This window comes from Arctopsyche grandis, chromosome 13, assembly GCF_051622035.1.
Source record: "Arctopsyche grandis isolate Sample6627 chromosome 13, ASM5162203v2, whole genome shotgun sequence".
Classification (NCBI taxonomy): domain Eukaryota; kingdom Metazoa; phylum Arthropoda; class Insecta; order Trichoptera; family Hydropsychidae; genus Arctopsyche; species Arctopsyche grandis.
The window spans coordinates 4,946,736-5,090,914 of NC_135367.1; the positions used below are offsets into that span (position 1 = coordinate 4,946,736).

General features: G+C 34.1%; 9 protein-coding genes across 11 annotated transcripts; 5 read left to right on the forward strand and 4 right to left on the reverse strand.

Annotated features, from left to right (window-relative positions):
* Positions 1-31,934: 31,934 nt before the first annotated feature.
* On the reverse strand, positions 31,935-33,255 carry LOC143921330 (uncharacterized). Its single transcript, XM_077444577.1, has 2 exons — positions 33,198-33,255; positions 31,935-32,996 (listed from the first exon to the last, which is right to left on the reverse strand). The coding sequence occupies exon 2, from the start codon at positions 32,984-32,986 to the stop codon at positions 32,240-32,242; it is 747 nt and encodes a 248-aa protein (XP_077300703.1). The 5' UTR covers positions 32,987-32,996; positions 33,198-33,255; the 3' UTR covers positions 31,935-32,239.
* Positions 33,256-40,282: 7,027 nt separating this feature from the next.
* Positions 40,283-41,084, forward strand: LOC143921261 (protein G12). The gene is made up of 2 exons (XM_077444474.1): positions 40,283-40,595; positions 40,670-41,084. Exons 1-2 carry the CDS (start codon positions 40,347-40,349, stop codon positions 41,039-41,041), a joined length of 621 nt encoding a protein of 206 aa, XP_077300600.1. The 5' UTR covers positions 40,283-40,346; the 3' UTR covers positions 41,042-41,084.
* Positions 41,085-42,384: 1,300 nt separating this feature from the next.
* Positions 42,385-44,377, forward strand: LOC143920770 (uncharacterized). Its single transcript, XM_077443720.1, has 2 exons — positions 42,385-42,655; positions 42,738-44,377. The coding sequence occupies exons 1-2, from the start codon at positions 42,422-42,424 to the stop codon at positions 43,170-43,172; spliced, it is 669 nt and encodes a 222-aa protein (XP_077299846.1). The 5' UTR covers positions 42,385-42,421; the 3' UTR covers positions 43,173-44,377.
* Positions 44,378-46,784: 2,407 nt separating this feature from the next.
* LOC143920771 (uncharacterized) lies at positions 46,785-50,838 on the forward strand. Its single transcript, XM_077443721.1, has 3 exons — positions 46,785-47,043; positions 49,798-50,367; positions 50,440-50,838. Exons 1-3 carry the CDS (start codon positions 46,804-46,806, stop codon positions 50,755-50,757), a joined length of 1,128 nt encoding a protein of 375 aa, XP_077299847.1. The 5' UTR covers positions 46,785-46,803; the 3' UTR covers positions 50,758-50,838.
* A 1,950-nt stretch (positions 50,839-52,788) lies between these two features.
* LOC143920772 (general odorant-binding protein 83a-like) lies at positions 52,789-53,563 on the forward strand. The gene is made up of 5 exons (XM_077443722.1): positions 52,789-52,858; positions 52,933-52,985; positions 53,051-53,086; positions 53,163-53,333; positions 53,413-53,563. Exons 1-5 carry the CDS (start codon positions 52,801-52,803, stop codon positions 53,431-53,433), a joined length of 339 nt encoding a protein of 112 aa, XP_077299848.1. The 5' UTR covers positions 52,789-52,800; the 3' UTR covers positions 53,434-53,563.
* A 259-nt stretch (positions 53,564-53,822) lies between these two features.
* On the reverse strand, positions 53,823-74,964 carry LOC143920773 (proteasome activator complex subunit 4-like). Of its 2 annotated transcripts, none has more exons than XM_077443724.1 (23): positions 74,645-74,964; positions 70,244-70,384; positions 70,054-70,170; positions 69,541-69,585; positions 69,240-69,453; positions 68,997-69,150; positions 67,227-67,404; positions 65,729-67,153; positions 65,490-65,661; positions 65,154-65,408; positions 64,827-65,083; positions 63,184-63,429; positions 62,856-63,109; positions 62,651-62,781; positions 60,874-61,059; positions 60,549-60,783; positions 60,220-60,469; positions 57,462-57,611; positions 57,147-57,384; positions 56,495-56,711; positions 55,985-56,421; positions 55,711-55,905; positions 53,823-54,574 (listed from the first exon to the last, which is right to left on the reverse strand). In XM_077443724.1, the coding sequence occupies exons 1-23, from the start codon at positions 74,950-74,952 to the stop codon at positions 54,440-54,442; spliced, it is 5,940 nt and encodes a 1,979-aa protein (XP_077299850.1). In that variant the 5' UTR covers positions 74,953-74,964; the 3' UTR covers positions 53,823-54,439. The 2 variants fall into 2 exon arrangements, with proteins under 2 accessions (XP_077299850.1, XP_077299849.1); XM_077443723.1 differs by having other exon boundaries at positions 54,100-54,574; positions 62,636-62,781.
* Positions 70,461-94,652, forward strand: LOC143921571 (general odorant-binding protein 83a-like). The gene is made up of 8 exons (XM_077444923.1): positions 70,461-70,494; positions 72,370-72,480; positions 74,642-74,766; positions 93,839-93,914; positions 93,987-94,039; positions 94,120-94,155; positions 94,224-94,403; positions 94,479-94,652. Exons 1-8 carry the CDS (start codon positions 70,461-70,463, stop codon positions 94,494-94,496), a joined length of 633 nt encoding a protein of 210 aa, XP_077301049.1. The 3' UTR covers positions 94,497-94,652.
* Positions 94,653-94,732: 80 nt separating this feature from the next.
* TfIIA-S (general transcription factor IIA subunit 2) lies at positions 94,733-100,439 on the reverse strand. 2 transcript variants are annotated; one of them, XM_077443871.1, is made up of 4 exons: positions 100,163-100,439; positions 99,035-99,162; positions 98,853-98,959; positions 94,733-94,975 (listed from the first exon to the last, which is right to left on the reverse strand). In XM_077443871.1, the coding sequence occupies exons 1-4, from the start codon at positions 100,232-100,234 to the stop codon at positions 94,950-94,952; spliced, it is 333 nt and encodes a 110-aa protein (XP_077299997.1). In that variant the 5' UTR covers positions 100,235-100,439; the 3' UTR covers positions 94,733-94,949. The 2 variants fall into 2 exon arrangements, with proteins under 2 accessions (XP_077299997.1, XP_077299998.1); XM_077443872.1 differs by having other exon boundaries at positions 94,734-94,975; positions 98,840-98,959; positions 100,163-100,400.
* A 5,312-nt stretch (positions 100,440-105,751) lies between these two features.
* On the reverse strand, positions 105,752-107,741 carry Oli (basic helix-loop-helix family member olig). The gene is made up of 4 exons (XM_077444924.1): positions 107,528-107,741; positions 107,301-107,407; positions 107,069-107,208; positions 105,752-105,917 (listed from the first exon to the last, which is right to left on the reverse strand). The coding sequence occupies exons 1-4, from the start codon at positions 107,739-107,741 to the stop codon at positions 105,752-105,754; spliced, it is 627 nt and encodes a 208-aa protein (XP_077301050.1).
* Positions 107,742-144,179: the final 36,438 nt, after the last annotated feature.

A 144,179-nucleotide genomic window follows, 5' to 3' on the forward strand; every position in this document is an offset into this window, starting at 1 on the left:
ATTTAATTTTGTTGGTAATCATAATATTATATTATTCTAATTTTAATGTACACCATAATAGGAAAAAGATCTCTAAAACCTATTTACAATTCTTATAAATGCTCACAATACATCTAATACATAATATTAATTAAAGACTCTCTAAAGTCGACGATATAAAGCAGATTGTGTTTATGTAATCTGTGTTTATACCTGAAGGGTATAGACATTTTGTTGTAATCACCGAGACTCTTCACAAGTTTGTTAGTATAGTTATTGGTGATTCTGTCATAGAATCTACTGGTTAGTTTGTTATGTACAATGTTTATGTACATATTGTAAGATCAGACGTTTACAAAGACTTTAGATTTTATTGTAATCAACACTGAATGCAATAGAATTTTAAATCATTCATTTGAATATGAAATAAGTTTTATCATTTTTAGTTATTATATGAGCCGTTATATTTGTAAGTATTGTAAATAAGTTTTTGAGCTCTTTTTCTTATTATCCTGTACTATAAGATATTAATATTTTTTTATATATTTAAGTAATGTTCATATTTTATGCAACATTTTAATAATTAATAATGATATCTTTATTAAGTATTAATATGTTACGTTTATTTATATGATTAAATAAAAAAAATATTATTATTTTAATTTATAAAATATAATTTTTTTTAATATTTATATAAATTATATTGTATTTGTATATTTTTAAATTATTTATATATTTACATATATATAAAATATTAATATTTATATATTATTAAATTATTTATAAATTGATAAATAGAAAATAATCAGTAGATCAGTAGTTATTAAAATAGATAAGATGCATTGTGAACATAATTTAGTAATAACAAAAAAACATTTAAAAATCCGAAAATATTTGAAAGTGGCGGAAGTCCAATTTTCAATTCCAAAAACACTCTTTGAAGAAAAGTTTCAAATATTACGGCTCATATAAATTTATAGATTATAAATTTTAAATCATATTTAAAAAGTGCATAGGTAGGACGGTTTTGTAAATTATACAACAATGTTTTAATAAAGAAATGACATAAATTGGAAAATTCTGATAGGAAACACAAATATCCAAGTCTGACCAGCAACACTGCAGAAATATTCGGAATAAGTTTTTTCAATTGAAGTCAACCCATGTCTCGAACCCGGGGCCTTCTTGGTGGTTACTTCTGATGGACCACTGCATTTAATTATTAATAGCTTATTTCATTTAAAAACTTTTTTCAAAGATTATATATTTTTTATATATTACATATTTATTTTGAATTAGAATTGATAATTTTATATATTTTGAATGATTTTCTCAATTCATCCACAGCATTATTTCAAATAAATAGATAAAACAAACATTACATGAAAAGCATTTCTGAAACGTACGGTTATTGCGCCAGTGACTGTATGAACAAGTAGCTGAAACGTTTTCTACCTGATTTTTACAGTTTAGCGATCTTCGTCTTATTTTAAGAACGAACCGAATAAAATTGGCGTTGTCAAGTGCATTCCAATATATTGATTTTTGAATTTGAACTACATTTCCTTCAAACGTATCTGTCTACCTATAAAATAACATTACATGAAACTCGCACGACGAAATTTGATAGATATACATATGTACATATGAACAAAATCCGAGCTGCATTTTTAAATCACTGCACTGCACTGTATTTTGGTACTTCGAGGCAAATTTAAAAATCTGAAAGAATTGCGCGTGAATTTCAAGTCCGAAATCGACAAAAACTTTTAACGTCCTATCCCGCATGCCACCATACAAAGGTATGCTAATGTATGTTGGGTTAGGTACTTTATAACCGTACCGATTAATTTTATTCAAACAAATTCATTTTACACAAACATCTAACTTAGACATAATAACGATATTTAGCCAAAAAAAATATTATAATGTATACATATATTTAAATTACGCTACCTTAAAATTTGAGGCTATTATGAATGGAAACGTGAATTTACATATTTGTTATATGAAATGAGCTTCTTCATATTATCAGAGGTTTAAAAAATATGCTCATTGATTCAAAACAATCTATAAATATTTTAATATAAATTAAAAATACATATGTATACATAATTTTGAATAATAAATCAAGCAAAGAGCCTTAAACAATATTTTAGCTTTATGAAATACATAACTCTACACATTCTAGTGCTCCTCAAGGTTCCAATTTAGGTCACCTGCTCTTCATCATATTTATGAATGATTTATTTAGGATCATTAAGCACTCCGAATTTCTATTGTTTGCTGCCGATCTCGAATTTTTCAAATCTATTGATGCCCTTTGCGATTCGGTTGACCTTCAATCTGATTTGGATGCTATTTTCAATTGGTCAGCTGAAAAAATGTTACCGTTTAACATTGAGAAGTGCTGCGTTTCACCAGATCGCGAAACCAACTTCATAGCTTTTAGTATTTAAATGGCATTAAGCTAAATTCGATCTGGGAATCTTATTATTTGCTTAGCACATTGATAATACTTGCTCAAGAGCTATAAAAATGTTGGGTTTCATAATGCGTGCAAGTATACATTTTCAGAGTGCATTAGTAGTCCGTATCCTATATGATTATCTAATATGAAGCATTCTTGAGTTCTCATGTATTATATTGAGACCTAGTGATAGGTTCCATTGTTTGAGAATAATACTGAGGAAGTTTCTCATGATGATATACGATCGCTATCCTTGGTTCTATTCTAGTGCGTACATACTGGGAGCACTAGATAATTCCCTCGAGTCACGATGTACATAGAGTATATGTATTTGGGGAAACATATTTAAAAATTACTGGTTCATTTGGTGAGCAATCCTCAAATTATTAAAGAATTGAGCTTCTATATTCCCAGCCACCTCGGTTACTTTAGATGCCGCAATTTGTTATCTTCTCCTGGGGCACGTACCAATTTGATAGTTTCTTCGCCTGTTGCTCGGGGCATCAAACTATGCTGCTCTGGTGGAGGGATTGTTCAGTTTGAGATCGTAAGTGTGTTCTTACATTTAATTGTTCATATTTCATCTTATAATTTCAATTATTTTGTTCTTTAATTTACATTATTTTCATGCTTTATTTTTGTTTACATTTTGATATTTTATTTTTATTTTTCCATCTTTTAATTGTCTTTCATCTATATATCCTAGCTATTGTGATGTCTGGAGTATACATATCTGTAATGTCACTATAGTTTAACTGTAGTAAATAAATAAATAAAATCTATCAGTGAAGCTTGAAAGCTTATAATATAATGTGAAAAAAGTAACTATATGTATTATAACTGTTCAACTGTGTAATCAGTGAAGTTAAGTAAGAACGGCGAGCAATCGCAAGCTGTCATCGTGTCGATCTGACAGTAGATTCGGTTCGGTGACTATTCCGCACAAAGCGATCTCGCATATGTCACTAAAATTTCGATCATGGAACATCTGGAATCCAAAAATTCTATCCATTGAGAGCTACATACGTGAACTACCATACCAACGAGAACTCAAGTGCCAGATATTTCATATTCGCGGCATTAAAATAATTAGTTTTCAAACCTGTGAAGCTACGTAGGGATGGCAGGCAGGTGCATAGCCAGATGTCATCGCGTCGATCTGACAGTCAATTCTGATCTAATTTCGATGATGTCGCTAATGATTTAATTCCTCAAACATTGTACTGGAAACGTTGTCTTTTATAATTATCAAGAAATATAAAGTATAAAGGAATTATCAAGAAAGTCGCTGACGATTCCTTTCGTCGACTTGGATTTGTTTTGAGATATGCAAGATTATTCTCCAATCCTTTGTCTTCTCGCTTGCTTTTCAATTCGCTTGTGAGAAGTAAGCTAGAGTATAATGTGATTGTGTGGAATCCGCATGAAGCAAATTACTCTATGATGATTGAGAAAGTGCAAAAAGCATTTCTTCGTTTCCTATATAGGAAAGAATATGGGTATTACCCATATCTCGAAACCCACTCCTTTCCGTTGTTGCTGGAGCAGTTGGGACTTTATGTCCCTAATCACTATGTGCGTGGTAGACATCATCATTTGCTGGCTGTACCTCCTGCCCGCACAGTTCTTTTTCGAATGGCTCCTATTCCAAGAGCTATTCGACTTCTTAATGAAATCGTTGCTGCCGAGACTGAATGTGATATTTTCCACCTTAGTGAGCGTAAATTGTTGGAAATTACTCTTACCCCTTTTATCTGGTAGTCTGCGCTCATCATTGTTTTCATGATTGATTGTGATTTATGAGTGAAATTTTGATTAACTCTCTTCCATTTGGGCCTTACAGGGATGTTTTGTATTTGTAGTTGTTTCTTACATATTTGAATTTGAATCTGCCTGTAGGTGCAAGGCATTCCTTATGCTATATATTTTTTTATTTGATATTTTTACTTTATCTGTTTATGTATGGATGTATTTATGTTTATGTTCAAATGTATTTTTTTTATGTATAATTGATGGGTGTATTATTTTCGTTGTGTATTGATTTGTGTTTAATTTTTATTTTGTTTTTTTGTGTTATGTTTTTGACCATTGTGGCGCTTTAGGAATTCCTGTTATGCCACAATGGTCTGTTTAGAATAAAATAAATAAATAAAAATAAATAAATAATTCGAGCTATCGAATCCCCGTAAGTCGGTAAAATATCAAAGCGATCGAAAGATTAGAAGTGGTTCAAAATCAGCTCACAGATATTGCACCATGTCCACAGTCAGTGAAACTAATAAAAATATTGTAAAAATATACTTTATCTATTTATTCTTCATAGAATTCTTACATAGTACCAATTTTGAATTTCACTTAATTTATCATATTTATATGCATACATGATTCCCATCTACATATATGTATATGTAGTTTATCTTATTAATTTTTGGTTCATTTAATTTACTCTTCTTTATCCAGGGCCATTAATTCAAAGTATTTTGCGACTATGATTATTATTAGTAGGATATTGAAATATTAAAATATTGATATACATATAATATATGTACACGATGTTCCTTTAGTTGAAAGTTGCCATTTTAGTGTTCGTTGTATGCTGGCATGTAAGTTTTTGATTAAAGCAAACCACCCCCTTTCCCCACGTCTCACCCGGTGTGTTTTATATTAAACTTTAATCCGGCAAAAGGTAGCCAGCCAGTTCTTGAAACTTGAGATCTGATCTTTAACCAAAGTTAAACCGACGCAGACACGATACATAAGAAGTTAATTTTGAAGCGTAATCTGGCAGAAGTGAGAAGTTTAGCGCACGTGATGCCCCGGAATATTTTACACACATTTCAAAAAACTTCAAATTCAATTTTAATTCATATTCCTCGTTCTGCGCTCTGAATTTATATTCCGCGAGATCTGAAACTTGCATGCGATAAGGAAATTTACTGTAAGAATAAAATGTGTGAACGCGAATAAAGTCCGCGAGGCCCGCATCATTAGCTAACATTTTGTTCCAGAGCTTGCCAAATGGCCGTTCGATTGAGCATACTTTTTCTCTACCGCATTATGTCCTCATCAACCATTCAAATATGTGAAAGAGTTTCCTATCTAACAAATTTAAAAATATTTTCAGAATTATACAATATCATCGAAAACTGAATAAATCAGCTGATAACTAAAAATAATTGTATGTGATGTATGTATGTAAGCTTATTGTAAAAAACTAAATGTATGTAAGCTTATTGTAAATCATGTTAACAATTAGATACAACATAACTTCTTATTGAATACTTATCTCGCAGATAAAACCCAGTAAAGAGATATAATTTTAGCCGTGAAATGTCAGATCTGACGTATTTGGCCAAAAATCAATATAAGTATGTATATCGTGTATTACATTACATGAAGCTAGACGCCAAATTTCAAATTTATATATATGTATATATGAGAGTCAAAAATATAAATATTTAAATATTAGAGATAACGAGAACCTATAGAGCAAATTTTATAAAATATAGAGTGAATTATAGTCGTTTAAACAATTAAAATCTGATATGGCCATATCACGGCGAAAAGGTTGTAGGTAGATTATGGTAGCTTGCAAGACGTCACCGTAACCAAAATTGTGGATATTTGATACGCATTGTATACGATATTTTATCTCCAACGTAATGGCAGACGATACATTAACGTATATTGATGACCAAAATGAACAATATGGCAAAGTATGAAAACGATCGGATAAGAGATAAGAGATATAAAAATTACCATTAACACGAAAACCATGTGAAATGCAAAGGAGGTATGTAAAAAATGAAAACATTGCAAAAGAAATATTCATACTACAAATTTCATAGAAATAGAATATTTTTATTTATAATATTACCTATAGTAATAATGTTAGTTCAATTAATAAAAATGATAAAATAGATTATTATAAAAAAAATAGGGATTCACTGTCACCAGGGCTGACGAGAGGGGGGGGGGAAGTTGGGGTAAAGTTCCAGGGCCCGGACTAAACGAAGGACCCCGTGTCGGGACATTCGACTAGCCGATATTGATATTTTATATTATTCTACATAAAAATATATGTATTTATTTAATACTAAATGTCTATTACTTTTCGATCAGCGCATTATTTGTGTCCATATGAAATCGTACCTGTAATATCACACTTTCTTAGGTGCTACTTTAGTATGCGGTCTACCTTCACATATCTACCTCAGTATGCGATCTACCTTCACGTTTTTACTTATGCGGTCTCACTGTCTCAGTTTTCACGTGTGACACTGAGACTGAATAATACCGACCCTAACAACCTAATCTTAAATTAATAGGGCCAAACTTAACTTAACCTAACCTATCCTGAACCTTAAATAAGTAGGCGTTGTCTGCTGAGAGATATATATATTTTTAATAAGTTTTATTTCATCAATATTTTCACAAAAATCAAACATATCTTAGCAGCCAACACCTATTTATTTAAGGGTCAGGATAGACTAGGTTAAGTTTAGGTCGGCCCTATTCATTTACAATTTGGTTAAGAGATATGTACCTGCTGACGATATTTTTATAGAAATGCTACGACAACATTATGGGGCGGCAGGAAAAAACAAAAATTTTAATTAACATTTCGTTGCTACGATACAAATAAAAAAAATTAGTCGACTGCGATTCATAGCACCCTTTCTTATTCAATTATTTTAAAAAATAACAACCAACATATGTATATATTTTTTTCTAATATTTCTGATAAATTTTATGATACGTTATGTCACGCTATTATTTTATCCGTAGACATAATGTCACGTTATCATTTTGTCCTTAGTCATTATGTCACGTTATCGTTTTTTCCGAAGACATTATGTCGTGTTATCATTTTGTCGGGGACGTTGTATCGTTTGGCGTTTCGTTCGGGGACATATTGTCGTGGATTCATTAAAAACATAGTTAAAAGGTAATTACATAGATTGTGTTTTCCTATAGATTTAGCTATATAGTGCATTTAAAAAAAACGATTTGTTTCATCAAAATTTATAACGTTTAAATATTTTACTTCGACACTTAAGAGGGCTGTACATCCGAAACCTTAATTTTGTTACCGTTCCTTTCTTCGATATATATATTGAGTGAATACGACAATATATATCAATATATATATATTGAGTGAATGCGACAGTTGCGCTTCGACCAGATAAAACGTATTTGAAATTGACAAAATCGAGGTTTCGTATGCTCCTATTTTCTTCTCCAAAACTGGACCAATTTTTAAAAAAATTTCATCATCGGTATGAGAAAGATACTTTCTGTGCATCTATCGGCGTATTTTTTTAAAAATCGGCCGTTAAATAAGCACGCTGAGCTCGTTTCGTGGGTGTAAAAAAGAGGCGATTTTATAGATGTTTGGCGGCTCCTAGCTCCTATAAAAAATAATTAATAACGATAGATGCACCCCAATGGTGGATATCCATAGCATATTAAAAAATAATTTATCTAGTGCCATAATTGAGGAAGGGAGAAGTAAAGTACGTTTGTATGTTCAAGGCGCTGCTGTCCAGCCCTCTTAACGTTTAAAATTATATAAATATGAGTATCATACTAACTTACGTTCTTGCTCTATTATTTCAAAGCTCAACAGAGCTTAAATGTATCTCTACACTTAACTGAGCAGAGAACACAACAACTTAAAATATAATACAACCTCTGTTCAAAAATCCCCATCTAAAATTCTCCTTCAACCGGAAGAAAGACTATGGGGAGGGGAACAAGTGTATTTTAAAGCGCAATACCATCACTCAATTTGACTTATCAAAACAAACAAGTGGCGGCCCTCTCCTCTGAAGCCTCACTCCTCTCCCGTCGATAAGAAAAGTACGTCAGCGAAAGCCCAACGAGAAGTAGAAGATGTTAAAGTGGAACAAGAAGACAAGAGTGCTGACTGAAATAACGAGGCTGAGACGCCCAATGTAAATTAACGAAATGTGCAACCGTGCATAATTCGCGCGCGCGCACGGCCCCACCCTCCCTTTGCCCGCGTGGGGTACAAATCGACCCCCCGCCCTCCGTGCCCGCTTAGTACTTAATTTCGAAGATTTTCAAGTGAGATAACGTAGCTTTTCCCGCTGAATTGGGCAAATCGTACCCGTTTCTTGTACACCTAGGTATATATCGCATTCTAAATTAGGGGTGAGGGCGAGGAGACGGGGTTTGAGGGTCGCAAACTCGTGTTTCAAAAAGGGAGAGTAATTTGCGTTAAAGCACAGTGGAACAAATCAACTGTTTGATCGAGTCACACTCATAAAAAAGACTGACATAACGTAAACATTGATAAAAAAAAATCGAATACAAAATGTAAACGTCGAAACAGTATTTTTTTTTTAATTTCTTACACTTATTTTATATCATTCGACGTTTAATAATAATATATATAAAAACCGACTGTCGCTAAATATGTATATTTGTATGTATTTATGTTTGTATGCTTGTGACGGACGGTCAACCAGTATGGGGAACCAATCACAGCGGAGTAATCAATACGCCAAGAAGCGTGGTAGTGGGGGAGGGGGGTGCGTCGAGTGTCGTCACATTCGTCACTCGACGCACCCGGCGTGGGGGGCGAAGCCCCTAGGGCACACACACACACACATTCATTCATCATTTCGAACGGGTTGATTTGCTAAGTGTATAATGTGCCACTTTTATTACGGTTAATATTACGTGCGTGTGCACCTATAAATTACCTTACATTATACAATATACTACAAATAACTTTATTTTTATTCGTATTTCAATTCCTTTTCGAAACCACCCGTTGAAATCTACGGGCACAACACTAGTACATGATAAAATGATTTTTATAGCTGGTTCTTGTTCCCGTTCTCGTTTCAAGTGATGGTTGGAGCTCAACTAACGTCTTTTCAAAGCCGTGTCGTCATAAACCAACTGGTAACGTGGTTACTAACGAACACATTTCCTGGACTACACAATGGCGCTTCAAACGTTCGCGTCGGTAAAATTACGAATATTATTATTAAGAGGTTTTTTCTCGTTTTTTTTTCAGATTAAGCTTCCCAGACATGCATACAACAAATTCTGAAAGTTCCATCGTAATCGGTTGAGTAATTTACGAGCCTATACGAGACAGACAGACAGAAAAACAGACAAGCAGACAATTTTATATATGTATGTAGATATATACAGATTACAATAATTAAACTTACAGATTGTGCATTATTTTAAATTAAGTTACACATTTATAACTTACCGCTTGGCATCCAGCACAGTGGCTATCAGACGTTTTTTAACAAATGTTTGTCTAATAGGCTGTTCAAAAACGGCGTATTAGACAAACTCTGAGGACATGTAATACTACATATGTACGTACTATTGACTTAATTTTGGCAAACCAATTTTGTTTAATATGTTCGCTGTGCTTTGTAGGCTAAGGCAGGCTCGTTCATGAGCTTGGGAAAATCTTCTGAACGTTTCAAATAAATAATATTATTCGCCTGGGGCACGCGACACAACTTTCCAGTGTTTTCGACAACTCTTTAAGTATGAGATAACTTTGAGCTTCACAGCGTAAACACTTCTTATGCATATCTTAATTAAATTATCTTTTTAATTGATTACATTGCTAATTTGACCTGCTTTCTTACATACTCCATACATATATGTTATCATGAAAGCTTTTAACCATCACCTACATATTTCATGTTTTTGTAGATGTATAATGTATTATACATCTACAAAAACAAGATGTATTATTATTATTATTATTTATTATTATTAGACTTATTTATTATTATTTATTTATTATAATTATTATTATTATTATTTATTATTATTATTATTTATTATCAGTAATATTTATATATTTACTTATGTATTTATTTATTTATTTTTTGTTTACTATTTTTCAATACTTTTTTTTTTTATTATCTATATATTATTTATATGGGCGTTGGGGATTGCACTATTCTCCTCATCGTCTGGAATAAAAGCTATTATTATTATTATTATTATTATTATAACGATATTTATTGTACATTTATAACGATGTAGATTTTGTAAATAGATTCAGAATACAGCATATTTGCAAAGTGATTTTAATATTTAACTGAACTCAATTCAAAATCGAACCACTTTAAAAATTGTCTACGGAATCAAACTAAAAAGCAATAAAAATACATTTTAGTTTGGTAAGCTGTTTTTTAAAAAAATCAGACATATTACATATATATAGTAAACTAATGTTTTTACACAGCTTCACTCGGTATTGTCATATAAACCGCTTAAACATGGCCAATCTAATAGTAAACTTTTATTAAATTTATTTGAATAGTTTTATTTTATTTCAATTTATTTGAATATTCAATTGTTTTCCTACGAACCAACAATAGTTTCATACAAAGTCTCTTTCGAAATTATATATTAGATGAAATTTCAAAAAGATGTTTCGAAGAAAACCGAAAAAAAATTAAAGCATAAAATGGAATACGTGTGTGCGAAGTATGACAAGAGTAGTTGATATAATGGAGAAAGTAAAGATATTGGAATGGCAATAGGCTGGCCTCCTATCTAGATGAACAGATTATAGATGCACGAAAGTGCTCGAATGAAGGTCACATGATAGATAGATGGATGAAATTAGAAAATATATGTCATAAGATTGATGAGAGCTTCCCAAAAAGAAGACGAATCGTAGCGTGTTAGAAAGGCCTTCATCCAACAGGTAATGGCGAATGGCTATAGATGATGATGATATGCCAATATAATTCTTTGAATAATATAATTGAATTTACGAGCTAAAGCCATTTCTTTTATGTTATATCGGTAACGAAAACTATTTTTTTTAAATACGTAATACCGAAGCAACTACGAAGAATAAGTGCATATCGATAGCTTGATACCCAGATATTGTATGTCCATTTTTGAATTTGTATCGAATTTTAAGTTTGAAGATGCTGCAATTATTCAGGATTTTCTTTTCAAGGTTATTTATTTGGTATATATACATTACAATATCCGTGCACCAAGCCATTGATATCCACATTTTATTTTTATTTTATTTTTACATAATATTCCTCCTCCCTAGCCAATTAAAAAAAATTGCAGCATTAATTAACAATAAATAAATGAATTAATCCATAGAGAAATCTACGAATTTAGACTTGTACATCATTTTTTATATATTGTACATACATCAAATCAAATTCAGATATTTGTGGCAAAGCGGGTAGAATGGTTTTTGCCAATTTGATGGAGGATTTCAACAATTAAATCAGATAAATTGGCAAACTCTGATAAGAAACGATCGACTTGGAGTCACAAATAACCAAGTTTGACCAGCAGTATTAAATATTAGAACGAGATCAAACCCAGTAGCCTCTCGGTGCTAAACATAAACGCAACCACCGAACCATACTGTGTTAAAAAAAAAGGTAAACTAGGTTTTTTTATTTGTAGAAATTATATTTTTACCATGGTACCATTACAGATTACTCCAGTGATGTTTATAAACTTGTATATACATATATAAAATTTAAAGATTATAAATTTGAAATTTTATTCGAATCGTGGTGAAAAATGGTAGGTAGGTTGGTAGGCAATTGTGTGAGGAACCATTTCTACAATGAAATCAGACAAATTAGCAAACTCTGATAGGATCTGATGATTGACTTCACAACCATACAAGTTTGACCAGCACTGCAGAAATACTGGGAATAAACTATTTTCAATGAAGTTCAAATCAAAAGTTGAACGCGGAACCTTCAATAACGAAATCACCCAGCTAAATTATAGTGCTGGGTAAATGAACGAAGTTTAACTACATTCACAGACTTGGACTTTTCAAGACAAGAAAATGTAGTTATTATTACTTAAAATCACAATACTCTTCAAACAGTCGAATAAACAAGTAAAAACCGTATTTTTATTATTCCTTGCGATAGTTAAGAACTCGTTTTCCACTAAAAACATTAAAGAAATAACTTTTCTCTGATGGCATTTTTGGACTTTTACCTTTTGTCGCAGCCGTTCGAGACTGTAGTAATATACCATTTTCCACTTTTTCCTATTTTATTTCCATCCCCCGTTTTTGCCGAGCTTCCGTTTCGCGGCCGACCGGGAAACAGTCATTTGGCAGCAGGAAGACTCGCCCCGTTCCGTCATTACAAACGCAGCCTCCTCATTGTTTTTCCTTTATTTCCGCTTAATTTTATTTCGCAAATCTCCTCCTCCGTCTCTCGGCAATAATTACTATTGTCTCGGCCCTAATTCCACGAGCACAGTTAAAAGCGAAACATTTTACATTGTAAATCACTCGCCAGTGTCCGACGACACATACAAGCGGCCAAAACGAAAACGTTCTCGAACCTCAACAATACTACAAGTCCATAAAACTTAAAGACATCCGACCGAGGCTCTCTGTACTTAACCGAAGGCGTAACAACCGGAAGCTGGGGGTTGGGGGGGGGCAGGGGGTTGAAAACGAAGGGGACGAGGGTTGTTCCGGGCCGCAAATAAACCAGGCAGATTCAAGTGAGCCGGAAAACTGAGATAAAGTCTCGGGTAATGGGCGCGCTTGCAGATCAGTGCTACGTAATTGATCGATCAGTCGTGGATGAACCCGATTTGCTTAATTTAACACACACACACACACATACGCACTGATACTAAACAGACTTGCTGAGAAATATGTATGCATCAGGATTATAATAAAAATAAAATAAAATAAAAATAGCAGACGGATTTTAAACCTTCAATTTATTCCGTCTGCTATTTTTATTTTATTTTATTTTATTCAATCAATCATGCACACTCGTCCTACAGATCGCTTCAATGCGACGATTGTAATACGCAGATCAAGATATATCAATAATATATGTATGTATATATAAAAACAGGTGCGATGTGTGTATGCAGATATTATTTATTTATTTATTTATTTTAAACGGACCATTGTGGCATAACAGGAATTCCTAAAGCGCCACAATGGTCAAAAAATATAACACAAAAAAGAAAAAAACAAAATAACAATTAAACATAACATAAATACATCCATACATAAACATAAAAAATAGCATTTAATAATAACAGATAAAGTAAAAATATCAAATAAAATATAGCATAAGGAATGCCTTGCACGTACAGCCAGTTTCAATAAATATGTAAGAAACAACTACAAATACAAAACATCCCTGTAAGGCCCAAATGGAAGAGAGTTAATCAAAATTTCACTCATAAATCACAATCAATCATGAAAACAATGATGAGCGCAGACTACCAGATAAATGGGTTAGAGTAATTTCCGACAATTTACGCTCACTAAGGTGGAAAATATCACATTCAGTCTCGGCAGCAACGATTTCATTAAGAAGTCGGATAGCTCTTGGAATAGGAGCCATTCGAAAAAGGACTGTGCGGGCAGGAGGTACAGCCAGCAAATGATGATGTCTACCACGCACATAGTGATTAGGGACATAAAGTCCCAACTGCTCCAGCAACAACGGACATGACGTATTACCACGTAAGAGCAGGAGAACGAAACGAATTAATGAGAAGTTTCTCCGAAGTTCAAGGGAATTATACCCAAGCATGCCCAAAAGGAAAGGAGTGGGGTAGAGATATGGGTAATACCCATATTCTTTCCTATATAGGAAACGAAGAAATGCTTTTTGCACTTTCTCAATCATCAGAGAGTAATTTGCTTCATGCGGATTCCACACAATCGCATTATACTCTAGCTTACTTCTCACAAGCGAATTGAAAAGCAAGCGAGAAGACAAAGGATTGGAGAATAATCTTGCATATCTCAAAACAAATCCAAGTCGGCGAAAGGAAACGTCAGCGACTTTCTTGATATGGTTGTGAAAGGTGAGCTGAGGATCAAAAGTGATACCCAAATCGACAATAGATTCCACACGCTTCAACAAGACGGATCTAATGGAATATCCGTGACAATAGAGCGAATGTGCACGTCCATAGCTCATAATTGCACATTTGTTTAAATTAAGTTCAAGGCCTAAACTAGAACTGAACTCCAAGACAGCGTTAATATCAGCTTGAAGGAGAGAGGCTTGCCTCTCATCCTTGACAGCAAAAAATAATATAACGTCGTCAGCAAACAAGAGACATGATGCATTACATAAAACTCTAGGGAGGTTATTAATAAGAATTATGTATGTATGTGACGGACGCATGGAGACACAGCCAATCAGTCACAGAGGCGCACAGCCAATCAGAGTCGAGTGGTCCACGTGGTCAATTAGTCGAGAAGACGCGTGGAAGCGGGGTAGCGGGGAAGTGGAAGTGTGAAGCGTCTGACATGTGCGACGTCAGGCCGAGCGATGGGAGCGTAGACACAAGCACACATTAACGAAAACACACACACATCCATTCATCATTTCGAATGTGGGAATGGGTTGGATCATTATATGCTAAAGACTAATCCATGCTGATATAGTAAGTATTATATACATATGTTAAGGCTTTCAGGATAAATACAGACTTTACGGCAAGCATACATATTGTACGTGAATCACTGTATTGCTTAAAAAAACACTCATATGTACTTAGTCTACCCACGTACATATGATCAGGGTATAAAAGTATAAATTTATAACCACATATGATTTTAGCCAGCAGTATGGCTTAATGGTAGCGTATATGTTTAGCACCAAGTTATCAGTGGGTTCAATCCGCCATACTTCTGGTTAGATTTGGGGGTATTTGTGACTCCAAATCGATCGTTTCTTATCAGAGTTTGCCGATTTTATCTCATCATTGTTGAAACGGTTCCTCAAAATTGGAAAAAAATCATCTTTCCTGCTGTCACAAATCTTCTGTATTTATTTTGTGTATAATTTGTAAAAGTTATGTACAAAATCTAAATCCATAGATGTCTCAAAGGTTTAATTCTGTAATTAATTAATTAATTGTTATTTTGTGTTCTTCAGCTTCTGGAAATACAGTGATTTATGTAATAATAGGCGCATTGGGGTATTCCTGTCGAGCTTTCCAGGTATATACATGTCTATGTTATTATAATGATCAGGGTACGTTATTATATAAACATGTTTACTAAAATTTAATATACAAATCGAGTAAAATACTGGTGTTGTGTTTTTGAAAGGTCTCATTTTTTCCAAATAAATTGCGTATTATGTGCGTAATTACATATTTACGCACATGGTATGTGCCGAAATATTAATTTACTGTGGAGTGTCTTTGAATGAAATCACTTTCGCAGTCTTTCCCAGTGCGAGGGAAGCAAAGCGAAATTTCCTGATAATTGAATAACAAAGGCGAGACACTTTCAAGGAAATCATTTTCGGTGAAGAGAAAAGAAGGCAAAAAGAAAAAAAAACCCCGACAATCCACCACTGAAACGAGGGGGAGGCAAAGATCTCGTCTCGTTCTTTTATCTGCGCCACCGATTTTTCTCCCCCACCTGTCAACACTGAGTCATTCATACTATTTACTTTGACCTATTTATACAGGATTATATTGTTTTTGACTGGATATTTTCATCGCGGGATTAAATCAAAAGAATGTCGGTGAATTTGTTTGAAGGAGGAAGGAAAATGAGTGAACGATCGTAAATCATTGCTGGGAAATATTGACTAACTTTTCAAGATGTGATTTTTTACTGTATTCTTTTGATACAAAGAGTACATAACATACATACTTAATTTAAACAAATATTGGATCAATAATTTAATATATTTATGAACCTACATATGTTTGTACTTGAAGGTTGATATGTACATATCAGCAGTAGCTATAACAAGAAAATTAGTCCACTTTAAATCCAAGACTATCAATAAGTTTCATATTAATATGCATGACTTACCGTAAAATTAAACGAAAAAGATCTATTCAATTTAGACCTTGGATATTTATTTAGTTAAATTGGCAGACATACAGAATAATATATAAACAAGAAAGTATAGTGAGACAAAATACAATACAAATACAAATAAAAATATAATATTCCATGTACAGTGAGCACCACATGGTAATATGTATAAGAAAACAAATAAGAAAAAATACAAAAATATATCAAAATTAAAATTAAGCAATGAATGACAATGAAGGTGAAGAAGCAAATCAACCACAGATTAGCTTCTTCACCTTAGCCCTAAAAATCAGCTGATAACTAAAAATAAGTGTATGTGATGTGTGTATTTAAGCTTATTGTAAAAAACGAAATGTTTGTAAGCTTATTGTAAATCATATTAACAATTAGATACAACATAACTTCTCATTGAAAACTTATCTCGCAGATAAAACCGACTGAGGAGATATACAGTAAAATGTCAGATTTGACATATTTGGCCAAAAATCAATATATATCGTGTATTACATTACATGAAGCTAGACGCCAAATTTGAAATTTATATATACATATGAGAGTTAAAACTATAAATATTTAAATATTAGAGATAACGAGAACGTATACAGCAAATTTTATAAAATATAGAGTGAATAATAGGCGTTTAAACAATTAAAATCTTATATGGCCATATCAAGGCGAACAGGTTGGAAGACACGAGACGAACGCTTATTAAACGTCAGGAAGGTTTACGGGCCCCGTTTTTAAAACGCGTTGTATACGATATTTTATCTCCAACGTAATGGCAGACGATACATTAACGTGTATTGATGACCAAAATGAGCAATATGGCAAAGTATGAAAACGATCGGATTAGAGATAAAAATGACCACTAACACGAAAGCCATGTGAAACACAAAGGAGGTATGTAAAAATACTGAAAGTGTCAGCAAAAAGATCGGGACAATATGTTAATCCAGGTCGATTGTTTCCTTATCAAAGTTGGCCAATTTATCTGACTTTATTGAAAAGGTTCCAGCAAGTTGGCAACCTTTCCTATGTGTCAAAAAAATAGCATTCTCGAAATTTCTTGATATATAAATTATAAAAATACAAAATTGTTTGTTAAATTTATCCATAGATGTCTCTATGATATAATTGTTATCGATACTTTTAATTGGCTAGGAAGGCGCATTTGGGTTAACCATCACTTAGGCCTTCCTAGTATGTATTAAAATAAAATATAAATTCTATAATTGACAGCAATCAACGAAACCAGTGTCATTCCAATGATGCTCATACAACAAATGTTCTACAATGAAATTAAAGAATCTTACGCTAACATAGAACGAATTCACATACATAGAATCAACTTCACCTTACTTACATATAGTTACAAATAGTATACATTATTAAATAAAAGCATTTTTTCAATTTAAATTAAGTCAAAATTTAAAAATATCATCAAATGTTCCACTTTCCTTTTTTGACTTCATTTTTTCGCATTAAATAAAACAACACTGTCTTTATTCTTCTGCGGATGAAATTGTTGGAATTTGTTCCATAATTAGACCGGACAACTTACACAGTCATCTCGCCGAGGACTGGGCGGGGGTAGGGGGGTTGGAAGGGGAGGAATCCAGAGATTAATCTCCGTCGAATACTTTCACCAGAGTTTCGGGCTGATTGAAATAGTTATTCGAGGATCGTTTCACGCGTTGCTTCTTCTTCCACCGTCACAGTGTTACACGACTCGACTCCGAAAGTAGCAGAGCACTCGAGGGCTTGAGATGACTCAATTATCACACGAGGCAAATTAAAAGAGACGAAAGGGTTAAACCCCCTGTAGAGTTTCGAGCGTCATCGAAGGAACTCACCGGCACAATCGCCCGGTCGTTACTCTCGGGATTTATCGACGGCTAAGTAACAATGGAGTGTTTTCCAACCCCCTCCCCCCCCCTGGACTCCTATGGGGTAGGTATGCTAAGTGGATTTCGAATTACGGGGGTCGGATCGGATAATTGTATTGTAGCGTCGTGCCACATCTAATTACGTGAGGAGCAAAAAGCCAGGCGATACACACACTTACATTTGCGTTTAGACTTTGCGTCCTTTTCACGGTTATTAACGGGTGAAAAGTTGTCGGTGCCGGTGCTGGATAAACCCCTAGGAGGGATTCTGGGTTGGTCGCAAGGGGGATGAAAGAAAACGAGAGGGTAGGGTGGAGCAAAACGACGACGGAGCAAAGTTTGTAAAGTTACAATCGTAGTGGGGTGGGTGAGAGCTCTCTAGGTGATTTTTTTTATGCTTTACTTTACTTTGACAGCTTGGTTGTTTTACAAAATTTTGCATTTATATAAATATGTTTCAGGCATTCGATAAATACGATGTTGTGTTGAATTACACCAGGTTAAGCAATCGGTATTACAAAAGAACATACTCGAGATTTATACATGTAATTATAGTATTATTGATATGTTCAGGGGTGTGGACAAAATCGTGGTCACAACATTTTTGACATTTCTAAGAGGACAAAATCCCACTTCCGGTTTATAAAATTTAGCGATTTTTTTCTATTTTCATCACATTGATACAAGAATTATACTTGAATTTTTTCGTGAAGAGCACACATGTTAAAGGGGTCGAAAAAAATTAGGGAAGAATAATCGAACAAGAGTAAACTGCCACTTTTGCTTGGCGGATGCTTACTAAATTTTATACTTACTGGATATTAAGCTTAAACTTCTAGATATGAAATTTGAGTTCAATAAACCAAAAGAAAGACATAAAAAAAACCTCGATTTTCTAGAGTAAAAGTACTACTTCCGGTTTGGTTAGCGGTTTGGGAGATGATTAAATTCAAAACCTTAAAAAAAAGAGGACACCTACATACATATGTATAGGTATAAAGGGAGGTACCATTTCTGGTCAACTAAAAGATTTGAAAAAAATGAACGTCAAGGATTAGAATTTCAGTAATCGATACTAAGTTTCAGTTCGATAGGACAGTGTTCAAAAAATTCACAGACACACACATATTTTTTCATGATCATGAAAGCGTGGTCAGTGATCGATTCTAAGTGTGAATCAGTCAAAATCTCGAGTTCGAATTTTTGCATGATCACAAAACTATTATTACTACGTACATACACACATAAAGTAAAAATATATGAATAAATATACCATAAAATTGTCAAAATTCTCAATGTTGCTTTCTTCCTCAAACACATCGAATCGATATCCATTATTTCAATAATTAATAGAGTCAATTTTGCTCAATATAATGTTGGTAAAATTTTTTGTTCCACTTTTATACCTAAATATGGTAGACGTTTAAACATTTTAATTCTGCAAAAATACGTACATTCGTATTTTATAAATACATAAATTGCTCTGAACAAGTCTACAATATGTACGATTGTTCATATGTACATGTTTGTATGTTTACCACAACGCTATTAAATTAATTATTTCGACCATTGTGGCATTACACAATGGTCGAAAATATAGCAGAGAAGAAACAAAAAATATATTAAATATAATACAGAAATACATATTTATACACACAATACATCGATAAACAATAGCAGCAAAAGTTCCAAATAATAATAGAAGTACATATAAATTTGTCGCATAATATATAATAATAGTTAATTATAAGGAGAAAAATTGTGATTACAATCTTTGATACTTGAATTAGTCGAATTGATTACATAAGACAGTTCCCGTTTCCCGTTTTCTCCCGTTTCCGTTCCCGTTTTTTTTCACAGTAATCTTCCCGGACATGCATACAACAAAGCCTGAAAGTTCCATCGTAATCGGTTCAGTGGTTTAGGAGCCTATTCGAGACACACACACAGACATTCATTTTTACATACCTCCTTTGCATTTCACATGGTTTTCGTGTTAGTGGTCATTTTTATATCTCTTATCTCTTATCCGATCGTTTACATACTTTGCCATTTTGCTCATTTTGGTCATCAATATACGTTAATGTATCGTCTGCCATTACGTTGGAGATAAAATATCGTATACAATGCGTATCAAATATCCAGAATCTTGGGTACGGTGACGGCAAGCTACCATAATCTATCTTCAACCTTTTCGCCATGATATGGCCATATCAGATTTTAATTGTTTAAGCGCCTATAATTCACTCTATATTTTATAAAATTTGCTCTATAGGTTCTCGTTATCTCTAATATTTAAATATTTATAGTTTTAACACTCATATGTATATATAAATTTCAAATTTGGCGTTTAGCTTCATGTAATGTAATACACGATATATATTGATTTTTGGCCAAATATGTCATTATATATATTGATACAAGTTTATAGCCATAGATGTCACTGAAGTAATCTGTAATGGTACCATGGTAAAAATATAATTTCGTTAAATAATACAACCTAGTTTATCTTTTCTTTAACACATCAGTATGGCTGGGTGGTTGCGTTTATATTTAACACCGAAAGGTTACCGGTTACCGTTCAATCCCGTGCTAATCTTTAATGCAGCTAGTCAGACTTGGATATTTGTGACTCCAAGTCGATCGTTTATTATCAGATATTTCATTGTTGAAACGGTTCCTCCATCAAATTGGCAAATAACAATCCTAACCGCTATGTCACAAATATCTGAATTTGATATATTTACAATGTGTAAAAAATGATGTACTAGTCTAAATCCATAGATGTCTCTATGGATTAATTAATTGTTTATTTCGTGATCGGCTGCCTCTCGAAATAAAGCGATTTATGTCATAAAAAATGATGCAATGTTTATTATTAATTGTCTAGGAAGGCGCATTGGGTTTTCCTATAAGATAACTTTTTTAAAAATAAAATTGCGCAATTTTTAAAAGTTATTTCGTAAGGACAAAATACTGTTTGTCGATTCTGAAAGAGTAGTCTGTTTAGATAGTATCTGGATAATACGGCAAAATGTGGAGAGTTGAAAAGTGCGACGTTCGTAAATTACGCACTCGCGTATAAAATGAGTAGCTTTACCGAGAGAGAGGGGCCAAAGCAAACTTGTCAAGCGACGACTTTGAATTTTCCAACATTTTCCTCCATTTCCCCCCCCCCCCCCCCTCACCCTCGGGCCGTGATTTACACACTTCGTGATTGATGAACTTGTCAATATTTGAATAAAATCCGTCGTCCTCTTCATGAAAATTGAGAAAACTCGCCGCCGCCGCCGACGAAGATGCTCCGATAAAGCTGTCTTTGCATTAAGAATGAAAGCAAAAAAAAAAGTAATTCAATAAAATGGAGAAGAGAGTGTCGCTCTTCTGCTTGTCCAATTCGATACTATTTCCAGCGATATCGAGCAATTTGCCACGTGCAAAAATATTGACAATCTTTTCGCTGATTTCGTTGATTTATTTAACATGAACGTACATATCTTCAATAATCGCTCCAATAGAGGCGTGTATTGACAATTGATTAAATATTTTTTTTATATACACAATTCTCTTGGTGATTACAACAAAATATCTATACCCTTCATTTGTAATGTATACCGCTAAAACATGGCCAATCTAATAGTAAACATTTTAGTAAATTTATTTCAATAGTTTTATTTTATATAAATTCATTTGAATATTCATTTGTTTTTTTATTAAATTAAACGTCGCGGAATTTCTTTCCAAATTATATATTTGATTATGTTATTATTAGCATTTATAATAATTGTAAATCAGTTTTTGAGCTATTTTTCCTATTATGCTGTACATTAACATTAAAATAGAATAATAATAATTTAAAGAAAATGTTAAAATAAATATGCTAAATGTCTTGTGAACATAATTTAGTAATAATAAAAAGTGAAAAAGAAAGTATATGCACATTTATTTATTTTACATACATATATACAAATATACCAGGAAGGCTTAACAGGTAAACCCCAAATGCGCCTTCCTGGTCCACATAATTATTACAAAGATACATGTAAATCTAAACAATATCTGACATCTATCGTCAGATATTACAAATATCGTAGTAATACGATAAATAACGATGAATAACTTTCATGTAACAATACGAATTTTATATTCGATAAACAACCACAGAGACATCTATGGTGAGCAATATGGCGAAACCTAAGATATAACAATAACTAAAGGTTTGCAACAGAAAATTGGGAAGGAAACGCCAATTTTACAGGAATCGTTTCAATGAAAATCAGAAAAATTTGCAAATTCTGATAAAAAACGATCGACCTTGACAAATCAAGGTCTGGCCAATAGCGAGACTTGGCGGGAATCGAACTCGTAACATCAAGTACGAGATAATTCAACATTCACCACTAGACCACTCTACTGGTGGTCTAGTGGTGAATGTTGGATATGTAGTTATGTAGCTTAAATGAACAAAATAAATTACACTCGATTTCAAATGTTTTCCTTTTAAATTCCACATTCAAATATTACATATTTATCACATTTGATTCCATAATAATACAAAATTAATCTGAACAAACCTTTGGAATAGATTTAAATGATTTATGATATTGATAACACTGTACAAACAAAAAATCATATTTTTGATTTACCGGGGTTGATACTATATTTTTACAAGGTTGTTATTACTATATTTTTACAAGGCTATTTAGGGGCGTCATTTGGAGGGAGGTTGGGGTGGGCAGCAGATACTTTCCTATTGAATGTTATTTTTAATTGCTTTTAAATACTTAATTAATTATCTATCGAATTTTTTTTCCCAAGTATGCATTGCTTGGGACAGTTTTATATTCCTCGACGTTTACAAGGATCGGTATTTTTTTTATCTCATTTCTTTTTAATCCAAACGTACTAATTCAAGCGGTAAATATTTTCAAAGTAAATCACAATCAATAGAAAAACATGTGACTATTGTTCAATTCCTCATTTTGAGCACAACAATACTATATTTTAATGACCGTTCAAGCCAAAATAATGTAAAAATTGTGTGTATTTTAAAACGTTCATCACTTCAACAAAAGCAAACCATCAAAAACCATTATCAAATTTGAATTTAGTAGGTCAAACTGAATAAAAGTTTATTGGTAATTTTCCACTCCGGTAATTTTTTTCGTTATTTATGTTACGTTATCTATGCAAGTGATAGGCTAGCTTCGCTGATAATAATCTTTCATTCATAATAAATCCAAGATTATCACTAAAAACAACAAAAACACTTGCATATATCTTTGAAAAGAACAACAATGAAGTTTTATAACACTAATAAATAATTACGTCTGTTGGCTCATAGTCAGTCCGCAGTAAAGCTGTTGCAAAAATGTATGAAATTCGGTAAATCACCTTAAATAAAATGTATCATACAAAACTACGATTAAATAAACAAATCGTTGTAAAACAGAAACTTTGATAATTCCATTCCAATAAGAATCCTAAAGATAAGACGTGTGTAATACTACGCATTAACCCTTTGGGTGCTGACGTCTTTTCTGTTGAAAGCCCACCACGCTGAAAATTTCGCCAACATTTCCAACTAGAATTATTTAGAAATCCAATAAAAAGCAGTTATAAAAATTGTAGCTAATCCAAACAAACCCTAGATAACTACCTCCGAGGATTTCAAATTTTGTAAAGGTGTGTTTAGACTCTCTAATATATCTTGCAACAATACAAAATAAACAAAAGAAGTCTATTGATGAATGTATTTTTCCAAAATTATTTCAATCTTCTTTATTGTTGTTAAAATGTAATGCTCACAATCTAAAATACGAGTCTTTATAAACGTTAACAAATGAATGACACGGATTACACGACCCATGTTCAATGCATTTGTTTTCAATGCTACCTTAAAGGCTTAGCAGGTAGTATTCTTGTTTATTTTGTTCACGCTCAGAATACAACGCCTATCGGCGTTTTTCAGGACCATGGTCTTGTTGGCAAAACGCCAATCGGCGTTGGTCAGTATTCAAAGGGTTAATTTCTTATCATGAAGTTGTGGATGGGTTCCCTTTCAGCAGAATTATGTACATCTCGATGCATTATTGGTTATAAATTCAGAAATTTTGGTGTAAACGAGACTTTATAAACGTTGACAAATGAATGACACGGATTACACGACCCATGTTCAATGCATTTGTTTTCAATGCTACCTTTAAAGGCTTAGCAGGTAGTGTTCTTGTTTATTTTGTTCACGCTCAGAATACAACGCCTATCGGCGTTTTTCAGGACCATGGACTTGTTGGCAAAACGCCGATCGGCGTTGGTCAGCATTCAAAGGGTTAATATCTTATCATGAAGTTGTGGATGGGTTCCCTTTCGGCAGAATTACATCTCGATGCATTATTGGTTGTAAATTCAGAAATTTTGGTGTAAACGAGTTTTAAAAACGTTGACAAATGAATGACACAGATTACACGACTCATGTTCAATGCATTTGGTTTCAATGCTACCTTTAAAGGCTTAGCAAGTAGTATTCTTGTTTACTCTGTACATGCTCAATATACAGTGCCTATCGGCGTTTTGCAGACCAATAAAGTGTTAATATAGCGGTCGAATTTTTCCGATATTTTTTTTCTAGGACAAAGAAATAAAATCAAACCATATGAAACTTTGATAATTTGAGAACCACTGACATTGAAGGCTGTAGCACGTCGCACGAGCGTGTCCTCACCGCCTGATGGACGTAAGTTACACCCCATTAGATGTCTGAGAGATGACCAGACCTGATACATCACGCAACGCTCGCAAGAGATGTGCCCCAACCCTACACTCTCTTTCAACCACTCGTTTTTACATTCACTTTATGCTGATGCTGGAAATAATCCCGCAGCTCTGTGGGATTCGAGGGGTGAAGAGAGCAGACCCCTAGCTTTCTACATAGGACGATTTCCCCTCACATACACAACGGCAAAGTCGTTTTCTTTGTTAAGCTTTGTCGAAGATCGAGATACGCCCTTGAAGATGGTTCAATTCGCGCAGAAGAATCATTTTAAATTAGAAAAAAAAAAGAAATATCCTTATCTAGTCTTGAAAGTCTCGCTATTACGTGCTACCCCTTTGTACTGTGATTTTAAAACATCAAAGGCTTGCGTGTTTACTTTGCGATTGCGAAGTGCACGTTTTTTCAAATGAACCGATCGATTAGATTTATTGCAAAATTAGAAATGTTCAATATTAAATTGAATGTCCCTAGATTTAAATTGAGATTTTTGATAAAATTTTGTCAAATAAAGCTCTACAATACATTTTTTTATTTTATTTATTTTTTACATACATATATACCAGGAAGGCCTTACAGGTAACCCCAAAGTACCCTCCTGGCCAATAACAAACATTGCAGCATTTTTTTTTATTATGCAAGTCGCTGAATTACGAGACATTGAAAAACTCGCAAATTAACGAGACATCTTTGAATTGTACATTAATCAATCTCAAATAGTGGTGACATAGTAGGTGGGAAGGATATTTAGTCAATTTTACCGGGAACCGTTTCAACAATGAAATCAGAGAAAATTGGCAAACTCTGTTAGGAAGCGATCGACCTGCAGTCACAAATATCCAGGTCTGACCAGCAGCACTACGGATATACTCAGAAAAAGTCTTTTCAATCGAAGTCAGCTCATGGGATCGAACCCAGCGCCTCTCGACACCAAGCAGAAGCTTAACGACCGAGCTATGCTGCTGGCTATATGTATATTACTAGTACATATATATGTATATTACTAGTACTGTGCCCGTTGATTTCAACGGGTGGTTTCGAAAAGGAATTAATACACGAATTAACATTTATATGTACATATATCTATATATGTATATAAAATTGAATTGCTGTTTGTCTGTCTGTCTGTCTATCTCGTATAGGCTACTAAACCACTCAACCGATTACGATGGAACTTTCAGGATTTGTTGTATGCATGTCCTGGTAGCTTTAAAAAAATGGAGAAAAATCTCTTAATAATAATATTCGTAATTACAATTTTACCGACGCGAAAGTTTGAAGCGCCATCGTGTAGTCAAGGAAATGTTGGTAACCACGTTACCAGTTTGTTTATCTTTTATTGTTCATTCTTTACGTTCATGTTTTACCATCCAAACGGGAACGGGAACGGGAAATGGAACGGGAACGGGAACGGGAACGGGAACGGGAACGGGAACGGGAACGGGAACGGGAACGGGAACGGGAACGGGAACGGGAACGGGAACGGGAACGGGAACGGGAACGGGAACGGGAACGGGAACGGGAACGGGAACGGGAACGGGAACGGGAACGGGAACGGGAACGGGAACGGGAACGGGAACGGGAACGGGAACGGGAACGGGAACGGGAACGGGAACGGGAACGGGAACGGGAACGGGAACGGGAACGGGAACGGGAACGGGAACGGGAACGGGAACGGGAACGGGAACGGGAACGGGAACGGGAACGGGAACGGGAACGGGAACGGGAACGGGAACGGGAACGGGAACGGGAACGGGAACGGGAACGGGAACGGGAACGGGAACGGGAACGGGAACGGGAACTGGAACGGTCTTGATGTGGTTGTGAAAGGTGTTGATGTGGTTGTCAAAGGTGAGTTGAGGATCAAAAGTATCGATCATAGATTCCACATGCTTAAACAATATGGATCCAATTTAAATGATATATGTACATATGTATGTATGTACAAATATAACTATGCCTTCTATGACTATTAATTATACTTTTAATTAGCAATTATACTTTTTATTGACATTAAGATCAAATCAATTCAACTTTTCCAATATTAGATAACATTTACATTATCGACATAATATGAATTTTCAAACAATAAACATTGAAGTTCAATATTATCGGGTTTTTCACTCTTTTATTGAATTTTCACATGCATTTTCCTAGATTTTTCCCGTTTATTGACCTGCACGAACGGTCCGGTCTATTGTTAGCGGGCGAATGCACCCCTAGTCATACATCAGGGTGAGACTTAATCGCCCGTACTGATAAACTGCAAAAAGGCACTCTTTCAATCCTTGACCAGAGCCCGGTACATTTTCACAAGCTATCGAAGTAATAGAATTTTCATTCACATCGCGTATTACCTATGCTTATGCACCCTATTGTACTTTATATCAGTACACTTGTCCACCATACGTACATATGTCAACACAAGTTGTATCATACATATATCACCCCTCAAACGTAAAACATGATTTTTAACCCCACGTCCATATTTCATTAAACAAATTGAACAACCTCTATAAATCACTACCGATGAATAAGTAATACTTATCTATGTATGTATATTATATTTTTATGTATGAAGAGCACAACAGAACCAAAGCAGATTTTGAGCTTTTGCAGATATATGTACATACATATTACCTGCTTCGTTTGCATTGAATCATTCCGAAATCCATCGAGGGTCTAATTTAGGGCATCACCAGATAGTATACCAGACTTTGCATAACGGACTAATACACACTCACAAAGTCACCTCAGTGATTTTGTATGAGAGCCTATTGATTTAGGATTCCGAGACCTTTCAAAACTAGGATCTACGTCGTCTAGTCTAGGGTCTAAGTTGAGTTGAGGTACCCTGAGATTGTACATTTATTTATGTTTATACATATGTATGTATGTATATATACAGTTACATTCCGAGTGTACATTTCGCTCGTTTATGAACATATGTACTAGTTTTTTCATACACAAACCAATCTGACCAGTTATAACAAAATTTGTCTTCAAAATAATGAGATCGTGAAAAAATATATTTTTTCTGAAAAGACCACTTCCGCCATACAAATGACCTTTGTGAGCGTAGCGCGCTTTCTAGGAGTTAAAACGAAGGAAAACGATCAATTTGAATTCTTGTTTATATAGACCCAATTTAAAAGCGTTTATTTAATTTTAATAGCGTAAATAAATCTAAAAACTATTCTAAAAAATATGAATTGATTGGTAGGTACAGAACATTGTTTAAAATCGATTTTTTTTATTTATTTATTGTTCTTATAATACGACGCAAATTTTCCACTATGTCCAACGTTGAAATTCCAACATTCTTATTTTTCGCTCCAGCCTAACATTTTGTATATTTATAAAATATTTGATTTTCGATTTTTAAATGCTTTTTATTATTACGAAATTATGTTCACAATACATCTTATATATATATTTTAATAGCTACTGATCTACTGATCATTTCCTATTTTACAATTTTAATTTGATTTTGTTAGAAAACATAGTATTCTATTATTCTAATGTTAATGTACAGCATAATAGGAAAAAATAACTCTAAAACCTATTTACAATTCTTATAAATGCTAATAATACATGTAATATTAATTAATGACTATCTAAAGTCGACGATCTAGAGCAGATTATGTTTAGGTAATCTGTTTTTATACCTAAAGGGTATACACATTTTGTTGTAATCACCCAGACTCTTCACAGGTGTGTTAGTATGGTTATTAGTGATTCTGTCATAGAATCTACTGGTTAGTTTGTTAGTAATGTCTGTTACTAACGGAATATTATGTATGGCATGCAGTTTTTTCCAGTTAGTATATATGGGTGTGTTATAAATTATTTTTAGGGATTTATTTTGTATTATTTGTAGCTTGGAAAGGTTAGTATTCGAGGCGTTATTCCATACAGGTGAAGCATAGGTTAATAATGGTAATATAAGTGTGCGATATAATTTTATTTTATTTTGAGTTGATAAAAAACTATGGCGATTATATATTGGGTATATTGAGGATATACCCCGCATCGCCTTGCATTTCGCTGCCTCAATGTGAGGTGCCCATCTATTTATACAATATCAAAAGCTCCGTATATATGTAGGTAAATAAAAAGTGTGGATTTTGTCCACTGGGTAAATTTATTCAAAGAAATTTTAGCAAATAACATTTAAGCATACAAACAAACACAACGATTAGCGATTCGGACATGTCCCCAAGTTTACACAGCAGCCCGTCGTCCGATTGCGGAAAGTCTTCCCTCTCGTTTGATTTAGAGCGGTTTGCATTCTGGCCGGTGAATGCACCCGATTCGTCGTGAAAAGCCGTTGGACTAAGTCTCGTCCAGGACGAAATACAGAATGGCAGCGGACGTTATCAATCAGGGCATCAGTTACCCGGTCGGTCGGCTCTTGTTCTTTTCATTGCGACTCTATTTAAAGAGAGAGAGAGAGTCCGAAAGGGCTTTCGGCTTTATGAGACTTCACCCCCTAGACCACAGAGCCGCAGAGCTTTTCAAATGTGCGCATTATATTGCACACACTCACTGACGGCGTCCGCTCTTTTAAATCATCAGACGGCTCGCTTTTATCCTTATTGCTGCTCCTGCGTTAACAAGCAACACGCAAACCGTGCATTCCGATATTCCCGTATTCAGCGCGCGCACATTAATATGGGAGGAAAAGCCTGTTCCTCTTGTTCCTGTTGTATCCTGCTCGCGCAAATTAAGTGAGTATGTACCGTTTACCATGCACCATTTTTTTTATCTTTCGACTTAAGATCTTTCGATTTTCGATCTTTGCCTTCCGATATTTGTGTTTTCTATAATTTAACATTCTGGCTCGTCACGGAGACCGCCCCTAGACACGTATCCCCCGGACACATACCCCCGGTCACAAACCCCCTGAACATTAGCCCCCCGTGCAATTAACCCCCCCCCCCCTTAAAATTAAGACTAAGAATATATAAAAAAAAAACCTAATTAAGAAATCACAAATTCTCTCCGTAAACTTTGATCATGCGTATTTGATTTTGATTTTTAAATGCTTTTTATTATTTCGAAATTATGATCACAATACATCTATATCTATTTTAATAGCTACTGATCTACTGATCATTTTCTATTTTACAATTTAATTTAATTTTGTTAGTAATCATAGTATTATATGATTTTAATGTTAATGTACAGCATAATAGGAAAAAGAGCTCAAAAACCTATTTACAATTCTTATAAAAATGCTCATAATACATCTAATACATAATATTAATTAAAGACTCTCTAAAGTCGATGACCTAAAGCAGATTGTGTTTAGGTAATCTGTGTGATCATGAGTGTGGCAAAGTGCTCAATCTGCCATAGCAAGAGGTGGGCGAAAAGGGAAAAAACGATCAGAACAGTGTGGACGATTGACGTCACCGTGAATGAAGATGCAGTATTTTCAAACGTGTCTATTACGATTATTTTTCACCATCGTAATGGTGGATCTGATTTCCACATATATTGATGTCCAAACCGAGCAAAATGGCAAAGTTTGAGAACGATCGGATAAGAACCCAAATTTCGTCAGACGAAATCGGAAGAAGAAATTGAAAGCGAAATAAGAAGAAGCTAGTAATAAAAATTGACAGAATTTTTAATAAAAAGTCAGTATCAATGCGAATTTATAAATCAGTAATCAATAATAATAATTTAAAATATGTATACAAAACTCCAAAATCAATTATATTTTAATCTCTTTTTTTCTCGATTTTACAAATTCAATCGTGGATTTTGTCCGGGGGTATGTGTCCAGGGGGTACATGTCCAGATCCCTATCCCAAGGTGGGGGAGCCTGTGAACTTATGGTGTCCAGTCAAAACCGCTCGGTATGCTGAACATACACTGATATTAAATTGAGATAATAAGATAATATTATCAATACTGACAAACAAAAATGTACATTTTATATGATAGAAAAAGATCACTATATCAGAAACTATTATAATAGACCTAAAATGCATTGTCAACATTATTTATAGACAATAAAAAGCATTTCAAAATCAAAATCAATATACCATACGTATGTTTGTTATCGAAGACGGAATGAAATAATTCTTGAAATTGTGTTTTCTAATTTCGCTTTTTCCTTATCTCTGTTATCTTAGGAAACAGATCTAGCGCGTCATAGGAGCGTTGGCTGTAATCGATCATTAAAACAACACCAAAATAAAATCGATTTTCGAAGCAGTAGTAGATGAATTAAAATAATTAAACTTATGTATAGCTATTTCATCTATTATCGTAGACAGAATGATTAAGTTTAAAATAAATAAAGTAAATGTAAAATTTTAAAATAAACAAATGTATAATATATAAAGCGTTTTGTAAACAATATATGTATACAAATATATATATTTTTATTATTCGTATTTTATAAACTTATGTATCATTTTGGTGATGAAAGGAGTTAAAATGGATAAAAAAAAGTGCATATTTATGGTGCATAATACAAAATTTTATGAGCCAATTTGTATATTTTTATTCAAGGTATGAGCCGTAATATTTGAAAGTGGCAAAGTCCACTTTTCTTCATTTCGAGAAATATTTCGCAAAACATTAAATATAATGTTTTGCGTTTAGCAATATTTAAAAATCCGAAATTCTGTATTAAAAGTAGTGATACCAATTTGTGAATTAAGTCAAACTTTAATGGTGTCTTTGGAACGGAATATTGACCGCTTGCAAATATAACGGCTCATATTATTATATTTCTAAATAAAATCATAATATATAAAGAGTGATAATAATTAAATATAGCATATAGTATAGCTTAATCTACATTTTATTAAAAATTATCTCATCTAATCTATTATATTTTCTTTTATCGTTTTCATTTGAAAAAAATAGCCTAAATAAAAGTGTATTTTACATACAAGAATAAATTCAATGAAAACATAAACATTTGTATCACATGTTTGACGTTGTATTTTTGATTTTAAATGCTTTTTATTATTACGAAATTATGTTCAAAATACATCTTATGTATATCTATTTTAATAGCTACTGATCTACTGATCATTTTCTATTTTACAATTTTAATTTAATTTGGTTAGTAATCATAGTAGTATATTATTCTAATCTTAATGTACAACATAATAGGAAAAATAGCTCAAAAACCTATTTACAATTCTTACTATTTACAATTATAAAAACAATAAAAAACAAGAAGTTTATTGAGATTTTTCATATTTTATAAAATATAAGTATCTACATTAATACATATGTACGTATATACCTTAAATCTAACTTTCAACGTCCCATAGTTTCAAATTCTGCTTACTAACAATATTCAAATCTGTCAATGAAGACCGCAAGCTCTTAATTTTGCGTAACATTATTAAAGATTCGGGTAAAAACAAATGTTTTAAATCTTCACAAGAGGTAGAAGCGTTCGCTTGCTCTTTCTTGATATCTTCTGTTGTTATAGCTTCTACCGAAACTCTAGAAAGTCCGAGAAGTTCTGTCATTGAAAATATATTATTTGATTGGAATTCCTTCAAATGAACCTCGACTGAAGTAGTCGGAATATTTGCTTTACCCACACGTCTCGTAGTTTTCAATATGTGAAAACCTTTCTCCTTCAATGCATTCTTCACTTGGTCAATGTTGAGGATTAGAGGCAAGCCTCTGATTATAATTTCAAGCGGATTCTTATCACTTATCGTAAAAATTTTATATTTGACATTTTTCGCTTTGAGGAAGACGGTGGTTTTTTTAAACTCACCAAAATTATCGAAATGAAATTCCGTTTCAGCTTTTCTATTCACTTGAATCCAACCAACTTGACCCAATGACAGTTGGTTCGCTTTCATCAAATTCACAATCTTCAAATATGATTCAGAAACGTCCAATATAATAAATGGTACACGACTCGTCGGATCGATGTCTTCGATTGAATAAGCGTCATGCAGAATACTCTCGTCAATTTGGCTCAAATCTCGAATCATCCATTCGTGCTCTAAATATTTTATAAGAGCTTTGTTGTCCATCTTTAAGCACCTGATTTAAACAAATAGACATGTTATTAAAATCGGAAATTGAATTTTAATTACAACTTATACGAACATTCCTACAGTGTTGATCAAAAGCGTGTTGACTACGCTTTTTTTTATCTATTTATCAATGTTTAAATTTATAATAGAAAGAGTATCAAAAAAAATACAATATATATATACATACATATGTATAATAAATACGTACTTGCTACAAAAAATATTATAAAGGCACGTTCAACGAGTCCAAAAACACAATAAGGTATGGCTCAGAAAGAAAAAATATCAACACTTTATCGCAATACCTGATAACAAAATCATAGATTATTACTAACCATTATTAGCATAGGGGAAGTACCTTTTATCGATGGTTAATCATTAAAATGAACTATTTCAAATTGCACGTAAGTAATTGTTCATACGTATGCATGTCGTGGATATAGAAAATTTTAAAAGATTTGAACGAAGCTCTACGATTGGACCAAATTCATTTTCCTGTCGAGATATTCGCTCATCTCTCTCGTGGGAAATCAAGCACGTTCCATGCTTTAATCCACCTGTCTAAGTACCACTGTTCCAATAGTTGCAATTAGAAAAAATACTAAAAATATAACGATGGTTACATTAAACATTTATATGTTTTAAACCGACCGAACTGAAGCACAAGTGTGTACAAGATTAAATAAATATATCATATTATATAGAGACATCTTAATATAATAATGAAAAGCTTCCGAATTTAAATGGTTGCGAAGCTAGATATAAATATGAACATTTTTCAAATAAAAAAAAGAATGTTTTCCTGATTAAAAAATGTTGTCATTGTAGATATATGTACATATATATATATATATATATATATATATATATATATATATATATATATATATATATATATATATATATATATATATATATATATATATATATATATATAGACATGTATTCATGATAAAGTTATTCGATATTACGTTATTGCGATAAGGCTACACTAACATCAATAGCGTGAAATACAAAACTCGATTTTCATTGTTTGCTTTAAATTTTCGTCAAATTTTTGCGTAAGATACGATCTAATTTAAATTTGTATTTTTCAAACGATGGCTTCCCTTTTGTTTACTTTGGTATAATATACACTTTGCAATCGATTTATTTCAGCTCATAAATTTATGCGAATATTTAAGTAGTATTTGCGCTCACAGCGAGAAAATCCGCACGAGATTCGGTATCTAAAATTACACGGTTTTCCAGACCTTTCCCTAGGGTTTTCCCGACGAGCTGTCCCATCGTTGTGCCGCTGATAATTATACAAGCATTCCTATGAAAAATATACATATATTTATATATGAAAAATCCTAATCTTAACATTTTTATATCCACTTTTGAATATTCATGTGACCAATTAATGGTATTACATAATATTAATAGATTTTAATAAATCAATATTTTCCCGGGAAAACCTCTTCAATGATCCGGGAAAACTTATTCGTACACTCTTTTTTTTATATTATGTACATATATGAGTATGTAATAAGAAATAAACATTCGTTCACCCGCGGAAAATTGCGAAATACCCCTCCCCCCGCTGACTTTCATTCCCCGCGCTTTTCCTTTACGTTGAATTTCAAACAATTTTATTTTTGGCGTGCGCGAAAAATAGGCTTCTTTTCATCCCATCAAAGGGATATGAAAATGCGGCAACAACATAAAGAAGTCAATAAAATGCCACCTTTGAATTTTGAATTTTCTTGCACACACATATGTACATATGTCGACGGAAAGCGTCTTTAAAAAGGAAAATCGATCGATAGAAATTTCAATTCATTTTTGATCCCACACACAGATGTCTACATAAATATATACATACGTGTACATAAGTATGACTATTTTAAAGTATTAAAATTCTTATTAAATATCAATTGTTCATTTGAAATAGTAATGAACAATGAATATTTGAAATAGTTATGAACAATGAATATTTGAAATAGTTATGAACAATGAATATTTGATAATTCTTCATTGTTCTAAAATTCATTGTTTATTAAAGTTTATTTATCCATATAAACGTAGAATATGTGATTACATCAAATTCATAATCTAGTTACAGCAAAATAATCAATTTATCATCAATACGCACAATACAAGGATTTTATTACATTAGAACTGCCCTTATTAACAATATTAATGAGTATGGATCAATTGGGGGGTGGAAACCCTACAGGAAGACCTTGAATGATATCACAAGGAACGTGACGAAAGATTATGTAAAACTCTGTAAATAAACGCAATATAATGTTTCATAAAAAAATTGAATATTTATTTCGATTATTTTCTCTTATTTCGAACTATATTTTCATTTTGAAAATAAGCTACAAAGGGACTTTTGATTTGTATATACATATTTTCATATTAAATTTTACATTTGTAAACATTATATATATGTACAGTACGATTATTCATTATATATAATATATATTAGTGATGTGCCCGTTGTAATACCTGGATTATGGCGTATTAAATAAAGAAAAGTTATTAAAAAAAAAGTTATTAAATAAAGAAAAATTAAAAGAAATGTGTCGATTCTGTGTTCGCGGTCCTATTTTTTTCAAATACCTTTAAAATATAATTATGTTTGTATCTTTATTTAATTGTATAATATGAAAAAAATGGTTCAAAACCACGCTTAATCAAATAACCTTTATGTATTTTTAATATGGCGTGACGTAAGCAATTTATAACCTGTAATAAAGTGATAGATCCGATGAAAATTTAATCGGGTGTATTATAAGGATTTATTTAAGCAATAGAAACATTTATTTATTTATTAATTTTCAATAGATGGCTCTAAATGCTCCGAGACTATTTTCTTTGAGGAAACATTGGTAGCAAACAGTATATATAGAAGTTTTTTCTAGATCTGTTATTATATTCGTATTATATTAGTATATTTTGTTGGCAGTGTTTTAGCTGTGACGTACATATTTCGAATCGGAACGACTATTATAATACGGCGAGCGTTATCGTACACAGACACACCTACAAAATAGCGCTATCGTATATAATAATTGTCTAATTCATATGTGCGTTCGTGCAAAGTATGTGTTTAGGCGTCTCTCTTTCTCCCCTTGGAATCGTATATCGTGGAAAGAGACGCGGCACAGTATGGGCTTTGCGCAAGCGCGATTCGATGCAATGTACTCATCAATGGTATATTTGTAAAAAAAAAATATAATAATAATATATTAGATGATACATAAACTTTATATATGTATGTATGTACATATTGTACAGTTCGAAAGAAATTTAGGTACACACGACTTACTGGATATATTGAACGGTCGTCCGACGCCAGACACACTCTATCCCCTTATAAATGGCACGAGGTTAATTAAAATAAAGCACATGGTTTTGCAGATTGATCTACCCACGTACCACGGTCACTGCGGTGCACTTAAAATGCAATGCAGATGCATTTTTAAACGTTGCACATTAACAGCAGACAGGGGTGTGACCTTTGTGTTATAAAATTGTAAATGTATTCCATCGACGAATTACACACATAGTAATATACATATACAACCAGGACTGTGGAGTCAGAGCGTTTCAAGCGGAGTCGGAGTCGTAAAAAATCAACCGACTCCGACTCCAACTCGATTTTTTTATCATTATAATATTATTATATGTTTATTATTTATATTAGGTTCACTTCACCAATCAGTCTGAAACTATCGTCTATAGTCTATAGATTTAACTAATAATAAAATCATATTTAAAAGTATAAACACTTAAAAGATATTGTAGAAATGCAGGATAAAAAATATTTTCGTTTCAATCTTTGTAAGTATTTTTTTTTCGAAAGGAACCAAGCGTCTATACTGGCGGAAAAAAAGTGTGCTTCTACACTCAAATGGGTTTTAAAATATTTGTATGAACAATACTGAACCAAATATTTTGTAGATAAATACAATGGGATACTAGGCATTGTTTACAAAAAAAATGAACCCAAAATGTCATTCATAAGTTCATAACGAGAGCACGTACACAAAATAGCCTCGAGTAATGCGTGTTCATACTTAGGTGAGCATGGACAGTATATATGTACCTACATATATACATAATAAAAAATAAAAAATAATATAATATATAATAAATATATATAATAAAATAATATAATATATATATATATATATATATATATATATATATATGTATATCCAAGTGTACATTTCATTCGTTCATGAACATACTAGTTGGTTTATACACGAATCAATCTGGCCAATTATGGTGTACACTAAAGAAAAAGTCAACAAACGAACTAGTTTGTTCATGCACAAACTATTAGGAATGAGTTTAAGTATTCTCAATCGTTTGTATTATTCTCTACATATGTATATACTGGGTTGCAAAATAAGTTGAAACGGGAAATATAGCAACGTTGTAATGTGATTTCCATATGACTTCTCTTTTAAATACTCAGAATTACGTACGGGTTTAATCAATCAATCAAAATTGAATTACGTACAGACTTGATTAGACATATGTATGTACAATGTAGTATTTCAATTATCACAGATAGCGAATATAATAATATTGACTATAGGTGGATACAATATTATTTTTACCATATAAATATATATTAATAATTATGAATAAAATATCCTTTTTTCTAAGCTTACATTAAATATGGATGATTTTAAAATTGAAATTTTCCTATTTTACCAAATCTTTCCATATATAGTACATACATATGTACATATCTAATATGTAAGTATAAAATAAAATAGATATTTATATTTAAGGTACTATTTCATTGACCAAAGCTCTTTACTATTCCATTTAAAATAAGGTGACCATTTTACATATGTATGTTAGGTTATACATATGACAAAACCAGAACCTTTTTTTGAAACAATGTTTCTAAATACTTGATTTATTAAAAACGTTAATGAACATTAGAAAATGATAAAAAAAATCGATTTCAATATTTATATACAGACCCAACCCAAGGATTCTGCCAAGACAGCTACCTATAAAACCAAGTACTTTACTGGTAAAACCAGTACGAATGGTCACTTAAATTTAAAGATTCGATTATACCAGTACAGATCAATCCGGCAAATGCATGTAAACAGCAGTTCGGAAAATATTCTATAGTACATTATATATTGACACATTCATATATGTTACATATATCTTAATGTGTACGTGGCGCATCCAAGACAGCGGTAACCAACACGATCTATTCATACCATACAACAGTACATGTCACCGAAACATATCAAACAGAGCCGGTTTTCTTTGGCCACTGTAAACATATTCACGCATGTCGTGACGTCATAGTGGAAAGTGCACCCGTACTAACCAAAGTGCTGCCATGCGCATATGAATATTTTCGGAAACGTCATATTGTGACAATATTGACCCGATGATGCCCGAAGCCGATTTTGCCTTGGAATCGTCCAAAATAAGGATGAACGTGCTGAAAATGGACGGTGTTATATAGTATGAATAGAAGTAGTCTTTTCCGTGTAGTGCTGTGCCAACCTGTTGAATTACAGAGCTGGATAATATAAAAGGGCTTGTATTTTACTGATTTTTGTCAGTATTTAAATATGAAAGGTATTTATAATATATTAAGTGGACAGTGTTTGTATTAAACGGCCAGTATCCATCGTTCAGTATACAAGTGGTCAGTATAAATAATAAAAGGTCAGTATTCATATCAAATGTTCAGTATTTATATCAAATTGTCAGTATTTAAACATAAATGATCACTATTAATGTTAAATGGTAAGTTTTTTTTTGACGAATAGCCAGTACTAGTTTTGATTGGTACATTAGGTTGGTACGATCTTGATAAACAATTCCATCCAATAGGCATTGCTATTTGTTTTGGCATATGCAGATTTCCAATTTATTTTTTATTTATACTGACATTAAATAATATATAGGTAATACTGACGATTTTGTTAATAAAATACTTGCCGAAAATTGATTCATATACTTACCGAAATTTATTAAAATACTGGTCATTTAATGTGTTGCCATAAAAGATAACCTTTAAATCAACCAATTATTCCCATAATGCTGTCCTACACAGATCCTGCTCTTCATTTGATTACATTTCTGACCACATTGACCCAAGGTTTTTATTGTAACGTTGAAAAACGAGAGAGAGAGAGAGAGTATCCGCTGTCTAAGTGCATATGGGGGCGAACAATGGAGACCCCCGAATTGGCCTAGCAGCACTCCATTGCCCGCTGGGATTCTCAGAACCAGACCGAGAGCATAAGACTCACTTAAAACTGTACGTGCCTAGACAATAGATACATAAATGGATCTGGGAAGCTGTGGTGAGCAACTTATGACATATGTACATATGCCATATCACTTTTATTCTGGAGCGAGCGCTGACTACGTGTGGACCTCCTGAATCATTCAATAAATGCTGTGAAGCGACTTTGACCTTTCATTTGAATCATGAACTCACCCTTACACAATATTATATATTTATTTTTTATTTTTTTTACATATATACGAGGAAGGCCTTACAGGTAGCTCCAATGCGCCAATTACAAACATTGCAGATTTTTTTTTTATACAAGTCGCTTAATTACGAGACACTGAAAAACTTGCAAATTAACGAGACATCTATGAATTGTACATAAATTTTACTGTACATAAATCAATCTCAAATAGTGGTCACATAGTAGGTAGGAAGGATATTTAGCCAATTTTACCGGGAACCGTTTCAATAATGAAATCAGAGAAAATTGGCAAACCCTGATAGGAAACGATCGACTAGGGAGACACATATATACATGTCTGACCAGCAGCACTACAGATATACTCGTCGTGATAACACCGTCTGTAAACTTGCATGTAAGTTTGTGACGAATGTAACTTCTATAGAACGTCTATCAACTTTTTAGCTGAAGTAGTGGAAAGCAAATTAGAGACGAGGGGTACATTCCAGGGTCGGGGTCACATCCGGCGGCCACCGGAAGTTCAACATTTAGATTCGGCCAATCCAGAACGAGAGACGGAAGCATACTCGATTTCCGGTAGCAGCTTTAAGCAAACCCTGAAAGGAAATTGCTGCGTGATTTGATACCTTCCGGATCTCGGCTAACACTCTCTCATTCATTCACCGAAGCGAATTTATCCATCGTGACACGTCCCAATAAAAAAATAAATAAAACACAATCATCCTATATATTTTATTTCTAATCTAGACAATGGGAAACAATAACGTCCTAAATCTTAATTTTGATTTTGATAAGATTTAGTTGTTTTCAAATCATACTTACTTGCGTACCAGTCAGTATTGATAAGTTGTAAAAAAAACTGCCTCAAGATGAAGCTGTGCTTGATTTTTCTCGGACTTTTGGGTCTCGGTTGGGGTTTTCCCAATGATAGAGTTGAAGTCAAAGATTTGAGCTCTGATTTGGACGAATTTGTTGATCTAATTCCTTCCGGCGAAATCTTCGCACTCTTATTCAAATTTTTGGACGATACTGAAGTACAACATACTATCACTTACATGTTTGGAAATGAATTCAAGGATATAATTGCCGAATTGGATACCATTAAAGAATTCACAGATGTAAGTTGGGATCTCTATATATGTTTTTAAATTATATCAGTACGTACTTATTAGCTAATGTATAACATTTTCAGGTGACTGACTTTTTGGATGAAGCTGGAATACCAGTTGGAACATTCTTTGAAAATCTCAGAGACATTTTAGGCATCACAAGAGTCATTCGGAAAACTGGGAAAGCTGATCTCGGTGGTATGAAAGGTCTTGTGCTCGCTATTAGTGAAACTATTCCTTGGGGCGAGATGAAGAATTTGTACGATGATAAAAAGGAAAATAGTGAAGACTTCCAAGGACTAATAGAGGACTTAACATCGAATGAATTTAGAGGTTTAGTAAAAACAATGATTGAAAATGAAAGATTGCGAGAAATTTCTGCTATGCTTACTGCTGGTGGGGTGGATGTGGCTGGATTGGTTCGACTGATAAGAGAACTACTTTTATCAAAATGATGTAATAAAATAATTTTTGAAAAATTTAATTAAATAAATATTCAAAAAATATTTGTCTTTTCATTTTTTTTATCATAATTTCGGTTTATTTTTTGTTGCACTCCTGTCTTAATAGAAACATTTTAACAAATTCAAATTTATTTCTAGCATACTATAGATTTGTAGAATGTCGTTTAATCTAAAAAACAAATGGTATCAAAGTGTTACAAGATAATAATGATTCAAAAATAAGTATTATGATAACTACATTTGATATAAATTATATCTTTAAACTCAGGGCCAGATCGTCGATATTTTATTTTATTTTTATTTCAATCGAGCATGTACACTCGCCTATACAAATCGCTCCAAAGCGACGAGTGTACTAATATAGATGTAATTCAATAACAAGCATTTTTATACAGTGCGAATTCATACAAACATCATCCACAGTGACATCAATGGAGACATTTTTGCAACATTTTATTATAGAAATCGGCAAAGCTAAAGACGCTGAATAACTTGCAAGAATAGCAAGAGAGATTGGTAAGGAGATGCCAATTTACAGGAACTGTTTCAGTTTATTAAAATACAGTTTTTTGCTGTCGGATGAACTTGGAAAATATTTAATTTAGCGTATAATTTTATTTTTTGCCATATTTCTTACGATTTTTTTTTTTTGTAAAAATATTTGACTAATGCTGTATCCGATGAAATATCATCGCATGGGTGTTGGCATATTAAGTTATTAAATAAAAGAAATGTGTCGGTCCTGTGAACAATCCGCACGCGGTCGAATTTTTTTCAAATACATTTCATATATATTTAATTAAATATTTATATTTAATTGTTTAATATGAAAAAAAGGTAAAAACTACCAACCTACCTACATACATATAAAAAATATAAAACAACAATAGATAAAATTTATTAATTAAATAAATTTTCAATAGATGGCGGTAAATGCTCAGCGACTTAGACAGAGTCTATTAACCTAGAGGAAACATTGGTAGCAAACAGTATCTATAGAAGTTTTTTTCCTTTGTAATTATATTCCTAGGTTGTCTTGCATTGTTTTAACTGTGACGTACATATGTGTGTCGAATCAAAACGACTAGTATAGTACGGCGAGCGTTATTATACACAGATGCATAAAATAGCGAAATTATGTATATATATGATAAGGAGTAAAAATATTTACACTTGGGCGGCTGACCCCCTTGGATCGGCCCTGCTTAAATTTAGATAAACGTATTATCGAACGCACGCCCAATGCAGATTTTAGATTGCTAATCATATATCAAATGAGTTTATTTTTTGACATATATATATATATATGTATATGACAAATCACTTTTTGAGTTCAGTGTCATTTCGACTGTAGTAAAAATATGCATCAGAATGAAGTTCACTGTCATTTTTCTATTTATTTTGTGTTTTAACTATGGCTTAACCGTGAAATATTCAAACGTAGAAGATGTAAACTCAGTTATAGAGAAAATAGTAGACCGATTACCGGAAGCATTCGCAAAATATTCAGACAAAGAAGAAATATACAATGTCTTAAATTACATGACCAGTGACGAATTTGCAGAAATCTTGAAAAAATTGCCCAACACCAAAGAGGTCTCAACTGTAAGTGAACTGTTTGTATTTTTATAAAGATAGACTTATATCATCAAATGAGTATAATTGTGATCTTGTAATTGCATTTCAGGTGATTAAACATGTGTACAAAGCATTTGACGATTATTTTGATGAAGATTCGAACTCGATTGAAATTGAATCGGATGTCGATGAAAATTTTCTACCCTCCTGGGGAATACCGGTTGAAAAAGATTTTAGATTTAGACACAGAAATTTTGATATAGATATTTTTTTGGTTGAACTCATTCCATATGATCTTTGGATTCAAATAAAAAATGTTTACAACGGTTTAAAAAAACACGACTATCAATTGGACGGGTTTGAAGAACATTTAGCTTTGGATTCGATCAAATGCTTATTGAAAACGATGCTGAATGACAAAAACGTAACAAATTTAATTACACAGCTGCAAGAAAAATTCACAGGTTTGTCAGAAATATATAAAATGTTGAAGAAATATACTAGCGAAGATGTCGAAGAACCTGACGATTACTGTTACCCATAAAAATTGTATTATTGTTTTTGTATAGGTATACTAATTGTTTTACCCGGCTTCGCTCAGTATTTGTAATATAAATAAATTCATTTTAACAATATTAACACAATTAAATTTATATTTTTCTCATTGGTAAGGAATCGACTTGAATACAATTCGCCAATATGGTCCCCTAATTCACAGGTATATAGTAATTCCATTGAGAGGATTCAGAATAGATTTATTAGATTCATTGATTATAATTTTTTTACAAAATCTGACCCTGTCACCAACAAGTATATTAAATTGAATATGATCAAACTTTGTTACAGGAGAATAATCAATGATTTATTATGTCTGTTTGATGTACTCAGCGGAGTTATGGACTGTAGTGAATTAGTGGACCTCATAAATTTTCATACATCGGGGAGATTTACCAGATGCAACTATTTATTCCACATCAAAAATTATGCCAATAGTTATAACAAAAAATCAACATTACCCCAACTTTATAAACTGGGAAACGAATTTAGCCAATTTGATTTTTTTAATATTAGTAAACATAGTTTAAAAAAATTGTTGCATCATTTTTCTGATTTATACAAATGCTTAATGCATTTTATTTTATTGTTTTAATTCATTCATTTATTTTTTCAATTGGTTTTAAAACTCATATTTTTTCTTATATTAATATTGTGTTTTTTTTTTTTTTGTTTTATGGTTCTATTTATAATAATATTGTTCAATGGTCCTTGCGGCCGTATATTTAAAGTAAATAAGTAAATAAATAAACAGCTTAAACATGGCGAATTTAATAGTAAATATTCATATGTGTTTTTTTATTAAATGTATTTGAATCGAAAAAAAATAATATTCAACCAATCGAATCGTCTAGATAGAAACTTTGACTTGTTTTTGATGTTTACAACCAAAAATACTTACAATACAAACTTACATACAAAGTCTCTTTCGAAATTGTATGTATATTAAGATTGAAAAGTATCATAATATATGCACATTAGATTATATAAAATTGATTCATTAAACAGAAACTAAATAAATATATTATACAATAGGTTTTTGAGCTATTTTTCCTATTATGCTGTACATTAACATTCGAATAATATAATACTATGATTATTAACAAAATTAGATTAAAAATTTAAAATAGAAAATGATCAGTATAAGATGTATTGTGAACATAATTTAGTAATAATAAAAAGCATTTAAAAATCAAAATCAAAACAAATATACATTCGTCAAACTAAAAACTATGTATGCAAATTAATATATTATAACAAATATATTTTATTTTATACAGCAGTGTTTCTTTTAAATAATAAAGAGACCAGCAGAATACTTAGACTAGTGGGTAGCATATAATGCTTTGAACAGAGTGGTCACGGGTTCAAATCCTACTGGTTTTCGCTGGCCAGACCTTGGATTTGTGGCTCCAGGTGGATCGTTTCCTATTAGAGTTTGCCAATTTATCTGATTTTCATTGAAACGGTTCCAACAAATTGACAACCTTACCCATTTTCTCGCAAATTCCGAGTTTTCGGCAATCTCAAATTTCGTTGAATTGAAAAAACAACGCTGCAAACATACAAATTTGACCATAAATATCTCTGTGGATGTTAATTGATATGTATTAACTGAATTGTTTAAAATGCTAAATATATACAAAATTGACTATAGATGTCTCTGTGGATATTAATTGATATGTATTTATGTACTTTGTATAATAACACTGAGCAACAAAAAATCACGTTTTTGAGTTACCAGAGCGGAGACTAGCCAATCTTTACTAAGTTTGACCCACTGAATTTGAATATGATATTGATTTTTGTTGGTGAGTGATCGTTTACGAGATATGAGCGTTTAAAAAAATCCGCGATTTTTCCAGTTTTTTTGGCTTTTGCGGTCTTTAACTCAAAATTTAGGATTATTACGCCCAAAGTGAGTATTGGAATCAATAGTCAGATATTTTTCCTATTAATTTTTATATTTCATTGCTTTAAAATACTTCTAATTAATTGTCTAGCGAATACGATACAACCATACAACCATATACACAACGAAAGCATTTAAATTGCAATTACAGCTTGAGTTAGTACGTTTAGATAAAAAAAAATATTGAGATAGAAAACCAATCCTTATAAACGTGTTAAAATAAAAAATTTGCCAAATAAATAAAAATAGGACGGGAAAAAAATCCGTAAAAAAAATATATTTTTGACTTTTAAAATTCGCTAGACAATTAATTAGAAGTATTTTAAAGCAATGAAATATAAAAATTAATAGGAAAAATATCTGACTATTGATTCCAATACTCACTTTGAGCGTAACAATCCTAAATTTTGAGTTAAAGACCGCAAAAGCCAAAAAACTGTAAAAATCGCGGATTTTTTTCACCAACAAAAATCAATATCATATTCGAATTCAGTGGGTCAAACTTAGTAAAGATTGGCTAGTCTCCGCTCTGGTATTTTTTTTTTGTTGCTCAGTGTAATTAGAGGTAGGATAGTCACAGTGCTATCCATTATTCGGCAAACCTTTAACAATACATTTACAACCTTTGAACAATACACGGCCCCCTCAAGCTCCGGTGACTAATAATAATACTAATAATACTAATAAATTTACAATGTCATGGCCAGGAAGGCGCATTGGGATTAACTGATATGCTTCCTAGTATAAGTTAAAGATAAAATAAAAATAAGAGTAATATATGTATGTACATATCTGATTCCGATTACTAATCAAAACAAACAGGGCCGATAGGAGATTCTTTCATTTATTGAAATGTCTTTTAATGTATATCTGCAGATACACGTATAAAGGTAAATAGTTGATAACTGGCTTACCTCGATAAAATAAACGAATTTTTATTATTAATCCACAAGAATAGTCGAAATATGATTTTTGTAAGTGGAATTTTATTTAATTTTCATATAAAGACAATTTAATATATTATCCTTATTAATTAAATTCAGATTCGTTTAAATACGAGTAAATACTATTACGAACTTTTAGCTCGCAATTTTACCGATTTTAAATTCGGCACACTTCCAATTAACCCTTTTAAACGAAAACAAAAAATAGTGTGACCAGAACACTATCCCAATAAACATGTTTCAATAGAAAATACTTAATATAAAATAGTATTAACAGTGGGAAAAAATCCCAAATGAAAATACGTACTTTTGACTTTTGATTTGAACTGGACGACTACTTAGAGAGATTTGAAAGTTGAAAAGTACTACAAATGAAAGATAAAATACCCGACTATAGATTTCAATATTCATTTTGAACAGGAAATTGACAGATTTTGAGACATCGACCGAACAACACGAAGATATAGAAAAATTGCGCTCGATTTAAAAAACACATATCTCCGAATCTTGAGCCAATCAACATTTTTTATTACCAGATTCATATTTACTGGGTATATGTAGATCTAGTATAAGAAAAGACATATCTCGTCTCTGAACCATTTTTCGTGTCGAACAGTGTTATTATTATGATTTTCTCCAGAATCGGTCAGTCTAGAACTTTACCCCCCTCCCCTTCCTCGTCAGGCCTGAAGATAAGACAAAAAATGGATAAGATTATTTTAATCTATTAAATATAACAATAGTCTGTAATAGAAAATCACACGATGAAGGTCTGTCTGATTTTCTTCATCGCTTTCTGTATCCACAACGGTTCATCTGCTAAAAAAGATGAAGTTGAAGATATAACTCCAATCGTACTAGACTTTTTAAGCCACGTCCCCTTTAGTAAACTATTGAGAGCCACTAAAAAATACTCACAAGATCCTGAAGTGCAGAATGCTATTTTATTCCTGAGAAGTGACGAATTCAAAGATACATGGGAAGACGTAGCAGAATCTCTAAATGTATGTAATTATATCAAACGAGAAATTTCCGTCCTTTGAACGTGCCCCAACCAACTAATTGAAGCCATTTAATAAAGACAGCTAACGATTCGATACCGAGATATTGTCATATCTCTACTTTTCTTATTCTAACCATTTTTGCTATCTCCACCAATCCCACATTATCTCTACTATCTGCAATTGACCAAATATGTATTCTGACATTTTAAACATAAAAATATATGTATTACTATGAAAATTTCATGTATCGTTATATTTATCTCATTTCGTATAATTATATATGTGGCTGTAATTCAATATCACTTCTCGAGAATTTTTACATTAAACTTGAAATTTATCGATACTATCACCGTAGATATAGTGACAGGTCTACATATATCAAATGACAATATTTCAAATAGTAGTCAAGAAATGTATAGCTTTATCCCTCTCGCCACGCGGTGAATTGATACGATTCGTAATTCAGTTCGGGGCAGTCTTTTATCTGTCGTGGTCCCGTGGTTGCCAGCTTCAGTTTGCACTTGCAGTTGGCACTTGCGAGTGATATGAACGTCTGAATGTAGACAGTTAGTTGAGGCAGAGAAAAATGATCCGTATTTTCCGTAAACAGCGGGTCACTTTTAGTTGGTCACTTTGGGGCAGAATACGTCGTCTATATTCTCTATACCAGTGGTTCCCAACCTTTTTTACATACCTCATTTACGTTTCACTTACGATTACAATTCAGGAAAAAGTTTGCCTCTTATCCGATCGTATTCATACTTTGCCATATTGCTCATTTTAGTCATCAATATAAGTAAATGGATCCTCCGCCATTACGATGGTGCAAAAATATCGTATAAGATGCGTTTGATATCTGCCCGGCGAGATAGTCGTTGACGTTTATCCATCGTTTGTTTATTAGTTTTAAACATAGATGGTGATAGTAAAATAAAATTATTGTTTTTATTCAAAATAATTATTTTATATACAAATTATGAAAGAGGTATGTTTTTAAAAAACTTTTTTTTTATAAGTCTTCGGAATCATAATTGACTCGCGTACCACTTGGTACTTGGTACCACATTACGTTAAATTGTACCAACCATATAAAATTATTATACATATTTCATGGAATTTGTTATTGCTACTGTAATTATAATATATAGTACTTGCATGGTAAGGAATGTGAAGACAGGGTAAACGCAATGGATCTATTTTGTTAAGAAATTTTGTGGAAAAATAGCTATTTGCAGAGTCACAATTATTATAATATGCTCAAAGCTTAATATATTTATATACTATTTCGTCATACTTCTATTTTTGATAAATGGTTTTAGTAAAACACAAAATTACAAAGTACATATAATATACAATATACTCTCGATTATCCGGGCTAATGCTGGGGAGGAAGGCCACGGATAATTGAAAAACACGAATCATCAAATTTTGATTTGTTTTTGAATATAATATCATATTTACAACGCAAGTTTTTAATTCATACTTTTAATACTCATTATTTATTAATAAAAACGCTCATAGTTAAGCAGATTAGTGACCGTTAGTATTTAGTACTAGTGCTGTACCGTTTTATGACTAATGTAACCACTGGTATCTTCTCCACTTGTAGTGTCACTCTCATTTTCTTCCTCTACATTTCTCTTTCTCTTCATTTCCCATGCACGTGTCCCATGAACACCACATTTTTTCTATATGTTTAAAACTATCTAAAAAAAACCACGTCCCATATTCACCGCTGTCTGATTTCGCCCTAAATCTCCTTAAAAAATAAATTTAATTTGATTTACTAATTCATCGATACGTCGACTATGATTAATTACGATAATGTTTATTAATTGATACAAAAAACATTTCTATTTATGATTGTAAATCATCATTTCTGAATGTCCGTCATTACTGATTTTTTTTCGCGTACCACCAACCGGTTCGGTGATTACTAGTCAAATGTGAACCGGTCACAGGACAACCGGTCGCTCTTGATCGGTCACACGTGATCACCCGTCACACTAAAACTGGTCACGAGAAAACTGGTTGACCGATTTTAGGGTGTGACCAGTTTTCTCGTGACCAGTTTTAGTGTGACGGATGATCACGTGTGACCGATCTAGAGCGACCGGTTGTCCTGTGACTGGTTCACATATGACTAGTAGTCTGTTTACCCCCACCAACCATCAACCGCGTACCACAGGTTGGGAACCGCTGCTCTATACAAATCAAAAAATACACGATACCGTCAACGTTTTTCGACATTTCAACTATATTTTAGAAGGTATGCTAAAATTGTCAATCACAATATGACAATTTTATTATTAAATATTTTTTATTAATTACATTTTTGCTTTTTCAGAACACATAATGAACAAAGTCGATAATTTGTTAATAAAAGTCATTTTCTTTGCATACGTCACTAAAAATATATAAATTTCATTTTTTGGAAAAAAAATAATATGTAGTAGGAGGGGGGGGGGGTTAGCCTTCTCGTGCCCCACCTATTTTTAAAGTCACAAACTGCCCCTTACTATGAATGTATATATGAATAATAGAAATGCAAGTTGTTGGCCGGTGCTTGTATATGTAGTTATTGAACATTTGAATTTTATAGTTACTAAGAATAATTATTGCTGTAAGTTGTAAAAATAATGAACTTATGTCATAAGATTCTACTTTTATTAACTTTATGTGTGGCTAAAAGCTAAAGCATGAAATAAGTTGAAACATTAAAGCTAATATAAAATATACCTTTTGCTATTTTAGATCCAAGATGATTTTGATAATTATATGAAAACATTCCAATTATATATGATGAAAAAAATGATGAACATGCAACGAAACAACCACGGAGGTGTGAAAGCTTTAATGGCTGACCTCAACAAAGCAGTGTCTTGGAATAATGTGAAAAGAAGCATAGCCATGTCGGATGCGACGATCGAAAGTTATAAGCTTCTATATACAGACTTGACCTCCGGTGAATTAAAAACCCTCTTCCAAGCAACCCTCCGAAGTGAACCGATGCAAGACATTGTGAAGATGATCAAAGAAAAATGGCAGTTCGATCTAATACATACGTTTATCGCACTTGAAGAACTTATCGATGATATATTTACAGTATGTGACGGACACTGCACGTCATCTGAAAAGCCGCATGACCACGAAGAGTTGGATAAATTGGACGATGCTGCCTTGATTGCACTTCTGAAGATCTATCTCACGTATTGTGAAGATGGCGAGGTTCAGAACCGATTGGCTGAAATAGTAGTGTTTTTAAAAGATGAAAAGTTTTTGAAGTTATTAGCGGATCTCCACGATAAGGGTGGACTACTAGATGTAAGTGAAACAAAACAACAACTTGGTTGTGTCTATCCAATTGGTAATTGATAATAAAACTTGCCATTTCAGGTGATGGAATATGTGGCGCATGCAGCAGAATTATTCCATGAACGTCAGCTGACAGAAAGAGCTGTAAGTCTTGACCTCGGAGGAGTAAAAGCAATGCTAAATGAGATCAGTGAATTAACACCGTGGGATGAAATAAAACAAATGACCAATAAGATATTAAAAATCGATTATTACAAACAGCTTGAGAAGTATTTGAGTGAATTGCAAGAATTCTTTGAAAGCGAAAAAGTGAAGATAGCCCTAGCCGAATTCCAAGAAAAATGGGAAAACTTTTCGGAAGTGGATCAAACACCAAAAGAGCAATCTCAAAATGACTGATAAAACATAATAAAAAGACTATTCCTGTATTTTCTTCAGGATACTTACAAATTTATAATAAATAGCTTCTTATGAAACATCATTTATTTTAATATGACCATCACCGCTATGTAATTTTGATAAATTCCCATCCAATCAGTGTCTATCTGACTATAAAAACACATGACATTTCAAATCTCAAAGATGACTTACAAAAAACAATCGACACAAACGTCGTATGTAATCAAATTGAAAATTAGCATGTCTCAGATCAAACCCACTGAACAATTACACTGTCTCAATTAAATATTCCAACACAACTGCCAATTTATCCTCCATTACAACCTTAACATAAATACAAGACACAATCATATCATTGGCTCACATCCGTTCCATTCTCAGAAACTCTTCAGTTAGCTGTGAAAGAATTGACATGATCGACATGAAATCTTGCATTACTTTTATCATATTAATGTACATATTCGACAACGTTATAGCCGATCAGGTAAATACGTACATATGATTTCATTGAATATTCAAGTATAAAAGTGAGCGTAGATTATTTTAACCTATCTGTCTGATAGCCTGCGCTCATCCCTATTTTTAAAATTGTATGTGATGTATGAGTGGAATTTTGATCTTCTCTCTTCAGTTTGTTTTGTATTTACAGCTTATATATTGGTGTTGGCTGTAAATGCAAGACAATCCAAACTATTCTGTTTATTTGATATTTTTATTGTATCTACTATTATTAATGCTATTGTTTTTAATGATTGCTTATTTTGTCTGTATATATTTTTTCTTCTCTATTATATTTTTGACCATTGTGGCCCATTAAGGATTCCTATAATGCCACAATGGTCCAAACTTAAATAAATCATATATATAATATCGCTATTCTGTGTGTCTGTGTGTGTATCCGTGTAAGATAACGCTCGCCGTACTATAATAGTCAATTCGATTCAACATACGGGTCTACGTGACGAGACAATGTTAAATTACAGAAAACACAAATATCGGAAGGCAAAGATCGAAAATCGAAAAATCAAAAAAAAATGGTGCATGGTAAACGGTACATACTCACTTAATTTGCGCGAGCAGGATACAACAGGAACCAGAGGAACATGCTTTTCCTCCCGTATTCTGCGCGCGCACATTAATACGGGAGGAAAAGCCTGTTCCTCTTGTTCCTGTTGTATCCTGCTCGCGCAAATTAAGTGAGTATGTACCGTTTACCATGCACCATTTTTTTTTTTTTTGATCTTTCGACTTAAGATCTTTCGATTTTCGATCTTTGCCTTCCGATATTTGCATTTTCTGTAATTTAACATTCTGTCTCGTCACGGAGACCGATATAATATCGCTATTCTGTGTGTGTATCCGTGTAAGATAACGCTCGCCATACTATAATAGTCAATTCGATTCGACATACATATGTACGTCACAGCTAAACCACTACCAACAAAATGTACGAATATAATGGTTCGGTGATTACTGGTCACAAATTACTCGTCACAAAGTCACTAAAATCTCTATAACGGAACATCTGGCAGCCGAAAAGTCCATCATACTAACGATAACTATCATAGTAACGAGAACTTGTGTGCCAAATATTGTGTATTCGCGATTTTCATGGCAAAAATTGTCTTTGTGACCACCCCAATGTGACGAATAGTCCAATTACCGAATATAATATCGAAAGAAAATAACTTCTATATATACTATTTGCTACCAATGTTTCTTCCATGTATTGAAAATTTATTTAATTAATTAATTAATTTTTCTATTGGTGTTTTATATTGTTTATACAGATGTATGTAGGTAGATAGGTAGTTTTTTACCTTTTTTTTCATATTAAATTAAATATATTCGAAGGTATTTAAAAAAAATACGACCGCATGCGGATCAAACACAGCACCGAAACATTTCCTTTATTTTTTTTTATTTAATAACTTAATATGCCATAACCCATGCGATGATATTCCATCGGGTACAACACTAGTAAATAAATAAGAACAAGAATAATACGAATTGTATGTTTATTAGTGGCCGCCCCAAAAGTGGATGAACATCATTAGTCCGGTCACAGAGAAATGCATTGGAGACGTCGGCATAGACATCAGTATGTCTCGGATGAGATATTACATATATGCTTTAAGAATGTTAATTATATTATACTTATTTTAAATATTGCAGACGTTGTTGAAAATGCCAGAAAGGGTGATCTTCCTGATGATGAAAATTTGAAGGTATTAAGATTTTATTTATGTATTAAAATGTAAATTTTGTTTAAATATGATTCATTTGTTTCTAGAAATACTTACTGTGCATTTTCAACACAATGGATTTGGTGAGTTTGAATTTTGTATATGCATATATGTATATGTCTAAATAATGATTTTAAAATGTATGTCAATATTTTGAAGATCGATAAGCAGCATCATGAGTTTGAATTTTGGAAAGTTCTCACGATGATACCTCCGGAAATGAAGCGGCCCGTTTTTGAACTAGGTAAAGGCTGTTTACACATAAGCGGAGAAGATTACGGAAAAGCGTGCTTGGAATTTATGACTTGCCTGAAGAAAGGGAATCCAGAGGTAAAAATTAAATACACAAATCGATATTTTTCTTAAATTCGATTTTAAGCTCAAAATTATTTATTCTTATTTGTTACAGAAATTTTCATTCATTTTCTAAAACATCGATAAGCACATGTATGTATGTAAATAGTAGCAAACAAATATTTCATTGATTAAAATACATATATATATAATAATGCAGTTGTACTCACTAATATTGAAAATAAAATAAAATTGTTGGTTTTAATAATAATTGTTTTTATTTTCTTGAACACTGACTTATAAAATAATTATATTTGTGCATATATGATAAAATTTCAAATTTAAAATAATAATAAAAAAAAATGTATATTTATATATATATATATATATATATATATATATATATATATATATATATATATATATATATATATATATGTGTGTGTATACATAAAATAAAAATCATAATTCCACATTTTTAAGAACTTAATAATAATTAAAAATAAAAAAATAAAACTGAAAAATATCAACTCTATCCGTATATGTAAATATATCATATAGTATGAATTTAAAAGTAAAATATATAATACATTAGGGTACATCGAAGATGGCGAATTTTGAATTTCAGAATCAAATCTTAGTTGGGAAAGACGTTCTGCATCACGAGGAGTTTGTAAATAAGTATATAAAATTCTAAAAAAAAATTTACACTGCCGCCAACTTATTTAAGTTTATGAAAATCGTAAATTTGACCAAAGTTTTTGTAAATTCAAACACGGCTGAAGTATTTTTTTTTTTTATTCACCTCATCTTTTATTCATGAATAGTTTTACATTAAAAACCCGCACTAGGGATGTTTCTTCACATTCCATTCAAAACTGTTTTCGGTGCGCCCTAATATACGTACATAATTAAATTTAAACCATTCAATCACAGACCCAATATATAAACAGTCAATTGTCTATATATCAATAACTAATGAATGATAATTTCACCCATAGAAAAACAAAAATTATTTTATAATCCTGCAATCCCTGCTATTAGTATTACATTTATAATATAGTAGACATATAAAAAGCTATAAATAAATGTAAATCGTCAATATCTACAACCTTCCCTACATCCATACAAATACTTTGTCTTCAAGCATAATACGAAGGTGGAACGGTAAGATCGCTCAACAACGCCAATTCATCTTCGGTGAACTTAAGCTTATGTGTCTGCCAATCGTCGTGATGAGTACGTTTGAAATCACCCAACGTCTTCCTAATAGTAGCCTGAAAAATTCATTAATATATTGCATATTTTATTTCTAACATATGTACATATTAGCCACAGTGACATTACAGAGAGCTCTAACGCCTCACTGTGGCCAGTCATACAATCATAACATCATAATAATAATAACCTTAATCATAATACTGACAACCTATTATATCTTGATGGAAAAATCATTAACATTTATAATTGATAAAATCAACCACTGGCGTTGCTCAATAACCACTCAACGAGTTTAGCACAGTTTACATTGAAGAGCTCAATTTCACCAGCAACCCGGTTGAGCAGATATATCGCTTTAGATATTGGAGACGTTGCCAACATATTTGTGCAAGCCACAGGAGAAAACAAATCCCGTTTCCTTAGGTCCCTGAACTTACTAGGTCCATAAAACTTAAATTCATTAAGAACTATATCCCATTTAATAGCTTAAAAAAGTGCTTTCCCAGAAACATAACACGACGAGACTCCAATGAGTTGATCCCGAATCACCAGTTCGAGACTGGTGATGTTTGACGATACTTGGAGACCAGCTCCAGTATTCGTCCGGGGTGAATTGAGGAAGCCTGGTCTGTCTTCGTCCCGAAGGCAGACAACTCAGACACGCGTGCTTGGTGCATAGCCTCAAGCCACATAACACGTGTTCTTTGTATACGAACTCCCCCCCTTCCCCCCTGCTTGCTCTCTGTACATTTAAACTTAAAATACAGTTGCTCACATACAGATTTACAACCTGTTTTCATTATATAAATCTCCCTCCATTTTACTTCTCCCAACATCACGCTCACATACGCACACTGTACGAGAGAGGGAGACAGAGAGCAGAGCCGCTATCAGCAGAGACCAGACCATAGACGACGATCAGCGGGCACCATGAGGAAAGCCACACCACGCTTTACTACGAGCTCTACAAACATCACATCCAGGTGGCTTCTCGATTGAGAACGCCTGGCGTACGTACGTTCTTGAATTCTCTCAATCTTCAATGAATGATCCATATGGGTAGGACACCATATAATGGAAGAAAATTCAAGAATGCTACGTACTAGAAGAATTTTAGGCAACACCAACGCACTCTGGAAAGAAATAAATAAATAACACGCATCTAAAGAACATGAAATATGTGTATGCTTACGGGTATAGGCAATGGATCATTTAAATGCCTTCCGAGAAGTGAAAATATTTCCGGTAAATACGCAGGAACCGTGTACGGCTGAGCAGCTACGAAAGCACACAATCCCAATACTCCACAGTGTCTGCGAGCAAGCTCTTCTGCCCTTTGAGGTCCTTTCTTCACCTTTCCTCCTTTACACAAAGACTTGAAGTGGTCCTAAAAACCATACCACAAAATTCATCAATACAAAGTAGTCACAGTCAAAAAACGTCATCGATTCATGTATAATATTTACTAATAGTTGTGGAATGTCAGTGAGAACACCGCAGTGCAATAATCCGGCAAGCATTACGGCGGCGGATTCCCGCACTTCAGGATATGGATCGTTCATGAGCTGCAGCGTCAAGCGACGTATCTCCGACAAGATAGAACCATTGTTGACCACCAGGGCCATATTGTGGAAAACGAGCGATTGCAAAAAGCTGAGACAAGAAGCTCGAGCGCCCCACGACGGAGACTGGCAAACTTTGTCCACGGAAGTGATGGCCAGATTCAAGATGTCGATATTATGCAGCGATTCGGCTAACGTCGATAAGAAAGCGGCGCAGAGACGATACAGTTCCTCGTCTCCTTCTCGAGATCCCAAAGCACATGCGACAGGAAAGAGGGCGTAAAACGAGTCCCTAATGCCGTAGGGATTGCGGGACATTGTCGTCGTGATCCATTTAGTAACTGCAGAAAAATCATAAAATATCACCACACATAACCTATAAATTGATATATTTAATTTTCAAATAATGCATACTCGTTTTAAATAGCCTGACGTTGATTTCATATTCAGTTTCTTGTTTTAAGGGCTTTTCCGGCTCTACTATTTCTTCAGGTTTAATTGGATCTTCTAATACCGTTGACAGTTTTCCTTCTAAGAATTCAGCGAGCACTGAATCCCTTTTAAGATCTTCTAAAAAGCTTGCCGCAGGTTCCATCCCGTCCATGGGCGAATTTAAACCATTATCGAGATCCTTAAATTAAATCAGAATTTTAGAATAATTTTAACAAAGCATCATTACAGACATCTATGGATAAATTATGACAAATATATAAATCGTAAGATTTCGAGATGCTTAGAAACTCGAAATTTTCGAGACATTTATGAACAAATTCGCAGCATTTTAGCGAAATTCAAGATGCTGAAACCTCGAAAATTGCGAGAAATGGGTAAAGGTTGCCAATTTGTTGGAATCATTTCAATTAAAATCAGATAAATTGGTAAAATCTGATAGGAAACGATCGACATGGAGTCACAAACCAAGGTCTGACCAGTGGGACTCGAACCCGTGACCGCTATATTCGAAACCATATATGCCAACCACTAGTCCACGCTGCTGGTTAAATTAGTTAAATCGCATATTGAAAATGATATCAATGAAAATAAACAGTAAGCAAGAATTACTAACTTTTGGTGCATCATTTTGACTCATACTTGATTTTTTATATTCTTGAACAAACTTGTGAATTGCATTCAAATTTAAGTTATTTTTCTCGATGCCACTTTTCGAGATGGAATCTTGAATTGCGAACTTCAATTTTTCCATACTCGTATTATTACTATGGTTGTTTTGGTGATCGGCCGAAGTCGTCGGTCTCGTGTCGAAATTATCTACATCAACGGGGAAACTCAATGCAGGTAAAACGCTAAAAAATATAAACAAAAGATTGAAAATTGACGGTTACAATATAATAACATAAAATGAGAAACATATTATATTTACCTATGATTCACTGAAACACCTTTCATCCCTTCAACAAGTAACATATTCAATTGTGGACTTATATCCTCAATCATAGCAGCGATGGAAGGAGCTACTTTCTGAGTTCCACCAGGAAATACCATGTCCATCTCAAAAATCACAGACATTACACTACAAAAGAAAAAACTCAGATGTGACAAACCCATGACTTTATCTATGTATTTGAGGAATATAAGGTCACAAAACAAAATTCGATAATTAAACATACGTACACGTTCACCGGTGACTAGAAAAATCGAAAATTTTAGTTTACCATGCATACATATGAAGATCAGGTAGTATATATATATATATATCAGTGGCGTGCGGTAAAACTCTCTCTCCCCCCGTCGTACAGCCTCACTTAATTTGCGCGAGCAAAGAGGAACAAGAGGAACAGGCTTTTCCTCCCGTATCTACCCGCGCACATTAAGCAAGGCTGTACGACAAAAAGAGCGAGAATTTCACCGCACGCCACTGATATATATTACTAGTGAATAGCCCGATGAAATATCATCGCATGGGTATAAAATTATTATAAACCCGTATAAAACTAAAAAAAAAATCTGGAACCGGAACCGTTATTTTCGTAGACTCTCATAGATAGTTTTCAATTCTTTATTTGTAATAATTTTCAATTCTTAAAGTTAACGTTAACAAAATGTAATATTTTCCGATTATACACAAACGGTCATTGACCTCGAAACGTTGAATATTATTATTACACATAACAAATTACGTGCATATACATATGTGTATTTACAACACGTAATCTGGGCGAGGATATGGCGTGCGGCGTGGGCTCGTGAGGACACTGCGTTTGGATCGGAGGGTCCGAGGTTCGATTCCCGGCGCCCGCGGTGAATGAAATCAATTTTTTTCTCGAATATCGTCAAAATATAAATAATTTTAATTATAATTTTAATTAAATTGAAAATAAATATTAAAAAAAATGGTTCAAAATCTCGCTAAATGAAATTATTAAAATTGCGTATTTTTATATGGCGAGAAGGAATATTTCAATTTATGTTTAAAAAAAAAAGGCGAAATGAAAAATTGGATTTGGCGTGATGTCCGTGACCATTAGCTCAATTTAGACCTATATTCAGGCTATTGGGGTGATCGGTTCGAGTCGCGACAAAGTCGTCTCGTCGAAAAATGAATTTATCGATTTTTATCGATTCATTCATTATGTTCGGCGAGAGTTAGGACACACACACACACACACAGATTACCGTCTTTATATATATGATATATACATTGTAGTACCGTTTACCATGCATACATTCTTTTCGATCTCTCGATTTTCGATATTTGCTTTTTTCGATCTTATGACTTTCGATGCTGTGAACCAGACCCAATTTTTTCGTGAAGAACACACATGTTTAAGGAGTCGAAAAAACTAGTGGAAGAAAAATCGAACAAACTGCCACTTCCGGTTGACTGGTGTTCACCAAATTTTATACATAACTGGGTATTAAGCTTAACAAGTTAACGACTGAAGACTCGCGTATGAGTCTTAGCTAAAACAAAGTCAGTGGACCGTGGACTCGCATACGAGTCTTGGCAAAATCATTTCAACGGGCCGAAGACTCGCATTTGAGTCTTCTTCCTATATGAAGTTTCCCACACAACAAAAAAACGTGTGCGTCATCTGGAGTGTTCGGTTTCGAGTTAGGGCTAACTGAAATGACTTTTCCGTGGAATGGTTCTCAATATGTTGTTAAGAATATTGAAGTACACTTAGACAAAAAAAATTCACAGTACATTTTGCTTTTTTTTTACGAATGTGTGAATAGAATGAAACAATGAATATGGTCGAAAAAGGGCTTGTGTACCACTACATACTTGAACTGTTACTAATGATCATATATGTTTAGTTTAGCGCAGATGTATAAAGAAAACTATTAGGAAGCTAATAAAAAAAACATCGTGGCTAAAGAATCACACAAAGAAACAGGCGGAAAACATTGTGGCTAAAGAATATTTGGCAGTGGTATAGCCTCAGCACCCGAGCACTATTCCGAGCAGCAATGGACAAAATAAGAATGGGACATCTAGTTGCCGACGTTCTAGGAGGACATGGCACATGAAGAAGAATAAAAAAAAAACAATAAAATATGTTCTTTGGTTTGAAAGATATTGCCATTTTACGAAGTTGCGCGTTTTTCTGCCGGCTGCAGCACAATGTTTGTTAAACTTCTAGATATGAAAATTCAGTTCAATAAACCAAAAGGTTTCTGAGAAAAACATTTAAAAACATCGATTCTTTAGAGTAAAAGTACTACTTCCGGTTTAGAAAAAAATATTCTGGTATAAAATTTATAATTTCTATTACATGTAAAAATTTTTCAATCCGATTCGATTAGCGGTTTAGGAGATAATTAAATTTAAAAACTTAAAAAAAAAGAGGACACATACTTATAAGGAGAGGTACCATTTCCGGTCAACTTAAAAATTTGAAAAAAATTAACGTCGTATCGATAAGAATTTCAGTAACCGATACTAAGTTTCAGTTCGATAGGACTTATGTAGGGTACAGATAAACACATTTTTTCTAGACCATGAAAACGTGATCAGTGATCAATTCTGAGTTGGAATCAGTCAAAATCTCTAGTTCGAATTTTCGCATGATCACAAAACTTCATCAATTGTTACTACGTACATAAACAGAGTAGAAATAAAAAAACCATGCTCCGACATTGAAGGAACATTACCGAAAGGCACGATATAAGCTTACCTAGCAATTCGATCGCGTACATTCTGATATGGATGAGAGAGCATTCCAGCATTCCGGAATTTTCTCAAAAGCGTATGCGAATACTTCGCTACCCTCCACGGATGCTGCAGGATGATCACCTGAAGCATAAACAACCGACAGCACAAGACGGCCGAACTGGTGTCTTCGCTGATGCTATCCTCGAGGATTTTCAAAATCCAGCCAGTACGCGATATATCGACATTTTCAAAAGCGGTAGCGAAACACAAACCTAATAAACATCACACATACATATTAAAAAAACAACCCATAAGATACATATTATACAAAAAAAATTCAATAATATTCACCCCAATCGGTGAATGTCTCGCTGGTCATATTTTCCAACACGACTTTTATTATCGGAGTGAGCACCTTTTTAACATTCCGCATTTTAGCAAACGACCAATGTTTAGTGCCTTTGATTAGACCAGCGATTATCTCTGCGGCACATCTCTGATACGCCTCCTGCTTGTCGGCGACGAGACGTTTAAGATGTTCAACGAATAAATCTAAAAATGCATCCCCGTAATTGATAAAGATACCCTAAAATCAAATAAAATACAATTTTGAAAACTGTCAAGGTTGTTTAGAAAAAAAAACAAACATACACACACACACACACAATACAATTACCTTAAACATCAAAAATTTGAATGTGCTGAATTTGTCTTTCCCTTTCTTTTCCTCCATCGATAAATAGTTTATCAACTTATCAACGTTAGATTTGTCAGTGAAAAAATCATAAATTTCTTTCTCACTGTCGTCCAGATCTTGCGGTAATAAATTATATTCAGGCTGCTCGGCTGGAGGTGCATACATCTAAATAAAATTTATATAATTAATAATGCATCGAGATTTAATTCTACCAAACGGGAACTCATCCACAACTTCATGCTAAGATATTAACCCTTTGAATGCCAACAAGCCCATGTTCCTGAAAAACGCCGATAGGCGTTGTATTTTGAGCATGTACAAAGTCAACAAGAATCCTACCTGTTCCGACTAATTGTCTCGTGGTCGGCTTTCGTGGCCTTAAGACCCACAAAAGTTGGCCTTTTGTTATTGTTTTTTTTCTACTAGCCGCAGTGAAGCGTCCAGCTAACTCTGTCTGTTCATTTTCGGCAGCTGAAGAGCGCACAACTGTCGCCCTCCGCTTATTCCTCACTCCCGAGGCACACCAGTTCGACCTGGTGATGGTGATGGTGATACTTGAAGACGAGCTCCAGTATTCGGTAGGGTCTGAAGTGAGGAACCCTGGTCTCTCTTCGTCGAAGTGAGACCACGTTATCAAACCACGCGGAGCTTGTTTGTTTTTACACAAACTTCCCCCTCTTTCCCCCCTTTTTGTATAATTAACGGAAATAAAATTGTATCTATATAAACAGATTTACGACCTGTTGTCATTTATATAATCTCCCGCCATTTTACTTCTCCCCACATCACACTCACACACACGCTGTACTGGAGAGAGAGGGAGACAGAGAGCCGACCATCATCAGAGACCAGACCACAGACGACGTCGAAGACACCATAGGGGACCCCAGCACCGACGCTCTACCGCCGAGCAACTACAACTAAGTCAGGCGGCATCTCGGTTGAGAAAGCCTGGCGTCGGAATCCGTGTCATTCATTTGTCAACATTTATAAAGACTCGTTTACAACAGAATTTCTGAATTTATAACCATAGCAGAATTACCCGGTGGAAACCCCTAACTTCCGAGTATTTTAGATTGTGGCTTGGCATTTAGATTGTGAGCATTACATTTTAACAACAATGAAGAGCATGGAACTAGTTTGGAAAAATACATGGTATAAAAATACAGGCATGTACAAAGTAAACAAGAATAGTAACTGCTAAGCTTTTAAAGGTAGCATTGAAAAATAATGCATTGAACAAGGGTCGTGTAATCCGTGTCATTCATTTGTCAACGTTTATAATGACTGGTTTAGACCGGAATTTCTGAATTTATAACCACAGCAGAATTTCCCGATGGAAATGCTTAACTGCTGAGTATTTTAGATTGCGACTTGGCATTTAGATTGTGAGCATTACATTTGAAAAACAATAAAGAAGATGGAAGAAATTTTGGAAGAATACAATCATTAATAGACTTCTTTTGTTTATTTTATATTGTTGCAAGATATATTAGAGAGTCTAAATACACCTTTACAAAACTCGAAATCCCCAGCGGTAGTTATATAGGGTTTGTTTGGATTAGCTACAATTTTTATAACTGCTTTCTATTGGATTTCTAAATAATTCCAGTTGGAAATGTTGGCGAAATTTTCAGCGTGGCGGTCTTTCAACAGAAAAGACGTCAGCACCCAAAGGGTTAAAAATGTGGATAAGTCCCATAAAGCAGACCAATAAACATATTAGTAAACACTAACTTACATGAATTGAACTTACTTTGATTGTTTTAGGCCAATAGAAAAAACCATAACTTTCAAGTGAATGACTATATGACTTACTATCCCATTCTTCTTTCGTGTAAACTTTATCAGTATCATATTGAAGCCACCTATTGTCACATCTAAATCCTGATATTGAAAAAATACTCATATATAATATTTATTTTGAAAATTACCAACATTTATCATGTATGTATGCATACCTGGTATACATTTTCTGTTCATCGTCTCCGATACACCCTCTATAATGGTACAAGTTTCGATGTGAACCTTCTTGTGGACCCTTTTCCTTTGCTTCAAAATGAAAACCATCAATTTCAGAGACATTTTTCGCACGAGTATAGAATCGTGTATGAGACTTTTGAGCACAAGTTTGATCGTGTTCGGTGGATATGGCACGTCTAAATGCACCATAGCTGGTACCAACGTGAGACACATCAAAGAATGTCGCCAATGTCTTAAAAAGAATAGAAAATTAAAATCTTCACATATTTAAATATATGAGATTTAAATCGCATCGCAGATACTGACAAACTCGTAGACTCGGCACCTTCGACTAGAATGTCTAACAATTCATTGTGGAGCTTGACATTTTGGTTGCCAACTTTTTCCACTTCCTCGTCGCACTTTTCTAGTTGTTCTAAAAATTTGGGATCAGACAATTCCGCCTCCGATAATAAAGCTTTTCCCTTTTCCACGCAAGCATCAGACCATTTCAAGCGTATGGTTATGGTTGGAAAGTGTAAAATTATTGAGCGAATAATAGAATCTAAAAGTCTAAAATCAAAATTCGTTATACATATTATATACTATCAGTCAAAATACATTTAAAATATTTAAAATTTTCATTTTCGGATGTGACCAACTCATGACTTTATGTATTTGAGAAATATAAGAAGGTCACAAAACAAAATTCGATAATTGAACATACATCCAAGTTCACACATATCGGCTATGAGAGCATTTTCGATACAAATTGAGCACAAATGTAGGGAAACTTACACAAGACAAAAGTTCTACTTCCGGTTGTCGGATTTTGTTCAAGATTTTTTTATTACTTAAAATCACTATAAATATTGTACACATTAAATATCAAGAAAATAAAAATAATTTAAAAGGTCAAAATAAAATAATGAAATACTGTTTTAAAAAAAATTACTACTTCCGGTTTACGAATTTTAACCAAATACTTATCAACTCTAAGTTAGGACATAAAAAATACAAATATAAATTTTCAGCTTGATACGTTCAGGGGTGTGGAAGAAATCGTGGTCACAACATTTTTTACATTTCTAAGAGAAAAAAATCCCACTTCCGGTTTATTAAATTTAATGATTTTTTTTTATTTTCATCGCATTGATACAAGAATTATATTTGAATTTTTTCGTGAAGCACACACGTGTTTAAGGGGTAGAAAAAAATATTGGAAGAAAAATCGAACAAGAGTAAACTGCCACTTCCGTTTGACGGATGCTTGCTAAATTTTATAAATAACTTGGTATTAAGCTTAAACTTCTAGATATGAAATATCAGTTCAATAAACGAAAAGGTTTCTGATAAGAATATAAAAAAGCTCGATTCTCTAGAGTAAAAGTATTACTTCCGATTGAGGTAAAAATATTCATAAAATATTGGGTATAAAATTTATAATTTCTATAACATCTTAGAATAGGCAGAAGAGCCAGAGGCAGATCCCCCGCAGCTTCCACGGTATCAAGTCTTCGCCTGGCCGAATTTAGAACTGAATGGAGGCAGCTGGTTGACCGGACATCATAGTCACGATCCTCAGTGATGAGGGGACCGACAGCAATATATAACATCTTAAAAATGTCCAATCTAATTCGGTTAGCGGTTTGGGAGATAATTGAATTAAAAAAAAAGAGGATACCTCTAAGGGGAGGTACCATTTCCAATCAACTTAAAAATTTAGCGTCGTATCGATAAGAATTTCAGTCACCGATACTAAGTTTCAGTTCGATAGAGCAAACGATGTTCAAAGAATCCCCAAAATACTAAGAGACACACACACACACAGATCTAGATCATGAAAACGTGATCAGTGATTGATTCTGAGTTGGAATCAGTCAAAATCTCGAGTTCGAATTTTCGCACGATCACAAAACTTCATCTATTGTTACTACGTACATACATAGATAAAGTAAAAATTAATTTACCTAATAACGCTAGGTTTTTCACTTGGAGTGGAATGTAAAACGGCCGGCCACAACTCTCTAATAACCTTCCAGTCGTGTTTGGCGATAATTGGTGTCTGCTTCGGTCCGAGAAGACAATAAAGAGCACCCTTCAATCGTTCATGCTCATTTTCAGGATTTACTTTTAAGCTTTCGATCAAATGTGGCAGTACAACTTTGAAAGAATAGGCAAAATTTGATATAATCCAATTCAGACGGCACTGTGATAAAGTTCTGACCTATAAATAAAATACATATTAACAAATAATAAAATTAATACAAGTGCAAACAAACAAATGGATTTCATACTTCACTATAAAGACTTGTCGCTAATGTAAACAACGAGAGCATGTTTTCGGCTTGAGCAGCCGTGAGCGGACCAGAGATGGCTTGCACCCTGAACTCGTGCTGCAGCATAGCCCGATCGGCCAACAACGATCGCAGATGACCCGGACGTCCAGCCAACCTGTCCTCTAAAGCCCTCTTCACTCCATTATACACTTTCAAGTGCGTTTCAAAATGAGACGAGGAATAATTCGTCAGCACGGTCAACATTTCCCAAATCTATCAAACGTCAAATAATAATAAAAATCTAAATCCAATATATGTTTCGTTAAACACTTTGCATTATAGATTTCATCTTACGCTGACTAATTTGCACAAACTCCTAGTATCTTCAGAGTTCAAAATTTTATTCTGCAATTTGCGCATGACGACTGTGATGACTTTACGTACGTTTCCACCATCAGGCATCGACACGGATCCGGTCACTCCAGTCGTCAGTATAAAATTATCCCAAGGGACAGCAGACTCGACCCTAAAAGTTATATATTTAAAACAGAACAAGAATTTAAATCATTCAATACAATTCGATGAATACGTACAAATTCAACGGTTCTACATCCCACGGAGGCATCAACGGATTAGCGTACATCAATGCCTTGATGATGCTTAACGATCTGTTCAGTTCTTCTTTGGTGAGGGTTACGCTTTCATCTATGTACTTATTAAGTAGTTCAAGCTCTTGTGGTAAATATCTGTGAAGTAGAGTTTGAACACCGTCGATCTCGTCTTGGTTGGGAACGTGCCATTTCAAATTACAATTCCATATATTGCCGGGCTTTCCCCATTCCCTGATGGCAAGGAAATCTTTAACATGGGCGTCATAATCTTTATCGCTGCTGCGACATTTCTCCGGATACAAATTACAAAGACACATTATCACATTCCTCAAAGTAGTGCAAGCAAACGTATACCCCTCTTTGGATATCAACTTCAACGTCTTGTCGAGTACGTCCATAATCTGGGCCAAATACGGTAACAGATCGATCCCGTTACGTTCGACGACTTGTGATAGTAACAAAAGATTGAAAAGCAATTTTTTATCTAGACTTTCCTCCTTAAAGATCTCTTGATTGTCACCTACTAAGTTATTTATCGAATCGCACAAATGCGGAATGAATAGTTTGAATGTTTCGAACGCGTTAACTCTTGAAAAAGCTCGACATAGTGTAGATGCAGTTTGTCCGGCTACATTAGTTTCTAAAATCCTCTCCGTAACGAACTCCTTGAACTTTCTCAATGCTATTTTGAATATTTTAGTAGACGTCTGTCCCAAGACTGCGATAGAAGCTGATGCTAAAGCACCTTCACTAGTCGATTCAAGCTTGCTGCGAACAGGTTCAGCCTCCTTCTGCTCCATTCTAGTGTGTTCCATACTGCTAGATTCAATCAAAATAAACACTCTTTCGAAATACTGCAATACGAAGTCTTCAAATTGAGCCGTAGCCGCGCAGACAGATTGCTCTTCCTCGGTGAGATCTGGCCAATACTCGGAAGCGCCGCTACAATCGACCAACGGTACCATATTACAAAGCACCGATATGAAATGAAACGTTACAATAGTCTTCTTGAAATCGTTTGGATCAAGTCCGGGTAAGCATGATAACAATAAAGGTATGATGTGAGTCGGACCTTCCGGATAACCATTGGTGAAACCGCTCACTAAAGGTCTGGCCACGGCTACCAGACACTGCATAGAACACGTCAACTTATGCGGCTCGGTTAAGGAATCTAAATTACACCACATCTTATCAATAATGGGAGGAATGACCATGGACGGCTTCAAGAGCGCCAACTGCTGCAAGGCAGTGCACGTATCGCTGATGCCTGTTCGGCTGAACACGGCCTGCAGAGTCACATCCAGCATGCATTCGACGAATCGCGTGATATCGTCGTCGGTTAACTTGTACGAATCAGGTGTGCTCGTCTCCCACGTTTTCTTATAATTCGTACGCTCTCTATGTACCCTACAAAAATGATTGAAAATAAACAAAATGGTACAGAAATAGATTATCTTTTAATTTTATGAGCGAAATATACCTTTGAACGAATTGGGTTGGTAGTTTCTTAAGTAGATCTCTTAATTTTGCAGACCATTTTCCGGCATTAGCGCTATGTACGTATGTCGTCACAGTTGTCATGAAGTTGTCAAGAAAAGTTTGTGCTGTACTTTGCGGTCCCAGAACGGCTACTATCCACATTGCCATACCGGATATGTCTAAAAATGATTTTAATGTATTAATAAATGTATTACAAATGAAATATTATGTCTTTGTACACCAGTGACTCATCCGTGAGACGCGCATTGACTCGCTTACACGATAAGAATCAAATATTTCGTGAGTGACACCGAACTGGAAAGAATGGACTCAATGTGCGACTATGCATAATTGAAATTTATCATCCCCACACAATCTTTCCCAAATGAAACCATGAAACAGTTCTATGAAGATAACAAAAAAAGGAAAGAGCATTCGAACGAATCCAGAAACCAACTCCAGAGCAATGATCAACGTCACAATGACAAGCAAAATTTTACTCCATTATTTATAGAATAATTTTCATTTATATGATTCTAGTGACCAAATAAATACGGGTCTATGTGACGAGCCAGAATATTAAATTACAGAAAACACAAATATCGGAAGGCAAAGATCGAAAATCGAAAGATCAAAAAAAAAAGGGTGCATGGTAAACGGTACATACTCACTTAATTTGCGCGAGCAGACTTTTCCTCCCGTATTCTGCGCGCGCACATTAATACGGGAGGAAAAGCCTGTTCCTCTTGTTCCTGTTGTACCCTGCTCGCGCAAATTAAGTGAGTATGTACCGTTTACCATGCACCCTTTTTTTTTGATTTTTCGACTTAAGATTTTCGATCTTTGCCTTCCGATATTTGTGTTTTCTGTAATTTAACATTCTGGCTCGTCACGGAGACCGAATAAATACATATCTATAATGCAAAACGTTTATTAAAACTTATATATTTACATATGCATGATGATAAACCAGCAGAAGTAGTAAATAATTATTTATATTTAGGTCAAATAATTGACATGTCTGGTAGTAAAGCTTAAGAGAGATAAAGAGACGTATAAAATTAGGATGGAGTGCATTTGGACGAATGAATATTGTTTTTAAATCAAAAATGCCACTCTGCCTGAAGAAAAAGATCTTCGATCAATACGTTTTTCCAGTGATGACGTATGGATGCGAAACTTGGATATTGAACGCCAAGGTGCTACACAAAGTCCAATGCACTCAAAGAAGTATGGAACGCTGTATGCTCGGCATAACAAGGAAAGACAGGAAGCGGAACACATAGGTGAGAAGCATGACGAGGGTAGTGGACATAGTGGATAGAGTAAAGAAATTAAAATGGCAAAGGGCGGTCCACGTGGCTAGAAGAATGGACGAAAGGTGGACAAAAGAAGTACTTGAATGGTACCCAAGAGAATGCAAAAGGGTAAAAGGAAGACCGCAAGGAAGATGAGTAGACGAAATTAGGAAAATGTGTGGGTTGAGACGACTGGAAGCGTGTTGGAGAGGCCTTCACCCAGAAGTGGATGGTGAGCGGCTGTAGATGATGATGGATACGTCATGCATGTAAGATTTGGTTTTTAACGTGCATAGTACAGCGCGTGTATGGGTGTTTTACCTAGCTTGTAACCATATATGAGACACTTACCCTGTTGCAATATAGACTGTCTGAACTGTCTAATCGACGTGCATCATATAGAACCCCTTGCATCCTGATGCTACATGTAAATATGTGTATGTATGTAAATAATAATATTAAATAAAAATTACCAATGTTTTGTTGCTTGTGGTTTTGAGTCTTTTTATAGAATACTGGCAAATTGAACGATCTCAAAAACCTTGTAAACATCAAAGACAAATAAGATTCAAAATCGAGATAGCCGATATTGTGATATGCAACGCTAGCTATCAACGCCATTAAATCCTATAACAAATCGGAGAAATTTCACATCAATTGAAACAGCACATACATGTGTGTGTGATCAAACAATGACAATAAAAAAATAAACATACAGCTTCCCAAGGAGGCGAATTGTGACAGACTTGCCAAAGTGTCATAAAATCATCCAGCCAAACATTTACCCCTTGGTTCAATTGCGATGGAGGCATCTGATATGGCAGCAAGAAAACGAGACTCTGTATCACCTCTTGATTTGCATTGTGTGTCGGGACGAAATTCGGCAATAGTTCATCCAAAATTTCCAGTGTGGCCGAAATCGGAAAGTAACTATAAAAATTTAGCAATCCAATCAATATTTTGAAATCTTCTTCGAAATACGATACATATATGTACATATAATAATATCCAACTTACATCTTGACGTATTGAAGCATGACGCTGTACGTCGTCTCCAATGACCTGAAACCACAAAACGAAACGGCGAGCTCAGAAACAATAAACGCATCAATTGCACCCCCATTTAGCCAAACACCTGATGTCTTTAACAAAGAAAGCAACATAAACCAGCTCCCGTAAAATCGTCGAAACAATTTATTACTCGTTATTATGAGCGGTAGCGTCCCCGATTTCGAAAGGCACCTGGTCCTCCAACATCTTCAACAGTTGACGAAACAATTCCTGATCACCACCATCATCGTCATCGTCATCTGTGGCCCGTCTCAGCCTACACAATTTTAAGAACTTACTTAAATCAAAAAAAATTTTGATTTTTTTTTTGATTAATGATCGCCGAACAGGAACCCCAAACCAAACACCGGTTTAAAACGACAGGACATTTAAATTTCATATGAAGCTGCACACAAAATGATTTCGAAACATTGTCATTGAAAAAATTACATATAATGGAATAAAATTCGATGCACTTACGATATGTAATGGTACATTCCTAGTGTGGAAGCACACTTTGCAAAAATTCTCCGTCCCAAGTCGTACAATGGCTTCCATGGTAATGTGAGTTCTTCCGGAGATATCAAATGATAGCGCCTAAGAAGAAACAATAAGTTAAAAATTAAATTCAATTATAAATCATCATTCATTAGTATAATATTATACGTACTTTGTCAAAAGTATTAATAGAGTGCAAAATTTGTGCAATTTTAAAGGTTCCAAATCAGGAATGATTATCAACTCGTATACCAGGTGTATCAATTCAATGTGACACTCCTTTGTAAACTTCAATCCGTACAACTTAATATATCTGAAATCACAAAAAGAATTATGTAAGTATTATATATGTATATAAAAACGGACGCGTTGTTTGTATGTATGCAGAAATGGGTAAAGGTTGCCAATTCGTTATGGGTAAAGGTTACCAATTAGAATTATACAAAGTAAATACATATTAATTAACATCCACCGAGACATTTACGGTAAAATTTGTAAATTTACAGCATTTTATACAGTTCAGCGAAATTCCAGATTACTGAAAACTCGAGATTTGCGGGAAAATGGATAAGATTACCAATTTTTTGGTATCGTTTCAATTAAAATCAGATAAATTGACAAACTCTGATAGGAAACGATCGACCTGGAGTCACAAACCAAGGTCTATCCAGCAGTAACCAATGGGACTCGAACGCGTGACCACTATATTTGAAAGAATATATGCTAACCACTTGTCTACGCTGCTGGTTATGGTTATATATAAACATATAACTTTATTTGAATTCGTGTATCAATTCCTTTCCGAAGCCACCCGTTGAAATCAACGGGCACAACACAAGTGTACATATTAGCCAGCAGTATGGCTTAATGGTAGCGTGTATGTTTAGCACCAAGCGATCAGTGGGTTCAATCCCCCATATTTTGGGGAATTTGTGACTCCAAATCGATCATTTCTTATCAAAGTTTGCCAATTTGATCTGATCACTGTTGAAACGGTTCCTCAAAATAGGCAAAAAATTATCTTTCATGTAGTCACAAATCTTCTGTATTTATTGTGTGTATAATTTGTAAAAACTACGTACAAAATCTAAATCCATAGATGTCTCAATGGATTAATTCTGTAATTAATTAATTAATTGTTATTTCGTGTTCTTCAGCTTCAGGAAATACAGTGATTTATGTAATAATAAAATGCTGCATTGTTTGTAATTAATTGTCCAGGAAGGCGCATTGGGGTCTTCCTGTCAAGCCTTCCAAGTATATATCTATGTAAAATCTAATATATAATTTGGAAAGAGACTTAATATGTATGTATCCTTCGTTCGTCGTCGTCCATAGATCGATGACGTCATCTAACACGTGATTCGATTTTTTTTTTTCGATCCATATGCGCCGATTTTTTTCGATTCAATGGATTCACTCCCGCGGGGGCGCAAGGCGAGTAGTTTCATGGGGCCCGCAAGGGGCCGCAACCTTATGGGGCGCAGCCTTATGGGGCGCCGCCTTATGGGGCGCAGCCTTATGGAGCTCAGCCGCATGGGGCCCCGAAGGGAGCGCAGGGGGGCGCAGCCTCATGGGGCGCAGTCTTATGGGGCTCAGCCGCATGGGGCCCCGAAGGGGGCGCAGGGGGGTGCAGCCTCATGGGGCGAAGCCCTAAACGGCAATTGATCATGGGGGCGAAGCCCTAGACGGCATTTAATCATGGGGGCGCGGAGGGGCGAAGCCCTAAAAGGCATTAACTAAGGGGGGCGAAGCCCTAGACGGCATTTAATCAAGGGGGCGCGGAGGGGCGAAGCCCTAAAAGGCAACTGATCATGGGGGCGAAGCCCTAGACGGCATTTAATCATGGGGGCGCGGAGGGTTGAAGCCCTAAAAGGCATCAGCTAAGAGGGGCGAAGCCCTAAACGGCAATTGCTCATGAAGGCGAAGCCCTAGAAGGCAAAAAAAAATTGTTTTTTTTTTTTAATAAAATGTTAACTATTAGATTAGTCATGTTTAAGTGGTTTATATTATAAATACTGAGTGAAGCCGGGTAATACAGCTAGTAAAATATAAAGATGAATGTTCGCTATTTGAATGTAAGTTTCACCTGCTATTGTTTCATGAAATCATATCCATTGTGATATAAAACCTTTTCGTGTATGAGGTTCTTTCAAATACAATGGACTCGGACCATAAATCAATGTATTTGTAAAAAGGAGCACAACATAAACAGCTGCTATATACCAAAATAATTAAACTCAAACTGGCAATTTTCCACTTGTATATTTTCCGTGAAAGTAAAATCATTATCAATAGGTCTTTCTAATTTGGCATTTATCCAAGATATTAGAATAACGCTTATTGTTACGTTTAATGATAATGTGATAGATATATACTATACGACAAAGGAAGTCAACGATGACGAGCGTATTTTTTCTTTGAGCTGCGAATTTACAATTCAATTGAGGCGATGATGTCAGCATTAGATCGAACTATTAAAGTGATAAGTTGCGCAAATAGTATCAATAATATATGTATCTGTAGGTAGATTATAGATTCTGAGAAAAAAAAGTATGGAAAATGCGTTTAAATGCAAAAACGATCTTTGTATAGACCTTGAATATAAAGTACTTAATACAGAATTCATATTATACGCAAATACATATGTTATAAAGCATATACTTCAGAGAGTAAGTGGTTTGTTTATTTTAATTTATAATACATTTTATTTTATTTTTCATTATGTGTACATATTTTGTTCTATATTTATATTTCGTCACTGTTAATGTACTATTTTTTTTTCTTTTGTACAATGACTCAATGAGTTTGTACTCATTGAGATCGTCGATTTCGCCATCTTCTTAAGAATAAATAAATATTGGGTCATAGCGAATAAAAATTACAAAGGTGAAAGTGAAAATAATTGAAATTCTAATTGACATAGTTTTAAAAATATTTATGATAAAGTGAAATATTTCAATCGAGATTTCAAGTACTCCTGGTAGTCGGAGTCAGGGTAAAGTTCTAGGGCCCTGACAACTTGAGGGGCACTGTGTCGGAAATCATACTTTTTTATTCAATTATTTAAAAAAAATAGCAACCAACATATACATAGGTATTCTTCTAGTAGTTTCGCATATTAAAAATACATCTAAAAGATCATAGGGGCTGAAATTATTTTCCCAGGGTCTGGGATTGCTCTCGGCGGCCTTGCTAGTAGTGTATGGTTATTAAAATTTTGAATTATTATTTGGTCCCATTACTTTCTTTGATACTGAGCCTCTCTTCAGCCTTATTTGAAGATTGACTTCACTTTTGTAGACGGGGCCGGCTTTTTCTGACTGAAAAATTTGGGCACCGGAAATTCTAAGCAACATATGATATGTAAATATAATTTCAATGGGTCTATATATAGGTTTATATACATATCTCAAAGGGTTAATATATGGGAATATATTAACCTTTGAGTGCTGACGTCTTTTCTGGCTAAGCTGAAAATTTCACCAACATTTCCAACTAGAATTATTTAGAAATCCAATAGAAAGCAGGTATAAAAATTGTAGCTAATCCAAACAAACCATAGATAACCACCGCCGAGGATTTTGAGATTTGTAAAGGTGTGTTTAGACTCTCTAATATATCTTACAACAATATAAAATAAACAAAAGAATTCTATTAATGAATGTATTTTTCCAAAACTAGTTCCATCTTCTTCATTGTTGTTAAAATGTAATGCTCACAATCTTAATTCCAAACCACAAACTAAAATACTAAAATAGATAGTGATTTCCATCGGATAATTCTATGGTTATAAATTCAGAAATTCCGGTGTAAACGAGTCATTATAAACTTTGACAAATGAATGATACGGATTACGTGACCCTTTTTCAATGGATTATTTTTCAATGCCACCTTTAAAGGCTTAGCAGATAGTATTCTTGTTTACTTTGTACATGTTGAAAATACGGTAATTGGACTATTCGTCACATTGGGGTGGTCACAAAGACAATTTTTGCCATGAAAATCGCGAATACACAATATTTGGCACTCAAGTTCTCGTTACTATGATAGTTATCGTTAGTATGATGGACTTTTCGGCTGCCAGATGTTCCGTTATAGAGATTTTAATGACTTTGTGACGAGTAATCACCGAACCGAAAATACAACGCTTATCGGCGTTTTTCAGGCCCATGCACTAGTCAGCAAAACGTCGATCGGCGTTGGTCAGCATTCAAATTAATTCATCAAAGTGATAAAAGTGTCGAGTGATTTATTCGACGCAATAAATGTTAATGAAAAATCGTGAATTTGCAAATATTCAAAATGGACAAAGTGCATAAAAGAAATATGGCGCGGGGTTGAATGCATTATCGATCGTTGCAATCGGAGATTCGATTGTCTATGGGCGCGAGTTGAAAGAACTCGAATCGAGCAACAGTTGGCATTAGTGGCGGGACAGCTGACGGATGATGGATGACGAGCGAGAGACGAGTGACACTCGGGTGACCACGGACAATGATTTGCACAAATGGTGACAGACGTAGACATGTGAACGTATGACTAGAAGAGCTGAAGTGACAGAAGTAAGTACTTGATGAGCCTGGCGGTCCAGACGGCCGCTCCCGGCTTGAGCTCGCGCAACACCACGGCTCTGCCCAGGTTGGTGCGAATCTTCTTGAGCAGCGACTCGGACTCGGCGTCCAGCTGCTGGTGGTACGGCAGCAGCCGGTTGTACAGGATCTCCTTCTGCGGCCGGAAGCCGAGCACCTGCGCGCGCTCCTCGGCATCGCGGATCACCTGCTCGGCCCCGATCATCGCCACGGCAACACTCGCGCTCACCCCCACCCCCACCCCCGCATCCGCACCCGCACTGCCACAACTTACGCGTGCACCCGCCATCACCGGCGCATCGCGACTGAGCATCGAGCCCTGGCTACGGCTGACGCACACACACACACACACTCACCCACACCCACAACCACAACCACACATGCACACCTCTCTCTCTACGACTATTTCTCTCCGCCAATTTCAAATTTAAATTTTTGTCCCCATTGCGGGTTGCGCTTTTTATTATCTTTCGAGAACAATCTTCGCATCAAATATGTCAACTTTTTTTTACTCTACGGAAAGATTCAAATGTTAGCATTCGACAGTCATTCTTTAAGGTCTGACCGCACTATACGACAACCGAACGATCCTACACTTCACAACAATGTGCGACAATATGAGGTAAACCGCACTTGAACGACAGCGATGCGACACTCAGCAGTAAATTATGTCAATCATTCGTTCGGTACCTCGGAGCAAAATGGACGACACGGACGCTATTATAGTATCTTTGATATGCGAGGAAGAAGAACAATCGAGAACAACGAAAAGATTATGGCTGCATGCTATTTCAAAGTCACGATATGATGAAGGAGAATAATTGTCAACGACAACCCTCACTCACGTCGCAAACGAAAAGTCAACTTTGACGCAAGGTGTTGTTCTATGCCATTCGACTGTCGCGCAGTGTGTTATGTCTTATACAATTTCATAAAAACAATATTTGGTCGCGTACTGTTGTGAAGTATCTGATCGTTCGGTTGTCGTATAGTGCGGTCAGACCTTTAAGCTCGACCAAATATTGTTTTTATGAAATTGTATTTCTCGGTTGTTCTTCTTCTCCTAGCATATCTAAGATACTATAATAGCGTCCGTTTCGTCCATTTTGCTCCGAACGAATGATTGACATAGTCTACTGCAGAGTGTCGCATCGCTGTCGTTCAAGTGCGGTTTACATAATATTATCGCACACTGTTGTGAAGTGTCGGATCGTACGGTTGTCGTATAGTGCGGTCAGACCTTCACGACGCTCGCCCGCACGTAAATTTTCAAATCGAATGCGATCGTAAGGCGACGTGATACGGGCAGGTGCGTAGGATGAAATTTAATTTAAATAATCCACCCACTTTAGCATTTTTAGCACACTAAGGGCTAGTACACACTCGGCGCGTAACCCTTTGAATGCTGATCAGCTCCGATCCGAATTTATAACCAATAATGCATCGAGATGTACATAATTCTGCCAAAAGGGAACCCATCCACAACTTCATGATAAGATATTAACCGTTTGAATGCTGACCAACGCCGATCGGCGTTTTGCCAACAAGTCCATGAGTCTGCAAAACGCCGATCGGCGTTGTATTTTGAGCATGTACAAAGCCAACAAGAATACTAACCGCTAAACCTTTCCAGGTGGCATTGAACAAAAATGCATTGAACATGGGTCGTGTAGTCGGTGTTTATACCGGAATTTCTTTCAACTCGCGCTCATACACAATCGTATCTCCGATTGCGTCGATCAATAATGCATTCAGCCCTGCGCCCTATTTCTTGTATGCACTTTGTCCATTATGAATACGTGCAAATTCACGATTTTTCATTTACACTTCTTGCGTCAAATAAATCAATCGACACTTTTGTTAATCATTTTCACTTTGTGAAAGAATTTCAATAACCGATACTAAGTTTCAATTTAGATAGGACTAACGATGTTCAAAAAATCCCCAAAATACACAGACACACACATTTTTACAAGCCTCTTATTATTTTCTTATTATCAGCTTATTATTATTTTCTTATTATGATTCGTGTACCACTTGGAAGTACATTACGCTAAATTGTACCACCATATAAAAATATTTCATGAAATTTGTTATTACACGTGTAATTATATAGTAGGGTAGTATTATATATAGGGTAGACGCAATGAATATTAGTTTTGTTTGAAATTTTGTGGAAAAAAAGTTATTTGAGGAGTAACAATTATAAAATAATCATAGTTTAATATATGTATCTACTATTTCGTTATATGTACTTCTATTATTGATAATAAAAACCGCGTTTTTATTTTTTCGCGTACCACGGGTTGGGAGCCGCTGTTCTAGATCATGAAAACGTGATCAGTGGCTGATTCTGAGTTTGAATCATTCAAAATCTCGAGTTCGAATTTTATTGTTACTACGTACATAGATAAATTAAAAAGACAGTCGGTAGAAATTAAGTTAATTGATAGTTTTTTAATGATCATAGAAACTTTCCCAATAGTTCCCAACTAAATATACATACATACAAAGCTGTATGCAAAGTATATTTTCCATTTTTTTTTATATAAAAAAATATCAATTTGACCAATTTTCGCCTGCCCCTCCCCGCTTAGAAAAAGCTGAAATGACGTCCCAGAGTGAACCCCATATTTGAAGAAATGTAGAAGAAATTTATCGATTGCATATGGATATTTTATTTTTATTTTTTTATTTTACATATATACCAGGAAGGCCTTACAGGTAAATCCCAATGCGCCTTCCTGGCCAATTACAAATACAAATGCAGCATTTTTTTATTATAAGTCGTTGAATTGCGAGACACTGAAAAAACTCGCAAATTAACGAGACATCTATGAATTGTACATAAATTTTTATTGTACATCCATCAAATTTCAAATAGTAGTGACATAGTAGGTAGGAAGGATTTTTAGCCAATTTTTTTTTCCGGGAACCGTTTCAACAATGAAATCAGAGAAAATTGACAAACTCTGATAGGAAACGATCAACCTGGAGTCACAAATCCAGGTCTGACCAACAGCATACTCTGAAAAATTCATTTTCATTCAGGGATAGAACCCGGCACCTTCTTGACGGTAAGCAGAAGCTTAACGTCCGAGCTATGCTGCTGGCTAATGTATGTATACACGTGCGACCTCCCAAACGGTAATTGGACTATTCGTCACATTGCGGTGGTCACAAAGACATTTTTTGCCATCGCGAATACACAATATTTGGCACTCAAGTTCTCGTTAGTATGATGGATTTTTCGGCTTCTAGATGTTCCGTTATAGAGATTTTAGTGACTTTGTGACCAGTAATCACTGAACCCTCCCAAACATATGCATTCTGCACGTGCAAGTACACCCAAATTCCTTTTTAGGTGTACTTGCACGTCACAGCTGCTTACAACACCCACCCACTGCTTAGGGTCACAGCGGTAAGCCAAGGACACGTGACGTCCCATACCACTCTTTGTGTTTTCGGCCTAAGATATGCTATGAAATAGAGCGGCATTAAATGATATATTCAGTGGCCCGATAGAATTTTAAAAGTTAAGAAAAACAAGCACTTAGCTCAATTAGCAGTTCGGATATTGAAAAAAAAGTAATGCTTGTCGATTTCAATTCTATTTTTGTCAAATAAAATTCACATGTTTATGTACATTTGTATACATTTACATCAGAGGCGAAGGCGCATAAGACGTGTACGCATAAACACCCCATTGACTTTTATTGTCGTCTTTGTGAGAAAACAATAAAAGCAAAACGTCATATGCGCACCAAGTTCAAGGCGAGGATGCTGAACTCCCTGCTATAAATAAGTTATGGCCAATACGTGCAAATATGTAGCTCTGGCAACTCTGTTAAGAAACGATCGACTTGGAGTCACAAATATTCAAGTCTGACCAGCAGCATTAAAGGTTAGCACGGGATCGAACTCGGTAACCTCTCGGTGCTAAACATAAACGCAACCACCGAGACACACTGCTGGCTTTATGGCTATATATAATATGTATATTAATTCTCACCAATTGACAATGTATGCATATGTTTCGTATTACATATTAGTCATCATACTTAAATATTTACACGTACATATGTAATAAAAAACGTATTCATTCAATGCGAATACGAACTTCTTTTTGAATTTCATTGATCGAATTGAATCGATCACGTTCATAACTCATTGTTATAAAATAATTATTATGTTTGTTGATAAAATTGTATTTTAACGAGTGATCCTGTCATTCGCATCAACTTACATAAATACAGACGTGGACATAAAAAATGCTGCATGACTGTATATTACATTCAATTTGGGGTTTTTCCTAGAATTGTGTCTCGATTGTTTTCATTTTTTTTTTAGGTATGGCACACTTCAGATACCTGATATTTGAGACAATGCAAGTTTTAAAAGTTAATCTTAAGTTCAATCTTAAGAAAGCGTAATTTCGTCCACACCATTTAAATAACAAATGTATATTCATAATCAGCGAGATGATCATATTTATGTATAAAAAGTAAACCAACCGTTCATTAAGTACCTGAGGTATTTTGGAAGAATTAAAACAAGATAAAAATTAAACACTATTTAAGTTTGATCTCAGTTAATAAATGAGTGACAAATTATGAACAAGGACCTAAGCTCGATGTAAAGTTACCGACTGTGTTCCTGAAGATTCTCAACATATTTATTTATTTATTTATTTTATTCTAAACAGACCATTGTGGCATAACAGGAATTCCTAAAGCGCCACAATGGTCAAAAAATATAACACAAAAAAAACAAAATAACAATTAAACATAAATTAATACATAACGAAAATAATATACTCATCAATTATACATAAAAAAAATATATTTGAACATAAACATAAATACATCCATACATAAACATAAAAAATAGCATTTAATAATAACAGATAAAGTAAAAATATCAAATAAAATATAGCATAAGGAATGCCTTGCACCTACAGCCAGTATCAATAAATATGTAAGAAACAACTACAAATACAAAACATCCCCGTAAGGCCCAAATGGAAGACAGTTAATCAAAATTTCACTCATAAATCACAATCAATCATAAAAAAATGATGAGCGCAGACAACCAGATAAATGGGTTAGAGTAATTTCTGACAATTTACGCTCACTAAGGTGGAAAATATCACATTCAGTCTCGGCAGCAACGATTTAATTAAGAAGTCGAATAGCTCTTGGAATAGGAGCCATTCGAAAAAGGACTGTGCGGGCAGGAGGTACAGCCAGCAAATGATGATGTCTACCACGCACATAGTGATTAGGGACATAAAGTCCCAACTGCTCCAGCAACAACGGGCATGACGTATTACCACGTAAGAGCAGGAGAACGAAACGAATTAATGAGAAGTTTCTCCGAAGTTCAAGGGAATTATACCCAAGCATGCCCAAAAGGAAATGAGTGGGGTAGAGATATGGGTAATACCCATATTCTTTCCTATATAGGAAACGTAGAAATGCTTTTCGCACTTTCTCAATCATCAGAGAGTAATTTGCTTCATGCGGATTCCACACAATCGCATTATACTCTAGCTTACTTCTCACAAGCGAATTGAAAAGCAAGCGAGAAGACAAAGGATTGGAGAATAATCTTGCATATCTCAAAACAAATCCAAGTCGACGAAAGGAAACGTCAGCGACTTTCTTGATATGGTTGTGAAAGGTGAGTTGAGGATCAAAAGTGATACCCAAATCGACCATATATTCCACACGCTTCAACAAGACGGATCTAATGGAGTATCCGTGACAATAGAGCGAATGTGCACGTCCATAGCTCATAATTGCACATTTGTTTAAATTATAACATAAATATATAAACTACTCAACAAAACCATACATACTTTCAATGGCGTATAAAGTAAATGGGGGGCCCCAAGCGCATTTGAAATTTGAGGCCCCCACTTCAGTAAAAAAAATGTTATCATCGTTTTTTACCATGGTTTTAGGTATATGACTTTTCATTAGGATTTTACAAAACTTTTTATTTATTTACTACTAGTGGTTTTACCCGGCTTCTAATCTAATAGACCGGTCTCCGTGACGAGACAGAATGTTCAATTACAGAAAACGCAAATATCGGAAGGCAAAGATCGAAAATCGAAAGATCTTAAGTCGAAAGATAAAAAAAAAATGGTGCATGGTAAACGTACATACTCACTTAATTTGTGCGAGCAGGATACAACAGGAACAAGAGGAACAGGCTTTTCCTCCCGTATTAATGTGCGGGCGCAGAATACGGGAGGAAAAGCATGTTCCTCTTGTTCCTGTTGTACCCTGCTCGCGTAAATTAAGTGAGTATGTACCGTTTACCATGCACCCTTTTTTTTGATCTTTCGACTTAAGATCTTCCGATTTTCGATCTTTGCCTTCGGATATTTGTGTTTTCTGTAATTTAACATTCTGTCTCGTCACATAGACCCCTAATAGACATGGCTAATATAATAGTAAACATTCATTTGTTTTTTATTAAATTTATTTGAATCTGGAACTGAACCAGGAATCCGAAACCGGAACTGAAACTGGAATCCGGATCCAGAACTGAAAAATGAATCCTGAACCGGAACTTAAAAAGGAATTTGGATCCAGAACTTAAAACGGAATCGAAAGCGATATCGATATAATCGATATAAATTTTTTTTTTCGATAACGTCACGAATTCTAAGAATTAAAATTTACATACATACCAAGTCTTTTTCGAAATTATATACTAGACTAGCTGAACCCGGCATGCGTTGCGATGTCAGAATAAGGCATGCAATTTCCGTTGCGTTCCCGTTCCCGTTTTGAGTGATGGTTGGAGCTCTACTAACGTCTCTTCAACGCCGTGTCATCATAAACCAACGGGTAACGTAGTTACCAACGAACACATTTCCTTGACTACACAATGGCGCTTCAAACATTCCCGTCGGTGAAATCGTAATTACATATATTATTATTAAGAGTTTTTTTCCCGTTTTTTTTCACAGTAAGCTTCCCGGACATGCATACAACAAATCCTGAAAGTTCCATCGTAACCGGTTGAGTGATTTAGGAGCCTATACGAGACAGACAGACAGACAGAGAGACATTCAATTTTATGTATATAGATATGTAACACTAACGGTTTTTGGAATAAAATAGATACTATTTTAAAATACTGTGTAAAATAAAAGTATTAATTTCATTTATTCTTGGCTGAAGAACGCATTGTGGACAATGATTATTATTTATAAGCTGCAAATTTTGGTAGAAAAGGCCCATTTCGGGGTTCCCAAGATTCGGGGGCCCCAAGCGCGCGCTTATTTTCATGTATTATATGATAAGCCTCTGCTGCATACATTTTATTTTATTTTATTTTAAAAAAATCAATACCACAGAGACTTGACAGGTTGCCCCAAAGCGTCAATGTGATTATAATACAAATAATAAAAAATATAAAAAAAACATCATAAAAAAATAATAAAAATCATAAATAAAAAAAACATAAAAAAATAATAAAAATCATAAATAAAAAAAACATAAAAAAATAATAAAAATCATAAATAAAAAAAAAACATCATAAAAAAATAATAAAAATCAAGTAAAAAATATGTACACAAAATAAAAACAAAGAAATAAGATTGAAAAATTTATATCGTGCTATTTAGGATGTGTTCCACCAACTCAACATAACTGGCATCGAAGAGGTCCAAGTAATGTGCCAGTAAGTTAAGGAGTCGAACAGCTCTCGAGAGGGGGGAGTTCGTGAGCACGTTTGATTTAGCCCTAATTGGCAAAAATATATCATGTTTTCTTAAAACTCTATGATTTTCCGGGGCCCAGAATTTTGGTTTCTCCAGGATAGCGGGATTGTGAATCTCTCCTCTAAGTAATTTTACGAAATGTTTCCCAAGAAATAAATCTCTTCTCTTTGCCAGGGAGTTGAAACCCAAAGATCCCAAGACAAAGGCACTAGGTAACAGATATGGATAAAATCCAAATGTCTTTAGATATAAAAATCTAAGGAATTTCCTTTGGACTCGTTCCAACATTAGAGAGTAACGAAGTTGATAGGGAGACCATATAATGGAGCCAAATCGAGCACACTGCGAACTAATGTACAATATAAGAGACGAATGGCAGTGAGCCCTAGTTCGGACGAATTACGGATTACGAATCCAAGGATTTTTGTTGCCCTATCACAGATATTCTCAATGTGAATGTTGAAACTCCAACTATTTTCGAAGACTATTCCCAGATCAGATATAAATAATTCTCTCTGAAGAAGAGAATCATGAAATTTATACGGATATTTAATAGGAGAACGAGAACGAGAGTAAGAAATGACCCGACACTTTAGGATATTGAAGGAAAATTTATTAACATTAGCCCATTCATAAATATAATTCAAATCCTTCTGCAAATAAAGAGCGTCAGGTAAATCAATTATTCTCTTATAGATTTTTAAGTCATCCGCATATAATACAAATTTAGAATGGTGAATAGAAGATTGAATATCGTTGATAAATATTAGGAATAATAAAGGGCCAAGATTTGATCCTTGGGGAATCCCAGTAGTGGCAACATACTCATAAGAAAAGCAACTCCCAAACTTAACGAATTGACGTCGATCCTGTAAATAAGAAATAAAAAGACTAACAAGATTATTAGTAAATCCAATAAAACTTAATTTACTAACTAAAATTTTATGATCAACTTTATCAAACGCCTTCTCAAAATCAGTATATATTACATCCATTTGATTATTACAATCCAAAGTGCTGGTTATGTCACTAGAGAAACATAACAAATTGGTAATAGCTGATCTGGCCGGACGAAAGCCATGCTGCTGATCAATGAGCGTATTTTGAAAGTGATTAAAAATGTATCTGTGTAATATTACCTCAAACATTTTGGCTGGCGATGACAAGATAGTAATTGGTCTGTAGTTCCTTACACAAGATTTATCGTCCTTCTTATGAATAGGAGTTACTTTAGAGCATTTCCATAAATTGGGGAATGAAGAGTTCTTTAGAATTAAGTTAAAAATGAATTTTAAAGGTTCTAAGAGACTAACCTCACATCCTTTTAGGATGTAATTAGGGATGGAGTCAGGACCGGAAGAATAAATATTTTTTAACTTTAGAAAGCCATATTTCAGATCGGAAGAGTCAAGATGATTAATCGCTAAAGTGGGGAAAGTAAATTCCGAGTCATTGGTAGGTTCCGTGGAATCAATAGGATTATTGAAAACTGATTTAAAAAAATCGGCAAATCCATTGGCAAAGTTTTGATCACCCTCCAACAATCCAGAATCATTGTACATAATAGTCGACTTTACACGATTTACACGTTTAGAATTGATGAAGTTCCAGAGTTTCTTAGGGTTTTTAACTATGGAACTTTCACAATCAGCTACATAAACATTATATGCATTATTAATTAATTTCTTAATTTCCGTACGTAAAATACGGAAATTATTTAAGATAAGAGGATTGCTCGATTTCTTCCAGAGTTTATGTGTTAGATATTTACTTTTTAAAAGATTAATAATTTCTTTAGTAAACCAAGGCGGATAAATCCGTTTACTTTTTTTTATTTACATTGCAAACATTGAACAGTCATTTCGGTGTTCAGTCGATCGAATCGTAAAACTGCATACGATTTCCTTCTAAATATTGAAATGAATGCAAATTGAATAACCTCGAACTTTCAACGTCAGAATCGATTACTGATCACATTTTCATGATATAGAAAAAATGTGTGTGTGTGTGCAATTTTTTTAACCTTTTAAGGACAGAGCGTCAAGATCGAACGAGTGTCCCGAACCGGGATCGAATAAGACCCCAGTATTTTTTAATCGAAATACAGCTTTTCTCAATACAAATGGGTTCAATATATATCTTATTAATCATTTTATACATCAGCATAAAAAAGTTTTAGTCCTAAAGCATGTTTTTGACTATTTTTGTATTAAAAAATAACGACAAGCATCAACATGCAAACGCACATGTACAGGTAAGGCCAACAGGCGACTGCATGACTCAATAACCATGCGCGAAATGCGAAGAAAACAATAGCTTACGAAAATATAGCTGTCTCTTTCTCTCGCATTGATTCATCGATCAACAATAATATGCAAGCGAACAGTCGAAAACATGACTTATCGCTACCGCCTTTAAATCATACTTTGGAACGTAGAAATGTATAAATGTATTTTTTTACGATGTACCCCTTTTCTAAATCATACAAAATCTATTAAAATAAATTTCTTGTAGTTCATTCAAGGAATACAAGAAATATATGGTATATAGCTTTGAAAACCACATAGTTATTACGAAAAACGTAAAAATTAAGGCACTTGCATCACTTCGGTTGGGGAAGGTTAAGATAAATATTTAATTTAATTTTTTTTTTCAATATTTTGTACGCTACTTGTCCCAACTAAGTTTTGCTTAATGTGTATGGACCATAACGAACTGTCCAACTAATGTGGTTTCTTTCATACAATAAAAATAATAAAGCAAATTCTTCTCAATGTACTTAATCTTTTTCTGTTTAAAATTCCTAAATAATATATTTAAAATTTAAAAAAAAAAATATATATATATATATATATGTGTGTATATTTAGCGTACAATTCTAAATTCAAAATCGAATTATCTTGATTGATGATTTGAGTCTAGTGAGTTTGTCCACCTGACACGTTACATCAAAAGAAGAGACGTTTCACATACCAGTTTTTTTTTTCATTTTCAGTTGACTTACAATGCTAGTTTTAAAAATAAACTTATGTAAGTGTGTCGAAACCAGCCTGGTTTTTCACAACTCTTTTGAGGACATGGCTCGAAGTTTCGCAACTTCATGCATATTTCATTCAATCGCGGCTGAAATGAAAACATTCGAGCTGAAAATAATAATAATCACCGATCCCAAATTCAGTTTTCGACTGGAGACAGACAAGAACGGATGTAAGTTCTAGTTACTGAGATGATATTTCAGGGTCATCGGGAACTGAGGTGGCACTGCCAAATCGACTGAATGCCTGACGTTCAAATGTATCAGACTACCTTGCGTGCCACTTACAATCTGATTCAATTTTCCTACAGCGTGCCTCTGTAACGAGAGCACCTTTTCAAATATTCTAGTTATGGAATCCAACACAGGCTAAATCGAAATTTTCCAACCAAGGAAACCGTCTATTTTAAATACAAAATGAATTAGATACAAATATTTAAAAATATACTAATATACTATTGTACAGATTTGAACAATCTTAATTTCGTATAATGTTAAGTGAATTTAAATGTAAACAAATTATACACGGAAAATCGTTAATATTTTTGCTAGCAAAATTTTACGTAATTTGCACGTGTTTTATTTTACAATGTCACGTTTTATATGCACGTGATTTTGGTTTATTTTATAAACCAACCCTCCAACCTTTAAGAAACAAAATTCTGAGAATTTTTTCTTTTAAGAAGGTCTAAAAATAAATGAACATTATTGATTTTGTACTTTTATTGCTTACTAGCTGCGTTGCAATGCCACAATAACGCATGCAATTCCCGTTCCCGTTCCCGTTCCCATTTGTGGGAAAAATGCAGACAGCGAACATATATTTAATTATTCAATTGTTTGTTTGTTTTACCCTAACAACGCAGATCGCGATGCGAAAACATTTGAAATTATTGCGTTGCAATGCCACTCATTCCCGTTTTTCCCGTTTCCGTTCCCGTTTTTGGGCGATTTTTTTTACAGTAAGCTTCCCGGACATGCATACAACAAATCCTGAAATTTAATTCCTCTTTTTTTAATTCCGCTTTTCCTCCCGTATTAATATGCGCGCGCAGAATACGGGAGGAAAAGACTGTTCCTCTTGCTCCTGTTGTACCCTGCTCGCGCAAATTAAGTGAGTATGTACGTGAGTATGTATCGTTTACCATGCACCATTTTTTTTTATCTTTCGACTTAAGATCTTTCGATTTTCGATCTTTGCCTTCCGATATTTGCGTTTTCTGTAATTTAACATTCTGTCTCGTCACGGAGACCGTTTATATACATATATAGATGTATGTATGTATGTGTATGATTGTTTTCACATTATAATGAAATTATTTTGTCTGAAATAAACTTTAAAATATATACATCGAAATATACATTTTTTTAATTTGTTTATCCTTTAATTCAATTAGGAAAATCATATAGTCAGCAGCATGGCTCGGTGGTTAGGCTTTTGCTTAGCACCGAGAGGTGCCTGGTTCGATCCCATGAGTTGAGCTCGATTGAAAAGAATTTATTCTGAGTATATCTGTAATGCTGCTGGTCAGACTTGGATATTTGTGTGTTTCCTATCAGAGTTTGTCAATTTTTCTGATTTCATTGTTGAAACGCCTACTCGATTAAATTGGCTAAAAACTTTCCTACCTACTATGTCACCACTATTTGAGTATGATTAATGTACAATAAAATTTGTGCACAAGTTAAAATTCATAGATGTCTCGTTCATTTTGAGTTTTCAGTGTTTCGTCTAACACTTATGTAATAAAAATGCTGCATTGTTTGTAATTGGCCTGAAAGGCGCATTGGGGTTTACCTGTTAGACTTTCCTGGTATATACATATGTACCTACATATCTAATATATCATTTCGAAAGAGACTTTGAATGTAAGTATCTTTGGTTGGGAACTTCGTAAACAAAACAAAGTTTCTATGACGACAATTCAATTGGTTGAATATTATATTTTTTTCGTTTCAAATAAATTTAATAAAAAATCAAATGAATATTTACTATTAGATTCGCCATGTTTAAGCTGTTTATATTACAGATGCTGAGCGAAGCCGGGTACGTGGCAAGTGTGAAAAAAATTGTGCACTGGGCAAAATATCGCAATTCTGATCAACAGAATTAATAATTTAAAATTAAATTAAGCCGATCATGTGAATGAAGTGATATGCCGCGACTCTTTCCACCATATATGATTCCAAGGAGAGAAAGAGAGATTGAGCATGGTGTCAACAGCGAGTACTTCGTACACACGCACGCACGCACGCACGCACTAGACAATTATTATACAGGTTTTTCTTTAAAATCCACCCTTCTTCATTTAAAATTGATCCTTTTTCATTTCAAGTTGACCCCTTTTCAATGACAATTTTAAATGAAAAAGTGTAATTTGAAATGAAAAAAGGTCAATTTTAATTGAAAAAGGGTCAATTTGGAATGAAATACCTATATAATAATAATTGATAAGCAGCAGCTACTTACAATAAGGAAAAGCCGGTAAATATTTTTTTTCCAATCAATTGGATGATCTGAAGATTTGAAAGTAGTTTTCACAGATTCTTACGGTTCCTGCCTAGATATATGAAATTGTTAGTTCGAAATTGAAATAAAATCACATAAACCAAATCGATAAAGATAGAATCAACTGTCATAACACAGTGTGTGTGTGTATTTTTTTTTTAATCTGATGCAATGGCGATTAGACTATTAGAGAACGACTCGGGGAACTTGCAGTCGAGCTCTTGGCATCCATTATAATTGTGCCACGGTCAAGTGAACTAAACCACCACCGTGCTAGCGTTCGGTGTCCTATTTCTGAATAAATGTTTCAACACTCACCTTTAGGAGTGTTCACTTTCGTGGGTCGTTTTCATTGTCATGTATGTATATAAACATGGTTGTCACCTCTTCTGTAGTGCATACAAATGTTACAAGTGTTCATTCAGGTTCGTTTGTGAACATTTAAATTTGTTCATACACGAACTATGGATTTTAATTTAAAAGTCAAAAGCTATATTAAAATGGATTCCTACCAGATATCACATGAAACGTTTAACTGTCAGAACATCAAATATTTAAAATGGGAAATCCTTTGGAAACTGAATTACAACGTTGCAATGATTCCTATTTACGCTGATTAAAAAAAATCAATACAGGGTAGATACGCATATATAAAGTAAGGTTTGGTGATTATTGGTCACAAAGCGCTCGCCTAAAAGTCACTAAAATATCTATAACGGAACATATGGCAGCCGAAAAGTCCATCATACTAACGATAACTATCACACAAACGAGAACACGAGTGCCAAATATTGTGTATTCGCGATTTTCATGGCAAAAATTGTCTTTGTGACCACCCCAATGTGACGAATAGTCCAATTACCGTATTTTCAACATGTACAAATTAAACAAGAATACTATCTGCTAAGCCTTTAAAGGTGGCATTGAAAAATAATGCATTGAACAAGGGTCGTGTAATCCGTGTCATTCATTTGTCAACGTTTATAATGACTCGTTTGCACCGGAATTTCTGAATTTATAACCATAGAATTATCCGATGGAAATCACTATCTATTTTAGTATTTTAGATTGTGGTTTGGAATTAAGATTGTGAGCATTACATTTTAACAATAATGAAGAAGATGGAACTAGTTTTGGAAAAATACATTCATTAATAGAATTCTTTTGTTTTTGACGATTTTCATGGCAAAAATCGTCATTTGGGCAATCGCAATGTCACTAATAATCCAATTACCATAAAGTAAAGAATGGAAGATGGAGCAAACAATGAAGAATACTCAAACTTATGCCTAATAGTTTGTGCATGAAATAACTAGTTTGTTTATTAATTCATTATTTTGTGTACAATATAGCTGGCCAGATTGATTTGTGTATGAACAAACTAGTATGTTCATAAACGAATGAGATGTACACTTGGACACATACAGAAGTATTTCAGAACAAATTGATATGCATAACATATTCCACAATAATCCTCGAGCATCTTTGAAAATGGACTGTTTCATATAAAATGGCTTGAGAAAGACCATACAGTAAATACATATTTCCACTTAGATACAAAATTTGAAAAATTCGAGGTAAAAAATTAAGTATAAGTTTTTATATTTATGCATTATATGTAAATTGACTGTCAATTTATTAATTAATTATTATTATTATTTAATATTATTATATGTATGTATGTACATATAATTATTATATCATTACATTATATTTATTTATTTTATCATTCATTTGTATTATATATATAGTATTTAAATTATATATATGGATGATAGGGATTGCATATTCTTCCTATCGTCTGGAATAAAAAGTTATTATTATATCTAATAAAATATAATATGTTAAGATTATATTCTTACAAGTACATAAGTATTGAAAAGAGTCGGCCCTAAATATTAGGCATTATTATTCTGAATGCATTCCAAATATAGTTTCAAAGTCAATTTGAAAAAAAATATATGTACATAGATAGTCAACATTGGGACATTTAATTTATAGTATTTATATGCAACAGTCCAAGTGTTCACTCCAGTTCATTCATAAACATACTAATTTGTTCATACACTAATGATTTTAACAGTGTTAACGGTCAAAAGATATCTTCAAATGGACTCACTACGTATCGCCTGAAGCTATTGTTTGTCAAACCTTTTGGGTTGCAAAACCTTGGAGATGTCAAAACACCAAGCATTTTAAAGGGGAAATTCTATGGAAGCCAAATAACAACGTTGCTTTACATACTTCTCGTTTCCGCTAATGATAAGAAAAATTCGGTTGTGACCAACCCATGAATGTATCTATGTATTTGAGGTATATAAGGTCACAAAACAAAATTCGATAATTAAACACACATACATACACGTTCACATATACTGCTTATGAGAGCATTTTCAATACAAATTCAGCGCAAATGTAGGGAAACTTACACAAGGCAAAAGTTCTACTTCCGGTTGTCAGATTTTGTTCAAATTTTTGTTATCACTTAAAATCACTATAAATATTATACACATTAAATATCAAGAAAATAAAAATAATTTAAAAAGTCAAAATAAAATAATGAAATATTGTTTAAAAAATAATTACCAATTCCGGTCTATGAATTCTGACTAAAACCTTGTCAACTCTTAGTTAGTACATAAAGAATACAAATATAAATTTTCAGCTTGATACGTTCAGGGGTGTGATCACAACATTTTTTGACAATCGTCACTTGAAAACAATATGACGCCTAAAGCCACTTCTATTATTATAACATTTCTCTGGTTGAGAAGACTTAAACTCAACTTATGCTTAATAGTTTGTGCATGAACTTATGACTTATGCTTAATAGTTTGTGCATGAACAAACTATGTAGGTCGATTGTCAATTTGTTCTTTTAAGTTCAGTATAACTGGCTAGAACGTTTCGTGTATGAAAAATCTAGTATGTTCATGAACGAACGAGGTGTACCCTTGGCCAGTAATATACATATACATTCATACATACAATATTGAAAATATTATGTATGTACATGCAATGCAAACGTTAACATTGTTGTAACAAGTGTTGTATTACAACAATGTCAATATGGCAAAATAGGACAATATTTGAGCACACTCCATCTTTTAAAATCATGGCAATTAAATGACGCTATGTTTAAAATCTTATGTAGACCTCAGATGTAATATGGGAAGACACGTCTTCCATGCGAGAATAACTTACCTCGAATATTGACGATTTTGCGATGACTGTTCGTTGTTTTCTGCACGACAATTAAATTCGGGACGAATGGCGTGACGATGTAATGCAAAATTATGTGTTTGCAATAATCAACGTATCTTTATACCGTCAAAAATTGAACGACCGTGAGAAAATATTCATTTATTGAATACAAAATCATTAAAAACTATGCAAGATTATTGATTAATCATACCATTTCCACATGAATAGAAGATATTTTACAATTATGCTGTCACTAGTGTTGTGCCCGATGAAATATCATCGCATAGGTTATGGCATATTAAGATTCATTCATGAATATATTTTGCAGGTTTTCATATTATACATATGTATGTACATACGTAGATGTCATAATTTGTCAAAATGAATATGTACTATGTTCAATTAAATTATTAAGTAATCGGAATTTAAAATGAATGGTATTTGATTGACAGATTAAATTTACATCACGTTGACAAATACATAATTACATGCTATCGAAGCGTAAATCAATTATATCCGATGATCACTTGTACAAGAAGCTATCTTAGCTATTATTTCGAGTCCTGTATAATTAATGACGCAAAATTAAATTAACACGTGAAACACCGTCACATCATGTAACATTTTCAATGTTCATACATGTAATGTATGAATATATGATATTTTTATTTCTGAATCTCACTGACCTTCTTTTTTTGTCCAGAAAATGATTAATAAATGTGGGCAGTTTAGAGCCTCTAATTCGAATATATTCGTCAAGTATTTGCTATTCGAATATTTGATGAAGTATTCGTAAAATATTATTTCATGTTTATATATACTATTAGAAAATTTTAAAACAAAAAACAGTGTGTTTTTAGATTTGGATGTGTATAAAACATTTTAGGTTACGAATTTTTTTATTCTGGATATACCGCGGCAAATGCACAGCATAGGCACACCCCCATTAGAATCAACGGAAACAGCACTAGTTACAAATATTTAGAGGCTCTAGACCACTGGTTCTCAGGCAAAATTTTACCGTGGCCGCACAGGTGATAATAGTGGTCCCATGGAAATGTCTGGTGGCCGCACCAAAAATCAAATAAATAAAAGTTACAAAAAAAGTGGATCAATTTATTCATAAAATAAAAGAAATTTTAACATTTTGGTATCTATTTATTTAATAATAATGCAAATGGAAATTGCTCAATACTCCTTTCTTCTAATGCAAGTCGCATTGCTGCTTCTAAGTTTGAGTCTGTCAGCTGGTTTCTAAATTTGTTTTTAATAAAGTACATTACACTAAATGATCTTTCGCAATATACAGTAGTGGGAAAAATAGACAATATTAATAAAGCAATTGTTGCCAAATCTTTACATTGGTTTGTTTCATTGTCAACGTACATATATTTCCGACCAAAATTTTTGAACCGAAATATTATTAAAATGGTTATTAAGTACTTGATCATGACTAATTTCTAATAATGCATATTTTACGTTAGTCCAGTTAATTAATCTCAATACTGATTGTTTTTAATCTATTTTGTGGTACTATGAAATTTTCATTTGTCATCATAATAAAAGGGTAGATACAAAATAAACAGTTTTACAAATATTCAATTCTTCGAACCTTTTATCAAGTTCCAGATTCAGAGATTTAAGACACTCTATTATTTTAAGTTTTAATTTTAATTTGTTGTTTCTGTCATCTTATCTATGAAATCACTAACAGAAGATAAATTGTCATTTTCAACTTCTGTCACAAGGCTTTTTGCTATAATTTTAGTTTGTCAATGATGAGCATGGTTCCTATAATATTATTGTTAAGTTACTTTTTTGTAGATTTTAAAATATATTTAATTTTTTTAAATATTAGTATTATTTACTATTAAGTCGCTGGTGGCCGCAGTAAAATCCACTAGTGGCCGCACTTGAGAACCACTGCTCTAGACTCACTCTGAACTGTCACACTTTAGAAAATATAGTTATATTGAATAAATAAACGATGTTCCAAATTATTATCCATTAATAAATATGTAAGTAAAATTTTTGGGTATATTTCAAGTATGAATGAATTACCATAAAACTAATAAGTTTACATATTACAGTCCAAGTTTTTACTCCGGTTCGTTCATGAATGTTCTAGTTTGTTCCTTCACGAACCAAAAGTTTCAACACTCAAACACGAAATCTAATGGAAATGCAACCCATACTATAACAAAATTCTTGAAGATTTGTACATGACAAATTTTAATAAAGAAAATGATAAACTCAGATTGCCTGGAGAAATCTGGATCCTTAAGAAAAATGCGAAGGGTTAATTGAATATACAAAATATGTATGGATAAAATATTTATCTATAAAACAAGTACATAATTGTTTATTAATTCCAAAACTATCAAAGTGAATGGATCGTAAGTCAATGGGTTAATAATGGCTAATTGTCGGAAATCTCGAGAAACTTTGTATATAAGTTGGAATCGGAAACTGATTATTCACTCAACGATAAGAATCAAGTGTGTAAAGACTCAAATTGATTATTTGAAGCAATAACTTTAAATCAACGAAAATGAACACTCGTAGAAACTGCCTATTATTTTTTGCGATTTGCGCTTTCTTTACTGCAGCAAACTGCAATGAGGTAATTTTTTTCTTCATTTATAAATTTATTATTAAAGTCAATTAATTTTATGTATGATTTTCAGTTTCCGACTCAAGAATTCTTAGACTTGCTGAAGCCTGTTGTTGAAAAATGTGAAATGATGACCACAGTTGACAAACGTATTGAAAAGTTCGACTATAAAGGTATAAATTTATTGTCGATACAATTAAAATGAGATATTCATATTTCAGAACTGGTGCAGCACTTCAGTGAAGGAAAAATGCCCGATGATCCCAAATTGAAGGTATGATAGAATTTGATTTCACCGCATACAATAAAATAGTACAAACATTCGAAAATACTGATGACATTTTATACTTTTAGTGCTATATGAAGTGCATGTTTTTAGAATTTGAAGTGGTAAGTTTTAATACTTATATATTTAAATTTCTCATTTCTATAGCTTCATATGTGATCTAAATTTTTAGCTGGATTCAGTTACCGGTACTTTCCATTATGAAAAAATGTTAGAATTGATACCAGAAAGTATGAAGAAGATAGCTTATAACATGGGAAAGAATTGCATCCACTTTAAAGGAGAAGATGGGGATGATTTATGTCAAGTTTCCTTCGATCTGCACAAATGCTGGCAACAGTCTGATCCCGAGGTATAATTAAAACAATGTACATTTGAACTTAATACAATACATAAACACTTGTGTAATATAAATGAATTGTTACAGCACTATTTCCTCATGTAAGGATTCATAGAATCGAACACCCTGAAATATCTTCATACGACAGATCGACACTGCGAATGATTTTTCTTCTATATAAATTTTAATGCATGTATTATATTTGAATTTTTAATATTTGTGGTACAATAATAAGTAAAAATAAAGTGTTATCTTAAGTGCATGTATTGATCTTTATTTTATTACTCTGAATGAACCTTTTCTTAAGCATAATTTTAAGTATTGAAAAAAAAAGTCACAATTATGAATAAAAACCTTTAATAAAACTATAAATTCACATATATGTATAATATAATATTATCAGTACTTTTAAATTTACACAGGAACATTAATACGATTCAAAATTCACGTCCCAAGAATTTTCACTAGTGTCCATCTGATTTCTAAATGTAATACGCACGCTTCTTGTAACGAATATATTAACAAATTAAATTTATCCTGTAATATCGTTTGGAGAAATTATCTCTTCATATTATCATCCACATCTGAAAATAAAAAAACGATTATGTTAGTTGTATAATAATATATGTAAGAAAGGTTGAAGTAATCTTTACTTAACGATTTTATAAAAATTGTATTACATAAATATTATAAAAATAAGAAAAATTTTAAATAATATTTTACATGCATTTTTAATTAACAAAATTATTAAAGTGGTTAATAGTCCGGTCAAATTAGACCAAAAAGTAAGCGTGAAGGTACATAAATTCACAAGCTGAAAATGAGTAAAATTGTTCAAAACATAATTATAAATGACATGTCAAAACTCCTTATCATTCTGATACCTGGAAAAAAATTTACCTGAGGTCAAAGGTCAAAAATATGGGTTTTTCGTGATTTTCAGCAAAACGGTAAGTTTTATCATAAAATTACCTCAGACAAAAATTGTAGATCATAAAATTATCTATAAAAAATGTATCAATACTTTTTTTCCTAAGAGCCACCGTTTCTGAGGTATAACCAGCAGTTTGGCTTAGTGATAGCGTATATATTTAGCATCACTGAGGTCATAGGTTCGTGTCCTCGCCACTGCTGGTTAGATTTGGGGGTTTTGTGACTCCAAATCGATCGTTTCTCTATCAGAGTTTGCCAATTTTATCTGATCATTGCTGAAACGGTTCCTGAAAATTGGTATTAAAAAATCTAATCCTGTTGTCACAAAAATCTGCCTGTGTATAATTTGTATTAATTATACACAGTAATCTGAAATCCATAGATGTCACTATGATTATTATTTCTGATTAATTGTTATATTCTATATATTCTGATTGTATATGTATGTATTACTGTATTTCTGATTGTTTATGTATTTCATTAACGTACACCCGTCGCATTGGAGCAAATCTGTAATGGCGAGTGTGTATTGATTTGTGACAATAAAATAAAAATAAATAAAATAACGATTCAAAAAGTTGTAATCGTCATAATATGCATTTGTACGCCACGTTTATTCCAGCGCATGAGTATTACTGCAGCATTTCAAGATGAAATAGAGAAATATTTTAAATATGAATTGGCTCCCTACCCTTTATCTTTGTTTGATGACATAAGGATGCGTAAAACACAGAAGTCTGCTATTTACGATTGTTTTCAAAAGGTAAATATTGATATTAACAACACTAATACGACGTACATCATTGATGGAGGATACTTACTACACCGCGTTGTGTGGGATAGCGAAGAAACATTCAACGTTATTTTACATAAATATGTTCAGTATGTACGTCAACATTTTGGTCTCAGAGTTACTGTCGTATTTGATGGCTTTAATGATTGCACGAGAAATTTTAAAGCTACCTACCTGCTAAACTACCTGCTTAGATAAGTATCGATATGGATGTTTCGTTAAAAACACTCGAAATAAAAAACAAGTGCAATTAGCTTGTCTTCCTCCAACCTCAGCTGCTGCTCATCAACATCTTTTTCGGGTATATTACCAAGTTCAAGTGTGACTTGGTTATCAGCTAGACCCAAAAGACTGGGGTTGGAAGTTGGTCAACAATACATTAGAATCAATTCAAACTTTACTCCCACCTGCGCCGGAAAAACTGCTAAACACTAGTTTTTGCAACTGTAAAAAAGGATGCAGTGCTAAATGTGGTTGCAAAAAACTTGGACTGTTTTGTTCTCTCGCATGTACAAATTGTCAAGGCTGGTCGTGTTCTAATGTTGAATCACCAACAGTAGAGGATTCGTTTGATATCAACGAGGAGACATGCGATACATCACTTTTTGCGCAATTTACTTACACCCAGAATGAAGAAGAAGAAGAAGAGGAAGATCAAGAAGAAGATGAAGAAGAACAAGAAGAAGTATTTGAAGATTATGAATCAGATGAATAAATTTCTCTACTTTTTTTTAATTTCCATCGCTTTTATCAATAGTTTCAAACTAAACAGAATCACAACAGACCTGTGGAATAGGCCTACTGGGGAAACCACGTTAAAAAAAACGCACTGAGTACACTATGTACCTATGAGGTGGCGTGGAAGCGTGTACATATTATGACAATTACAACTTCTTGAATCGTTATACGGTAGAAACGGTGGCTCTTAGAAAAAAAAAGTATTGATACATTTTTTATAGATAATTTTATGATCTACAAATTTTGTCTGAGATAATTTTATGATTAAACTTACCGTTTTGCTGAAAATCGCGAAAAACCCATATTTTTGACCTTTGACCTCAGGTAATTTTTTTTCCAGGTATCAGAACGATGAGGAGTTTTGACATATCATTTATAATTATGTTTTGAACAATTTTACTCACTTTCAGCTTGTTGTGAATTTATGTATCCTTGAATGTCTAAATTGACCGGACTATAAATCTATTAGATTTTTTAATTAATCATAAAAAGCAAAGAATACAAAATAAACACATACAAATCGCATGCGACTGTATAAATAGAAAAATAATGGTGCGTCATGTGACGTCAGACCGAGCGACGACAGGCATGTGTGGCGTCAGGCCGAGCGACGGGTGATACATACACACATCCACGAAGACACACACACATTAATTCATCATTCCGAATGGGTTGGATCGGTGAGCTTGTAATGCGCTCACTCAACTTTTTCTATTAATACATGCGCGCGCCGATTAATTACCCTACAATGGGCACAAAACTAGTATGTCATACTTCACAGCATTTATTGAATGATTCAGGAGGTCCACACGTAACCAACGATCGCTCCAGAATAATCTGATATGGCGTATGTACCTCCTTATAAAGGACAAGTTTACTCACCACAGCTTACTCAATCCATTATGTATTTATTGTCTAGGCACGTACAGTTTTAAGTAAGTCTCACGCTCTTGCCCGGGTTCTGAGAATTCCAGCGGGCAGTAACTCGGGCCAATTACAAAATACATATGGATAGAATGCTATGTCTTAACCTTTGAAGGACAGAGCGTCGAGATCGAATGGTGTCCCGAACCGGGGTCGATTAAGACCCTAGTATTTTTTAATCAAAATACAGCTTTTCTTAATACAAATTGGGTTCAATATATATCTTATTAATCATTTTATACATCAACATAAAAAATTTTTAGTCCTATAGTATGTTTTCGCCTATTTTTGTATTATAAAAAAAACGACAAGCACCAACACGCAAACGCACATATGTAGGTAAGGCCAACAGGCGACTGCATGACTCAATAGCCACGCGCCAAAAGCGACGAAAATATAGCTGTCTCTTTCTCTCGCATTGATTCATCGATCAACAAGAATATGCTAATGAACAGCCAAAAACATGACTTATCGCTACAGCCTTTAAATACTTTGGAACGTAGAAATGTATAAATGTATTTTTTTACGATGTACCCCTTTTCTAAATCATACAAAATCTATTAAAATAAATTTCTCGTAGTTCATTCAAGGAATACAATAAATATAGAGTATATAGCTTTGAAAACCACATAGTTATTACGAAAAACGTAAAAATTGGGGCACTTGCATACCCCACTTTGGCGAGGGAGGGTTAAATGCAACTTCCTTTTGAAGTCGGACTTAAATCTGGTGCCACATTATTGCTTTCAATACAAAGTCTAGAAAGACTGCATGTTCGACAGATATATTACAAATGATATTTTGTGGCAAATATAAATAGTTATTTTACCTTTGTGACGCCCGAGGTATCAATTTATTTATCACCCTCCCCTTTTTACGCCACTGCATAAATGCAAAAATAAATAAAGTTGCAAAAAACGATCAAACATTTGCGGTAATAAGTTTTGTATTATAACTTAGCATTAATATAAAAAAAAAATGCAGGCAGTTAATGACAAAAACAAAAGTCCAGAAAAAAAAATCCATTCCTAAATTGAATATTGGAAACGATATACAGCACCAATTAAACTCACTCTTTCCATCGCAGGCCACTATTTTAACCTTATCCACCTTGGCCACTTCGGTTACTTCGCGGAATTCCACATCGTTCAACATGAACGTCCATACGTTATCACAGAACCTAAAAACAAAACAAAAATCAAATTAAACCAACGGCAAATTACGACATACGACAAAGCAACAAGACAATATTCACCTGTACGTATTCAGTTTTCCGGCTTTGAAAGAAAGCCTAGATTTGACCCTCGAAGACAGTGCCTGGTTTATAGACTTGTCAAACTGCAGCAGGACTTTGACAGCCAACGCGGGCGTTATTTGACCATACTGAAACATGTAAACAATCGATTGAGGTTATGTTATATTCTGTTATATCCTCTCAACCTTTCATTTCATAAATGTATGTATGTGGATTTGAGATGCAGTGTTTCCATCAGTGTTATTTCCTCATCACCGACATTATAAAGGAGACCAAGAGGAGTCAAGACTTAAAATCTTAACCGATTGCCTGCAGCCGTCTTCTATGGAAGCTTTGGGCGACAAGTCTGTAGCGCGGTTGCCTTCCATAGACTTTGCACGGGATTTTGAGCCTTATATGCGCCTATTTCAACTGTTTTAAGGTTCAAAATTGGTTGAATACTGAGAGTTGAATGCCATCTATTCAATTTGCTTAAAGTGAATATATACCAGTCAAAAATTAGGTTTTGTGGAACCATACTGAAACCTCGTTCATGTGACGTCACGTCTTCATACAATTATGAAGAATGATTATTTGACAATTAATCCAAAACTACGAGATATATTATGTATTTTATTGTTTAAAATAATACTTTATGTGTTAATTAACATGTATGGTTACTTGAGTAAATATTAAAATCTATATTTAAGATCGAAAACTCGATTGGAAAATTCGCGAAAAAGGTGCCGCGTACAGGGCTTGTTCGCTATATTTATTGCCGCAGACAAAGGGTTAATGAAATTGATGGAAAATGCGTTCGAATGAGGATGCAGTTGAAAATGATGGCGATTTCTTTCAACAAATATATGAAAATCCACGTAAGACTACTTATAAAAGGAGTGGTGGAAGGCTTTTGGGGAAGGGAATACCTACTCGATGGACCGGAGAGATCCAAGTCCAAATCCAACTGGCTTTTCTATGAAATGTCAGGAAAGATCAAGACAAGCAACGAGACGGTTGATGACGGTGAAGTTGGGAGATCACGATCCTCTGCACAGAGCATATACATATACATATACAGCTAGCAGTTGATAGTTGGTTGTGGGTAGGTGGGTAGGTGGGTAGGTGGGTAAGTGAATAGACAAGTACCTGAATGAGCTCGTCGAGGCTCTCTTGAAGCGTGTTGCCGATGGTGGTGTTGCGGTAGAGTTGGTAAGACATGGCGAACGAGACTCTGTATAGAGATAAACGCTGAAGTGCTGAGCGAAAACACGCCGCAACCCACCGGCTGCTGAACGACGATTGATTCACTCTTCAACGTCTCGCTCGGCGACTAAAACGACCTGGACTGCAAGCGTGCAAACTCGTGTATGACTACAACACAGCCGAGGCCGAAGAACACACTTATGACGTATTTGGCCGTAACGCCTCACTTTCTATATAGCCGACTCATTCAAAGCCGCGATAGAAAATGCAAAATAAAAATGCTCGATAGCAAATATAGTATCCAGTTTCCATTGTCGGTCATTCGTTAAATATTTATTTTGAAATTGAGGCAAAACTAAATATAAAATAATAAAAATTAGCTCTTTCAAAATTAACCCATTTTTGCCCGAATTTTTTTTTCCTCAAAATTTATAATAATTTCAACAAATCATAATGTTATATGATACATAACATTTTTTTTTCTTTTTTTATTGCATTCGTATTGGTTTTATACGAGTTTTTCGAGATGTTCCAAATTTGGAACACTGGGAATACAACGAGGTAGCGTTATAAAACTAAATTAAAAAATAAAGTTTATTTCAACACAAGCATCCTTATAAAATAGTGTACATAGATAGTCAAGTTATGTAAATATAATATATATACATGAATTAATGAAAATGGAAGGTTTTAAAACATCCTTCATACAAATTTACACCACATTGTTCACAACATTTTGTGGCATGTTTTTTTACAAAGTGCACATCGATTTTCTTTATCAGCTGGAATCGTCCAATGATCTAGCCGATCATATCGAATATTGAAAGGCATCCTGCTAGATAATTATTTTGAAGATTTTGGCTTTCCTCCCCCTTTTACGGGATTTCTGTTAATTTTTAAGTACAGTTGTACTATATTTCTTCTAAATTGCAAGTAATCGAACTTTATATTTTCTGGATTTTTTCATTATTGTTCCTCTATAGCCGTACCCAACAATTCTTCAACAATTTCTTCCATCTCTGATGTTGTTAAAAATCTGAGGAAAAAAAAATTCAATGTTGCTATTGTAGGAATCTCGTCATCGTCATCGTCATCGAAACATTCGAGAATATTCCGCAACAACAAACCACATTCCTTGCAGAACTCACACACGTAAACAAGCGGAACGAAACCCAGACGACGCACACCTGCAGCCATTATATTAAACTCAAGCGGAACGCCCCTACCAGTCGTGTGGAACCAAAACGGTCGAAACACGCCGCCACCATTAAACTACATCGAGCGGAACGGCGCCAATCATTCCAGAAAATTCTACCCCTCGACAAAAGCAAATTCCTCGCTTACGCATCAACAAACCACCACCATCGATCAGGTGATTCCAGAAACACTATAAAAGGAGGTACAACCCAAACAACGCCAGTCGACCCACAGCAGCAAGCGTCGACACACAGCAGCAGACCAGTCAACATACAGCTCCTGACCAGCCACCACTACACCACGCGGACTTGGAAGATCAACCAGCCGAACGAGCCAGCAACACACTGCCGTATCCAGAGACCTTCCGAACATAGCCGAACAACGAGCCAACAACACACTGCCGCATCCAGAGACCTTCTGAACATAGCTGAATGCCGAGCCAGCGACACTACCATATCCAGAGACCGCTGAACGACATACTTTTGCCAACAATTAATCATACTTGTGTATACGTGTTACTACCAAATAAATACCATATTCAACATAGCTGTATTTAATACCGAACACAGACGAACCTGTCTATAATACATGGCGGACTGGTGGTGAAGAAGACCTTCACAACTAGACTAGTCCCCATACTATAATCCCAGTGTTCCAAATTAGGAACATGGATAATATTGTGAATAAAAAAGTTACATATGGAAAAATTAAAAAAAAGTACCACACATAACGAATCTATATCAATTAGAGATTATAATAAATATGGTCAATATGTAATAAATGTGTTATAAAAATGTGTAAACTTACTTGTCAGATGACATTTTCTATTGAACGTATTTGATGCAAATAAAAAAACATTGCTCAGTCCCACAGGTTACAACCTAAAAAAATACTACACAAAACGATCCCCACACTTGCTAACTGTAGACTGATGCAATCTAAACTTTTATTGCGTTATGCATAATGGAGTGGCGGTAAAAATACTAAATGTTCCAATATTGGAACACTATTAATTATCTCAGGTTAATATCTCAGTCATTTCCTTAAAGGTCTGTTCATACCTAGTCAGCACGAATCGACTTCAGCAGGTATCCGGCCGTACGAAAAGTATTCTTTGGTACATTTTGTATGGGTATGTTCATTTCAACCGTCACGTTTACGCCACGGCAGGCTTACAGCAGTACCCGACATTTCCTGTTCATACCTTACAGCAACATCCGTCAACGTATCGTATCCGTCTTTTTGGCCATCGTGGAGATATACACGCGAATTACGTGCCATGAGTCTGCCGCTTTGCTGTTTTGGACCAATTATCGATAGTGACAGTTGACAGCTGTTCAATCTTTCGATATGGTTTTGGCGCAAATATTTAAAAAAAAATTTAAATTTTTTACGGAAATATAAAAAAAAAATTTGTCCATCATCCACAAGCTCCTTATACAGTGTCCAAAACTCTCCTTCGGTTTTTCTATTTTTTAACATGGGATGCACATCAAAACGCCTCCGTGCTTTTTTATTGCCTTCTTGAGCTTCTTCTTCCAACAACAACGCGATTATACATACATAATTTTTCGTTCGATAAACGCCGAAACACTTTTGCTTGTATTCTGACGCGTAGCTACGAATGCACGTGTATGCATTCATATTGTAAGTACTCAACAATACGACGTAAGCAATATTGCGCCGTATCGTCATGGCCTGTAATGTATAAGTAAGCCGATTTTGCCTTGCACTCAGCCAAAGTGCTGTTAGCATGACATGACCGCGACGTGTAGGTAGATATGAATAGAAATGTAATAAAATGACATATTATTTGAAACGGAGTCGTGCAGTGCTGTTAAGTATGAACTGACCTTAAAGGGTCTAGCTGACGACACTTAAAGTGAAAAGATCAAAAAAGCAAATATCGGAAGGCAATGATTGAAAATCGAAAGATCGTAAGTTGAAAAATCAAAAAAAAGGGTGCATGGTAAACGGTTTATATAATATATATCAGTGGCATGCGGTGAAATTATCTCTCTTTTTGTCATACAGCCTTGTTAAATGTGCGCGCGCAGGATACGGGAGGAAAAGGGTGTTCCTCTTGTTCCTTTTTACATACCTCCTTTACGTTTCACTTACGATTACAATTCAGGAAAAAGTTTGCTTCTTATCCGACCGTTTTCATACTTTGCCATATTTCTCATTTTGGTCATCAATACAAGTAAATGGATCTTCCGCCATTACGATAGAGATAAAATATCGTTTAAGAAGCGAAGCAAGTCCGAAAATTTTTAAACTCGGCGACGTCTCGTAGTCATTAAATTTATACATAGATGGCGGTAGTAAAATAAAATTATTGACATTTTTATTCAAAATAATAATTTTATATACAAATTATGTATAGAAGAGGTATGTTTTTAAAAAACTTGTTTTTTATATGCCTTTTTATGTATTCCTTTTGTTCACGCGGGGTATGCGGCGCATGCGAGCCCTTAGGGTCGGAAGTGGTTTTGGGAGGATCTCCAAATAAATTTATTCATAAAAATATATAAAAATCAATTCACACTAACCGGGCGGCTCTAGTGAGCGTAGCTGGTGACTGAGCGGGATCCAGAGGTCAGCTCACCACTGCTGGATTTATCCGACCCGTCTGAAACAATGCATACCCATCCATACAACACAGCGTCTAGTACCCGGCGCAGGCACGGCGTCGGTCCAATCCATTCTTCCCGTGTAAAGGGGGACTAACTGAAAACAATCAAAAGTATGTACAAAAAGTTAGCACGAAGAAAAACTTCAGAAAATGTCCTTAAAATATGTGATTGCAGAATTTTCAAATTAACATGTATTCTAGAAAGTTAATTTATTTTATTGAAAAAATAATGACTTTGTAACTTTTGCATGCAGACCAAATTTTTCTACTTACGCCACTATACATATCAAGGTCTATAATATTTATTCCACTCATATCAATACGTTGTCAAAAATGTTCTTTGATTAATCAAGTTATATATTTTTTGATTACTGATAATATATTTTGAAGTTTTGTTATATTTTTTTTCAAAACACAAAAAAAATTAACTCTTTTTGATATGGAAGATGACAGAATTTTTATCTTTTCCATTCGAAGCATCTTTCATAAACAATTGAGTAGCAAAGGCCAAAGTTTTGTAAGTTTTGATTGGAGCTCTAACCTCTAAAGTAAAAATATTAAGAGTTTTTTTCCAAAAATGGCTTTGTAATTAGTAGTCACCGGAGCCTGAGGGGGCCGTGTATTGTTCAGAGGTTGTAAATGCATTGTTAAAGGTTTGCCGAACAATGGATAGCACTGTGACTATCCTACCTCTAGTAATTAGAAAATAAACTTGATTTTATTCTACAAATATGTAGATATTTTGATCCCTTTTATTGAATTTGTGAAAAGTCCGTTAAACGCGTTTATTCATGAAAATGGTAAAATGTTTAGGCAATTATATGTAGATGTCACTATAATGTATGTAAAGATGTTTGGAAAATTAGGATAAAAATGATATGGAAAATTAGTAATAACTAGGATTTATAAACTATTTATAACTTAAATTCCAATGATCCCAAAAATAAATATTTCAAGTTGTAAATACCCATCCACATACATTTATACACGTTTATAATATTTAATTATTTTATTACCATATATGTATGTCTATATTTTTTACCATGTATGTACATATGTACATACATATGTTGAAAAATATAATATTTTGTTTAGTTGGTAATTGGTATACAAAAAATAAATAAAACTCATTAATGAAAATCAATTATTTTGTGATTTTTTTCTCTCTTCACACATTCATATATACAAAAATCACTTACAATATAGATTTTTAAACTATTGAATTAGTATAATAATAATTACTGGACGCCTATGTTGAAAATAAGTACCTAATAAAAAAAAAGCATTTATCGATATTGCTTATTCGTAATTGACTAGAATATTAGACATTCAATAATTAAATGTGCATTAATAATAATTTGGTTAAAATCACATATTTTATAAATATCTACCTATCTATCCATGACTAAATCACACGATGGCTAGCTAACTAATCATTATAATTATCAATAAATACATAATAATTCACATTTCAAATTCGAAAACATATTTGAATTGTACTATAATGAAATTAATAATAATAATAAATATAGTATTTATAATATGTGGACGTATGCTGTTTCATTTAAAGTAATCAAATTAAATACATATTCATAATATAAACATTGCTATAGTGATTTACGACAACCTTGGCACAGAAACGCTCTTATATAAGATATTTATTTTTAATATTCTTGTTTTATAACGACAGGAAGTGAATCTCAGGAGTCCGACGAGTCCGGTGGTGGGCCACCTAGATCTGATGGAGGCATCAGCATCTGTTGCTGTTGGAGAAGCTTGGCAGCTGCTGGGAATCCTCCAAGTTCAAAGCCTGCCGGAGCCACTATACCTGCAGCACTTGCTGTGCCTTGAAGGTAAGCAATCAACCTGAAAGAGCATCATTCCTTAAATTTACTTGTACATTTCCAAGAATATTACCTAAAAGTCGATTAGATTTAAAGATGTGTTCACAAGTAATTACAAATTAAATTTGTTGAATTTTCATTATTATACTTCACTATGAAATAACATATCAAGTATTAATATTATAAAATATAATATAAAATACTAAAACACTCCAGCTGTATCTAAATGTGTGTATCTAAAACTTGGTGGAGACTCATGTAACAGATTTTTAGCCTATATTATTCTTTTTTTTAAATGATCTTTTTTTTATTTTTTTATTAAATATGTATATAAATTATCTTGGATTTGTTTATTAAAAATTGGCGTATGAAGTATTATTATAAATATAGGTTTTTCATCCCAAATTGACCTTTTTTCATTTCGAATGAAATCTATTTCATTTCAAATTGACCCCTTTTCAATATCAATTTGAAATGAATAAGGGTCAATTTGAAATGAAAAAGTGTCAATTTGGAATGAAAAACCTATATTAAAAACATATACAGACAAATAGATCAACTCAATTTGAGGCCCTAGCTACAACTTTATTTTGAGGACCCCCCCCCCAAATAAATAACGCCATTTCGTTCAAATATTCATCAAATTTTTTTTTTTATATAGTTCAAACAATTCATTATAATTTTCGGGGCTTTTTGGCGAGCCCTGATAGATGGGGGGGGGGGGGGGGGCTCTAAGCAAGCGCCTATTGCGCCTGTGCGAAGATCCGCCACTGTATACAAGTATTATAAGCAAATTCCCACGCAGAACTTTTTAATATATTGTATTAGTGGGTTTACCCGGCTCCGCTCGGTATTTGTAATATAAACCGGTTAAATATGGCTAATCTAATAGTAAACATTTTATTTTATTTAAATTTATTTGAATATTCATTTGTTTTTTTATTAAATTTAATGTCACGAATTCTACCACCCAAACCTTACATACAAAGTCTCTTTCGAAATTATATATTATATTTATACATACAATATAATAAATAAAAAAGTTTAGTGAAGTTGAAAGTATGATATTGTTGGGAAGAGGAAGAAGGTAAGGGGGAGGGGGGGGGGGTTGATAATGCCAATAAAAGTTTTGAAAGCACAAAGTTTCAAAGTGATAGTGAATTTGTATCATACCTTCTTAACTCCTCGAGAGCATTAGCCTGCATGAGTATATAATTTTTAGCCAACAACAAAGTTGCAATCTTCGACAACTTTCTAACTGACGGCGAGTGCGCGTACGGAATGACACTTCTGAGCTCGTCAAGTGCATCGTTCTAAAATCGAAAACAATTCAAATTCCAAATGAAACATTTCAAATACCACAAACGTTAAACGAAAATGAATACTACTAAATACTGACACGTACCAAATCGTGCATTCTTCGCCGCTCGCGAGCGTTAATATTCAATCTGACACTTTTACCTTGTCTTCCCTTCTGTTTTCCGACACCCAATGCCGGATTAATCCCGACACCTCGTTGGGATTGCGGTATTCTAAAATAAATAAATAAAAAATAAAATTAATTAAAATTTTATTACGTTTTATATGCACTTTATATATGTACATACGAAAGTTACCTGTGAGAATGATGACTGGCACCAGGTTCTGGTCGATTTTCATCGTGACCAGGTTGCATAGGCGGGGGCGGAGGCGCCAGGGGCGCTGGCGCCATGTTGGGCCCCCCTTGTAAATAAAAGCCCCCCAATCCTACCGCCCCCAAAGGAGTACGGCGCCCTGGAACACTCTGAGGGGGCGAACGAGTGCCTTCTCCGGGGGCCCAGGGAGGATATTGTCCACTTTGTTCCATATTTTAAATAAATATATATATAATACACCTGTTAAATAAATAAATGTATGAAAAAAATAAATATATAAATAAAAAAAAAGTTTGAATAATATTGTTTAAAAATAATACGCACAACTGTCAAAGTAAGTAACGATATATATATATATATATATATATATATATATGTATATAACAGCGTGATTGTTTGATTAATTTAATGATAATACTTCGCTTTTTTCATGTTTGTTTTTCTTTTGAGTTTTCTTTCGTCGATTTGTAAAGTTTTTCCGATTTTTTTAAATAATTAATGCCGCGAGATGAAGAGTGCGGTGCGAGATGCGAACATGTCGGCCGCTGACTGGGGAGGGTGCGGGCGGGTGTGGGCTGCTGAGGGGAAGGGGTGGGAGGGTTTGCGGGGTTCGAGGGGAAATATCGTCGAGGGTGGTGTGTAGGAGGGGTGCCGAATAACAACAGGGTGGTTGACGATTATCTTTCACTTAACCGGGCGATGCCGTTGCCTAGGGATGCTGCGCGCGTTGCGGCGTGCCGCGGACTCGCGTGCGATAGACAGGGATGGTGTATTTCGCCTTCCCTGTGAGGTGGTAGTGGTGGGGTGGTGGTGGTGGTGGTGGGGTGGTCGTATTTGAGGGGTGAGAGTGGATGGTTGCTCTGAATTCACGTGGTTCTATGTTGGCTGTGATTTTATTAAAGCAAATGTGATGTACTGATGTGTTGCGATAAAATTTCAAGTAATATTATTTTTTGACTTGTTATTTTATTTTTACTTACACATCATCCAGTAGAAGTAGTTAATAATTACAATTATCTAATATATAATTTTGAAAGAGACTTTGTAAGTATTGTTGGTTGGGAATTGAAAACAAGCCAAAATAATATTCAACCAATCTATGACGATTCGATTGGTTGAATATTATTTATTATTTTTTCGATTCAAATAATTTTAATAAAAAAACAAATGAATATTTACTATTAGATTCGCCATGTTTAAGCTGTTTATATTACAAATACTGAGCGAAGCTGGGTAACACAACTAGTTTTTATATATGACTAGTGGTTTTACCCGGCTTCACTCGGTTTTTTTAATATAAACCGCTTAAACATGTCTAATCTTATAGTAAACATTTTATAACATTCATTTGAATAGCTTTATTTCAAATAAATTTATTTGAATATTCATCTGTTTTTTTTATTGACTTGACTGTCACGAACAAACAAACATATTTCAAACCAAGTTTCTTTCGAAATTATATGTATACCAGAATCCAGCGCCTTCGCCCTCGGTGCAGGCGCTGCATTCTGGTATACATATAATTCAGCCCCGGAACCCCCTGGGGCTGGAGGCGAAAACTTTGACTTGTTTTCGTTTCCCAACGAATAATACTTACATACATACATATATATATATATATATATATATATATATATATATATATATATATATATATATATATATATATATATATATATATATATATATATGTACATATATGTACATATATATACAAAGTTTCTTTCGAAATTATATATTAGATTTCGAAAGAGACTTGTAAGGATGTATGTAAGTATTGTTGGTTCGTAAATCCGTGAAGTCCTCGAACGAATGAATATTCAAAAAAATAAAATAAAATAAAACTATTCAAATAAATTTAATAAAATTTTTACTATTAGATTAGCCATGTTTAAGCGGTTTATATAACAAACACCGAGCGAAGCTGGGTAAAAACACTAGTTATTTTTATTTAGGTCAAATAATTGACATGTGCGGTAGTAAAGATGAAGAGATAAAGAGACGTATGAAATTAGGATGGAGTGCATTTGGACGAATGAATGTTGTTTTTAAATCAAAAATGCCACTCTGCCTGAAGAAAAAGATCTTCGTGAAATGCGCTTTGCCAGTGGTGACGTATGGATGTGAAACTTGGACACTGAATGCCAAGATGCTACACAGAGTCCAATGCCCTTAAAGAAGTATGGGATGCTGTATGCTCGGCATAATGTGGAAAGACAGTAAGGGCCGGGCCGCACCGTGCAACTTTGTCGGCCGACTTGTTGCGCGACACGAAAAAATGTATGGAAATGTGTGCGACAAACAAGTTGACGAGTGTGGCATGTCCCATCTGGTCCGGTCTGGTCGCCCTCAACCAAGTTGTTCGCGAGTTGAGCGGTGCGGCCCGGCCCTAAGCGGAAGACGTGGGTGAGAAGTATGATAACTAGAGCGTGGATAGAGAACGTGATTTTCCAGGAATTGGGGCGGTTTGGCTCTATTTACAAAGCTAGAGTGCAAAAAAAAAGGTTCGGCGAACTTTTAACAATGTATTTATAACAATTGATCAATGAACGGCGCGCTCTGGGCCCGCTCTTTAATGATAACGGTAGTGGACATAGTGGATAGAGTAACGAGACTGAAATGGCAATGGGCGGGCCGCGTGGCTAGAATAATGGACGAAAGGTGGATAAAATAAGTGCTTGAATGGTACCCGAGAGAATTCAAAAGGCTAAAAGGAAGACCACGGGGAAGATGGGTAAACGAAATTATGAAAATGTGTGGCGTGAGATGGATGAGAGTTACGCAAAACAGAGACGATTGGAAGCGTGTTCGCATCCAGCAGTGGATGGTGAATGGCTGTAGATGATGATGATGATATATACCAGGAAGGCCTAACAGGTAAACCTCAATGTGACTTCCTGGTCAATTACAAACATTGACATACTATTTTTAGAATAATTTTAATAAAGCATCATAGAGACATCTATGGATAAATTTTTAATAAACTTACATTTTTTGAGCATTTTTGTTTCATATAAATCGTCAAATTTCGAGATGCTTAGAAACTTAATATTTTCAAGATATTTTTGGACGAATTTGCAGTATATTTATACGAATCAGCGAAATTTGAGATGCTGAAAACTCGAAAATTGTGAGAAATGGGAAAAGGTTGCCAATTTATTTCAACCGTTTCAATGAAAATCAGATAAATTGGCAAACACTGATAGGAATCGATCGACCTGGAGTCACAAGCTCGGCCTGGCCAGCAGCAAGTCAAATCAGCAAGCAAGTCAAATCAGCAAGCAAGTCAGAGTCAAAGGTCTGGCCAGCAGCGACCAGTGGGACTCGAATCCTTGACCACTATGTTCGAAAGCATATGTGCTAACCACTAGTCCATGCTGCTGGTTTATTATATAAAATATACAATAGTTCCAATAAAAATCTTTCAGGGATTGTCAATGATGTTGTTTAGATGCATCCTTATTATTTTTTTAATCACAAGGGTGTATTTTGTATCAAGGTGCACACTCCCCACGAAGAAAGTCTACACTAAGGTGCTCAACGTATTCTAAGATTTTGGTCAATAAGTGATTTTATTTTCAATGTAAATGTATTATTAGTGAAATACGCCTTCTTGAGTTTAAACTACATACGTACATATGTAGATAAAGTAAAAAAATGTGCATCACTAACATAAATGTACATATGTACACACATATCAGTGGCGTGCTGTGAAATGTTCTCTCTTTTTGTCGTACGGACTTACTTAATGTGCATGAACAGGATACAAGGGGAACAGCCTGTTTCTCTTGCATCCTGCTCGCGCACATTAAGTAAGGCTGTACGACAAAAAGAGAGAGAATTTCACCGCAGGCCACTGATACATATGTATTTTACAAATCATTTGTTGATATTTATACATGTATGAAAACATACTTTTGCTGTGTGACATATTAGGAAGAGTTTCATGACTATTTCCCGCAAAAGGATAGTTCACAATATTGCTCACACAAATAAAAACTAATAATCAAAATACAAATATAATCAGTTGCAAATAAACTATTAAAAAATAAATTAAGACCTTTTGGAAAAACCATAGGCAATACTCGGGTAAGCAATCCTCTTAAGCAATCCTCTTATCAGTTTGCCATCGGGAAGAGATACTATTGATGAAATAAAATAGGTTTTTGTTTTTTTTTTCAATATATGGACGTGTCTGGAGGATTCGGTGATTATTCCGCAAAAAGCAATCTCGTGCACGTCACCAAAATCTCGGACCTTTGGCACCCAAAAATTCCATCACGCGAAATGTTCTACTAACGAGAACTCGAGTGCCAGATGTTCAGAGATCGAGATCGTGACGTGTGCGAGATCGCTTTTTGCGGAATAATCCGTTTACCGTCTGAAGTTTGGCTTATTTATTTTTTATTATTTCTTTCTTTTAATTTATATTTTACCCTGAACGACACCTATACTGTAGAACGACACCTATAATATTAGTAGAAATATTCAAACAGTGGTGACAAATAGTATTTGTTTTATAGAATAGGTTTTGCAAATTGGATGAGCAACCGTTTCAACAATGAAATCAAATGAATTGGCAAACTCTGATCGATTAGGAGTCACTAATGTTCAAGTCCGACCAGCAGCACTGCAGAAATACTCCGAATAAATTCTCTTTAATTGAGGCCAACCCAAAGCTTGAACCCGAGAACCTCTCGATGGTTAGCTTTAACATAACCACCGAGCTGAAAGATGTTGTCAACTCTCATTTTAGTCAAAATGAAACTCAAATTAATTAATAAGATTTTTTTTAAATTTTGATCCAAAATGCATTTCTTTTATTGTATTAATTTGGATCAAAATTAATTTCAATCATGTAAACTGACAAAATGTTAGTCGGTGTCCGATGCAGATATGATTTTGTTATTATTCGTTTTAATAGTGTCAATTCTGTACATGTTTTATTGGTTCGGCGATTATTGGTCACAAAGCGCTCACCCAAAAGTCACTAAAATTTATATAACGGAACACCTGGCAGCCGAAATCGAGTGCCGAATATTCCGTATTCGCGATTTTCATGGCAAAAATTGTCTTTTGGGCGATCGTGATGTGACTAATAATCCAATTACCGTTTTATTAAAATTAAAACGAAATTTCTATATAAGGTTAACGAGGATTGATATTATTTTCCCACATGGCCTTCATATGTATTAGATTTAAAAAATAATATATGTACATATGTAAGATTACATCTGCTTACATCAAACGTATAATATTTCATTTATGATATATTGAATATTATATGTGTATAAAATATTCAATTGAAACCCTGTGAAGTTCGAGGTCTTTATTACATTGTTTTCCAGCCTCAATAGTACTCGAGGATTATATTTTGGGGTTGCCTCACCACTAAATAAAGGGTCGTACATTTCAATGATCTTCATATAGCGAGCACATTTGAACGTACTGGGGGTTGAAAACCAGTAAAAAAAATAGTACTATATGTCATTAATAGATGTCACTATATCATTAGCGATACGTCGATGGGGATGTTTTCAATCGATTTTCCGTTGACGGATGATCTTTTATGAAGAGACTTTTTTCAGGATAATATAATCATGACGTTAAAACGATTTTTAGTGTATTTTTATGGTACAGGAACAATATGTTGATTTTATCTAGGATTTAAACCTTTCGCCGCAGTTTTCCACCGAAAGGTGCTCCGCGCTTGGAAATTGTCGGCTCGGAAAATTATTCTTGGACGCTCTTACGGGACAATATGGAAACAGATGGGGGAAAGCATATGTTTTCCAGCGTAACGAACGTCCTTTGATAAGCGTATGCTTCACGTTTCGTATGGCCTCTGTAGATGTCACTAGATCGTTATCCTTGAACAGGATTCAAATGGAAATTATTTAGAATTTTTTTTTAATCTTATTTTTCTTTGAAATTCGATTTTTTTCCTATTCTCCTGAATATTCAACTTTCGAAACGTTTCGATTGTAACCGTCTACTTTCAAGGGAACAATGTCCAATCAGTTTGAGCTGACAGATGCGACCTCGTCGATTGGACCCGACAAATGTTTCCAGCCTCCCTCATAATTGCTCAGATGCATAATTGCCTAAATTGAAATTTGCTAAGCGTGTCCGTTCAGCAAAGACAGCTTGTGCAAATTGAACTTGAAAGTGCTGAAAGCACACGTTCAGCTTAATGTCGGGTATACTAACCAAATAGTATTCCGAGATCTATAACTCAAATTCAAAATATAATACATGTTTTGTTGACTATCGATTCTATAATAGTATTTTTTGATATTTAAAGATGTTGCATTATTTGAAGATATGTATATATTATACTTAACCCTTTGAGTGCTGACGTCTTTGCTGTTGAAAGCCCGCCACGCTGAAAATTTCGTCAACATTTCCAACTAGAATTATTTAAAATCCAATAGAAAACAGGTATTAAATTTGTGTCAAATCCAAGGAAACCCTAGATAACTACCTATATATGTACCTATATATTCATTAACCCTTTGAATGCTGACGTATTTTCTGTTGAAACCCCTACACGTTGAAAAGTTCCAACTAGAATTATTTACGAATCCAATAGAAAAAGTTGTAGCTAATCCAAACGAACCCTAGATAACTACCGCCGAGCATTTAGAGTTTTGTAAAGTTGTGTTTAGACTCTCTAATATATCTTGCAACAATATAAAACAAACAAAAGAAGTCTATTAATGAATGTATTTTTCCAAAACTAGTTCCATATTCTTCATTGTTGTTAAAATGTAATGCTCACAAACTACATAAATACCAAGCCACAATCTAAAATACTCAGCAGTTAGTGATTTCCATCGGGTAATTCTGATATTGTTATAAATTCAGAAATTCCGGTGTAAACTGGTCTTTATAAACGTTGACAAATGCTTTTTTCTTCAATGCCACCTAGAAAGGCTTAACGGTGTAGTACTCTTGTTTACTTTGTACATGCTCAAAATACAACGCCTATTGGCGTTTTGCAGTCCCATGGACTTCAAAACATGGACTTCCCACGGACGTCAGCAAAACTCCGATTGGCGTTGGTCAGCATTCAAATGGTTAATCTTTGATCTCATTTTTTACTTACCTCCTTTACGTTTCACATGGCTTTCGTGTTAGTGGTCATTTTTATCTCTTATTGTAACTCTCGTGTTTCTTTAGTTATTATTTTGTTTCTTTTCTGTTGTATTTTTGACCATTCGAAGCATCATATTAGCCAGCAGTTTGGCTTAATGGTAGCGTATATATTTAGCACCACTGAGGTCGGAGGTTTGAGTCTTCGTCAAACTGCTGGTTAGGTTTGGGGGTTTTGTGATTCCAAATCGATTGTTTCTCTATCATAGTTTGCCAATTTTATCTGATCATTGATGAACCGGTTCCTGAAAATTGGTATTAGATCATTTCCTGTTGTCACAAAATCTGTGTGTATAATTTGTAAAAATTATGCACAGTAATCTGAAATCTATAGATATCTCTATAGACATCTCTATAATTTCGTGTTTATTATATGTATAAAAATTGTAATAATAATTGTAAACAAAAAATCTAAAAATGATCCATAAATGTCTCTATGATTATTATTTCTGTACTGATTAATTGTTATATGCTATGTATTCTGATTGTATATGTATTATTGTATTTCTGACCGTTATCGTACATTCGTCGCATTGGAGCGATCTGTAATGACGAGTGTATATTGATTGTAACAATTATATTTATAATAACTGAATCTTATAGTTTGATTATATTTGATGTTGCCATATTTCATGAAAACAAGCAAAATGAAACGTAAAGGAGGTTTGTAATGAAACGTGTTTACACATTATCGGTTTATATCGAAAGATGGTTCTATATCATGTACCTATGTAACTCCATCGACATGTATAACGATATTTTAATAGAAACGTTCTTTAAAAATATTAGAAATATATGGAATTTTTCAAGAATTATATAAAATGAGATTGTTATATACAAAAGGAAAAACTAGATAAGATATTTTTAAGCGAATAGAGGTTCGCTCATACCAGTACAGCTTAAGCCGGAAACTGCACGTAAATAACAGTAAATTCTATATGGACACATTCATACTGTAATGTGTCAGCAACATCAGTAAACGACACAATGTGTTAATATTATACAGCAGCTCATGTCACCCAAACCGCATTAAGAAGAACGGGTTTTCTTTGGCAACTGTGGAAATATTCACGCACGATGTGACGTCATAGTGGCGAATGCACCCGTAATAGATATGAATATTTTTGAAAACGTCACGGGTTCAATTCCTGACTGTGCTGCTGGCCAGATTTTGGATATGTGACTCCAAGTGAATAAAACTATTAGAGTTTTCCGATTTATCTGATTTCATTTAAACGGTTCCCAAAAATTGGCAATCCTGTCCTATTTCTCGCAAAATTCGAGTTAACAGTATCTCGAATTAGCTAAGTTATTGAATGCTAAAAATTTGTCCAAATATGTACATATCTATGATTGTTAAATCGATATTTGTAAAAGACCTTGAATAATACTTATAATATTTATGTATAATGTTTGACCATATCAGAAATTTGAAATGTGTAGCATGAGAGCTGCCCAAAACAGAGACGAAAGGAAGCGTGCTGGATAGGCTTTCATCCAGCAGCAAATGGTGATTGGCTGTAAATTATGATGATTATATAAACGTATGTACATACTGTTATGTACCTCGCTTATCAATGTAGTCAACTAACCAGTAAGGATAAGACACATCATTGATTTGTGGCACACTTAATTTAATAAGTAGCACCATTGATTTGTGGCATACCTAATTTAATAAGTAACACCATTGATTTATAGCACACCTAATTTAATAAGTAACACCATTGATTAATAGTACACCTTAAACACTGACTAAACAAAATTGTACGACACGTGTCTTTGATGGTGCGTACGCACCAAGCCAACGAACGGCCCACAGGCCAACTTTTAAAACCAGTAGCGTACAAAATATCGAAATAAAAATTAAATATCAAAATTAAAACTATTATTATTATATTAAAATTAAATTCAAGTATCAAAATAAAATTATAATCATTATATTAAAAATTAAAATTAAATATTGAAAGTTAAAACAGAACATGCACAATTTAAATAAATTTTCGAGATTGACCTAAAATTAGATCATCAACAATCACATACAGGTAATCCTCGACTTTTGTTTGTCGAAGATGTTTTGACTTACGAAGATACGCACTAAAATCGAAAAAAAATCAAAGAATTATTATTTTTACTTCCCCGTAATGCGCAGTTACTGAGAATATATCATGTATTAGTATGGGTGATCCAACGATTTTTGCTAACCCGGGGTGTTGTCGGTCACATCAAACGGATTTTTTTATTCTTCAATTGTTTCTCTCGTCGAAATAAATCAAGTAATTAAATCATTTCAGAGGTAAAATTTATCGGATAATGTGTGATTATTAATTTTATTTCGACGAAAGAAAAAAAACCCTTTGACGAATTACCGACATCCGACACCGCGTTTTTTTATGAATTGTTTTTTTTTTATCGATCATCCACGTGGAAATACAGTAACATCTCGTGACGACTTAAACAAAATTTTTTTTCGCTCGTAATCAGAGAAATTATAATATTTCTCTGGTTTTTAATGCGGTATCGTCGTAATTCAAAACATTGTTGTAATTCAAAACATCAACGATGATCTAATTTAAGCTCAATCTCGCTCTTTAGCTTGATTTTGATATTTAATTTCAATTTTAAAATTTTTATTTCGATATTTTGTACGCTACTGCTGGTTCAAAAGTTGGCCCAAAATCGTCGTTGGTTTAGTCCGTAAGCACCATAACACTTCATTGTTTTAAAGAAGAGTATATAAACTCAATACTGTTAGAATTTAAGTAAGTCATCACCATCAAGCCTTCGAGAGTGGTAGTTAACACATCAGCAGCAGAACAAAGTTAAATAGTGAAGCAAAGTTAAAGTGAAACAGATCTACGTATCTCATTTAAATTCTCCGTTCCATAATTAAATTCTACCAATAAGATAAATGTAACGCTTTGATAATAATAAAGAAATCTTGGTTATTTAATCAAGTAGTTTTAAAAAAGAAAAATGATGTAATCTTTCATTAGAACGTGACAATTCAAAAAAGAAAAATGAGATGAATAATTTTGGGGATTCGAAATACCGATAAAACCCAACATCGTCATAATAAACGAGTATATATGTATGTATGTATGTTTTTCGATATAGATTCTACTTTGATATAGACAGATACGTATAATGTGGTGTACCAAAGTGTGATTATGGCCGGTGATAACAGTCATAATCGCCGCACGATACCACAGCGTCTCGCAAGATTCTCTTCGACGCTGTTGACACAGATATGTTTATGTTTTATTTGCGTCGTCGGAGGAGCGTGAAAGCCTTAACAGTCATTAGGGCGCGTTTCGGAGCTTTCGGCGGAAATCTTTTAAGCTGGCGACAAAAGCTGCCAAACGACGCCTGGCTACAGGCATTTCATCGCATTCGCACACACGTGTAGGTATCTATTTTTATGCACATATTATTCATATGTATGCATACAAAGCCGACTTGCCGACTCAATATTTACACCCCCAATCCACCCCTCTGCCTTTCCCAGCATCCCGCCGGTCGGTGATGTATACAGCTTGGACTGCGCGTCCCTCAGTTTGAGAGTCCGTGTGAAATATGGTGAAGACGTGCCGAGAGAACGAGCTGATACGTGACTCTTGCGCACATGTTGATTATATGGATACACTCAGTATACTCATGTGTATTATGTCAATATCAAGTCATACTTTGTGCGCAATTTAAATACGTGTGTATGTGGGATTTGAGTGGTTTTATCAATTTCGCCTGCAAGTTTTACCTCCAAACTAAGAATAGTTGGAGACCACTGGACGAGACGAAGGATTTTAAATAGAAAAAAGTACATGCAGACTGCCTAAACTATATTGTATAATGTAGCAGAGACGGCTGGAAAATTTGTATGGATATTGTGTAGAAGGATAAACTTTGGAAAAGTTATGGAACACAGTTGCTGAATAATTTTTCCGGCAATTGGAGGAGAATAAGAAAGAAGCTGACGATATGTTGATTTTTATGCTTTATGTATAGTATTAAATAAGAATAGCTTTAAATACATAGTTTTACTTATCATAAATTACAGCTATTCCCGTCCACTACTGGATGAAGATCTATAAAACACTTATATTCGTCTACTTTAGACAACATTCATCTGGTAATTGGATTATTAGTCAGATTGCGGTGGTCACAAAGACAATATTTGCCATTTAAATCACGAATACGGAATATTTTGCACTCGAGTTCTCGTTAGTATGATAGTTATCGTTAGTGTGATGGACTTTTCGGCTGCCAGATGTTTCGTTATAGAGATTTTAGTGACTTTTTGGCGAGCGCTTTGTGACCAATGTTCACCGAACCAATATAATTATACAAGAACAACTATTTATTTCACGACGGGCGTATTCCCACTTCTCGACAATGGCGTGATTTTTGGCGTGATTTCAGTGACTTTGTGACCAGTAATCACCGAACCCATTCATCTATCTCATCCCATACATTTTTTTTCTAATTTCATCCACCCATCTCTCGTATGGCCTTCTTTGCACCATTTTAAATTCTTTCGGGTATCATACTAGCTTCCTTCCTTCATCCATCTATTGTCCGTTTTTCTAGCTATATGACCTACATATTGTCATTTCAATATTTTACTCTCCCAATTATATCAACTAGGTAGAGTAAGAAAAAAGAAGACAGCTGGTGGTATTTTTCTCAGGGGTGTGCTCATGTACAATGCCCTGCCTGAGTGCATCAGGTCTTCTAAGACCGTGGATGCATTCTTGCGAGGTGCGAGGAGACACCTACATATGTAAAGGACAGGGCATATAAATGTATACATAAAATTTTAGAGTTCATTAATTAAGAATGTATTTTTTAAATTAGCTAGATAGCTAAAATTATATAAATAAATAAACCACACTTTTCATATTTCAAACCCACGTATTCCGTTTTCAATCTTCCTTCGAGGCGCCGAGCATATAGCGTTGCGTCTAAGACCAATATACATATATGTAAATACACATTAGGATTCTTTAAAGAGTTTTTGATTATGAGAATTTTGACAATATTTCTGTGGGGATCTTTTGTGTGCGGAATCTCGGCCAAATGTTCGTCGGCTTAAAGTCCGTTCGGCGAACCATCCGTCGGTGAAGTGTCCGTTGGCCAATAGTCCGTCAACCTATACTTCGATAATTTTTAACTTCTTCGAGTAATTGTGTGTAAATTTTCAAAATATTTTTAAAAAGTACAATTGTATACTACAGGTGCATTTTTTTATCTCACGAAGATAAATTTTACTCATCAAATTGTTGAAACTTTTGAAATTTACAAACAAACGTATTTATGTAACAAACTATTTATATATTAGTGTAGAATCTTGTCGCTAGGAGACACGGGCGGTGGTGTTAAATGAGAACCACAGTGGTCTAAGCGTTCGCTAAGCGTCACACGACAAGATGACAACTCAAAATTTCTTCAACTCATGCATGCCAATCTTATAATTCATACATGCATTCTTCTAGGCCATAAAACTAAATCTGACGCTAGTGACCAATACATTGGACTTTTTCTCGCGTTAACACACCATTTTCGAGAAGTGGGAATAAATAGTTGTAAATAATTATACTGGTTCGGTGATTATTGGTTACAAAGCGCTCGCCCACAAGTCACTTAAATCTCTATAACGGAACATCTCTATAACATAACAGATAGCTAGCATACTAACGAGAACTCGAGTGCAAAATATTCCGTATTTGCGATTTTCATGGCAAAAATTGTCTTTTGGGCGATCGCAATGTGTCTAATAATCCAATTACTAATGATACTGAACATAAGCCGTCCTATTATAATAGCTGAAAGAGAGTATCAAATTATGATAACAGCCTGAAACAAAAAAAAAATAGCTCTTAGGCACTTGGGTATCCTGTGTCATCAGCAGGATGATGGGGAGTAGCTTTACAAAGCGACTCCATTACTTTGTCTGGAATACATTTCGGACACAATTAGTGAGTGGATACAAAGAGCGCGTGCTCTGTTCTGCGATACAATGGAATGGCGTGTATGTATCTCAATAGTTTTATAGAATGTTTCTGGGATTGAAAGCAAATGTATGAGAGTTGTATCGTTTTGATTTCGGGCAAACAACTTGGCGACAAATTACAATAGGTGGCGTTGATGTGTAAAAATTTATACGCAAGCGGTTGAGAGTACGCGTGTTTGCGGATATCAATTTGTACGTGTCGACCGGTTATGCGTGTATGTGCGTTATAAAAGGGGTTGCCGCCCCTGGGGGCCGACGGGCGAGGGGTAGGATGGGGCGGACGAGCAGGGTCGACCCCCGGGGAAGAGAGGGGAGTGAAGGGGGTTGAAGGGGGCGAAGCCCCGGGGCTGAGGTGTCCACGGGGGCAGAACAAAGGCTGCCGAAGCGGTCGCCATGGCAACCACCTCCCGCGCAGCATCCGACAGTCCACAGAATAAATTTCTTTTTAATGAATTGTTCCAGCACATTCTTCAAGGTGATCGTGTGCCGCAAACGAAGCGGTACGTTAAAAGCCTACCTCTACTTCTACCCTCGTCCCCCCTCCCCCAATCCTCCCCACCTCCCCGCCTTCCGTATTTCCGTAGTAATTATTTGGTTTGTTTAGGTGGGGAGGTCTAGTCTGGAGTCCAATTTTAGCCATCGCCAATAACGATCCATCTCATACGTTATTGGCAACGTTATGCGAACGATGATGATATGGGAAATGTGATTAGAGTTGAGGATTGTTAATACGTGTATGGGGTGGGATCTGGGAAATTTGATTTTAGTTTATATTAGTGGTTTTACCTGGCTTCGTTCAGTATTTGTAATTTTTTTTTGATTTTTAAATGCTTTTTATTATTATTAAATTATGTTCACAATACATCTTATATATATTTTAATAGCTACTGATCTACTGATCATTTTCTGTTTTACAATTTTAATTTAATTTTGTTCGTAATCATAGTATTATATTATTTTGATGCTAATGTGCACCATAATAGGAAAATGAGCTCAAAAACCTATTTACAATTGTTATAAATGCTCATAATACATCTAATACATACTATTAATTAAAGACTTTCTAAAGGCGACGATCTAAAGCCGATTGTATTTAGGTAATCTGTGTTTATACCTGAAGGGTATAGACATTTAGTTGTAATCACCGAGACTCTTCACAAGTGTGTTAGTATGGTTATTAATAGAGGTAGGATAGCCAGGGTGCCTCTCATTGTTCCATTGTTGTAAATCCTTTGTAAAAAAGGTTCGGCAAACCTTTAACAATGCATTTACAACATTTGAACAATACGCGGCACCCTTGGGCTTTAGTTATTAGTGATTCTGTCATAGAATCTATTGGTTAGTTTGTTAGTAATGTCTGTAACAAACGGAATACTATTTATGGCATTCAGTTTTTTCAAGTATATATGGGTGTATTATAAACTATTTTAGGGATTGTATTTGTAATATAAACCGATTTAACATGGCTAATCTAATAGTAAAAATTAATTTGGGTTTTTATTAAATTTATTTGAATCGTCATAGAAACTGTTTCGTTTACGAAGTTCCCCTCCGGGCTCCCGGCGCTTCCCGAGCCTTCACCCTCTGCGCCCTTCGGGCCTTCGCCCCCGGCGCCCCCGTTCCACCGTCCCCATGTCGTCATGGAAATTTCCAACCAAATCCCACCCAACAATATTTACTTACATAAAAAATCTCTTTCGAAATTATATATTAGATTTATTACTATTTCTAAACAATTTTTATTTATGCCGGGGATTTTTTGCATTTGGGGTTAATAATTTGGGCATAAAATCTATTTATTAATAACAAGAGGAACAGACTTTTCATCCCGTATCCAGCGCGCGCACATTAAACAAGGCTGTTTGACAAAAAGAGAGATAATTTCACCGCATGCCACTGATATATTATATATATGTACATACATAGTACTATTTATAATTAGAGGTCGGACCGGAAGCGTGCCGTTCTTTGTCTATTGTTCGTTGTGCATTGTTCATTTTTATGATGAACCTTTGTTAAAGGTTCGCCGAACCTTTTTTTATTGCACTCTGGCTTTGTGAATAGACCCAAAATGCCGTGATTCCTGGAAAAAGCACGCTCTCTATCCGCCCTTCATTTATAATGCACCTTTTTTTATCTTTCGACTTAAGATCTTTCGATTTTCGATCTTTGCCTTCCGATATTTGCTTTTTGACCTTTTTACTTTCGGTCCCGTGAGGTAGACCCGTCCAGGGGTTACATGTCCGGATACCATCTAGAATGCTCCCAAATTGTTGTTGATTCCATATTGTTTTATACACAGTCTATTTCAGCACTAGGAAGCCCGCTTTAATTAAAGCTCCATTTAACGTCAACTGCTTTTGTCACCGTTGGACAAGCTCTGCTTTCAAACGTGGGGTTTAGAGGGGGGTGGGGTGGGTGGTTGAGAGGTGTCGACCGAGCTCGATTCAGCTCCGGGCTGTGGATGTGGCGGTAAGTGAAAAAGATGAGGTGATACCACCCCGCATCTTGGACGTAAATGTTGTTCAACGAAACGAGCTCGGCAAACAGAGGGGTGGCCACTGGGCGCTCACACCTGATGGACACTAAGTGGCCATCAAACGAGACATTTACCTGCCGGCTCAACACCATCACTCTCCGTCCTCGATGACACTATCATGCCAAGTGGCCTGCAGCCTCTCAAACCACGGTGATATTTTATATCAAACTAAAAAATATGTACATATACATATACGAGTATTGGGTATATAAAGGTACATATATGTGTGTGTATGGAGAATTTCACGCTAGCTAACGACGAGGAGGAAGCAGGTAGGGGGCATTTCCTTTGGATACATCCCTCGGAGGGAAATGCTTTTGACCTTCTCGAGAGGAAGGATCCTTGTTACGCGTTTGGTCAACGATGGGCGGGAGTGCTTTTACTGGGAAATTAATTAAATTGAGGGCTATTCTGATTAAAGCGCTCGTTGTCCGAATTTTAAATCATCTACACAGTGGCGCTTCTCCAACTGTGGCTTTAAACTCACGAGAAGAATACTTTGGAACTTTCATTTCTTAAATATAGAAATAAATACCTACCTATACATACCAGTCGATAGTATCTAGAGCATTCCAAATTGAATTACTTAATAGCAATTTTCTATAATATAGAGACGCTCTATAATATACGTATAGTTTATATTATCAACCTATGCTAATTTATCTATTGAAGATAAACTTATTTCAAGACATCCCTCTTTTGTATCCAATCTTCTACCACCATCGGTCCATCGAACTGGAAGACATTCTTCTTGTTTTCTATCTATTTATCTTCTTCTTTATCCGTATTTTATTTCCATTATTTGGGGTCAAACACCCTATTCCGAACAGGGCGGGGGAATCTAATCTAACTTGGATTGTTGATTTTTCTGTATTATAAAATTCTATTATTGACATTCGACTGCACCATAGACAACGTACAAAAATTAACTTATGTACTTTCGTATGCAGTTGTAAAGACAATTTATTGCAAAAAACAAATATTTCAAGCCTCCATTCATTTCTGTCTATAGAATTCAACTATTTATGATATTTATTTATTTATTTTATTCACTCAATCAATGTGCACTCGTCATTGTAGATCGCTCCAATGTGAAGAGTGTACTATACACGACAAGAAATTATATATATATATATATATATATATATATATATATATATATATATATATATATCATCATCATCATCATTTACAGCCATTCGCCATCCACTGCTGGATGAAGGCCTCTCCAACACGCTTCCACTCGTCTCTGTTTTGCGCAACACTCATCCATCTCATTCCGCACATTTTCCTAATTTCGTTCACCCATCTTCCTTGCGGTCTTCCTTTTACTCTTTTGCCTTCTCTCGGGTACCATTCAAGCACTTCTTTTGTCCACCTTTCGTCCATCCTCCTAGCTACGTGACCCGCCCATTGCCATTTCAATCTCTTCACTCTATCCACTATGTCCACTACCCTTGTCATATTTCTCACCCACGTGTTCCGCTTCCTGTCTTTCCTCGTTATGCCAAGCATACAGCGTTCCATACTTCTTTGAGTGCATTGGATTTTATTTTGCATCTTGGCGTTCAGTGTCCAAGTTTCACATCCATACGTCATCACTGGCAAAACGCATTGATCAAAGATCCTTTTCTTCAGGCAGAGTGGCATTTTTGATTTAAAAACAGCATTCATCCGTCCAAATGCACTCCACCCCAATTTCATACGTCTCTTTATCTCTTCATTTTTACTACCAGACATGTCAATTATTTGACCTAAATATAAATAATTATTTACTACTTCTACTGGTTTATCATCTAAGGGGATGCTATCAGGCATGCAATAACTATTGAACATTAGTTTAGTCTTATCTACGTTAATTTTTAATCCTACTTTTCTACTTTCCCTGTCCAGCTGTGTTAGTCTGATAAGTAGGTCAGCTGAATCACGAGCTACTAAAACTATATCGTCTGCGAACCGAAGGTGACTCAAAAAGCGACCATTGATGCTTACTCCGGCTGTATCCCAATCCAATTTCCTGAAAACTCCCTCAAGCACCGCGTTGAATAACTTGGGCGAGATTGTATCTCCTTGTCTTACTCCTTTTCCTATGCTAAATCTATCTGTACCTGAAAAAATTTTAACTGAAGCTGTGGCATTCTTATATATTGTAGCTAACAGTCCCACATAGGGTTCCGGCACTCCCTGTGTTTTTAGAGCGTTAAGTACTGCATTATGACTAACTGTATCGAAGGCTTTCTCATAATCGACGAAACCTAGGCACAGTGGCCGTTGATATTCGTTGGCGCGCTCGATTAGTTCGCCAACTACTTGGAGGTGGTCCATTGTGCTGAAATTTGCCCTAAACCCTGCCTGCTCTATAGGTTGGTTCTCGTCGAGGATATTCTTCAGCCTTTCTGTAATAACCTTCGTGAAGAGCTTGTAGACCGCTGAAAGTAGACTAATGGGTCGGTAGTTCTTGATATCGCTTTTGTCGCCTTTTTTGTGTATTAAAATGATAGTTGCGTTATTCCATCCTTCTGGTATAGCTTGGTTCTGGATGCATTTGCTGAAAAGCCTAGCTAAGATATTAATTAGGGGGGGGCCGCCACATTTTAGTAAGTCGATGGGAATATTATCTTCCCCTGGGGTTTTACCATTCTTTGCAGTTTTTAGCGCGGCCTCTACTTCGCTAGGCAATACTGCAGGAACCCTTTGGCCGTGTGTCGATTCCAGAGTGGGGAATTGGCCGTTGTCGTTCTCGTATAGTTTTGCATAGAACGTGTAAACTCTGTCTATGATTTCTTCTCTATTCCTAATTATTACTCCGCTCTCTGATCTGATTGCGATCATTTGGTTTTTGCCTAAGAAAAGATCCTGTTTGCACTTTTTCAGGCTACGGTTATTCTTAATGGTATTTTCTATTAGCTTGCTGTTAAAATCCCTGACATCCCTGACTATTCTCTTCTTAATTTCCTTATTTACTAGATTGTATTCTTGCTTATTATTATCCCTATCTAAATTCCTTTTATGCTTAATTAGGTTTTTTGTTTCCGCTGAAATTTTGCTTAATTTAATCTGTTTCCTGAAACCACCTAATTTCTTACCTGTTGAGGTTAGAACCGAACTAATTACAGTGTTCAATTCCTCGATGTCTGCTTCTGGGTTTAATTTCCCGTATCGATTTCCAAGTTCGAGTTCGAATTCCTTTTTCCTAGACCTTAGTTGAGCGAAATCTGGAGAGTTACTGCATCCTTTTATTAATTTCCTACGTTCGCAATTTATATTAATGGCCATCTTGGCACGGACTAATCTGTGATCGCTGCCTATATCTACTTTACTTAAAACACTAACGTCTTTAACGGAGTGCAGGGCATTTGTTAGGATGAAATCGATCTCGTTTCTGTCTCCTTTAGGACTCTCCCAAGTCCACTTATTGTTGGTGTTTTTCCTGAAAAATGAATTAGTGATGAAGAGCCTGTTGTGTTCTGCGAATTCTATGAGGCGATCGCCTCTGTCGTTTCTTTGGCCGGTACCAAAATTGCCTACTGCTCTTTCTGTGTTTGCCTTTTGTCCTATTTTTGCGTTAAAGTCGCCCATGATTATTTTAAAGTGGTGGCGGCTATTATCGTATGCGCCCTGTAGTTTTTCGTAGAAGTCTTCTATTTCCTCGTCTGGGTGGCTAGATGTGGGGGCGTACACTTGGAAGATTTGACAAGTGTACCTGCTCGAGATTCTTAATACTACATAGCATATACGTTCCGATATGTCGTTTATTTCTATAATATTTCTTTCTATTCTCTTATTGATAAGAAACCCTACTCCTCCTATTCTACCATTTGGTAGCCCTCTCCAGTAGAGACAGTTACCACTTTTTAGGATTATTTGGTTTTCCTGTTTTCGTCTTACTTCGCTAAGTCCTACTAAATCCCATTTGATACTTTCTAGTTCATTCTCTAATGCAAGCACACTTCCTTCACTCGATAACGTTCTTACATTGTACGTGGCTAAATACAGGTTTCTATTAGCTAAGCTATCATCCATCGTCACTCTTACCTTGTTGGAGGTTTGGATATTATTTTTCTCGCATTTATCCAAGATGTGTTGAGAAAAAGGCGGTACTTGAGAGAGATTTCCATTCAAGGAGTGAGTTCTTACCGCCATAAACTCTTCTCTGTGGTCAGCTTTGACATATAGTCATCCTAGGTATCACTTGGATCACTTATGAGTTATTACATGCCATTTAACAGGGTTACTTTGTAAGTGAAAGTAGTTAGTTATGATAATAATAGATTAGCAATTGTTATACTACTTTTTTACAGATCTTTATCGTGAGACGCCTCTTTGGAGACAACGGATTTATATATGTGAGTGCGGTTTGCAATTTAATATTTTAATAATAACTTTAGTAAAGTATATAAAATTACACGAATTACTTTAATATAATTTAAATATGAAAAAGAACTGATAGACAGTTGGGAAACACCGTTTCTGTTTGCTATTATTCTATTAAGTAAAGTTCGTTAAAGATTTTTGGCTGGAAGCAATTATGTGGAAGATTTATTGCTTCTGTGGGACCGACTTGGCTGGCGAAGGACCCTTTTTTTGTATTCAATATATATATATACATATATATATATATATATTTAATACATAATCATAACATAATTCAAAACCATACATTACGTCTATGGTCAGACATATTCGAACATCGTATACAATACGATCAAATAACATCGAATACAATACGTTCAATAAACATTTAAACAATAATTTAAAATGTTTTTGTGACGCGACCTACGCTGTTAGGTAAAGTTAACAAACAATTGTATTATTTCAAAATGTTTTTCCCAAACAAGAACGGGAACGAGAACGGGAACGGGAACGGGAACGGGAATTGCATGCGTTATTGTGGCATTGCAACGTTCAGCTAGTAATAAATAAAAAAAACGAAGATAAAGAAAGGTATTGGAAAAGAAGAATTTTTGGGAAAAGAAGAAATTACAAAAATACTTTAAATTAAAGAAAGACATCTGTTTTTAAAAATATTTAAGTTTTCTGAATTTACTACGTTTTTGGGAATACTATTCCAAAGTGAAATTAAGCTAGATAAATCGGAAAATTCTAACAGGAGACGTTTGATCTGTGTAACCACAAGATCCCGCCGGCAGCGTATTTGGCCGGGACTTGAACCCACGACCTCTCAGCTGCTATGCATTAGCTCTACCAGTGCACTATGCTGTGGCTACATGTTATTCTTAGTTTGACATTCATGGAATAGTTTCATTTATTGTACGGCATCAGAATTGGTCTTACCATTAAATGTAAATACTTATAATTAAAATATTATGAAGAAGAGCAGGTCGTTCGCAGGTTGCATGTACGCGTGCGGCGTGTCTCAGTTTCAAAATGGCCGCTCGCGACCCGTCGCATTTGCGGATTTATTTCGTCCGTTTCGCCACACTTTACGTTGTGGCGGCCATTAAATATGATTTGTAACGCTGTCGGAAGAAGATGGCGCTCCTGTCGGAACAATTCCGGAAACAGACGTCTCTCAAATCGTAACCTTTGACCCGAGTCGTGATTCGCTTTGCGACGCGTTTTAATTTCGGCGTAAAGTCCTCGTGTGAACTTGGCAATTTATCACACGTCACCGTGAACGTGCTCCGACCGTATCATTTAACAATCTGACGTATATATATAGCTACGTAATTTTACATAAAAAAGACTATTTTTTCAAATAGATATTTTTTTATTTTATTTTATGTCATAGAACAAGAACACTCGCCTTTACAGATCGCTCCAAAGCGACGAGTGTACTTATAAAGATAAAATACAAACAATATACACAAGCATTTTATGCGATGCGAATTCAAACAAACATCCACAGTGATATTTTTATTTTCACATACATACAAGATATATACCAGGAAGGCTTGACAGGAAGACCCCAATGCGCCTTCCTGGACAATTAATTACCAAAAATGCAGCATTTTATTATTACATAAATCACTGTATTTCCAGAAGCTGAAGAATACGAAATAACAATTAATTACAGAATTAATCCACTGAGATTTAGATTTTGTACATATTTTTTACAAATTATACACACAATAAATACAGAAGATTTGTGACAACAGGAGAGATGATTTTTTGCCAATTTTTAAGGAATCGTTTCAACAATGATCACATAAAATTGGCAAACTCTGATAAGAAACGATCGATTTGGAGTCACAAATACCCCCAAATATAACCAGCAGTATGGAGGATCGAACCCACTGATCACTTGGTGCTAAACATACACGCTACCATTAAGCCATACTGCTGGCTGTATATAAAATGTGTGGGATTTCATAATTAGGATTTCAATCAAAAATATTTCAATGATTGGGATTTCAATCAAAAAGATTTCAATGATTGGGATTTCAATCAAAATTATGATCCCGGCTTAAATTAATGTAATTAAATATATTACTAAGACCTTTATATCATTACATACGTACGTACTTTATATCATTATATACGTAACATACATACATATGTATATGAATTGAAAACGAAATCTTTTTTGAGAATGTTTGAAAGCCTTATTATATTTACTTAAAGGAAGGGTGATCACTTAATGCTTTTAGAATTAATACGAATTACCTCAGCCTAAGGGCGCAGACAAACATAATGGTATGCGGCACGTGTTTTTTTAGATTTGCACAAGTAATAAAATCCTTGTAAAAAACTCTAGCACGCCTGATCTATGCCAGGTCAAAACGCACTCCCTTGAGTGCTTTCGGTGAAATATTTCCCTTGTGTTGACATAAGTTTGACAGAAAATTCGTATCAACATTCGAGTAGGAACAATTTTTATATAGAAATACACCGGGCAATTAGTTGAGCAATTTTTCTAAGCACTTTACTAGTCATGATAATGATGACAGGTTTTGAAGGGTTTCAAAATACTATTAAACATTGAAATAAGAGCTTCATCTTTATTACTGTCAATTTGAAACCGTTTTTTAATTTAAACTGATTATTTTTTAAATAATTTTTCTAAATTATGTTTCTTTTTGTTGCGATTTGAGGTAAAATTGTTAATTAAGATACATTTATGATTGATTTTTTGATACCTAACTTTGTGATATATTTTTATGGACTCGGTTACTTGCGATTTATTATATGTAGACAAATCCATTTATCTTTTAAAAATGTTATATATATTACATATGTACATATGTATGATTATAGACTTTTTTAAATAAGTAAGCACGCGTTCGTTTTACATACGCTTAGTTTAATTGTACCAATTTAGTACAACGTGGAAGAGAATATAATGGAAGTAATACGCAAAGCCTTCTTTACAAAAGATGAGTAAATTTCCATGCACTCAGATGTACACATATACATATACATACATATTATATAGTAGGTACGAATTATACTTATACATGTATATTCGCGGGACAAAAATGGTTTTCTCTTTTGCTCCGGTCTGCATTTCTATTTCCATAAATTTTCCTCTTTCCTATATAGTGCCGGTGCAGGAAGAGGACTGCGGGAGACGAAGGGGAGGGCAGGGGGCACTTAAGCTCTGGCTTCCTCCCTCATCTTCATACATAATGGTATGCTAAACTTTAAGTCGTGTGGTTGTTAAAAGTATACCTCTCGTGGAAATTCAAGCACCACTAAAACTACCTACTATATATTATATAATACAAAACCACATAGATGTACATATTATACTATACCTAAGCATTTTAACTTCACCACACCCAAATATTTGAAAATTTTCCTTTTTGACGGAAAACTCCATCTGGAAAATCTTCATATTATTATGGCCATTCCCAACTTAAATGTATTATATTATATGTATAAATAGAGGGCTACGCTCAGTTAGATAGTTCAATGATGTGACCAGTTGCACTGGGCCACACGGCCGGCAGTCCCTCTTCCCCTTTAAAGCAGTAAATAAAGGAAAGTAAACCATAAGGAAAGGAATATTATTAATCATTGCCACTTACACACTCGCTCGGCTTAATCTAGGCGTTTTTATATGACAAATTTTGATTCAGAGTACCGCATCCTTTCAAAATCTATCTGGATTTTGTTGACCTAACCTAATCAGAAACATAGCTCAGTGCTAAGCGTATAATATTTTCAAAATAAGGGGTCATGGGTGCCCAATCCCTGGCCCGGTGCTTTTGGATAAACCTTGGATATATGTGGCTTCAAGGTCGATTGTTTCCTATCAGAGTTTTCCAATTTATCTGATTTCATTGCTGAAACGGTTCCACCAAAAGTAGCAACCCCATTTCTCGCAAATTTGACTTCCTATCGTCATAAATATGCCACCTACCTGTATGTGGCATATTTATAACGGCAGGCAGGCTGGTCTCAGAAATTAGCCAGCAGCATAGCTCGGTCCTTAAGCTTCTGCTTAACAACGAGAGGCGACGAGTTCGATCTCATGAGCTGACCTCGACTGGAAAAGAATTTTTCTGAGTATATCTGTAGTGCTGCTGGTGGATATTGTGACTCCAGGTCGATCGTTTCCTATCAGAGTTTGCCGATTTTCTCTGATTTCATTATTGAAACGGTTCCCGTTTAAAAATTTACTATAAATCCTTCCTACCTACTATGTCCCCACTATTTGAAGTATGAATAATGTACAATAAATTTTATGTACAATTCATAGATGTCTCGTTAATTTGCGAGTTTTCCAGTGTCTCGTAATTCAACGACTTGTAATAAAAAAATGCTGCATTGTAATTGTAATTGTAATTTGTAATTGGCCAGGAAGGCGCATTGGCCTTCCTGGTATACATATGTGTAAAAAATAAATAAATAAAATAAATTCGGAACGTATAGAGGGGTCGGGTATAACGGCCAATAGGATCGTGCGACTCATCGACCAATAGGATCTCGCGCATATCTACATATATACGACAGATTAACGGATGGCTGCTTTAAATGCAATTCTCATCTTCTCGAATGATAGATTGCACATCAGATGACGGGTAACCTTTCGATGTGCACAGATGCAATTATTAAAATGGTAATTATTAAAATTGAGTTGGATCTTTCAGGCGAGTTTAATAAGGCAAGATTCGATAAGTTCCGAATCTTGCCTTATTAAACTCGCCAGAAAGATCCAACTCAATTTTAATAATTGCATCTGTGCACATCGAAAGGTTACTCGTCATCTGATGTGCAATCTATCATTCGAGAAAACGAGAATTACGTTTAAAGCTGCCGTTCTGTTGACCTGGCGATTTTAGAGCGGATGCACCAAACCCATAAATATTGGGTGCTCTCGAACTGTGATTCATTCGGAAACTGGCTACCATCAGAGGAGCATCATGGAAGATCTGAAACCTATCTGATTGCTTTCTTGTACCTCGATTTGTTTCCCCTAACCTCTGAATCTAATATTTTATATTTAATACTCTTCAAATATATTTAATACTTTTAAAATATTTAATACTCTTCAGTATTAATATTAAATATTTTACAAATTTTATTTTTTACAATTTTTTAAAATAAATTTTAGAATTTTACAAATATAATTTTTAACAAATTGAAAAAAAAATTACTAATTTTGTAAAACAGTACTATGATATTTTCATATACGGTAGTTCTGCATTTTAAACACATTTTTTTTATTCAATCAAATACAAAATTAATGTATTATTAAAATACTTGGAAAAGTGGGTACGTGGTGCGGTGATGACTCGATAATTTGCAGAACGTGCGCGGTCACAGTTTCTTAATCCGCCTCTGGCTGTAAAGCGTCGTTTCACAGTCGAGGGTTGCTTCATATATAATTTATTTCTGTGAGAGGGTACTCTGGAGATAATCCGTTTTTATCTGGAGACGGCCGGAGGGGCTCAGGGGGCGCCGCCCCCGCAGAGACGGAGCGGGACCCCTAATCGCCTCTCCATGGGGGCCCTGTCGTTAGTCGCAACGAGAGAATATAGGTTAATCATGTAAGCATGTCGATACCAGTAATCAGGAAACGATAAGCCGCCCCCACGACAAAATCATATGTACTTTGATCTCGAATGTCACGCCGATTTATTAGACTATATGTGTAATAGAATGGTCGTAATAATATCCCAGTCGGTAGAACGGTCGCATTAAATACAACAAGTCGGAAAATTTATTATATTTTCTTTATAGAGTAGTAGTGACCTGTGTGCACATATTATATTTGTGAACTCCATTTATTCGGCCGACATTAACAAAATAATAAATTAAAAATACGATTTTATTTTTCAAAAAAATTAAATTTTATTTTAAATATTATTATATAAAATTTTTAAATATTATTATTATACTAGTGTTGTACCCGATGAAATATCATCATATGGGTGTTGGCATATTAAGTTATTAAATAAAAAAATAAAAGAAATGTGACGGTCCTGTGTTCGATCCGCACGCTGTCGAATTTTTTTCAAATACTTTTTAAATATATTTAACTTAATATTTATATTTAATTGTTTAATATAAAAAAAGGTAAACACTACCTACTTATATAAACAATATAAAACACCAATAGAAAAATTAATTAATTAAATAAATTTTCAATAGATGGGGCTAAATGCTCAGAGACGTATTTAATTTTTTTAGCCAAGAGGAAAATTTACTTAATTTAATAAGCCTAGAGGAAAAATTGGTAGCAGTATATATATAAGTTTTTATAGAAGTATATATAGAAGTTTTTTTTCTTTCGTAATTATATTCGTACATTTTTTTGGCTGTGACGTACATATGACGAATCGAAACAACTTTTATAGTATGGCGAGCGTTATTTCAGATACACAGACACACAGAATAGCAATATTATATATATGATACCGCGACTCTTTCCACGATTCCAAGGGGAGAAAGAGTGATGGAGCATGGTGAGTGAGTATATCGCATCGCATCGCGCATGCGCAAAGGCCATACTATGCCGCGTCTCTTTCCACGATATACGATTCCAAGAGGAGAAAGAGAGAGACGGATCATATTGACTGCATTCATACACACTCGACACGCACGCAATATACAATTATTCTATTTGCTTGATTTCATGTATTTTTTGCTTGATATTATTACGTACACTCGGATTAGGCCGAGTAGCATCCCAGAGACTGTGTGACCGTTATAACTGGTTTCGAGGATTATCTCCCCCGAATGCACTCAGCGGGGGTAGTGGTAGCTCGGTCGCATTCCGGTAGAGTTCTCAGAACCCACAGCGGTAGCGTGGGACATCTAGCACGTGACCATAACAATAGGCAAGCAAACCGGACGTTGAAGATGCCCTGAGAGACCTATCCGTTATAAGGCGGTACTTAGGCGATATCAAGACATTCTGGACGGAGCACTGCCAGTGCGTGTATCTCCTTCGTCACCAATAAATGCTGTGACACGACTTTGGCCTTTTACTTGTATCCTCCACCCACCCCTACGCAACGAAAGAAAAGAATTTGTTTCATTTTTTTTGGGTTTTTTTTAAAGGGCTCATTCTGTCCGTCGCGTACAATTTGATATTATATTTCTGCGATTTTATTTTGCAGTATTGGCGAGGATGTTTTTAATAGTTCGTGGTTCTTGGATTGGATTGTGAATGGCTGGCACTTGAATTATGTTGATGTATGTATGTAAATGCAAATAATATACAATTTGCGAGTATTAAATACCAATGTATGTACATATGTATGTATGCAGGATCGTCGAGAGAAAATTCAGGCCGTTGGAAAACATTTTTTGATGGGAAGGGGGTATTATTTTTGAATTTCAAAAATAAAATATTCCCTTCTTGTTATGATTTACTCCAGAATCGGCGCCCTTCAAATAGCACGAGCCCCGGGAATTCGTCTCCGCCTCCCCCCCCCCTCCTCTAGATAGTCCTCTCAATTCGTATTAATAAGATTTAAATTAATTCCAAATAACATTATCTCATTTGCTCTAAAAATTATTTACATACATATATACATATATTTAAATTATATGAAAGAGTGTTTTTTTATGTTTTCTAATCTACATATTACATATTTTTTTAGTCCAAATTATTATCAATGAATTAATTTTGATTCTGAGAAGGTTTTATATATCTACATATTAAATTACATATTTATGTACATACATTTGAATACAAATCTAGAGTTTTCAATTTGGAACTCGCAATAAGTATAATGTATGGTAAGATTTTTTTTGTACACAAGTACCAACAATTTTCCAAACATAACAGTTCATAGAATACAATAGAGATATATGTATGCATATGGAAAATCAACAAATTTGTGTGAAATACATTATGTAGGTAGTATATTTTCAAGATTCATCAAATTCAAGATGCTAATAACTTTACCGATACCGATTTATTGGATCCATCACAACAATTAAGCTAGAAAAATTAGAAAATTTTAAATCAAAGGAGCACTATTAACTTTACTTTCTCGAATCTCGATTATTTCAGGAAACCGGCAGATGTTTTAATAATACAGTTGGGACTTTATGTCCCTGATAATTATGTGCGTATGAGACATCATCATTTGATGGTTGTACCTCTAAACCGCACAGTTCTTTATCGGATGGCTCCTATTCCAAGAGCTATCCGACTTCTCAATGAAATCATTGCTGCTATGCCTTTATGTGATATTTTCCACCTCAGTGAGCTTAGGTTATCGGAGATTATTTTAACCTATCCGTCTGGTAGCCTGCGCTCAACCTTATTTTTATAATTATATGTGATGCATGAATGGAATTTTGATCTTCTCTCTTGCATTTGGGCCTCGCTGGGATGTTTTGTGTTTAAGGCTGGTTTTTATAAATTGGTATTTTCGACCTTTATGGCGAATTAGGGATTTTTGTAATGTCACAATGGTCCAAATTTAAATAAAATAAAAGCGACTAGTTTGCACCATACACAATTTTTTTTTCATATATAAGAACATATTCTTCAAGGCTTAGTACTGTTTTTTATATACATATGTATTTGAATAATACCTGATATGTATTTCCGATATGTATGACCCAAACTTACACAAGAAATATGCTATTCATATGTAGAAGAGTAACTTTTGAATTATCGTACGCTTTACGTATACGTACGTAAATATATTTGTGATTCGTATTCATGTTTGATTTTATTGGTTTTGTTTGTCTGTTCAAGCAGTGTTCAAACACGTTGAATTTTCAGTAATATATGTATGAATATATGTTATCTAATTTTCAACTTTGACAGTTGTATTACATATAATATGTATGTTTTGATAAAATCGAACAACGCATGTGGATAATTGCGACTCGTTCAGCGTGTAATGAAGTTTGTATAATTGCTTGTTTGCAATTGTTTCAAATTTTAACATTTTAATTAATCAATTTGCGCAGAATGAAAAAATAACATCGTTTTTGGCTTGGAATAAATTTCGTACACGGTTTGCTGAAATTTACATTTTTCATCAAATTTTGTGTGCACAGTCGCGAAATTTTCATCGCAACTAACGAATCGCCATGAATATTTCAATTTATTTCACATGGTAAGTTTTTCTAATTAGATTTGAGTTGTAACTAAAGGTTCGAAAGCGTTGGCGAAATTTTAATGAATTTGCGTAATGCACAAACATAATACATAGTATTTCAAGTTGAAGTTCATAATTTAAATTTTAAATTATAAAACAAGAAACCTAAATAGGTATGTAAAATAATTCCGTGCTTATAATATAATATTATTTAGCCTTTAAAAATGTACGTGGGTAAAAACAAAATTATAATGTTTTCACGAGGCGAGCGAATATATAAAAAAATTTAACCTTTATATTTACATATAATACGGCTTAAAAATATTCCATTTTAAAAATCGCATTTTTATAATATAAATATTAAATGAATTCTTTAGATTGTTTTATCATAAAATAAATATATCTTTCTCTTGATTTATTATATAATAGGAGTGTTGTGCCCGATGGCATATCATTGCATGTGTTATGGCATATTAAGCTATCAATTAAAACAAATTTAAAAGAATTTTATCGTTTCTTTGTTCGATCCGCACGCGGTCGTATTTTTTTCAAATACTTTTTAAATATATTTAATTTAATATTTATATTTAATTGTTTAATATGAAATAAATGGTAAAAACTACCTACCTACCTATAAGCAATATAAAACACAAAAAAAAATTAATTAATTAAATAATTTTTCAATAGATGGCGGTAAATGCTCAGAGACTTCTATTAGAATAGAAGAAAAATTGGTAGCAAACAGTATATATAGAAGTTTTTTTTCTTTTGTTATCATATTTGTACGTTTTGTTGGCATTGTTTTAACTGTGACGTACATATGTTGAATCGATACAACTATTATAGTACGGCGAGCGTTATCTCAGATACACAGACCAACACACAGAATATCGATATTACATATTATTTTTTTTTATTTTATTTAAAAAAAAATCAATACCAAAGTGATTTCACAGGTAGCCCCAAAGCGTCACTGTGGTCATAATACAAATATACATATGTATAATATAATAATTACAAAATGAATAATGATAATGCAATACATGCAAACGGAAAGGAAACACATCTACAGTTCATTGATACATATTTTTTATAACGATTGCAATTTCAAATACTAGTTAAATGAATGTAGCTTTGCTTGGGTTTAAATTCATATAAATTATAGTCACTTTGACGGTTACCAAACAAATTGGAATTGTAATTAAAGTTAAATTTTGTGTTATCGCAATTTGATTGTATAAGTTGGTTTATGTTAGGTTCCAGACATTTTCGAATTCGTTTCGAATTTGTGGCGTGTTTATATTTCACTAAACGATTAAAAAATTTCATACAAAAACCTCCAACAGTTTAAAAATGCATAAGTATATATCAAAATTTTTAAGATGTGTTTTATGTGTCATCTTAAAATGAATAATAAAACACGAGGCCACCACCCACCCCCAGCCAGAAGGTCGTTTCCAAACTCAAGGGCTTTGTAATAAGCAAAAAAAGCTGGACTTTATTCTGAAAATATCTTGTTTATAACCACTCTTTATGAATTTAACCCCTACAGATTATATTCTGGGTACGTCACTATTGTGTTCAAACTTTAGTCATAACGAAGCCGAGTATATTCACTTGTAATTATTCGCTTCCTTGGAGCGAAAAAATGGTAACTTCACATTTGACTAAATCGAGTTCGTTAATACTGTTTTGTTTCTGTTTTTATACTATTCTACTTGGTAAATATTTCAAATAAAGTCCCATATTTTTGAGATAGTATATTTAGCTATTTGCTGACAAATGGAGAACGACAAAAATAAAAAAAATTCACATAGAAACTGTGTTTGAAAGGAAAATTTTTGAGAGCTGGATATTTTGTCTTTTTTATGAAGTACTTAGATATTTCTGACAACATAGATTACCTAAAAAAAACAAAATCTGCTTTAAGTCATCTACTTTAGATTGTCTTTTATTAATATTATGTATTAGATGTATTATGAGCAATTATAAGAATTGTAAATAGGTTTTTGAGCTCTTTTTCCTATTATGCTGTACATTAACATTAGAATAATATAATACTATGATTACTAACAAAATTAAATTAAAATTGTCAAATAGAAAATGATCAATAGATCAGTAGCTATTAAAATAGATATAATATATATTGTGAACATAATTTATTAATAATAAAAAGCATCCAAAAATCAAAATCAAACATATTTCTAACAATCTACGCTTGATTTTTCTATTTTTTATTCCTGACTTCTGGTTAGATTTGGGGGTATTTGTGACTCCAAATCGATCGTTTCTTATCAGAGTTTGCCAATTTTATGTGATCATTGTTGAAACTGTTCCTCGAAATTGGCAAAAAATCATCTTTCCTGCTGTTGCAAATCTTCTGTATTTATTGTGTGTATAATTTGTAAAAATTATGTTCAAAATTTAATACATAGATGTCTCAATGGATTAATTCTGTAATTAATTAATTAATCAATTGTTATTTCGTGTTCTTCAGCTTCTGGAAATACACTGATTTATGTAAAAATAAAATGCTGCATTGTTTTGTAATTAATTTTCCAGGAAGGTGCATTGGGGTCTTCCTGTCAAGCCTTCTTGGTATATATCTATAACAACGCTTCTCTGAACAATTAGGTATTGTAGAGTATATATCGCCATATATTTTAAGCATAAGATCTGTCAAAGAGATTCATTTGATTCGGAGCAAATTTGCACTGTGAAAGTTTCATATTAAAAAATAGTTAGAGCACGCCGCGTAAGCGTAACCAGACGCAATTGTGTTCGAATCGAAGGGGGTTGTTTTAACCCCAACCCTGCTCTGTTCGCGTGGACAAATCAAAGAGCGACTCGCTAATGTAATATTGGACGAGGGTTTGAGCCGTTTCCATGTTGCGTTTGAAAGCCACGGGTTTTCAACTATTGGATGTCGAAACCATATTTATTAACGACGGCATTAACCGACTGACACGTGCCACGAATTTCGCAAACAACAGCCAGAATTAATTTCCATCACCCGAATTAAATTATATAATATTAAATAATGCACCGGCCATGTTCGTAATTGCGGGCTGAAATTGAAAATCAATCCGTCCATGTACATATTATATTTTCGAAACCACTTGTGTAAGGGAGAGCACGTATTCGCTTTGATTCAGTAAACTGTGAGTGGTGTGAGGGTTTAGCATCATCCCTGAAACATTCTAACGGTTTTGTTACCGTTAATGAAGAGAGCACCGGGCTGGCTAGACCGATTCAAAATACGTTACAATATGAAGGCTTTCACAAACAGGCATAACCTCATACTAATAAAGTGCAATACTTCATATGTATATGCATACTGTCGGCTCGGTCGTAAATTTCATGGTGAATGGTTTTATCGATATGCATATGCAATTTGTGTACGGTGTTTTTTATATCATACAAGCTGGCTTTACCCGAGCTAATTTCAAATGGGGATTGTTTGAAATTGTTTAATCAATGCATTTCAAATTTGTGTGGTGATTACCCTCCTCTCTGTTTATTTTAAAAAAATCTACCATCTAGGCACAATGTTTAATGATTTTGTAAATAGGTTTTTGAGCTTTTTTCCCTATTATGTAGTAGGATAATATAATACTATGATTACTACAAAATTAAATAAAAATTGTGAAATAGAAAATGATCAGTAGATCGGTAGCTATTAAAATAGATATAAGATGTATTGTGAACATAATTTAGTAATAGAAAAATACGATTATTATACTACGCAAATGATAAACCTTCCATCAAATTAAAGTCTCTTTGTTCTACGGTCTAACTATTGTATCCTAGAGAAGTAGAATACGTATTATACTATTTAAAATATATGAGTAGTTATATTAGAAATTGGCATAAATCCACTTATCTTCATTTTGAGAAATATTTCGCAAAACACTAAATACTATATAATGTTTTGCGTTTAAAAATATTTAAACTTACTGGTGGCATGTGATACGTTTATTCTGTTTTTCCGAGATTCTGGACATATCGAATTAAAACTACCAGATGCACATGTTTTACATTAATGGGCAAGAATTATTATTTTCTATATAATTTTCTATATTTATATACATAATGAAGACCTAACAGGTAAGTCCCAATGCTCCTTCATGGTCAATTACAAACATCGACGAACAATTAAAATTATATCATAGAGACATCTATGGACAGAAAAGGCTGTAAATTTGGTGGAACCGTTTCAATGAAATCAGATAAATTGGTAAACATCGATAGGAAACGATCAACTTGGAGTCACATACATACATATACATATGGTTATTATTTTGTTTCTTTTCTGTCATATTTTTGACCATTGTGGCGCATTACGAATTCCTGTAATGCCACAATGGGCCAAACTTAAAAAATAAAAAATAGTGGAAGAAAAATCGAACAAGAGTAAACTGCTACTTCCGGTTGACGGATGCTAACTAAATTTTATAATTAACTTGGTATTAAACTTAAACTTCTAGATATGAAATTTCAGTTCAATAAACCAAAAGGTTTCTGAAAAAAACATAAAAAACTTCGATTCTCTAGAGTAAAAGTACTGCTTCCGGTTCAGATAGAAATATTAAAAAAATATGAGGTTATAAAAATTATTATTTGTATTATATTTAAAAAAAATTCAGTCCGATTCAATTAGTGGTTTGGGAGATAATTGAATTCAAAAACTTAAAAAAAGAGGACACCTATAAGGCGAGGTACCATTTCCGGTCAACTTAAAAATTTGAAAAAAATTTACGTCGTGTCGAGAAGAATTTCAGTAACCTATACTAAGTTTCAGTTCGATAGGACTAACGGTGTTAAAAATATCCCCAAAATACACACCCACACAGACACACACACAGACACACACACACACACACACACACACACATTTTTTCTAGATTATGAAAACGTGATCAGTGATCGATTCTGAGTTCAAATCAGTCAAAATCTCGAGTTCGAATTTTCGCATGATCACAAAACTTCATCTATTGTTACTACGTACATAGATAAAGTAAAAAAAGTAAAAATATATATCCAAGGTCTGGCCAGCAACACTGCGCCAGGGATTGAAACTCTCTCTGTCTGTCTCGTATAGGCTCCTAAACCACTCAACTGATTACGATGAAACTTTCAGGATTTGTTGTATGCATGTCCGGCAAGTTTACTGTGAAAAAAAAACGGGAAAAAACCTCTTAATAATAATATTCGTAATTACTATTTTACCGACGCGAAAGTTTGAAGCCCCATTGTGTAGTCAAAGAAATATGTTCGTTGGTAACCACGTTACCAGTTGGTTTATGACGACACGGCGTTGAAGAGACTTTAGTAGAGCTCCAACCATCACTTGAAACGGGAACGGGAATTGCATGCCTTATTCTGGCATTGCAACGCATGCTAGTATGTTTATAAATATATATGTATGAATTTAAAAAGTGGTAGAATTTTTTTTTTCTTGTTTAAACATGCCATATGTGACATTTTTTAAAAGCACAACATTGTTTCAAATTAAGTTATTATTTTAGATCTCTGTTTAACTTTAAGCATTTGTGAAATAAAAAATCAAATAATAAATTTATTAATCAAGACACACTTTGAAGAATTTACATAGTCATGAATTTTCGCAACGCTTTTTTTATTTTATGCAAAATTCATTTTGTTATTAATATTTTTGTCAACAATAAAGAACACATTTATTTGAATTTGTTTTCTTTTATTTAAAAATAAAAAAATGATTTCCTTTTGTTTTTTTTTCATATGTGAAAAAAATCTTCGTTTGATTAGTTATGTGAAACTCTTTAACTTATCCAAAATTGATGAAAATGCTGCTGTATTTTAGAAATATTCAAACATTTAAATATAATAATATATGTAATTATAATCGAAATTTAAAAGGTGAGAGAAATTTCTACTAAGAATACATATATACGATTAAACTTTGTATTGATTGTTCTCACACTGAAGTGTACCAATCAGTCCATTAAAAACATTTTTACAGACAGTTGTTATACAGATAGGTTATATTTGTTTCAGATGAATTCTAAGTGAAAAGAGTACGGAGCAAGGAAAGACTTTTCCGACGGGAACAAGTCTTGGTACGAGCTTCACAAAGGCTTTGATAAGGTGAGCTGAACTGGCGACACGGAAATATCGGGTTCGTTCGTTCGGAAACTTCCCATTTTCATTTCCATCCTCCATTATCGTGCTCGTTCAGTTCCCGCCAATTTTCACAGTGTTTCCATTTTTTTCCAGTTCACACCCCTCTTTTCCGAACGGTGCATTCGTTTTCACCAATTCGTACAGCACATGTAACAAATACATACATACATTCATCGGATTTGCACTATCGGAAAATTGCACTCGCATTCAATGTCAATACGCAAAAGGATTCAATCAGTATAATGGTTCACATTTTGTATGGGTATTGTACGTGAAAAGCTTCATGAAATGAATTAAGTTTATATCATATACATACATTGGTAGGTTTATATGAAAAAAATGTACTTTGAATCGTCTCCGTCTCAATTTCATATCTTAAAAGGCGATTACCTGGAAACATTGTCTGTTTGAAGATTAAATGGACCGAAACGTATCTGACTGTCGCAAAATTAGATTCATTAGAAGGCCTTTAAGTCGATAATGTCTCCACGTTTTCCATTTCGTTTTATTTCTTCGTATAAAATATTTATTATTTTGGGCGTTCTCGTACTTGAAGATTCCTTGTATAATTTTTAATAATGAACTTACGGTGTGCAAAAATGGTTTAGATTGATCTTTTAAATCTTTTCATTGTACGTTCCGTTTATATCTACATATTTTATTTTATTTTATTATATTATATACATATATACCAGGAAGGCCTAATAGAAAAACCCTAATGCACCTTCCTGGCCAATTACAAACATTTTTTACAAAATTACGAGACATTAAAAACTCGAAATTAACAGTTTTATTATACATTAATCATACTTAAATAGTGGTGATATACATAGTACGTAAGAAGGTTTTTAGCCAATTTAATCGAAGAACCGTTTCAACAATGAAATCAGACAAATTGGCAAACTCTGATATGAAACGATCGACCTAGAGTCACAAGTATCCAAGTCTGACCAGCAGTATTACAGAAGTACTCGGAAAAAAAATTCATGGCACGCCACTGATACATACGGACATATGTTACATTTACCAAAACCATATTTGTTTTTATTTCTCAAACTTATACATTAAAATGGTATTGTAGAAATATAATACATAATCTGATAATATGTTTTTATCAGTGGCGTGTGGTGGAGATTTTTCTTTTTCTGTCGGAAAACTCGTAGGATACAAGAGAATGCGTGATGACGTTACCACATGCGCCTCGATACATTATTTATTTATTTATTTTATTCTAAACAGACCATTGTGGCATAACAGGAATTTCTAAAGCGCCACAATGGTCAAAAAATATAACAAAAAAAAAACAAAA

Coding starts and splice junctions, on each gene's coding strand:
- LOC143921330 (XM_077444577.1), bottom strand. CDS start 32,986: ATGGACAACAAAGCTCTTATAAAATATTTAGAGCACGAATGGATGATT.
- LOC143921261 (XM_077444474.1), top strand. CDS start 40,347: ATGAAGCTGTGCTTGATTTTTCTCGGACTTTTGGGTCTCGGTTGGGGT. Junction 40,596..40,669: donor CCATTAAAGAATTCACAGAT/GTAAGTTGGGAT, acceptor TAACATTTTCAG/GTGACTGACTTTTTGGATGA.
- LOC143920770 (XM_077443720.1), top strand. CDS start 42,422: ATGAAGTTCACTGTCATTTTTCTATTTATTTTGTGTTTTAACTATGGC. Junction 42,656..42,737: donor ACACCAAAGAGGTCTCAACT/GTAAGTGAACTG, acceptor ATTGCATTTCAG/GTGATTAAACATGTGTACAA.
- LOC143920771 (XM_077443721.1), top strand. CDS start 46,804: ATGAAGGTCTGTCTGATTTTCTTCATCGCTTTCTGTATCCACAACGGT. Junction 47,044..49,797: donor ACGTAGCAGAATCTCTAAAT/GTATGTAATTAT, acceptor TTGCTATTTTAG/ATCCAAGATGATTTTGATAA. Junction 50,368..50,439: donor ATAAGGGTGGACTACTAGAT/GTAAGTGAAACA, acceptor TTGCCATTTCAG/GTGATGGAATATGTGGCGCA.
- LOC143920772 (XM_077443722.1), top strand. CDS start 52,801: ATGAACATCATTAGTCCGGTCACAGAGAAATGCATTGGAGACGTCGGC. Junction 52,986..53,050: donor CTGATGATGAAAATTTGAAG/GTATTAAGATTT, acceptor ATTTGTTTCTAG/AAATACTTACTGTGCATTTT. Junction 53,334..53,412: donor TGAAGAAAGGGAATCCAGAG/GTAAAAATTAAA, acceptor TATTTGTTACAG/AAATTTTCATTCATTTTCTA.
- LOC143921571 (XM_077444923.1), top strand. CDS start 70,461: ATGGGTAAAGGTTGCCAATTCGTTATGGGTAAAG. Junction 70,495..72,369: donor CCAATTCGTTATGGGTAAAG/GTTACCAATTAG, acceptor CATTATCAATAG/GTCTTTCTAATTTGGCATTT. Junction 93,915..93,986: donor GATGACCACAGTTGACAAAC/GTATTGAAAAGT, acceptor TTCATATTTCAG/AACTGGTGCAGCACTTCAGT.
- LOC143920773 (XM_077443723.1), bottom strand. CDS start 74,952: ATGGCGGGTGCACGCGTAAGTTGTGGCAGTGCGGGTGCGGATGCGGGG. Junction 69,454..69,540: donor ATGCTTCAATACGTCAAGAT/GTAAGTTGGATA, acceptor AAATTTTTATAG/TTACTTTCCGATTTCGGCCA. Junction 65,662..65,728: donor GATGTAGAACCGTTGAATTT/GTACGTATTCAT, acceptor TATAACTTTTAG/GGTCGAGTCTGCTGTCCCTT.
- TfIIA-S (XM_077443871.1), bottom strand. CDS start 100,234: ATGTCTTACCAACTCTACCGCAACACCACCATCGGCAACACGCTTCAA. Junction 99,163..100,162: donor GCCTCGACGAGCTCATTCAG/GTACTTGTCTAT, acceptor TACATGTTTCAG/TATGGTCAAATAACGCCCGC. Junction 98,960..99,034: donor GGAAAACTGAATACGTACAG/GTGAATATTGTC, acceptor TTTTGTTTTTAG/GTTCTGTGATAACGTATGGA.
- Oli (XM_077444924.1), bottom strand. CDS start 107,741: ATGGAACAAAGTGGACAATATCCTCCCTGGGCCCCCGGAGAAGGCACT. Junction 107,408..107,527: donor TCGACCAGAACCTGGTGCCA/GTCATCATTCTC, acceptor AATCCCAACGAG/GTGTCGGGATTAATCCGGCA. Junction 105,918..107,068: donor GCTCTCGAGGAGTTAAGAAG/GTATGATACAAA, acceptor ATGCTCTTTCAG/GTTGATTGCTTACCTTCAAG.